The 143,633-nt window shown below is 47.0% G+C and overlaps 1 protein-coding gene and 2 long non-coding RNA genes across 26 annotated transcripts; 2 read left to right on the plus strand and 1 right to left on the minus strand.

The window, feature by feature from the left end:
• Window positions 1-525: 525 nt before the first annotated feature.
• On the minus strand, window positions 526-8,373 carry LOC135965676 (uncharacterized). Of its 2 annotated transcripts, none has more exons than XR_010578746.2 (3): window positions 8,191-8,373; window positions 6,293-6,406; window positions 526-1,492 (listed from the first exon to the last, which is right to left on the minus strand). It is a non-coding gene; the product is annotated as an uncharacterized lncRNA (long non-coding RNA). The 2 variants fall into 2 exon arrangements; XR_012419581.1 differs by having other exon boundaries at window positions 1,290-1,492; window positions 8,271-8,373.
• Window positions 526-63,517, plus strand: LOC102141409 (aminopeptidase like 1). Of its 23 annotated transcripts, XM_015429999.3 has the most exons (21): window positions 526-1,412; window positions 8,950-8,961; window positions 16,943-17,050; window positions 17,444-17,584; window positions 18,763-18,925; window positions 19,986-20,077; window positions 20,632-20,775; window positions 22,676-22,756; window positions 39,406-39,578; window positions 40,085-40,154; window positions 42,104-42,289; window positions 43,028-43,198; window positions 48,095-48,184; window positions 48,600-48,681; window positions 50,433-50,575; window positions 57,107-57,184; window positions 60,180-60,280; window positions 61,100-61,223; window positions 61,590-61,766; window positions 62,234-62,344; window positions 62,842-63,517. In XM_015429999.3, the coding sequence occupies exons 1-21, from the start codon at window positions 1,281-1,283 to the stop codon at window positions 62,998-63,000; spliced, it is 2,538 nt and encodes an 845-aa protein (XP_015285485.2). In that variant the 5' UTR covers window positions 526-1,280; the 3' UTR covers window positions 63,001-63,517. The 23 variants fall into 23 exon arrangements, with proteins under 23 accessions (XP_015285485.2, XP_045219127.1, XP_045219129.1 ...); XM_045363192.3 differs by having other exon boundaries at window positions 62,234-63,517; XM_045363194.3 differs by having other exon boundaries at window positions 526-1,361; window positions 62,234-63,517.
• A 56,247-nt stretch (window positions 63,518-119,764) lies between these two features.
• On the plus strand, window positions 119,765-121,151 carry LOC123567304 (uncharacterized). Its single transcript, XR_006690225.2, has 2 exons — window positions 119,765-119,863; window positions 120,707-121,151. It is a non-coding gene; the product is annotated as an uncharacterized lncRNA (long non-coding RNA).
• Window positions 121,152-143,633: the final 22,482 nt, after the last annotated feature.

Genomic DNA, 143,633 nt, shown 5'->3' on the forward strand with positions numbered 1-143,633 from the left:
TTTTTTTTTTTTTTTTCCTTTTTTTTCCTCCTGGTTGTTTGTCGGGTACATCTTTTTTCAGAGTGGAAAAAAAAAAAAAAAAAAAAAAAAAAGCGAGCACCAGCGCCTGCAGTAGAGCGTGCTCGGCCTGCAGAGGCAGTCGTCTCCAACTTTTCCTCTCCCGCTCCAACTCCCCGCGCCCAAAACTTCGGCTCTCGGGGAGCCCAAATTTGCCTGCCGCGCAACTTCCACTCTAATGCAGGGACCAAGGGCCCTGGCAGCGGTTTGCAGCCTGGGGGTCACGCTCCCCAGGCTTGGGCCTGCTCGCTGGCCTGCTCCTAGTGCCTAGACCCAGTTGGGGAAGGCGAAACGGGGCGCCCCAGGAGCACCCCGGGAGAGGGCGGAGCACTCTCGTGCCCCGGGGCAGGAGTGCAGGGAGCTCCCGCGCCCGGAACGTTGCAAGCAAGGCTTGCGAGAGTCGCAGGGGGGCACTCGCGAGGGACGGACAGGAAGAGGGCCAGGGGGGACGCCAGAACCCGGGACCACAGCACGGAAACGGCCCGGGGCTGAGCTGCAGTCAGATCCGGGGATGGAGGGAGCCGGAGAAGAGGAGTGAGAAGGCCGGGGAGGCAGGCCCTGCTGTCCTCCTGCAGGCCAGCAGCCTGCTGGCAGTGGAGGACCAGGCCACCCAGGAAAGGAAGGGGTCAGGAGGTCGGGCAGGGCCTCAGCAGGCTCAGACAAGGCCCCAGAAGGGAGCTGCAGGCGCCCTGGAGTCCAGGCCTCAGGCCTGGCTCCGGTTGTCCAAAGAGGGCCTAGGCCAGGCCTCTGGTGGGGAAACTGAGTCACAGCCAGACCTCAGGGCACGGCCTAGACGCTTACGAGCCAAGTTAGGGGTAGAGAGCAAAGACCTTTGGGGGTCTCAGGGAGTAGGGGGCTTCAGGGCCTCCCAGTCCAGAGCTGGATTGGCGAGTTAGACGCTTGTAGATCCAAGGTTGGATTGGGGTGGGGTCTCTGGAACGTTGGATCGCTACGCAAGGATTGGGGGGATTCAAGTGCTTAGAGATCGAAGTCGGTCCTGGGTAGGGGGAGTCAGACAATTGGAAAGCCTAGGTAGTTATTTGGGGAGGGGTCTCTACGCTTTGGCGAAGGGCACAGCTGCGTCTTTTTGGCTTGAGGCCTGAGGCCTTGTCGAGAAGCTTCTGTGAAAGGGTGGGCCGGCCGGGTCAAGAGAAAGAAAGTGAATAAACCAGGAATATAAGTGGGCGGGGGGCCCCTGAGAGGGGGTTCACAAAGGGTGAGACATGGCCACCAGGCGTTTAACCGACGCTTTCTTGTTGTTGCGGAATAATTCCATCCAAAACCGGCAGCTGTTAGCCGAGCAAGTGAGTAGTCACACCACCTCCAGCCCTCTGCATTCACGTAGCATTGCTGCGGTGAGTCTCCCGGCGGCCTCTCCGACACACGGACCGTGTGCACTGCGGCTCTGCCTGTTTGTCTGTCTCTGTCTGTCTCTCTGTTTAATAAAAGAAGATAAGAATAATAAGACTAAGGATAATAAGATCTCTTGGCTAGAATCAGGGGGCATCTGTAACCCTGGATGGGGAAAAAGCGGTGCTGTGAGGCTGCAGCTCCACCTCTGCCTTGTCTTCTCCTCACTTCCGCAGCACCCCCCCCGCGCATCCCCCGCCTTGGCGTCACTGCGCTACAGGCCGCCTGTAATTTACATATGTTTTAACGCTAACATTGGGAAGCATTGGGCCTTTCTGAAGCCTTTTTGTTTCGTTTTGTTTGAAGCTCCCCTCCCCCCAATAGTGAGTCTCAGTTCGGTCCTAATGGCTGGGTCGCGGGACCATGGACCCAAATCCTTGCAAATGAACGACTCCCTCTCCTAAAGAGGAAGCAGTTGTGTTGTTGTTTTGTTTTGTTTTGTTTTTCTGCCCGTTTTAACGGTCCCGCAGCCTTTGTGTGGCCTTGTTCCCTATGAATAATTGTTTCACTGTTCTTCCTGGGGGCTTGGGTTTCTAAGACTCGAGGTGCTAGCCTCTTCACTTTCCATTTCCCAGACGGGAAATTACGCTTTCCTCTCCATTCGAACTTTTTAAAAAAGCCTGAGGAGGTATATGTGAAAATTAACCCTCTAAAATAGCATTTTTTTTTTTTTTTAATTAGCCAGAACCTTTAGTTAGCCTAGCAGTAGTGTTTTTTAAGGGTGGTCCTGGAAAAATTACTGTTTCTGGTTTGTTTTTAATGGGGGCTACTTTTCCCTTTCTGAGCCTCAGTTTACTGCTCTGTTAAATAAGGGGCGAGTCTAGATGATCTATACCAGACAGTGATCGTTAGCTCGGTAATGTCTTCAATTGAAAAGTGAAGTTATGAAATTGGCTGTAGTTCAGGCTACCTGCTGTAGGGAGGCTAGGTTGGAATAGAAGCAGCGTTGGAACAGGCGGGGAATAGACATCCCAGGACCACATTCTTGGGGATTATACTTGATAGGCAATTTTGGAAACCCCGCATTTATTTCACCTCCTAGGGACTGTATTGCCAGTTCATTTTTTTCTTTGTGACTTTATCTAAATGTTTCAGAAAAATTTTGCCATATGTCATGATTATCATGTCTACAAAGACAGTTTCTCCTTTTTGTAAGTCACAAGTGGAGAATGTCTTTGGCCATATAACTGATAGAAAAGTGATTTTAAGCCATATGAGCGGTTTCAGGAATAAAAGCATGTAAACTCAGGTCAAAAAGCCTAGAAACAGGGACAGAGTGTGTGTGAGATTTCAGTTAAGAAGTTGAAGGGTTTTACATTTATAAACTGAAAGGAATGACATTATATTGAAATAAATGTAAAGATGTCTGGTAGCATAGAAACGGGCTAATTCTAGCGCTAATTTTGAAGAAAAAAATAAGCCAAGAAATTGAGTAGCAATTGGATGAATACAATTCCTTAATGGTACTTCAGTAATGTTAAATAAGAACTACATGTTCCTTAAATGACTTGATTTTTGTGCTGCCTCAAAAACAACTGAAACTGATATTAAGATTTCTAAGGTATCAGTTTTAATTGATTGAAAAACATATTGTTTATTTTTCAATTTTTAATCATTAAGGTTCAAAATACCCTGAACCTTTGGGTAACATGAGGGTTTTGTTTTTTTGTTTTTTTTTTCCCCCCATTTAGTCAGACGGTTTAAAAACTTAGTATCTGAGACAGGAAGCTTTTTAAAAGTCCTTCTCTGAATCAAACCACTTTAGAAAATTATTTTCTAAGTTAGGCAATTTAAAAAAAATATTTAAGCTAAGCAAAAGAACTAAAAATGGATAGCTAAAGTATACAGTTTGGAAAAATAGATACGTCAGGATATATACAGATATATTTACCTAACTCACAGTTTTTTGAAAATGATTTCTAAACCCAACTAAAAATATATTTCTAAGTCAGAACATTAAAAAATGTTTTCTAAATGTCATGCCATTGAAAATGTTAATATTTGTATTAGTCTGACCATTTAAAATCTTTCTCAGATCATTGAAAGCAGCCATATCATTTAAAATATCCTTATAGTCAATTCATACTGTTTAAAAAATAGGTTTTGCATTCTAACAAACATAGTTTTCCTGAATTAAAATTTTAAAAGAAAACACAGATTTATATATTTTAGTTGTGTTTCAAAAAATGGCATGTCATAAATTTCTGAAGTATTTAGGGTTGAAGTGTTACGTCTTCACTTTGCTTACAGGTGATCTTACAAAATCTATTTCTGCACACAATACGGCGAAATGCTAACAAGACCACATAGAGGTTATGATGTTTTTCAACTTATCTGGAAGTTGGAAAAGCTTTATAAACGTTTTGAAGCAAAAGCCACGTCTAACACAATTTGTAAAAACTGTATTGAGTAACTCTTAGCAATGCTTTTCACTGCATATCTAGCTCATAAAAAATTTAAAGCCTTGTTTCTGATTTGTAAATTTCAAAGCCATGTAGCAAACCAAACAATACCATATCTGTCAAATTTTGAATATGGACTAGGTATTAGGTGACATTAAAGAATTAATTAAATTAATTATAATACACTACATTTGCTAATTTTACTAGAGATGCCTACTAAAATGTTTAGTGGTGAAATGTCAAGGTGTCTTACCTAAATCCTTAAACCCCTCCAAAAACAGAGGAAGCAAATAAGGCAAATTGTTACTCATTGTTGAGTCTAGTGATGAGTATGTGGGGGACATTTTATGTAATTTTGTAGGCTTTTCTACATGTTTGAAAATTTTTAAATAGAAACTTAAAATAAGTATATTCGTTATAGTAAAGTAGAACAGTTAAAAAGAGACAATTTGTAAATATATATCTAACACTCAGGCAATTTGAAAGGAAGAAACTAAACCTGAGTTTAACTTAATTTAAAAAATAATAACCTGGAATTTTTTAAGTTTCTAATTAGAAGAAAAAGCTGTAGACTTTGATCTTGATGCATTTGATACCAACTAAAAATACACCTAAAATAACAGACTTAAAAAAAAAATTATAACCCTGAATTTTGACATCTTTATTTCAGGAAAAAGCTGCAGAAATTAATTGCAGAGTAGTATATCTCTTACACCTCAAAGCAAAGCACACCTTTAGCCATGTCATGGCTTTAGCCATGTCATTCAAAAGATTTAAACATGCATTTTTTGCATCCTAGTTTGAGGGGAAAAACTAGAATTTGGTTGTTGTAGTGGGGTTATTGTGTGTACCTGTGCGTGCATACAGGGTTTTGCAGCATTCAGGCAAATACGTCAAATAAACAGGAATTTAAGGAGGATAGGCAGTGACCAGATAAACACAAAGCCTTAAGGGCCAGAAGGGACCTAAAGGTCATTTGGCCTAGTGTACCCGTTTGTGATAACCCCTTATGCCTGTCTTGTTTGGCCATGTTCTGTGACTATGATGGAAAATGCCAGCAGCTCCACGATTTTTACCACTAAAAAGTCTTTGCCTGTTAATCCCAACTGTTTGTGTCCTGGGGTCCTGCTTTTAGTTCTGTTCCTTCGGGTCTTCCTTCTGTCTGGTAACCCTGCAGCCTTGTTACCCAGAGTTCTTTCCAGGTTTAGCAGTCCCGGCTTAGAGTGGTTACGTTTCTTTCCTATAAGTGATGTTTAGTTTTTCTGTATCCTTTTTAAAGTTCAGCGCCCAGAACTGAACAAAATTCTACTTTTTTTGTGTAATTAATTGTATTAATGTTAGTAAAACTGATTGTTAAAAACAGACGGGTTTGACTTTATACACTCCTAACAAAATGCAGTTGTATTTCCCATGCATTTTGCTCTGGCCTCAGTTTTGAGTGCCCCATCACGTTCATGCCTCAGGGCAGCATGAAATAAAGGAAAGAGCACTGAGAATTGAATCTGAGAATTGAGGCCTAAATCCTGTTCTGCTGCAGGCTCAGAGTGTGTCCTTAGGCAAGCTTTTAATCTTTTTGGATATCTTTTGCCTCATTTGTAAACTGAGGGGTTTGAGTTAGGTGATTTCCAGCCCTATGGATTCAACAGTATTTTCTCAAGTTCTGTTTTAATACATTGTTTCTCCTGACTTTAGCTTTAATTTGAAAAGGAGGAATTCATAGTCAACAGGTTTGTGGCTGTCAGTCCAAGGTTACTGACAGAAATCCTTAGAAGTAGCCTACCAGTACCGTGCAAAAGTAACTTTCACATTATTATGCCAGCCAAGTGCAGGTTTTAAGGTAGCAACTCATTCAAGCAGCTTGGCCTTAGGAAATTGAAATGGATTTATGAAGCTAAACAATCATTCAAAAAAAATTGTAAAGTCATAAAGAAACGAATGAAAGGTAGATATTGAGATGCTCTTCTGATCTGATGAAATTCTGTATGGATTTGTGTGGTTTCCTTCGATCCCTGGGAATGGATCTAATATAGGGGTTGGAGCTACTTTCTTAGTGTTTACTGCCTAATCTATACTCTGCTTTAAAATAATGCATAATCTATAATGGGAAGCTAGAGTTAATTGGTCTTACATTAGTTTGAAACTTAAGCACATTATTTTTAATAAAATGTGTGCTTTAGGAAAAAAAAGAAATTAAGGATTAACTATGGTTATAAGAAACCTAAGGTTCTTATTCAGGCTTGACTACAATATTAGCTAAGATTTATGGAGAGTTTACTTTGTGCCTGACTCTGGGCTAAGCCCTTTCCATGTGTAAGCTTGGCTGTCTTCACAGTGCTCTATCAAATAAGTACTATTGTTTTTCTCAGATACAGATAAGGAAACAGATTTTAGAGGAGGTAGGAAACTGGCCCAGCATCACCCACCTGATGGTTTGGGGGCTGTGACTGGAACTCTGGCAAACCTGGCTTGAGAGCCCCGTGCTCACCTCCTGGGCCACTCTGGTGTTGACTGCATTTTCAGAACTTGTGTTGCAGATCCTGGAAAATGGAAGGACCTATTGTTTAAAAACAATTTTTTTTTTCTTGCAAGAGGCTAGCATCTTTCTTTATCTCACTTTTACAAACCTTACACAGTCAATTTTAACTTGCAGATTGAAGGTTCTAAGTTTTAGTACAAGCTGAGTCTGTTGGAAAATTAGTTCTCTGTCTTTAGGATCCAAGTATGAAATCATTATATATTTCTCTTTAGATCTACTTGCTTTTCTGCTTTTAAAGATTCCATGGGAGCAGTGAGGCTTACTTTGAGAATAAGGGTACTTTGTTGGATAAAAGTGAAGCAAACTTTTATTTTGGCAGTAACGGAAATAAAGTAAATATCACTATAGTATAGACCTGTGTTTCCAACTCATTTTGCTCAACTTTTCCAGACTTCCTGAGTAAACACAGATGGGTTTCCACTGATTTTTCAGTTTTATGTAGAAAGTTCTTTAGACTATAAATTCCACATGCTACTTGGAGTTTTCAGTATTTGCTTGATTGCATGCCATTGGCAGGTCAAAAACCTAGATTTAGACATAAAGATTTAGAAGGTGATGATGTGTAGTAATGTGTTTTCATTTGGCTTTATTTTGGTCTTTCCTGATGGTAATTCTAAATGTTTTAATTCAGGTCTTGACTAAATTTCCTGGTAATTTGGTGGCAAGCAGAGCTTCGAAAGCCTTCTATTTTTAAGTAGCAGAATGGTGGGGAGGGTCTTTGAAAAGGTGACCTTAATTTAATATTCCTGATGTGGTGGTAGCTGCCTTTACAAGTAATTTCCTGAATTGTTAATAAAATTAGAGAGGCTGGAGGGTGGGGTGGAAAGAGACCTGAACACCTGGGTCTGTCCCCGGTCTGACCATTAACAAGGTCTGTGGCTTCGAGCAATGCATTTATACATTTTGAAGCTTAGTTTTCTTATTTGTAAGAAAAGAGTTATTTCTAGCCCTAGAATCCCATGATTCAGATTTCACCTCTTATCAATTAATAATTGTAGCAATCAGAAGATCAGGGTGTGTGTGCTCGGTTAATAATCCAAGAGCATAGGCACATGTGCAGCCGAGATTTTAACCGAGGTTTGCAGTAGTACATCGTTCACAGATTAAATGCCAGGGAGCCGCTGCAGAATAGGAAGAAGACTGAGATACTCAAGTTAGGGGTTTTGTCTTGCATCATGTTTTATTAATAAAAGATTTTAATGTTCTCTTAATGTTAAGCTTTTAAAAAATAAAAACATTTTTTCTTTGTGAAGTAAAAGGTAATTAAATCAGATTTCCATTTGATACTATCTTTATTAATATCGTCTAGTACTACTATTATGGCAGGGTGTGTATAGAGTTCTCTTTTGCTCTCATAGAAAATTGTAGAAGGAATGAAGAGGATTTGCAGCTTTCCATAATGTCATCTAATTGAATTTTTACATGGAGTAAAGTTTGATTACATTTTTATTGCTATCATTGTTTAATAATATTTTGGCCCTGATACAGCAGCTTCATTTGCACTATTTTTAAATAAGAAAGTTGTTTTTTTATTTTCTAAATTTACTGCTAAACATAAAAAAACACAATTGATTATTGAATTTCACCACAAATTATTTCAGTGATCAATACTGTACAAAAAAAAGAGCTAGTTGTTTAGATTATCTGTCATTAGTAAATGTCTGTCCAGAAGATAGAGTTCCATGTTGATCTAAAAAAGAACCGTTAGTTTTCAATCGAAACTTAACCCTCTGGTGTCATGCTTCTCCCTTCCCACTCCCCTTAAAAGAAAAAATGTATTCTTACCTTTTGTTTTGTCTCGTTTGCTTGCTTTTATAAGAGCTTTATGAATAACTGTACGCTTTCTAGCTAATAATAATACATACCAAGAGATGGTAAGAGTTTTTCTTTTATTTTGCCACCTGTGTCTCTCTCCGGGAAAGAGTGGTTTCTCAGCTCTCTTACTACCAGGGATGAAGCCGTGTCTGCGGGATGTAATTTGCAGAGACCTTGCATGTGTGGTCACTCACATGTTATCTGAATACGGCTACAGACAGTTTCTGTGGGTCGTTCATTTTTTAATTTTGTTGCATTTGCATGTCTGATTTACATGTTAAAATATATACATTTATTTAACATGATAAAATTACATTTTAGCTCTGCTCTCATTTTATTTTCCTAAGGGAAATTAGAATGTGGTATTGTATGTGATATTTGGTGTTTATGAAACAGATTAACAGCATATTTTAGTGAAACCAAAGCAAGTGTGTTTTATCTGTTTCCAGTGTATTTTAATATTTACAATCATGTTTTGCTTGTTTCCTAGCTCATTTTCAAAACAACCGCAGTAAATAAAAATAAAAGCATATATTAATGTAGCTTATTTTAAAAAAAGAAGAATCAAAAGGAGATTTTAAAATACCTTGCTTAGTGGATCTTTATATTTAGTTAGCTTAAAATCTCAGTGTTTTCTCAACTGACCATGCCTTGTCTGTCTGTCCCATGCTGCTTTCTTTTTGCTTTCCCTAACTGGATGGGACTGATGGGAACAACATGTCTCTTCAGGAGCTGGACGAGGTATCGTGTTTTGAATATTTTTATATGTTGGGTAATTTGAGATTATAAAATACCTGCTTTTCCTGAAGTCTTTGCTCATATATAAAATGCTAACAGCTTATAAATATTTAGCATTTGTTTTGATTATTTTCTAATTTTTTTTAACAGTTTAATATGTAGAATTTAATATATTTTCACACCATGTGAACTGATGATTTGAAAAAGGCTTTGGGAAGATTGTTTACTACTCTTGGGAAAGTGTCTCAACTTAGGAAGCAGTAAAAAGGTTGAACACTTTCTTCAAGGAAGCCAGAATGTTTCGGGAATTAATGTCTGTAGCTTCCTGATTTCTGAGAGGTGAGTGGTGCACTTGCTCAGGTAGACAGTATAGAAGACCAGCGTGTCTGTGAAGGCCCTAAGAGAGAGGGACTGTAGCCATGGCAACTGTGGGAGGGTCTTCCTTGTCACTCCTGTCTGGAATGACTTGACACCCAGTGGATGCACCTGAAGCTGTTGTCACCTGGGCCCAGTTCTGCATCTCCTAGCTGGGGGTGCCTTTGGCCTTTTTATTAGCTAGTAGCATCTTGCCCAGAAGGTGGAGAGAGTATATATTCAAAGCACTTTATTTTAGTAGCCCTAGTAAAAGGGTTGAGAAAAAATAAGATGAAAACTGTTGTTAATGTTTGTGTCTATTGTCTGTTTCAGCATTGAAGGGGTAAGAATATTTTTCCTGAGTATAGAGTGATGGAGAAGTGAGGGTTGTTCTTGTTTGTTTTCATTTAGAAGTATGAACAGTAAAGTAGGATTAGGATCACTGTCCTTAAAACCAGTAGGGTCCTAACTATTAGATTCAGATCTACCTATATATTCTAAAAACCTTAACTAGTTGATAATGACAACAGACTGAGCACAGCCTAAATAGCTGTCGTTGGGAGCTGGTTAAATCCATCGTGTAGCATCTCTGACCCTCTGTACCAGGCAAATAGTGAGGCCCATCCATGAGAGCTGCAGTGGAATGAGCCCCAGACACATGGCACAGTGGAAAGACCCAGATGCAGAGTAGCGTGGATAATGTGATTCCTGCTCCTTTTTGTTTTGTTTTGTTTTGTTTTTTCAGGAAAAAATAACTCATATTTATGCTTGTGTGTGCTTAAAAAATTCCTGAAAAGATATACAAGAAACTGTTAACAGTGGATACACCCCAAGAAACATCTGAGATAGAAGAAAAACTTCCTTTCTATTACAAACTCTTTTCTTAGGGTGCATATATATTTTTAAACCATGTGCATGTATACTTTGCCACTAAAAACAATTAGTTAAAAAAAAAACCAACCCACTTTACTGGTAGCTGACTGAGCCAGGTGTCATGGTCATGGCTGCGTGGGGGTTTCCTTTCCCATTCAGGAACCTCACCGCCAGCTCCCCGCTTGGGCACTGGGCACTGGGCACTGGAGAGGGCCCAGCTCACACACATGAAGGTAGGGATCTCTGGAGCACAGTGGACGTGGGTGGCTTTGCTGATCAATCTTTAAAAATGTTAAGGCTTGGGGGCTTGGAGAGCAGGCATTCTGAGTTAAAATAGGTGTTGCTATTGGCTGAACAGTTTGAAGCTATGGAGCTTCTGACCTCAAAAGGAAGTGTATAGGGTGTGGGGGAGGGTAACAAATTATAGAACCACTTAGGTTGAAGAACCATTTGAATAATGTTCCAAGGAGGGGCACATAAATGGTCATAATTACTTCGGGGTCTGCTGTCTGAACCGATTTCCAGTCTTTCCTACTTCCTTTTTCAGGCAGCAAGTTCCAGAAACTGGCTACTCACTGCATGAACTTGGCAGGCCCTTTTGCTTTTCTTATGCTTCACCTCTAAGGGCTTAAAAGGGAGTCTTCATGCTCTGTGATCAGAGGCCCTGCGTAGAGAGCACTATCTCCTCCATGCGCACCCCAGTGCTATTAGAAATGCAGGTTGCTGCCTCATCGTGGGTGCCCACAGCCACCTCATTTCCTTGTGCGTTTCACTTGCCCCTTTTGCTCTTTTGTCCAGCACCATTATCTTTTTCATGAAGTGTGGCTTCCACAATTGTCTGTGACGTACATTTTATTTACCTCGTTCATTTATTCCACTCGTTTCTTGTCGGCTCACTCAGCTGGCTGTGATTGTGCGTTCAGGACTCTGAAGTGCCAGGTACTGGCCTAGGAGCTGGGGGTGTGGTTGGGGACAGTGTCCAGAGGCTTCTTTGAAGCTGAAGCAAGGCCTCACATTGGCGTCTCTGGAAATAGTAAACGCCCAGCTCCGGAGTGGATTAGATAGTAGCCACCCCTTTATAGGTGAGGCCTGAACAAATGTCCCTGAGTGCATATCACCCGCATCTCCCAGGGTGAAGGCATCGACGGCCCCACTTCAGGGGCTTCCTGCGGTCTCTCCATGTTTGATTGTCATTCTCCTCCTCTAGCCTGAGTCCCCTGGAGATGTCACTTTTCCTTCTCAGAAAACACTAAGTAAGGTGTTCCTGAGGAGGAAGCCGAGCCCACCATTGGTTCTCTTACCCAGGGAAGTGTCTGGCCCTCTCCTTTGTTCTCTATCTTTAATCTACTTCCCGTCTTATGACAAAGAAATCTCCCAAGTTTGGGAGTTTTTAAATTCAAGGTAAGAATTATTTTAAAAGTCACAAGATACAAATATCGAGCCCCCAAACCACACTGCCTGGAGGATGGGTGATTGGTGCACATCTGAGAGTGCCTGGGCCGGGCCCCAGTGTCCATGTTGGTGAAATAGGGAGTGGCGCCCCTCTGAAGGATTGCTGTTGGGACTGGCGTGGGCCAGGTCAGTAGCAGTGCTCAGTACAGTGCTCACAGAAGGCAGAGAGGAACGGATTGCTCCCTTCCTCGTTCTCCCCCTCAGAGTATGTATGTTAGTTGAGAAAAAAGGAAAATCAGTGCAACTGACAACAGTATCAGGATGATGTGATTCTCAAGTGTTTTTATCTCTATATTTTTTGTATCATTTTGTTTATTTTTGTTTATTTTTTTGAGACAGAGTCTCACTCTGTCACCCAGGCTAGAGTGCAGTGGCGCAATCTCGGCTCACTGCAACCTCTGCCTCCCCGTTTCAAGCAATTCTCCTGCCTGAGCCTCCTGAGTAGCTGGGACTACAGGTGCGTGCCACCATGCCTGGCTATTTTCGGTTTTTTTGGGGTTTTTTTTTTTGTATTTTTTAGTAGAGACGGAGTTTTGCCATGTTGCCCAGGCTGGTCTCGAACTCCTGAGCTCAAGTCATCCACCCGCCTTCGCCTCCCAAGTGCTAGGATTACAGGTGTGAGCCACTGCACCATCCTATACCATTTTAAAAGTGTTTATTTTGACCGTTTGTTAATTTCATAATCAGAAAAGGTAAGCATTATTTTAAAATTATCACAGGTTTAGAAAAATGTAGTGCTGACATCACTTTTTTCTTTTATCTACATGCTTATTCCCTTCTCCAACAACTCAGATTTCTTAAGCCTAATTGTCTATTAGCAAAGTGGTCTGACTTCATCATACAGGCTCCCAGAGTTTCATGTGGAAGCATGAGTTGCCAGTCTGTTGATTTTCAGTGTCCCTTCTGGACTTGTTAAGTGTTCATTGCCATAGACAGTCCAGAATTATCAGTATTGTTCTCATTACCAATGCGTTATGGCTAAGCTTAGTTGATTTTTTTAGATGGGGAAGAGGTGTATCTGACTTTTCCAGTCTCCGCAGAGGCTTTGCTATTTCTGTAATCTTAGGCTACACTAAATGAGCCTTCAGGGAAAGGCGGGGTTTTAAGAGTAGGAGGGCTGTAGATCTGAAACAGCAAGATTTATAAGAGAGAGTGTGTATGTTCCTTCCATAGGTGGACAACTTGTCCATACTGGCTGGTACTCTTTAAAGGGACAAATGTCAACATCTAAAGTGGATCAAAGGCAAAAGATACCTTTGGTGAGACTAGCAGGAAAGCCATTGGGTGTGCTGTTTTGAACATCTGTTGGATTTTTTCTGCATTTCTCTCAGGAAGGATGGCTCTAGGTTAGGGTAGCAGACCCCAGTAGTTCTTGGAGAGAGGAACTACATATCAAAGAGACAAGAGTTCTTAATTCTCTTAAGTACAATTTTTATTTAAAAAATATGGAAAGATTTTTTTACTTCAGAAGCACAAATTAATTAATTAATTTTTTGAGATGGAGTCTCTGTTACCCAGGCTGGAGTGCACTGCCGCGCTCTCAGCTCACTGCAACCTCTGCCTTCCGGGTTCAAGTGATTCTCCTGCCTCAGCTTCCTGAGTAGCTGGGATTACAGGTGCATGCCACCACGCCTGGCTAATTTTTGCATTTTCGATAGAGACGGGGTTTCACCATGCTGGCCAGGCTGGTCTCAAACTCCCGACCTCAGGTGATCTGCCTGCCTCTGCCTCCCAAAGTGCTGGGATTACCGGCGTGAGCCACCACGCCTGGCCACACACATTTATTTTTAAAAAAGCTTTAGTAACCAACATCATATATTTAGAGGGGCCACCATGTTGAAATTCAGCAGGGGTAAGTGAAGAGAATTAGAAATCTGGCCATTTTTTAAGATCTGTATGAAATAGGATGACAACTTGAAAATTGATATATGTGCTAGATCTTCAACAAATAAGAAGACATGTTTTTAAATGGGAAGTGAGGTTTCTGAAATTAAAAGGGTGTTTATTTTGCACATAAAAATTTTTTATGTCCATATTTGTTCCCATTTCAAATAGTTGATGTTTATCTTCAACAATTGTTTTCCCTTCCCAAAACATACTGTCTTGTTTTTTAATAGTACATACTGTGATACACATTACAAATCCATACTGATAAAAGAAATGACACACTTCTTCTCAGTAGGGCGGTGTTTCTTTATCATAATGAACTATAGCTATAGACTGTGTCATAAAAGAGACAAATTATTCGCTATTTAAAGTTTTCACTCCCTAAGAATCAGTTGTTCTATCTTACTGGCAAAACCCTGATAGAGTGTATGGGAAAGCTATACCAGCTGAGCGGGCTGGCATCCGTGCTCTTCGTGTAGGGATCTCTTAATTAGCAAGCTTCCTTAGGACCCTTAACAAAGATTGTGTTCTCTCCACTTTTGATTTACATCTAATTTGGGGGGAACACATGCATAAAATCAAGTACTACTTCAAAGAGTTGTATTCACTTCAACTGACTTTTCATAATGTGGTTTATAATTTGTTGTTTTGGATAAAATGATGCTAATCCCAATGCAGGTAAATTTAGATAGATACCATCTCTCTGTCTTCTTTAGTGTAATACGTATTTGTAAACAGTAAAAACAGTACAAAGTAAGATCATGAGTTTAAAAATTATAAAATCCCTGTAAATAATTACTGTATTGAAATGTGTAATAATAAAATATAGTAGATTCGATAATAAACTGGTGTGGTAGAAATTCTAGGACTCATGAAGAGGTACTTTAGCAATTTTAGATTTTACTTTGTATAAACAGCTGGAGTTCAAGTTCTGTTCCAGTCCAGCAGTACCTATAGACAGCACCTGATGTATGGCTGGCAGGTGCTGGGAGCTGGGCCTGTGGTTTGTCCCCCTGCTTTTTAGTCAGTGTGTCTCCCACAGAGTTGTGTACCTCTTGGTGACTTTGGAGCAGGAGTTGTTGAGGAATAAACAAGTCTTCCTCTGATTGCTTGACACTGGCCTCCTCTGTGCCTGCGCTGTAGAGGGTGAGGTCTGCATCTCTCTGTCCACGGATGGTCAGGAAGAGAGGGTGATCTTTACTGACACTTAACGTCACTCACTGGGGGCCTATCCTATAGTCCCTGGTGTAGTAGGTGGGAAATGAATCAAACTACTATATTTTCTTGTTTTAATCTGATGGCTTGTCTTGATTCATTTTCTTAGCAAATTGCAGTTATAGTTCATGGGCCTGTGGAGTGATTGGCACCTTTGAGGGTGGAAGGGGTTTTTGGAGTCAGCCGACCCAGGTTTCAGTCTGTCACATAATAGCCCTGTGACCTTGGGCAAGCGACTTTTCTGAGTTTCAATTTCCATATTTATAGGTTAGAATAATAGTTTGTAGCTCACCTAGTTTTTGTGAGGATTAAAATAATGTCAAGAATGTAAAATTCCTATTGGTGAACGCTTAAAACCAAACAGAACGTGGTGGTGGTAGAGAATTACCACTTCACGGCCTGGGAGCCCGAAACAGTGCGGGTTTGGATGACACACCATTTGTTTAAGAAATGACACTGGCCCTGCAGCATCCCTGCTGTGCTGGAGCACCGGTGGGCTTAATCACGGCTCCTGGATGCACTGGGATTAGTGAATGGGGCCTGGTCCATCCAGCATGGTCATTGCCCAAGATGCGCTCCCTGAGTGGACACATGCCCCAGAGCACACAGAAAGCCTGAAGCAGATGCTGGCAGAACCACCCCGGGGTGTGCAGGGAGGTTGATGGTGAAGATACCAATTTGCTTTTAAGAATTTTACTGTGAACTCTTTAGGATTTAGGGCCTATTACTTGAAGTGTTCTTTTAATCTTAAGTTTTTCTTTATATGACATTTTTTCCCCTTCATCTGTGGATTTTAAAATTTTGTCTTGTTCCTTTATTATTAGAAAAGGAAATAAGTATTTAATGAATGAAAAAATAAATTTAGATAAATGCAAGGAAGAGGGAAGAAAAGCAGTATGAATTTTTCACCCAACTCTACAGTGTGATTTAGAAAATTTCCAAAGTATTATCTATAAAGGACTTTTATAGATTATTTTCCATTATACTTTGATCATCATTTGGATCTTTTGAAATTGGCATTTAAAAATTCTGAGCTCTGGAGGGCACCTCAAGAGCTTTTCAACCGATTCACTGCCTGCAGGCAAGAAAACAGCTTAACCATGCCAAACCCATGATTTCCCTCCCCGTTTTTTTTTTTTGTTTTGTTTTGTTTTTAAAGACAGTTTTGCTCTTGTTGCCCAGGCTGGAGTGCGATGGTACAATGGTACAATCATGGCTCACTGCAACCTTCCCCTCCTGGGTTCAAGTGATTCTCCTGCTCGGCCTCCCGAGTAGCTGGGATTACAGGTGTAAGCCACTATGCCTAGTTAATTTTTGTATTTTTAGTAGAGAATGGTTTTCACCATTTTGGCCAGGCTACTCTTAAACTGCTGACCTCAGGTGATCGCCTTGGCCTCCCAAAGTGCTGGGATTACAGGCGTGAGCCACCACACCCACCTGATTTCCCTCCCATTCTTAAAAGCTTTCTACAGCAGTGTCTTATATAGTTAAAATAAACAAGAACCATCGATATCGTTTCAAAATAAGGGGAAATGTTGCCTGTGGACATTTAACTGAAGAAAAGAAATGACAGTGTAAGATTGCATTGAGATCTTAAGGACTGCTTTTGCCAAATGGTAGATAATTTGCTAGCAGTTTTAGGCAGTTGTTTCACACATCTTAACACGTGGTTAATGACTGTGTGACTGAGATAACTGGATCAGCCCTCTTTCCAAAATAAGCTAAGCGTATTTAAGTAAACCTTGCTACTATTGAGCATTTTGTAGTTGTTTCATTTACCACCTAGTTTTTTTTTTTTTTCCACTTGTAACTGATCACACGAATCATTGCGGTTCTTGCGGTTCTATCACAGTACTAGTACTAAGAGGTATTTATTTTAAGGATCTATTGTTGACTTTTTCATTACATTTCTATAGCCAGATCAAGTCAAATTCACGTTCTCAAGTATATCCAAGGAAATTAAGAGCTGGTGCATGAAAAGATAGGAGAACAATCCAAATCCTAGCAGTTATCAAAAGCAAGTTTATAATACAGGCAAGTGCATTCACTCCTTTCTATATATTTTCAAGGAGCGACATTTAAGAGAGAGTAAACATTCACTCCTTTCTGTATCTTTTCAGGGAGCAACATTTAAGAGAGTAAGAGTATTTGTATCTAAATTAGATTGGAATAATTTTTTTCCTGTCCCTTTACTTTCCTGTAGCTTGCTGATGACCGTATGGCACTTGTGTCAGGCATCAGCTTAGATCCAGAAGCAGCAATTGGTGTGACAAAACGGTCACCTCCTAAATGGGTGGATGGAGTGGATGAAGTAAGTTGCATGTTAGTTTCATACCATCTTGTTTTTTTAAGTAATTATGACAATGTATTTTAAGATATCTGTCATATAAACGAATTTGGCCGCACTTGAATGTATATTTCTAGAAATACTTCAGGTTAAGTTGTCTTTGTGTGTGTTAATGATTTTAGCTTTAGTTTTAACACTGGTAGTAACTACCTGAATTATAGGAATAAATTGAAAACCATGCAACAAGGAAGAATGCTATGTGATTTTCTGGTAATTTGAATTAAAGCTGCTCACACATGAGCAAGCCAACAAGTTTGCTGAAGACCACATTCTGTATGCTGAGTGTAGCTGATTGTCTCGGAGGCAGACCAATAGCTTGCCTGGCATCAGTGGAGTTCTGTGACTTCATTTGCTTAGATTCAGTATGATGTTGGCCGGATTAAGCAGAAGATGAAAGAATTGGCCAGCCTTCATGACAAGCATTTAAACAGACCCACCCTGGATGACAGCAGTGAAGAGGAACATGCCATTGAGATAACTACCCAAGAGATCACTCAGGTGAGGAGTGCAAGTGAGTCCTGGGGAAACCAGTGAGCCTTCTCATGGCAATCTCAGAAACTAGAGTGTTACTCAGAGTCAGTCTCCTGGAGTTCATTTCCCAACCCGAAGTTCTCAAAGGGACCTCAGTAGGCCCAGAAGTCCTCCAACTGTCAGCGTAGGTACCTGTGAGGCCTTGGAGGTGTGGGGACTGTTTTTCAATTGTTGGCAGATACTACTGTGGACTGATAAAGTAATAAAGTAAATATGAAATTTCAAACATTATCGAGTTCAATCTTTTGATTTTAAAATGTATAACTAATATCATATACTAGTGGTAAGAAATTTTAATGCTAAAATATAGTCCTCATAATTGAAAAAACAACTTAGTATCCTAGAAAAAATTTTTATAAAATACTAAATTTGATTAATTTTAAAATAATAGGACTAGTGTTTAAACTTCATTGTTTACATTTTTTACTTAAGTCTCCTGGGTGCTAATTATCAGAGGAATATGGTGCTTTGAGAAAAGCCCTGGGGTTTTGGAATGTTTGAAACCTGACTCTTATCAGTTTAACAGTTACATGATTCTCATTTAATCCCTCTGACTCTAGTGTTCTCATCTGTAAAATGGGACTAATAATAATAGTATCATCCTCATAGGATGCTTGTTAGGGATTAAATGAGAGGAATGCAATAATAATATGATATATGATAATACAAGTTGAACATTCCTAATCTGAAAATCTGAAATCCAAAATGCTCCAAAATTTGAAACTTTTTTTTGAGTGCCAATATGACACTCAAAGGAAATGTTCATTGGAGCATTTTGGATTTCGAATTTTCAGATTGGGGTATTCAACTAGTAGGTATTCTGCAAATATTCCAAAATCTCCCAAAATTTGAAATCCTAAACATTGTCGATCCCAAGCATTTCGGATGAGGGATACTCAGCCTGTCTAACGTGATACGTGAGCAGCTGGGCACACAGCAGGCCTTACACGGCAGGAGCTGAAATCTAGTGAAATCTTTCTGTGTGTATAAATTAAGCCACAGATTCCTTTTATCTGTTCACCTTTCTCTAAACCAGCCTGAGTGAACAGAGCTTCTCACTTCTCTCTCTGGCTTGTGATGATGGCAGTGTTAGCAGAGGGGCTTCTCTCCCAGGCTTGCCCTGAGCCTCGGGCTTGTTCTCTTAGCTCTTCCACAGGTGCCAGCGTGCCGTGCAGGCCCTGCCGAGCCGGGCCCGGGCCTGCTCCGAGCAGGAGGGGCGGCTGCTTGGGAACGTGGTGGCCTCGCTGGCGCAGGCCCTGCAGGAACTCTCCACCAGCTTCCGGCACGCACAGTCAGGCTACCTCAAACGTGAGTGCTGCCCGGGCCTAGTGAAGGGATTTTGAGTAAGAAAAGCACTTTATGTTTTCTTTTTTGCGACTAATTTTTCATTTAGTCCAATACCTTTCATTGTTACCTTTTGAACACGTTCACACCTTATGCGATAAAGGGAAGCCTCCTCCTCATGTGAAACCCTGGCTTGGAATGAAGGCACAGCGTGGGGTACCAACCAAGGCTGGGGGAGGGCACCAAGATAGTTCAGCATCTCAGCAAACAAAATTTGTTTTGTGTCAAGCTGCAAGAATTTGAAAATCAAGCACATTTTAAAAACCTGTTGTTTTCTAGATGTTGGGGTTTGGGAGAGCTGCTCTTCAATAGGTAAAAAGCAGTTGTTATTACTGAAAGCCACGTATTTGCATAACAACCAAAGTGTTGGAGAGCGCCTGAGAAACCCTCCCCAGGGTTCTTGAAACACTTCCTCTGCTGGCACCATGGGTTTCACCCAACAGACCTTTCCTTCCCAAATAGTGCAAAGCCAGATTTCAGCTCTCTTCTTATTCTCATCACCCTGTAAACTGGGTTTTTAAAAAATTGCCATTGTAATCAATAAAGTCCCCACATACTCCAAAAAAAACTTCAGTTCACCCTCCCTCTGACAACTGGCACATTTGTATTTTAATTTTATTACTTCCAAAATTTGATTAGGGCCATATGGAATTCTTATTAGAGATGCTTCTAGAGAGAAATACTGATTTTTTTTTTTAATGTTTTGTAACAGCAGTTAGATTAAATATTTCTGTTTCACTTAGAAATTCTCAGATGGTTGTGTCATTTTTGTCTTGGCATCAAGTGAATTGTGCACATTTACACTGTGACTTTGTCTTGAATAATCCCAAATGCCTGCATATTGTTGTATGTTTGTAATTCTTTACTCTCCCTCCACCCCCATTGGAGTTAGGCTTCTTTAAAGCGGCTAAGAATATCTCAATTTTGACTGTCGGAGTTTACTCTAGAATTCCCCCTTTTAATGGTAGAACAATACCCAGGATGGTCTACATATTCAAGTAAGGTGAATTCCTATCTGTGATAGGCATGAAGAATCGAGAGGAAAGATCCCAGCATTTTTTCGACACATCAGTACCACTAGTGGATGATGGAGACGATCATACTCTTTACCATCGGGTATGTGAGTGGCTGCAAAGCTGATTACTGTGTCTGTGCACCCCATTCTGCTGCTCTCTCCTCCTTGACCTCGAACTTCTGCACAGTGTCAATGGATTGGTACAGTTGACTTGTATATTCATCAAGTTGTTTTTGTAGCAGGTGGAAGAACAGCCATACTGTTTCTTCCTTTCCAAAGGCCACAGAGAGACCTTGTAATCTGCTTTCCAGAGCCTTTGGGAAAGTGGTCAACACCCTGCCTTCTTAGGAAGGGCCCAGAGAAGTAGAGGGCTATCCCAGGGGTTTTGTTTATCTGCCCTTGCAGAGTTGCAGACGTGGGCTTCTGTCTTCCCTGCTATGGCCTCAGAGCTTTAGATCCTGCTGGCTTAGGGAGTTTGAATCTTTCCTGTTAGGGAAAAATAAGTGCTTGCTTATTATTTATGTGCTTTGTAGAAATATTTTCAGAATTCATTTTCTTTAAATTATTGTCTTTAAATTATATCTAAACAAGTACACCATAGCTTTCCTGAGAGGGGAAAACAATCTATCCAACAAATTGTGCACTATTTTGCTAGGGTTTTACAGATGACCAGTTAGTTCTGGTGGAGCAGAACACACTGATGGTGGAAGAGCGGGAACGAGAGATTCGCCAGATTGTACAATCCATTTCTGACCTGAATGAAATATTCAGGGACTTAGGAGCGATGATTGTAGAACAGGTATGTGAGCTGGCCTTCCTCGTGAATAGGTTTTCCTGCCATACTATCTGTTCCTTCTTTTTCCTGTACTCCTTTCAGGGAAAAAAATTGGAGCCAATTCCCCCAACATGTGTGTGTGCACCTGTCATTTTATATGTGTGTGTGTGTGTACACACACACATACATATGTTTATGAATATATACATAGCATCCCTAATCAGAAAATATGAAGTTCAGAATGCTCCAGAATTTGAAACTTTTTGAGTGTTGATATGATGCCACAAGTGGAAAATTCCTACACAAGACCTCATGTGACAGGTTGCAGTCAAAACTTTGTTTTATGCACAAAACTAGTAAAAATATTGTAGCCGAGTGCGGTGGCTCACGCCTGTAATCCCAGCACTTTGGGAGGCTGGGGCAGGTGGATCACCTGAGGTCAGCAGTTCGAGACCAGCCCGGTCAGCATGGTGAAACCCTGTCTCTGCTAAAAATACAAAAAAATTAGCTGGGCATGGTGGCAGGTGCCTGTAATCCCAGCTACTCAGGAGGCTGAGGCAGGACAATTGCTTGAACCTGGGAGGTGGAGGTTGCAGTGAGCCGAGATTGCACCATTGCACTCCAGCCTGGGCAATAAGAGTGAAACTGTCTCAAAAAATATATATATATAGTATAAAATTACTTTCAAGCCATGTATATAAGGCATATGAAATATTAATGAATTTTGTGTTTAGACTTGGGTCCCATCCAGAATATCTCATTATGTGATGCAAATATTCCAAAATCTAAAAAAAATCCCCAATCCAAAATACTTCTGGTCTCAAGCGTTTCAGATAAGGGACACTCAGCCTGAAGATGTGTGTATTTACAAAATTATATACATAGGCTACTGTCATTCCCTATAAGAATATTAATAAATCTTTTTTTGATAAAAAATAAATAGAAGTTCTAATATTCTCTTCCCATGCCTCGAGGGTACTCATGTGAGCACCCTACTGTAGAGACCGTGTTGACTCTGACCAAGCTCAGCAATGATTGTGATAATATAGAAGATTTCCCTTCTAATTTTGGCAGGTTATTGTGTAATGGCGATTGGAACCACTAGCTTTCAAGTAGAATTAAATTGTTGTTCACTGTTAAAATCTGATTAGGGCATTTTATTATCTTGCCAGCAGGGATTTGGGTCCTGATCCCCCTGAAACCAACTGCAGAATGGAGTGTTCAGGCTCTGGAAGATCCAGTTACATTAATTACTCCAGCGGTTCCCAGTGAACTGCTCTCTCTTCTTATCCAACATGTTTCCAATAAAAGCTCTGTTCTTCCTCATAGCCCAGTGTCTACTTCTTCCAATTTGTATTAAGAGATTAAACAATTAAACATCTTCCCCTTGAGTCCGAATTTTTAATTTTAGGTGGTAGACTGGAGTTTACCATTTTCTGCTCTGACCCATAGAGATGTGTATCCACGTTTACAGACATGATAGTCAATTTGCAGGTCTACTCATAACAGGGTCGAGCTTACCTGGTGGTCTCTGCTTACTTGAATCCAAGTATGTAGACAGCAAAGGGGCACAGAGCTTCTGTGCTGGTCAGAGCCTCTGTCCACTGAACCATATATTGTTTAAGGCCCCAGTAAGTCTGAATATGGCATATTCTACGGTAACTGAAACTAATAAGGAAACCTCAATCTGTCAGTACTTCTTTCTCGTGAGCTAGACGTGATGGCAGTAACCAGCAGTCTGCCATCAGGCTCCTGACACCGCTTGCGGGTGAACTCCAGAGCCCTCCGTGTGTACGTGCAGCATACAGGGAAAGAAAATATCATCTTATGGATGCTGATGTCTGTAATTTGCATATCTCATTTTTGATGTTCAATTTTCACAGTTGCCATTGTTGATTGTCTGTAACTGTTATTTATTACCTAGGGTACGGTCCTTGATAGAATTGACTATAACGTTGAACAGTCCTGTATCAAAACCGAAGATGGCTTGAAACAGCTTCACAAGGTAATAACATGTCTTTCAAAAGTTGGGAATTTTAGGAACTATTTTCAAATAATCAAGAATTGGTAAGAAGGTTCTCTTCCACCATAACGATCTTCAGCGTTCTTGTCTGTGTTGTCCACTCTCAATACAGTAGTGTAAAAAGGGATTCGTCATTTCATTTAAAGCCAGTTGTGGGGTCTGTTGCCGTTTTATTGTAGTTAATGATTCCAGGTGTATCTCACACTTAAATCAAAAATTGCCAAGAACCCCTTTTTGTGACAGTAAATTCTAAAGGAATTGGAGTTCTTCCTTTTAGAAAATATTTCATTCTTTTTTGATGCTTCTCGTTTTAGGAAATCAGTTGGGCATTTGCTAAAATATGTGTTGAAAATCTGTGTGCTTGTTGCCACTGACTTGGGCCTCTCTTGTTGTGACACATTTCTGATGAATTGCTCGTGGAGAATCATTCTGGAGAAGATAAAAATCTAATTTTCTCTTTAATTATCACAGCATATCTGTATATTACCTTGAGAAAAGAGAAGTTTGTTGAAGTGAGAGTAGAGTAGTAATCTTTTATTCTGTGCTAATAAGGCAGCTGTTCCAGGGATGTTTTTGTGTTTTTTTTTTTTTTTTTTTTTTTTTTGAGAAGGAGTCTCGCTCTGTCGCCCAGGCTGGAGTGCAGTGGTGCGATCTTGGCTCACTGCAAGCTCCGCCTCCCGGGTTCACGCCATTCTCCTGCCTCAGCCTCCTGAGTAGCTGGGACTACAGGCGCCTGCCACCACGCCCGGCTAGTTTTTTGTATTTTTAGTAGAGATGGGGTTTCACCATGTTAGCCAAGATGGTCTCGATCTCCTGACCTTATGATCCGCCCACCTCAGCCTCCCAAAGTGCTGGGATTACTGGCATGAGCCACCGCGCCTGGCCTCAGGGATGTTTTTTATGATATTCTTTCTTTTAAAAAAATAGATGGAAAGCATCTTAGGAATTTTATCAGTTATGAGAAACATGCATAAACTGCTGGAGACTCCCATATATAATTGGTTACATATTTTCTTTAAAAGGAATATAACAATACTTCACAAATTAAGTCATATCCATTTCCTTGTGTCTTTGGGACTCAGTGGAGTTTCTAGCCATATAATGAGTGTTTTGCCATTTCACTACTGGACTACGCTACCATTTTTCTAAAATCAGTCGCTTCCTATACCAGAGATCACAGAGATCACCCCATCTAACAGCAGTATTGGGTTTACAAAAAGTCAGCCCTTGCACCAGTCTAACCAGAAGCCCTGAGCTGTCTTATCAGGGGGCTTGTTGCCACGTGTGGGTGGATATGAGACTTCAGCCTATGGTGGGGAAGAGAATTCTGACCTCGTCTATGCAGGGGTTTTTTAAGCATTTAGATTAATTTGGTTGCCAAGCCCTGTCTATTAAAAGTGAAAACTAACTTTAGTTTCTCACTCTGTAATACCCAGGTTCTGATGTGCTGCTGAATTATGCATTGGTTTTGAAGTTTCTTAAATAAAAACTAGTGAAATATGTTTTGTAATATAACACAGATAAAAGGAAAAGCTTTCTCTGCGGGAGTGAGCAAATCTAGTGGGAACTAAAAATTTTGTTTTAGATTCTACTTTATAAATCATTTTGAGAGGTTTTACAGTATATTATTTAGTACTGGCTTCCCTGGTGTTCTGGGTTACTTATTAGAAAAGTCAGCGTGCTCCATCTTCCCTCCAGCCACAAGGCTGTAGGCAGCACGCGCGACTGGCCGCGTGCTCGGCAGTCGGCTAGTCTAAGGGTGATTGAGCGTCGGGAGCTGCTCCCCATGACCGGACTCTCCGGTGCTCTTCCCTGCCTGATGTTTCCTCCTGGTGAATGAGGGGCTCCTCCAGGTGGGCGGGCAGGCTCAGGGAACAAGCCCACCGTAGGGGTTGGAGCAGGAGAGATTGCCATTCTCGCCAGGGCTGCCTTCCCACTGTCTTCTCCTCCCTTCTGTGCCATAGCAAGGTCTGGAAGAGGCAGCGCATGCTCTCTCTGGACGTGCGTCCCGGCGCCCTCTGAACTCTGCTGTCCTCTGGCTCTCCTTTCTCAGTGCTGTGTGTCTTTCGCCAGCCAGGCAGGGCCCTTTGGCATTTCTCCACCGGGCATGGTGGAGTTCCTGCGCTCCTGCCGAGCTTCCAGGATGCGGTGTTCGGGTGAAGAGATGTGCAGGGTGAGGCCTGGTGCCCAGATGGAGCTTGGAGAGCTCCTTTGCTGGATTGTTAGCAGCACAGGGAGGATGCGCCTCAGAGGGATCTTTATGCGTATGACATCCATGGGGCACACGTGTGTTTTTATTTCAAACGATGAGTTCTTGTTTCCAAATTTAGGGGAGGTTGAAATGGGGCCTCTTTGGGCATCTGTTGCCTACCTACCAGGTACGGTCCTCCAGCCCGTTGTTTCCTTCCGCGGTGAAGGAGCTGTGCCTTCGCTTCAAGAACACGGAGCAGGAACAGGCGGCCCTTGCTGCAGGGGCGCTTGCCACGGCCTGTAGGAGGAGAAGCAGGGAGAAGCACGCCCAGCTGTACACGGAAGCATGAGCTTTCACTTCCCTGTCAGCCTTTGTCTTAGTAGTAGGTTTCCGACAAGTCCATTTCCACGTCCAGGGTAAATAAGCAGCTCCGGGATCATGGGGCTCTTCCACTCCTGGTGATTGAATTCCCTGGGATTGATGGAGGGATTACAATCATGTAGCCTGTAGCAGAGACCTCAGTCACTGTGCAGAGAGATCTGGAAGCCTCATTCTGGAAACAAGTGGGACCTGATCTGGGATTTTGGGGAAAATGACGGCCTTTTTTCCCTCCTCTTTTTGTAGGCAGAACAGTATCAAAAGAAGAATCGGAAGATGCTTGTGATTTTAATATTATTTGTCATCATCATTGTGCTCATTGTTGTCCTCGTTGGCGTGAAGTCTCGATAAGTGGCATTGGGTTTTCGTGTGTGCCGCACGTGTGGATCTCCCGGGTGTGAGGGGCTTGGCCTGCGCCCCGCCAGCTGCCCACAGAGGTGCAGCCTCGAGGAATCCGAGGGCGTCCGGGCAGCGAACCTTACCATCCACGGACTCCTCCTCCCCTAGTCCTGCTCAAGCGGTCCGGGGAATGGGTTTTTGTTTTTCCTTCATTGTTGAGAATTGAAGAACCTTTGGTACTGCTGCACAATAGAGATTGAGTTCTGTGATCAGTTATAATATATATATTTTTTTTAGAAAGAAAATGAGCTGAGAGTTTACAGGCACTGCAGAAGCTGTTCAGTGTTATATGTGTATATGCTATTTTTTTAGCAGCCATGTCTGAGCAGAATGTTAAAATAATTTTTGGAAAAATTTTCTTTAAACCATCTGGTTTTTAAGAAATTTGTTACCAAAAATTGATGAGTAGAGGCAAAGATGCCTCTTCATCTTTCTCTATATATTTTCCAGTTGAAAACAAACTAAGAAGTCCTTTAAGAATTTATAATCCGTTCCCCATTAACTTAATTTAGCTTTTCCATCACTGTTAATGATCAGAGTAACAAAGTGTGAAAAATAAGAAACCATCATTGATGTTAATTAACACATTTAGATAGGCCAGTTGAAACAGCTTCATAAGTTTAAATTAATTGTAAATGGAATATTCCTCATTTAAAATGTTTGCACTGCATTTTCTACTGTAAACCAAAAGAGGTTACTAAGCAAAACCGCCTACATTTAAGTTAGTGATTTAAATGAATCTCACATTAAAAGAAAGCTTGACAGTGTTATGAAAGCCACCAGACTCAGCCAGTGTGTCCCCGTGGGTATCCCCAGCCATCCTTGCTCAATCCATGAGTTATATACTAACTACATAATGCCCTGTGCAAACCAGACTCTGTTTAATGAACTGTGAATTTACACAGAGGCCATTTTAAATGGGTCACCCCATTTAGGATTAGTGGATCTCAGATTATTAACCAAACATCACTCCATTTCAAAGTAAAATATTCCACCAGCGATTTGATTTATTGGCTGTTCCATTGCCTGCCGCTGAGCAATGCCCAGGAAGCAGGCACATTGCCAAGGACTGGGCGCATCTTGACTAGGAAGCTCCTCGTTTGTGTGAGCGTGGGTTAGATCGCCAAAGTAGGACTTTGTCATTTACCTACCTATTATCAATATGGTGCTTGAATATATTCGTATAACTGTAGAACAGTGTGGATAGTGATGGTAACTTTGAAGTTGTTCATGTTTTATTGGCCTTGTTTTAATTGACACCAGTAGAGTCTTAATGGTCTTTGTGTAAATTTTAATGGCTTTTCCATTGTTTTTGCTTCTTTAAAAAGTTTAGGAAGAATATGACCTCATTAAATGTGTTTTATTTGGACCAGTCACATAAAATATCTCTCTAGAATTGACTTTGAAGTTGTTTACAGAAATTTAAACTCAATTCCAGAGACTGAAGTTGTCCAAACAGCTCATGGGCTTAACGTCCAAACCCCTGCCCAGCCCTCCCTTTCCAAGTTGGTGCCACTTCCAGGTAGCCACTGGTTTTCTTATTACTGATGTGGCTGTGGAATGATAAGGACCTAGAGGGACCCTGGCATTTCAGGAAGCAGACCTGGTATTCCATGACAAGCATTGTTTAGGAAGGAGGGCTGGAGAATAAGAAGCCAGCACCTCATCAGGGGTTGAGAGTCACTGCAGGTGTCCTTTCATCCCGGCTGATTTTAACCCATGGTTGAGACGTTCCAAATTAGATCTGCTGCTCTTAGGAGTGGGGCTGTCCAAATTAGGGAACCTGCCTCAAAAACAGTCCACAGTGGCAATACCGGATTCCTGTTCAAGCTTTTTAAAGTGCTGAGTCTTATAAACCCCTGAAGGAAAATGACCCTTTAAGAGAGGATCATCATTTATTTATATTTATTTTCACCAAATAGGGTGATGAGGGTTGGTTTTTGTCCCCTCAACCCATTTGGGTAAAATAATGGATCTGATTAGAAATTGTTTTAAGGAGGGGCTGGGCGCGGTGGCTCACGCCTGTAATCCCAGCCTTTGGGAGGCCAAGGCAGGCGGATCATGAGGTCAAGAGTTCAAGACCAGCCTAGCCAACATGGTGAAACCCCATCTCTACTAAAAATACAAAAATTAGCTGGGCGTGGTGGGACACGCCTGTAATCCCAGCTACTCGGGAGGCTGAGGCAGGAGAATCGCTTGAACCCGGGAGGCAGAGGTTGTAGTGAGCCGAGATCACACCACTGCACTCCAGCCTAGGTGACAGAGTGAGACTCCGTCTCAAAAAAAAAAAAAAAACAAAAATAGTTTTAAAGATCCCGTCTGGGTGGGAGAGCTGTCCCTTTCCACCTGAAGCCAGGGCACTGGTGCTATAACTGGTTTCCCAAGGTGGGAGAGAGACAGACCCAGCCTGGAGCTGGCCCCAGGCCTGTGTGCTGACTTCTTGGAGTCCTCAAACCACTGTATTTTTCTGTTGAGCCTGTACTTGGGGAGAGATCAGTAGCATTGGAGGAAAAGAGTCATGGTACCTCAGGGTTTCTTTCCCTTTACTCGCTGACAGCCATGGTCTGTGGGCACCTCATGCTTTTCCACACTCTGTTGGGCCATGGAGGTAATGATCACCCAGGCCAGTCTCCTCTGCCTGGGATGCACCCTCTGAGAGGAGGCCTAGCAGGGCAGGCTCCCTCTGGGCATCCCTGGACGCATCTTCTGGACACATGCCTCCTTTAAAGTGTCCAGGGGTAGCTCAGGTTGAGTGGAGGTAGAAGGAGAAACAGACATGTTTACCATCCATTTTCCAAAGCTCCTGATCTTTCCCAAGATTGTAACTGAAAACTGCTGTCTCTTGTTTCGTTCGTTTTGGGGGTGGTGGTGCTGGCTGAGCCATGCTTGTGAAGTGGTGTGTGTCTCTGATTTAACAGATTCACTGCTTTCTCTGCTAATTGAGAGAGCGTTATTTACATTATTTATTTGTTTTGACACAAGTACTTTCAGTGTTTTATCCTAGCTAATAGCTTCTTAAAGGTAATAAAACCCTTCCAACCTAATTGGTCAGATAAGACTTTTTTTCTTGTATGCTTAAATAAAGCAATTAGTGAAGCGCTTCTATCCAAAATGACTTTTTTGTCCTTTTTTAAAACCAATTTACTGTTACTGGAAACTTTTTGTACAATAAAGCAATCATGCAGATTAAAGAACATCCTGTAATCCTAGTATTAATTTAACAATGGGTTCATGGTTTCTTCCAATGCATTTGTGTTAGGAGAGGGCCTGGCCAGTTTTGTGATCCTTTGGGCCCCTGACTGTTTTGTGCCTGAGGCCTTTGCCTCAGTGTCTGCAAGTTGATCTATCATTATGGATGCTTTCAAAGGGACAATCTATTTGCTATCCAATATACAAAAAGAACAACTGCCGAAAAGGCAGATAATTATTTTTCTTATGAAAATATGTGCTTTATATACATACCAAGAAACATTTGGAAATCTTCAAATAAAACTGTGATGTGCCTTGTTGAGAAGCAGTTCTTACACACAGGCTCTAGGAGACTTAACTTTCTAAATGACATTTTTTCCTACTTTGTTACACCAAAAACTTCAGAGACAGTGTCTGCCAGTTGAACTCAAAGCCAAGACTATGTTTCCCCTTGATTGTGCCCGTCCTGGGGTCCTCCAAGGAGGACCTTTGTCCTGAAACTTGACTTTGATGCATATGTTTTGCTGGTGGGAGATGTGGACCTGAGTGATGGTAGGGGTATGTGGTTTCGTCACCAGAACTTATGCATACAAAAAATAGCAGCTGTCATGCCAGGTCTCCTTGGCGCACTTGGTGTTTGGTTTTGAGGTGCTGCGGTGACTCAACAGCAGTTCCTTTCAGAGCCTGTTGACAAACTACACAAAAGAAACGACCTCCTCTTGCGCTCTCACCTTGTTTTTTGTTTAGAAATTACATTTCCCCAACTCACATGTTGGCCACTGGCTCTGTCCAAGAATCAAATCCACTCTGAAAGGAGAGACATTTGCCATAGGGTTCAAGAATATTCTGACCGGCAATGATACTTAATAACATTAAAGAAATCTTCCATCCCGAAGAGGACCACATAAAGGTACAACACCCATGTAACTGGTGACCTCTTGGGTTACGTTCTCAGCTAAGTCTTTGGTGGCCCAGTCTTGAACCAGTGCTACAAGAGTATGCAGACACAATCCGAAGAAGCATTGCTGTCAGTGGAGAGCTGCAAGATGCCACCAATGACTTGGAGGCATGACTTGCCAGGAGGCCTGGAAGTGGGAGACCATTGGGGTGTCCCTTTGAATGCTCACTTTGACAGCAGGTAAACAGGCTGGATATAGATTTCCTCTGGAAATTTAGCGACCATCCTATAAGAAGTCTGATCTTGATCCAACGTTTGAGCAATCTAGAATCCTTCCCGGTCTGTCTGCCATAGTTCTGTAGCCACAACAAAATTTACCTAGCCTATTTTCCTAGCACCATTTCTATCTAAATCTAATAGGAGAGCATGTCATTCTACATGTGGCCTTAATTTTGATCATCGGCATCCCTTACCCTAGTTAAGCCATGTGGGACCATGTGGAGAGAGCTTTTCACAGAAGGGATATCCCTAGTTGGGTGTAGGGAAGACAACTCATCACAAAGACTTCCTGCTTCTCTGTGGTTCTGATTCATCAATTAGTTATGGTAAGTTTCCATTCTAAGATTTAGGTAGGCAGACCTGGTTCATCCAGCATGAGCTACATTTCAGAACTTAGCACTGTGCATGCACATGAATGCATGCCTAGAATTGTATATCTTGGTGTGTATTGGCTCTTAAAAACTAATTTTCTTGGCCGGGCGCAGAGGCTCACACCTATAATCCCAGCACTTTGGGAGGCCAAGACAGGTGGATCGCTTGAGGTCAGGAGCTCAAGACCAGCCTGGCCAACATAGTGAAATCCTGTCTCTACTAAAATACAAAAGTAAGCTGGGTGTGGTGGCACGTGCCTGTAAACCTAGGTACCAGGGAGGCTGAGGCAGGAGAATTGCTTGAACCCAGAAGGCAGAGGTTGCGGAGAGCCGAGATTGTGCCACTGCACTCCAGCCTGGGCAACAGAGCGAGACTCCATCTTTAAAAAAAAAAAAAGAAAAAAGCAGGGCACGGGGGCTCATGCTTGTAATCCCAGCACTTTGGGAGGCTGAGGCGGGTGGATTATGATGTCAGGAGATTGAGACCATCCTGGCTAACACAGTGAAACCCCATCTCTACTAAAAATACAAAAAATTAGCTGGGCATGGTGGTGGGCACCTGTAGTCCCAGTTACTTGGCAGGCTGAGGCAGGAGAATGGGGTGAACCCGGGAGGCGGAGCTTGCAGTCAGCCGAGATCTCACCACTGCACTCCAGCCTGGGCGACAGAGTGAGACTCTGTCTCAAAAACAGAAAGCAAACAAAAAACTTAATTTTCTTGGCCACCCAGACTCCACTTCTAACCTTGTTGCCTGATGGTTTTGTTTAATTCTGTTTTGAAAACAACCTCCTCCCAAGTGATGGGTATTAGAAGGAACTAATGAGAGCTCTAGGTGCAAGCAGAGACTTTCAGCACGTGTGAAAGTGCTTCTGATTTAGGACTCAGAGTTAGATGGTGGGTGTCAGCTGTGTGTCTTGTCCCCAGCTCCATGCCACCCTCGGACAGACGTCATGGTACCAGTCTATGACCAGGCTTTCTTACTACACAAAGGGACATTCTATGGAGTCAAATGGCAGAGACTTGTGTACAATTATCTGGTCAATTGAGGCAAAAGAAAATAATCATTTGTCCAATTGGCCAAATTAGCTCTCTGGACTGTCCTGAATGCTCAGGGTAACTGTGTGGTTCTCCACTTCAGTTCCGTAATCTGGCTAAGATGGACCATTTAAATGAGGCTCCATTCAACACAATGCACATTTAAATGAGGCTCAGTTACAAGAGACCACTGGGCTTAGCATTTTCTGTTTGTCAACTACAATTCTATAATTGCTTTTAGCTAATCATCCAAATGATTACATGTTGTGGAGGCAGAAGACCCTCGTTATGCATCATTTGGTCTCTTTTTCTCAGAGGAAGTGCTGAGGGATTAAATGTGTGTGTGTGTGTGTGTGTGTGTGTGTGTGTGTGTGTGTGTGTGTGTGTTTAACTTGTTGTTCTGACTCAGGACACCATAATAGACCTCCATTTTCATCAACTGTGGGGGAATGAGAACAACTCCCCCCATCCCAACATCCCCTTTTCCAGAGGGGGAAACTGAGACCCAAGATTCCCTCTTGCCAAAGCCACAGAACTAGAACTAGAATCATCAGCTTTCTGATTTCCAGATCAGGACTATTTCTGCTTATGCCATTTTAATTTTTCATTTCTTTCCATAAAATTAAATGACCTTCCTCAAGAAAGATTTAATGGTCAAGATGCGATTTGGTAAAAAGCTTCCTCAAGGATTTTTTTCTTATTACAAAGATGAGACTGGCTGAGGCTGAGAGAGATTTGCAAACAGTGGTATGTCATTATCCCCAGCTCAGTTTTTTGTGTAATTGGTGTGAAGAGATTGCTGCTGATGAATCAGCCTGCTGCTCAACGGAAAATGATGATTCTTTTGTGACGTGACTTGGTGTACGTACGTGTATGTTTGTGGTTGTTTATGAAAGGTATGTGTGTACATAAAATGCTTATCAAGATGGATAATGTCATGTTAAAGTTGTAAATAATAAAAAATAGTCCTGAGCAAAACTGATTTTACAATTGCCTGAGAATGCAGCACTTCATTTCAACACTATGCGATGGCTAGAAATTGATTTTTTTTTTAAATCCAATTAAGCCTCAAGGTTGGTTATCCATTTAAAAGGTCGGATGAGTTAAACAATGACAGTACCTTCAGTTCGTGCTAATAAATTTGCACAGAACTTCGGCACTTACATCGTGTGCCTCACGGAGGCATACATTTTGTATCTGCGCAACACTGAGCTACCAAAGTCCCAGCAGTGGTACAGATACACCAGCAGGCCCTGGACCCCAACAGGGGCAGTCCCTGAGCTGACCACCGGCCCTATCACCTCTTCCACTTAGATCCCCGAAGCACCCCCTACCCAAGAGTGCTGAGTCCTTCCATCTACCTGGTCCCCTTTTCTGTGGTCCCAAGAGCACTGGGAGACGAAAAGTTGCCTCTCATTTAAAAGGGGGGAGAAAGATGTATTCACTACTTGGTTTCGTGTGCTGCCGAGTTTATAATGTAACAAATAAATCCTGTTTTAAAAACAGTACTTTATAGTGTGTATTTACTGTGTATTCCTAGTGCTTAACATTAAGAAAAAGACTTCGCGTGGTGGCTCACGCCTGCAATCCCAGCACTTTGGGAGGCCGAGACGGGCAGATCACCTGAGGTGAGGAGTTCGAGACCAGCCTGCCCAACATGATGAAACCCCATCTCTACTAAAAATACACGTTTGGCTGATTTTTGTATTTTCAGTAGAGATGGGGTTTCACCCTGTTGGTCAGGCTGATTTCGAACTCCTGACCTCAGGTAACCTGCCTGCCTCGGCCTCCCAAAGTGCTGGGATTACAGGCATGAGCCACCACGTCCAGTCAATTCTTTTTGCTTTTTAAAAGATCTATATTCAGATACTGCAGATAGATGTATAATAAACACAAGGGTGTTTCTGGAAAAAAAGGTGACTCAGGTTTTTGAAGATTGAATCATTTTCAATGCTCTAGAGAAACATACTATCTAAAAGGATCCTATAAGTGAAAGTTTCCCTAAAGAAAAGATTCCATCAAAAAAAACATTTAGCCCCTAATTTTGCTTTTCTATAAGTCTCCATTTTCTTATATTGAGTTTGCTTAAAGGAATGTGGAACCACATTTGGTCTGTTAATTATTTCTCTTTTTCTTCTCACAGCCTCCCTGTCCAAAGGCTCCAGGTCTTCAACATGCCCTTGAAAACTTTTGCAACTACAAACATAATTTTGCTGGTGTTCAGAAGTAAATAGAGTTTAGTTCCTGAGACATGAAGGTTATTGCTGTCTTACATTGTGTCCTTCCTGGGAGGATAATTTAGGCTGCTAGATTGTCAAGGGACCTCAGAGAGCAACTAGTTCAGCCCACTTGTTTTGTTTTGTTTTGTTTTTTGAAATGGAGTCTTGCTGTGTCGCCTAGGCTGGAGTGAAATGGTGTGATCTCAGCTCACTGCAACCTCCGTCCCCCAGGTTCAAGCGATTCTCTTGCCTCAACCTCTGGAGTACCTGGGACGACAGGCATGTGCCACCATGCCTGGCTTTTTGTATTTGTAGTAGAGACAGGGTTTCTCCGTGTTGGTCAGGCTGGTTTTGAACTCCTGACCTCAGGTGATCTGCCCACCTCAGCCTCCCAAAGTGCTGGGATTACAGGCATGAGCCACTGTGCCTGGCCCCAGCCCCCCTCATTTTATCGAGAGGTCCTAAAAACTGATGCTAGAAGAGATGTTTTTTGTTGTTAATAAATGATTCTGCTGGCACATTTTTATTAACACATTTTCTCATCCCACTGATACCAGAAAGTACAGACACAGTACATGCAGATGAGGCTACCAAATGTGCTTTTCAAGCAAAGTGCAAAAGATGGCATGTAGTATGCTACCTTTCAAGATCCATGAATAATCTTGTTTTTTGTTCAGATAGAATCAGGAAAGAGAAAAGCTAATAAAAACGGTTACGTGTGGGGGTGAAAAAGGTTACCTGTGGGGGTAAAAATACTACCTATGAAGGATGACTGAGAAAAGGGGGGAAGGGCAGGGATGGGGAGACTCCTTTGAACATTTCCTTTTTACAGGTGTGATTTGAATGATACAAAATGTTATATGTAGTCAAAAAGAAAATGTAGAAAAAAGGAAAATGGTGAACCCTTCTGTGAAGTACAAATTTATGAAACTAAATGTACATCAAATCAGTAAGCTGCACAAAAATCAAGTAAATGTGGAATATATCGCTGGGATATACTCTTAGGAACAAAAAGTTAAAACATCTTGAACTCTGTGTTGTGGGTTTGTTGTCGGGAGCAGAGGCTATTGGTGAGTGTGGGAAACAGAGAGTGAGAAATCCCAGGAGGGACTGGGAACCAGGGTTCTCACTGTGGCAGAGGGAGATGCAATGATGGAAGACGGGCAGGTGAGGAAAAGCCCTGTCATGTGGATTTGAATGGGAGGAATCAGTACCAACTCATGATGTTAAAGAAAACCTGACCCTTCCACATCCAAGAGGGCCAGGAGCAATGATGCCCAAGTGGCAGGAAGCATGCCCAGCACAAGAGCCTGGTCTCTAACTCTGAAGCTCTTGGCTCTAACCAACCTTTCCCCTCACTGAATGGAGCCAGGTTTCTTGAAGAAATGACTGACTCTGGATTTAGGTCAAGGAAAGAACAAAGTGAGCCTGTGATCATCTTACTTCTTTTTTTTTTTTGAGACGGAGTCTCACTGGTCGCCCAGGCTGGAGTGCAGTGGCGCAATCTTGGCTCACTGCAAGCTCCGCCTTCCAGGTTCACGCCATTCTCTTGCCTCAGCCTCAGGAGTAGCTGGGACGACAGGCGCCCGCCACCGCGCCTAGCTAATTTTGTGTATTTTTAGTAGAGACGGGGTTTCATTAGCCAGGATGGTCTCGATCTCCTGACCTTGTGATCCACCCGCCTCGGCCTCCCAAAGTGCTGGGATCACAGGCGTGAGCCACCGCGCCCGGCCTGTGAGCATCTTACTGTTCCAGAAAGGACAAAGCCCTTGAAAACGGATAAGAACACATCAAAAAGGAGCCTGCCTGATGCAGCTCTCATTGGCCTAAGTGGGTCCCCACTTGGGAGCAGTGACATTTGATGAGATGCACACACGTATGGGCTGTGGCAGGGCTGGCTTCATGGGTGTGCAGCCACCATGGCCACATGGGCCCTGTGCCTGGTTTAGTGCTCAGCTGTTGCCATCTTGAAATTGTTTTTTGAAAGAGAGGCTCTGCATTTTCGTTTTGCACTGGACTCCACACATCACGCTGCCAGCCCTGGGGAGAGGGGGAAGGTCTTTGCTGAAGAACACCAGGTAATAAGTGTAGAAGGGAGGATAGAGCTGGAAAGTCACTCAACCAATACCTGATTCAGGCAGAAATCATCACTGGATACTGAAGACATTCAGGAAAAGGTGGTTGGGACCCAGAAGGTTCTTAGTCTCAAAGTGTCACTCCATGGATTATAAAGAGGAAATTATTTTAATTCAATTAATTATAAAAGGGGGAAATACACTTTTACCATGAAGAGATCTGGCAGACCCCACTTGCCCAATGATGGGGGACACTTAGATTATGTGCCTCCTGATGAGGTTCGATGGGAACCATAATCTGTATTTTTGCTAAAAAAGTTCAACCCAAATCTAACGAAACAGACGAACCCAGATGGTGAGAGCTTCTGTAGGACATACCAGTGCGTGAAAGAACGGTAAGGACTGTTCTGGATTAAAGGAGGCCAGAGAGTCTTCACAACCAAACGCAATGCCTTATTTGGATTCTGGATTTAAAAAGAAAAAGCCATGAAGGACAAGGGGACAATTGAAGTTTCATTGCAAACTGTATACTGGATAATAGTATTGTTTCAATGTTAAATTTCATGGGTATGATCAGCACATGATCATGATTATGTGGGCTCGTGTCCTTGTTCTTTTTTTTTTTTTTCTGAGATAGAGTCTTGCTCTTGTTGCCCAGACTGGATTGCAATGGCGCAATCTCGGCTCACTGCAAACTGCACCTCCCAGGTTCAAGCGATTCTCTTGTCTCAGCCTCCCGAGTAGCTGGGATTACAGGTGCGTGCCACCACGCCTGGCTGATTTTTGTATTTTTAGCAGAGACGGGTTTTCACCATGTTGGCTGGGCTGGTCTTGAACTCCTGACCTCAGGAGATCTGCCTGTCTCGGCCTCCCAAAGTGCTGGGATTACAGGCATGAGCCACCGCACCCAGCTGGTGTCCTTGTTCTTAAGACATACGCAGTGAGGTAGGGGTGTATACAACTTACTTTAAATGGTACAGGGAAAAATATGTGCACATACATACATATACACATATACATACATACATATACACATATACATACACACATATACATATACATAAACACACATACACATATATGCATGTTTGTATATATACAGGCATACCTCACTTTATTGTGGTGGTCCGGAACTGAACCCAGAATATCTCCAAGGTGTGCCTGTATGTATATGTGTGTGTGCGTGTGGGTGTGTGTGTATGTGTATGTTTGTGTGGGTGTATGTATATATATATCTGTGTATATATATATATGAATCTAGGTGAAGGGTATACAAGTGTTCATTATACTCGTTTTTCATCTTTTCCAAAAGTTAATCAACTTTTCAAAAAAGTTTCTAGAGAAATGTGTTTTCATGGCAACAAGTTCTTTTTCCTCCCTTCAGGGAACATTTAGTGCAAATCTAGGTGGCGTGTCTGGTGCCAGTTGCAAAAGGGAACGGAGGCCCTGCCTGCTGTGCAGGCACTCAGGTTGTGGCAAGGGACAGCACAAACATCCACAACGCGGGGCAGCATTTGAGGCAGTCGTGTGGCTGTCACAGTTTTCACTGGTTGTGGGCTCACTTCTCAGCCAGCTGCTCCAGCTCCATGTGGTGGAGGGAGGTCCTTGGAGCTGAGTCTGCTTCTGCTTCCTCTGGGCTCATGAGCAGGTCATTCTGAAGCAGGAAGGAGCCCTTCCTTGATTTCACTTTAGGACTGCCTGAGGCACTTCCACTGGTTTCCAGTTACTTGCAAGGTCAAGTACAACCTGCAAGGTCAGTGTATATTTTATGCACACTTTATGTCTGGCTACACGAGCTTTTCCTTTTTTTTTTTTTCTTTCTTATTTTTTTTTGAGACAGAGCGTCTGTAGTGCAGATTGGAGTGTGGTGGCGCGATCTCAGCTAACTGCAACCTCCGCTTCCCAGGTTCAAGTGATTCTCGTGCCTCAGCCTCCCGAGTAGCTGGGATTACAGGCAGGCACCACCATGTCCAGCTAATTTTTGTATTTTTAGTAGAGATGGGGTTTCACCATGTTGGCCAGGCTGGTCTCAAACTCCTGGCCTCAAGTGATCCACCCTCCTCAGCCTCCCAAAATGTTGGGATTACAGGCCTGAGTCACGGGGCCTGGTTCCACATGAGCTTTTGACAGTGCCAGAATGAACAATGTCCTTTACTACTTCAGGCCTTTGCATGAACAATTTTTTGGTCGGGGATCAGACTGCCTGACAGACTTTAACCCATCCCTCAAGACCCAACTCAAAAGTCTCATCGTAGTCCAAGGGGCCTTCCCTAACTCAGTCTTCTCCCAGTAACTGGATCTCTGGATTTTACTGTTCTATTTGCTCCCCCTTCCTCTTTCTGGCCACACACACATATGCATGCACGCACACACACACACACACACACACACACACACACACACATACATACATGCTATTGCATCCCCAAAGCCTGACGGGTCCTGGAGCTTTTCAGAACTGATGTTCAACAAATGTACATCAAACGAATGAATGAATGAAAACACCAGAAAACATGAAGCAGATGCACCACGGAAATGAGTGTTTCTTTGAAGTATCGGATATAATGGAATCTGAGAGCCTCGTGGCGATCAGCTGAGTCTAAGCAGGCATTAGGTTTTATACGGGTGAAGCCTGACATGAAGTTAACATATAAATGCACATTTCAAACACATAGAGCCATCTTACATGATAGGATTTCAGAAATGTGTCCTAGGATGTGAACTGTATCAAAAAACATCCTAATAAGTTCTAGTAACTTTATTCTGATTTGTTCCAGAAGTTTTTAATCTTTTCTTCAACTTTTGAGCAAAGTCTGAACATCCAATTGGATGTGGAATAGGTTTCAAGTCATCAAAAACATAAATTGATTTTTGGGTTGCATTAAAGATCTGGTAATTTGTTTTAAACTTTCATATTTTAAGGAAAATTAAATAGAGGTGAATTTTTCATTGATAGTGAAATATATACTAAGCCATGGATTAATACCTTCATCAAAATTTATCTAAACAAAGTGCTGCCTGTCTTATTTATGTTAAAGTCTGTAAAGTCAGCAGTGAAAAGGGGAAAGTACTTTCCTGGAATGTATTTGTATCTGTCACAAGCTGCATCTTGAGGAAATTGGCAGGCATTTGAAGTGGAATAATTCCTTAGCGTTCTGTTTAGTTTGGATTTCTTCAATTCAGGCGTGGCTTAAAACCAGAATCACCAATATTTGCTTTTAACAAGCATCTAATGTTTTCTCTTGCTTTGTGTACAAAATGTTGGTTGAACTGAATCATTTTGTTCATCCTTTCTGGGGGCTGTCAGGGTTATTCAGTCTATTCTTAAATATGAAAGAATTCTAAAAGAAAAACATCTCCAAAATGACCTCTCCACCAACAGTTTATCTCATTTCCAACTCCTGGTACACAAACCTGCTGGATCTGGCTTTCTGAAATGCTTCTTGGATCCCTCTTCAGTTTGTAAAATTCTATAGAGTGAACCAGGCTCCCCAGTCGATCTCCTCACCCACTCTTCTATTTTCCAGGAACCTTCTGTTCTAACCACACAGGTTTCAGAGCCTGCTGGACATATTCTGCGTCTGTGTTTCCTCCCAGGACTTCTCCCACGTGGAATGCCTTCTTTCTCAACCTCTTCGCCTGTGGAAGTCCTATTACATCTGTCAGGGCATGGCCTTAAGTCTCTCACCCTCTAGGAAGATCCTCCAGCTGTCTCAGTCCTCTGGAGTGCTGTGTGCCTGTCTGCAACATATTTGCAAACAGAAAAAAGAGTGAGAGATCTTTATACACGCTCTTAGTACCCTTTACCAATGTGTGAAAACATTCAGCTGCTGTAAAATCTTTTGAAGAAAATAAGATCCAATTAGCGTTGACTTTTATGTCAGGAAAGCTGAGGGTTTCAAAGGAATTCCTTTCAGTCATTCAACAGCTTTTTTTTTTTTTTTTTTTTTTTTTTTGAGTGCCTGCTCTGTGCCAGGCACTGGAGGAAAAAAACAAAAAAACAGAAAACAGGCAAAAAGACCTGCCTTCAGGATGCTGATGCTCTAGTCTATGTGGTGTTTCCGAGGGCCTGCCCTGGGGCCAGGGACCACGGTTCAGAGCTGAGCAGGGAGACCTGGAGTCCACAGACAGGGAAGATGAAAGCATGGCTTGTGGCTGGGGTATAAGTTAGGGAGCTAGGGGGCCAGCTGGGAGGTCAGTGGTGGAAAACCTCCCACACCACGCCAGGGAGTTGACACTGCTTTTTTTTTTTTTTTTTCTTTTTTTCCATTTTTAGGCTGGTAATGAAGAAGAAACTCAAAATAAGAGGAGTAGCTTATGGAACTACATGGAGGAAACAGAGAAAGGTACCAACCAAAGGCCCTTGAGCAATCAGGATGTTGGGTAACAGATTTTTGCTTTTAAATGACTCCTGCGTGGAGCTTCCCCAATGCATCATCATTTCCTGACCCTTGCATCTGACCCTGTGGGTGGGACCCTCCACCTCCACCATCCACTCACCACTCACCCCTGGCTCCTCCACCACCCGGCTCCGGCCCCGCACCCTCTGATGGCCTTTCCTCCCCTGCAAGGCGACTGAGGTGACTCAGGTCACCCTGCTCCTTCCTCGTCTCATCTCCTCCCTTCTTTCCTGCTTAGACTGTGCCAGATAACCCTTCTTGCAAAGGGGTGGGTGGGAAGGTCCCCCACGCAGCCAGGCAGTGCCTGGATTTGTAACTGGCCATCCCAGCAGCAGTGCCCTGGATGGAAAGCCACGTCCCTGGCACACTCTCACATCCAGGGCAGTGCCTGGCAGAGTGGGGTCTGATAAACGCCAGGGAACCTCCGATTAAGTGAGGAGGAAGTGAGGGTCCACGCTGTGCCCACCATGCCAGGCAGTGGGACAAAAGGACCTGACTCAAGTCCAAGAGTCACTGGGCCCCTCCGGCCTGATGGGTGGCCAGGGTGCGGGGTCCCCGGGGATCAAAAGCGGCTGCTCTGGGACCCCGGGGGACCTGTTTGGGGCCGGCCTGAGGCCTGATCGGGCCGGAACTGCGTAGGGTGGGCTTGGGCCTACGTCGGCCCAGGCCCCACTGGAGGACGGGCCTGTCCGGGAGGCGCTGCCTGGCGGGCCACGTCGCCCCGCGTGTTGGGCAGGGCTGCCCGGGCCGCTGGGCCGAGGGGCGGTGCCGCTGGAGGCCGGGCGCGAGCGCCCTGCTCGGCTGGGCCTGCTCGGGGCCGACTTTGGGCCTGCCCGCCCGGGCCTGCCCGCACCCTCCCGCCCGGCCTGGCCGGCGCCCCCTCGCGCCCCGGGCGGGCCCTGCACGTCTCGCGAGCAGCCCGGAGCGGCGGGGGAGGCGGGGCCCGCGGGCTGCCGGGCAGGGCCGGGGCGGCGCCGAGCCCGGGCCGGAGCGGGGCGAACGGGGCCGAGCGGCGGGCCGGGCCGGGCCGGGCCGGGCAGGGCCGGGGCGTGGGTCGGCGGGAAGATGGCGAACGTGGGGCTGCAGTTCCAGGCGAGCGCGGGGGACTCGGACCCGCAGAGCCGGCCCCTACTGCTGCTCGGGCAGCTGCACCACCTGCACCGCGTGCCCTGGAGCCACGTCCGCGGGAAGCTGCAGCCCCGGGTCACCGAGGAGGTGAGCGGGCCGCCGGCCGCCATGCGCCCCGCGCGGCGGAAGCCCAGGCCCGGGCGGCCCGCGGAGGCCCCGCCTCGCTCGCCGCACCCCCGCCGCCGCCGGGCCGGGCCCAACGAGGCTGGGCCGCCTCCCTGACGGGCTCAGCCGCCAGGCCAGTCTTCGCCCGCGGAGGCCCAGCCCTAGGCCCCGTCGCCGGTGCGGCGCGGTGGTCCTCCTGTCAGCCCAGCCCTGCGCCCCCCGAGGCCGCAACACCTGCGGACTGGGCGGGGAGACGCGGCCGCTTCCAGGGCCTCGCGTCGGCCCTGCCTGACGACAGGCCCTGGCTTCCAGAAGTTCCCATGGCAGTGTCCCCAGCTGCCTTTACTTGGGGACACCTGGCCCCTGCCCCCTCTCTGGTGGAAGCCGCCTAAGCCCTATCCGAGTGTTGGAAGCAAAGCAGCCCCCAGCCTCTCCCTTCCAGTCTTGGTGGCTTCATCCCACCAGGGGGATGCGAGCCAGCCTAGAGACAGTTAGCTCTGCAGAGAGGCGACACATCTCCCTAAGGATGGGACAACGGTGGCGGGGAGCTGCGCAGTGCCCCTTCCAGGACTGCAGGCGTGGTCGTGGCCGCAGGGCAGGGCCTCCTGGCACGTGGGCCGCTGTTTGAAACCTCTGTGTCTTGTCTCTCCCTTCTGATCTAGCTCTGGCAGGCTGCCCTGAGCACGCTCAACCCCAACCCCACGGACAGCTGTCCCCTCTACCTGAACTACGCCACCGTGGCTGCCCTGCCCTGCAGGGTGAGCCGGCACAACAGCCCCTCAGCCGCCCACTTTATCACGCGGCTGGTGCGGACCTGCCTGCCGCCCGGAGCACATCGCTGCATTGTGGTGAGTGCTTCGAGAGGAGGCAGCCGCGGTGCTCCTAGTCGGGCGGCGGTGAACTCGGGCCTGGGGAGCTCACAGCCCTGCACAGACTGCAGCGCACGCCGCCGGAGGGCTGTGGACGTTATAATCCCTGCCCTGTAGACGGGGAAACAGGTCCAGAGAGACGCGGGGATTTGCCCCAGATTAATTTTGGTGGCAAATCAGAGACTCAACCCTAGATTTCCTGAGGCCCACCTAGTGTCTGTCCCTCTGTTCGTCATTTTCCTGGCTGGTCAGGCTGTTGACATCTGGTGGCCAATGTGTTATTTCTCTTGGAGCATGACCAATGGTGCTTCCACGGTTCCTGGGGTGACCTGAGGGATGGGGTGGCGGCTGCTGTGGGACATCTCTGTCTAGATGTCATCTGCAAGGGAACCGATGTTCTGGAGGCGTTCAGAGAGCAGCTCCCTGCACTTCCTGGTGGCGGCCCTTGCACCCTTATCCCATCTCCCCCTGTATCCCATCTCCCCCTGTATCCCATCTCCCCCTGTATCCCATCTCCCCCTGTATCCCATCTCCCCCTGTATCCCATCTCCCCCTGTATCCCATCTCCCCCTGTATCCCATCTCCCCCTGTATCCCATCTCCCCCTGTATTCCATCTCCCCCTGTATCCCATCTCCCCCTGTATTCCATCTCCCCCTGTATCCCATCTCCCCCTGTATCCCATCTCCCCCTGTATCCCATCTCCCCCTGTGCCACAGATGGTCTGCGAGCAGCCGGAGGTGTTTGCTTCCGCCTGTGCCCTGGCCCGGGCCTTCCCGCTGTTCACCCACCGCTCAGGTGCTTCTCGGCGCTTGGAGAAGAAGACGGTCACCGTGGAGTTTTTCCTGGTAGGACAAGACAACGGGCCGGTGGAGGTGTCCACATTGCAGGTGGGTGTCTGGAAGGGCAGACCCGGCCCCTGGGCCGTGGCAAGATCGGGGAGGTGGGAGGGAGGTCGAGAGAGGGAAAAGCTTGTTGCGGGGGCAGGAGCGGGGCTGGCTGCTTTGGTTCCTGGGAAGCTGCAGAGGCTTCTCCAAACCCAGGCCTCCTCCCTCTGCCTCAGCGTGGCCTGTGACTTCAGGATTCTGTTGTATACAGGCAGTGTTTGTTGAGCACGTAGTCAGTGCCAGGAACGTCCATGCTGTTTTCCAAATAACGCTGCCCGCTTATGTGAGCTGTGTGTGTATGTGTGATGTATGCAGGTGTGTGTTGCTGTGCATGTATGTGTGTGCATGTGTTATATGTGTGGGGTGTGTGTGCATGTGTTGTATGTGTGGGGTGTGTGGGGTGTGTGTGCATGTGTGGTGTGTGTTGCTGTTTGTGTTTGAGTGCTGGTGTGTGCATGAGTGGTGTGTGTGTGGTGTGTGTTGCTGTGAGTGCTGGTGTGTGCATGAGTGGTGTGTGTGTGGTGTGTGTTGCTGTTTGTGTTTGAGTGCTGGTGTGTGCATGAGTGGTGCATGTGTGGTGTGTGTTGCTGTTTGTGTTTGAGTGCTGGTGTGTGCATGAGTGGTGTGTGTGTGGTGTGTGTTGCTGTGTGTGAGTGCTGGTGTGTGCATGAGTGGCATGGGTGGTGTGTGTTGCTGTTTGTGTTTGAGTGCTGGTGTGTGCATGAGTGGTGTGTGTGGTGTGTGTATATGTGGTGTGTGTTGCTGTGTGGGTATGAGTGCTGTTGTGTGCATGAGTGGCATGTGTGGTGTGTGTTGCTGTGTGTCTTTGAGTACTTGTGTTTGCATTAGTGGTGTGTGTGGTGTGTGTTGCTGTGTGTATATATGAGTGCTGGTGTGTGCATGAGTGGTGTGTGTGTGGTGTGTATGTTGCTATGTTTGAGTACTGGTGTGTGCATGAGTGGCGTGTGTTGCTGTGTATGTGTGCTGGTGTGTGCATGAGTGGTGTGTGTGTGGTGTGTGTGTGGCATGTGTTGCTGTGTGTGTGTGAGTAGTGTGCGTATGAGTGGTGTGTGTTGCTGTGTATGAGTGCTGGTGTGTATGTGGCGTGTGTTGCTGTGTGTGTATGAATGCTGGTGTGTGCATGAGTGGTGTGTGTGTGGTGTGTGTGGTGTGTATGTTGCTATGTTTGAGTACTGGTGTGTGCATGTGTGGCGTGTGTTGCTGTGTGTGTGAGTGCTGGTGTGTGCATGAGTAGTGTGTGTATGGTGTGTCTATGGTATGTGTTACTGTGTGTGTGTGTGTGAGTGCTGATGTGTGCATGAGTGGTGTGTGTGGTGTGTGTGTGGCATGTGTTGCTGTGTGTTGCTGTGTGTGTGCTGGTGTGTGCATGAGTGGTGTGTGTGTGGTGTGTGTGTGGCATGTGTTGCTGTGTGTGTGTGAGTAGTGGTGTGTGTATGAGTGGCGTGTGTTGCTGTGTATGAGTGCTGGTGTGTATGTGGCGTGTGTTGCTGTGTGTGTGAGTGCTGGTGTGTGCATGAGTGGTGTGTGTGTGTGGTATGTGCATGTGTGTTGCTGCACCCTTTACAGGGAGCACTTCTACATGTGTTATTTCACTCAATGCTGAGAAGGATCCTTTCGAGGCTGCAAGGCCGGAAGTGATTTCCCGGCTCCAGATCCTTGGATGGGCCTGACGTCAGGCTCCCTTCCTCACGGCAGCGGTCCCAGCCTCTGCGCCTGCTGCCTCCAGTCCCCGAGCCCACAGCGCCACCCAGGTTGTCTTTTCTCGTGTCCGAGCTCATTCTTCACTTCTGGCTCTGGAAGGCTGTCACCTTCACCCCGGACAGCAAGCTCTCCCACACCGGCGCTTGGGCCGCACCTCATTTCCTTCACTGTGTCCTCTCTGAGGCCTGCAACCACTGACCCTCAACCCGAATTTTTCCATCTTCACCAGCATGAGATAGCTCCCCTTTTTTTCCTTCGTCTCCAAATTTTTAAAAAAGTCTAACTGGTTTGCCTTTCTTAATCCTCTTTTCCCTCTTAACCCATGGAAACATAGTTTTTGCCCCCATCCTGACATGGTTTTCTAAGGACTGCTGGATGGGGCATTGCCATCCCTCCTTGAAATGCATCTGCCCCATCCAGAGGTCTCCCTCCCTCCTGCTGCTCCCCAGACTGTCGCCACCTCTCGGCATCCTTTTCATGGCCTCTCCAGTGTTCCGACCTGCTCAGTCTTCTCAGGGTCAGACACCAGCATCAGCTTCTTCTGTCTTTAGCAGTTTCCTTCTGAGTTCCAGGCCTGCTATCCAGGTGGGCAGGGGTGCCCGCAGAGCCCACTTGGGGGCTCGAGCATCACCCTTATTTCCAAGGATAGCAGGGCACCCTGACCTCTGTTGCCCTCGGTCCCTTCCCCTCCTGTGGACTTCCTGCTGTCCCTTAGACTGGCCACACCCACTCCTGCTCATGCTCCTGCGCCAGGATCCTTCCCTGTCCAGCCCAGCATGGTCTCCCTCTGGCCTCTGCCCACATTCCCTCCCCAGGGAGGCCTGGCCCTCTTGGCTAACACAACCCTCCCATTTGTCAGCTAAACCATTACTATAAGACGTGTCACATCTTTGTTGATCTCCTGTGCTCCCCACTGGGTTGGGAGTCCCCAGAGGGCAGGGACCTGGTCTTGTGCACAATGATCCCAGCACCCAACCCCACACATGAGAAAGGCCCAATAAACATCTGGTGATGGAAGCAGTGGGGCAGTGAGTCCCCGTGGCCCCCAACCCCATTGGTCCCAACTAGCCAGTGTGTCCTGTTTCCTGTCTGCTCTGCCCAGTGCCATGCCTTAAGGTGCTCTTCTGGGCTATGGCAGCAGTCTCCTGGTCACCCTGCCACAGATGGCCTCCTTCCAGCTCCTGCTTCGCTCACCTTCCAAAGGTGCATCTGTGTGCAAGGTGGCGTCTTCTGAGTGCTGTCAGCTGTCACGTCCTACACTCAAGGCAGGATTGTGCACACAGCACGTGCTGGTACACTCTACAGTCCTGTGAGATACGTCCTGTTGTCCCCAGGTTAGGGCTGAGCAAACTGCTTGCTGACATTGAGTGACTCACCGGGACCACGCCAGCAAAGGGCAGAGCCAGGTGTTAAGCTACAGCCACCACTCAGCCCTCTTGGGTCCTGAGCACACCAGTATCTGACACCCATGTGGCCTGTACTCAGCTTCTCCCTTTCTTCTCTGCGGGAACCTTCCAGTCCCCACCCAGGACCCTGTCCCTTCTGCATCCTGTGGCCTCATCCTCTCTGTAGCAGAGACTGGGACTGTGCATTGTGAGCCTCTGCTGAGCTTGACTCCCTTGACGTCTCTGAATTATCCGAGTCTTGCATGGTGCCTGGCACGTGTGGACAGAATGAGTGGCCCTCCCCTCATGGTAAGAGACACCCCTCCCCAGTGCAGCATGGCTGTGTGTTGGTGGAGGGCACCCACAGCCCTGCCCTGCCTCCCGCAGAAGCGCTCTTGCGTCAGAGCCCTGAGCTTGCCGTGGTTTGGGGTCTTCCAGGTGACACTTGGCCTCCTTGGAGGCAAGTTACACAGCACTGACGCACTTCTCAGACAGTCCTTGTCTGGTCCCCACATGCCCTCACAGACAAAACCTGCTGACAGGCGGCAGGGACGGCACAGGCACATTCATATCGGAGCTGTCAAGTTCCAGGTCTCTACCTTTGAGGCTTTGGGGTTTAATTACCTCTGCAGGGCGGAGGAGGTGGCTGGGCTGCGGTATCGACCCGGCGCTTGCTGCCCTGACATTATGAGACTAGAGGCAGGGATGATAAACTCGATGCTGTCCTGCACCCCCGCAAAACGGCGCTGCTTTTCTCTTAATATTGTCTTTCTGGTGAGCGAGGGAGGCCGCGCAAGCAGCCAGCTGTCTGAAGCTTCTGCGCCTGGGGGTGCACGGTAGGGGACAGGGTGGGGCAGGGATGCCCGCAGATTCAGCTGAGAGACACTGAGGGTCCCAGGGCAGACGTGAGACACACATGAGAAGGCAAAGAATGGCCCAAGCCAGGGCTGAAGGACACATTTCTGGGACCCACGTGACGTGTGCTTTGGTGCACATGCCCCTCTCTGCCCTGCCTTCGAGTGTGGGCTCTGAAGCCCTGCCAGGCAAGCAGGGCCCATGTTTTCAGCTCCTGGGTGGACACGTCAGTTCCATGAGGCGAGACCTCTCTCTGTCCCTCCCCTTCGTGCCCAGAACCGTGCTGTGTCAAGTGACAGCACTAGGGCAGCCAGACCCCCATCTGTCTTGCAGGGTTCATGAGGGACTTGCGTGGGACTCCTGAGGAAAGCAGTGGCCCAGAGGGAGGGCGTCCGGGAGGGCCAGCGGGTTCAAGCGCCCAGGATGTAGAATGCTTCTGCTTGATGGGGAGGATCTGGAAAAGCTACTGGTGGAGATGGCCTATGAGAAGTGCCTCGAAGGATGACTGGGATCTTGGTGGGAGGGAAAGGGCTGTGGGATCTGCAGAGGTGAGGGGTGGGAAGCTCAGGGCGTACTCAGGGGCCACCTGCCTTCAGCTGTAGCTAGGATGAAGGGAGAAACAGGACACAGGGCTTGGAAAGGATCCAGATACGGAAGGGCAGGACCCCAGGCTGGGGACTTCTGTATACTTGTGGAGGCACAGGGTGGTGGCTGTGCTGAAGGTTCTTTCTACAGGTGGCTGGTGGCCCTGGGTTGCTGGGGGTGGGGCAGGCAGCGAGAGCCATGCTCTCTCTCTCCTCTCCCCTTGCTGCCCTGTCAATAGCCTTGTGGGTGGCATTTGCCTCTGATGCCTTTGTGTTCCTGGGGGATGGACAAGTGGAGAACATCTGCCTCCCACCTGGTCCCAGGACCCCAGTGATGGCCTTTTTTTCCCTAGTGCTTAGCAAATGCCACAGACGGCGTGCGGCTAGCAGCCCGCATTGTGGACACACCCTGCAATGAGATGAACACCGACACCTTCCTCGAGGTTTGTGGGTCATCATGCCGGGGGCGGGACCAGGCTGGGGTGGGTGTCATTGACCCCCCAGGAGAGCCAGAGGAAACCAGGGGCTGTCCACACCCTGATGTGGCCGCAGGGCTGCCCTCGATGGAGTGCTGCTGTCCGCCCAGCTCTAGGAAGCCTCAGGAAAGGGTGTGTGGGGAGGACAGAGCCTCCTCTTCAAGGCCCCTTGGCAGGACTGTAGCCAGAGCTGCAGGAGATGAGAGAGTGTGGAGGGTGAGCCCCCTCTCCTGGGTTTCATCACACGCGAAGCTGGCTCCCAAGCCTGGCTCCCCCACTCCACACAGGCAGCAGTTCATCCCTGGCCCCAGCCTCGGCCTCTCCTGTTTCCAGCCATCTTCATGTGTCGTTGTGTTGCTGTTTTTTCCATGAACATGTCCAGGAGATTAACAAAGTTGGAAAGGAGCTGGGGATCATCCCAACCATCATCCGGGATGAGGAACTGAAGACGAGAGGATTTGGAGGTGGGTGGGGGCTGCATCCCTGCAGGTCTTGGCCTCAGGCAGTGACCAGGAGCACTTGGGTGACAGGGGGGTCGGCGGGCCATATGGCACATTGTCCCAAACTTCATCCTGCTTGTGACCTGAAAGGAATCAGCCTGTGTCCAAGCCCAGTGCCAGACCCTGGGAAGCAGCCATCCCTGGGGGAGAAGGGGGAGCAATCCAGATTCTGATTTGGATTCTGGAAGCTGCTAGATCCAAGTCCTTCCCTGCCTGCAGCCTCTCCAGTGTCCTCGCGTGCTGCACACCCTTACTCGTGGGACTGGCTCAGCAGGGCCTTTCTGTTCCTTGAATGCACAAGTTCACATCGTGGCAGGCAGGGCCTGTGTGCAGATGGCTCTCCCTATCTGGAATGCTTTCCCCCAAGATATATTTTTGGTGGAGGTCATCTCAACCAGTGCATCTCAGCTCAGATGCCCCCTCCTCAGAGAGGCCTTCCACAAGTCCCCAGACCCACCTTTCCCCACTGCCCAGGAGCCAGAGGGGCAGATAAGTATGACTCAGCTGCCCCGTGGTGCTTGTAGACTGGCGAGGGGAAGGTGGCTCTCTCTGTTACGTAGGCTACAAAACAAATTACTCAGAAGACAGCAGCTGAAAGCAACAACACTTAGCCTCACCATGCTGTGGGCTGGGGATCCTCGCCTGGTGCAGGGCCTCTGCCTGCTGTTGTCAGGTTGTTGGCTGGGGCTGCAGTCATCTGAAGGCTTGCCTGGGGCCTGCGATGTGCTTCCAGGCAGGCTCACAACAGGCTACTGGCAGGTCTTAGGGCCTCACAGGCCATTAGCTGGAGACAGCAGTTCCTTGCAGTATAAGCCGCCCTCCGAACGAGGTCTCTGAGCGAGAGAGAGGGATGAAAAGTGAGCAAACAAGATGGAAACTCCCATCTTTTTCTGTAACCTAATCCCAGGAGTGGTATCTCATCTCTTCTACCTTTTTTTTTTTGGTTGGAGGTGGGACATTAGGACCTGCCCACATGATGGGGAAGGACTACACAAGGACATGAATACCCAGACATGGGGGTCACAGGGGCCATCCTGGTGGTGTCTACCTAGACAGAAGCCATTTACAAGTGGAGGGAGAGGACACTTGTGTCAGGAAAAGCTCCACAGAGGAGGTGGCGTTTGCTGTGGATCTAACAGGATGAGTTGGAGTTTGTCAGGTGGCCATGATTAGCCCTCACCATTGTTGCTATGATTATTTGACTCAATTATTGCAGGACTTTGAGCCATAGACTGCACACACACGGGCCACAGCTTCCTTGATTAAGATGTGTCATGTAAACCAAAGAGGCAGTGGTGTAGAGACCGTGGGAGCGAGTGTGAAAGGGCGGTGCAGTTCCTGAGTGCTCAAAGGATTCAGGAAGTGGGGACGAGCATGGGCTGGGGCAGCCTTGAGGCATTATCCAAAAATAATTTCATTCTGCAATCCTGTTCTGTTCTTTCTGGAAAGGATACAATATTTTTTCCCTCAGTGGGTTTTCTGGCCTAACAATACATTGCATAGAATTTGTTTGCAGTCTCAGGCATTGGCGGTAATTTGCATTCCCCAATCCCACACTGGCCAAGGGCAGGAGAAGGGGCCGGGAGCCCCAGGCTTAGGCAGGCGCCTTTCCAGGAGAAACACCAGCGGCCAGAGTGGGGGTTTCCAGGGACCTCTGGGAGTTCCCCACTCAGCTCAGCCCGAGCCTAACCCACTTCTCCCCACGCTTTCCATAGGAATCTATGGGGTCGGCAAAGCCGCCCTGCATCCCCCAGCCCTGGCTGTCCTCAGCCACACCCCAGACGGAGCCACGCAGACCATCGCCTGGGTGGGCAAAGGCATCGTCTATGACACTGGGGGCCTCAGCATCAAAGGGAAGGTGAGGTGCAGGGCCAGCTCTCCAGAGGGCTCTGGGGGTGGGGAGGGGCCCAGTTTGGGTCCAGCCAGCCCTCTCAGAGGTGTCATGGGGTGGGGGACAGCAAGGTTTCTGGGGGTTCTGGGTTGGGGTGGGTTCAGGGAGAGTCTACAGGGCCAGTTCCCATGCTGAGGCGACAACTTCACGTGGCCCCCTGGGTTCCATGCCCACCCTTCAAAAGGGTCTGGAAACAAAAGCCTGGCCAGGGCCCAAGAGCAGCCCCGGAAATGACCGAAGGAATGGCAAGCAGGGCCAGGGAGGCAGGGCTTGCAGCTGCGGGGCTTTGTCCGAGGAAGGGAAGGGCGAGGGGACGCCTGTGTCTCTGAGTCTGCCATGGTCCCCACCGAGAAAACGCTCAGGGTGGCCACACAAGACCCTCCAAAGGCACGTAACCCCCAAGAGTGAGGGGAATCTGGACGCAGCACAGAAGCGAGTCACCCGGGAACATCCCTGTGAGGTGGCCCTACACGCCCGTCCCGTGGTGTGGCTTTCTGTCCTGCCATCCCAGGAGGACAGGTGCTTGTGGAGCCCCGGTCGTGGCCTAGTCGGCCTGCCAGCAGCAAGCCCTTCCCTCCTCCGCACTATCTCCATCCATTCATCCCACACCGTGTGAACTTCCCTCCTCCGCACTATCTCCATCCATTCATCCCACACCGTGTGAACTTCCCTCCTCCGCACTATCTCCATCCATTCATCCCACACACCGTGTGAACTTCCCTCCTCCGCACCGTCTCCATCCATTCATCCCACACACCGTGTGAACTTCCCTCCTCCGCACCGTCTCCATCCATTCATCCCACACACCGTGTGAACTTCCCTCCTCCGCACAGTCTCCATCCATTCATCCCACACACCGTGTGAACTTCCCTCCTCCGCACCGTCTCCATCCATTCATCCCACACACCGTGTGAACTTCCCTCCTCCGCACCGTCTCCATCCATTCATCCCACACCGTGTGAACTTCCCTCCTCCGCACCATCTCCATCCATTCATCCCACACACCGTGTGAACTTCCCTCCTCCGCACCGTCTCCATCCATTCATCCCACACACCGTGTGAACTTCCCTCCTCCACACCGTCTCCATCCATTCATCCCACACCGTGTGAACTTCCCTCCTCCGCACCGTCTCCATCCATTCATCCCACACCGTGTGAACTTCCCTCCTCCGCACCATCTCCATCCATTCATCCCACACACCGTGTGAACTTCCCTCCTCCGCACCGTCTCCATCCATTCATCCCACACACCGTGCGAACTTCCCTCCTCCGCACCGTCTCCATCCATTCATCCCACACACCGTGCGAACTTCCCTCCTCCGCACCATCTCCATCCATTCATCCCACACCGTGCGAACTTCCCTCCTCCGCACCGTCTCCATCCATTCATCCCACACCGTGTGAACTTCCCTCCTCCACACCATCTCCATCCATTCATCCCACACACCGTGTGAACTTCCCTCCTCCGCACCGTCTCCATCCATTCATCCCACACACCGTGCGAACTTCCCTCCTCCGCACCATCTCCATCCATTCATCCCACACCGTGCGAACACACCGTGTGAGCAGCTGTGCTCGGTCTTGGGCTGGGAAGGACAGGGAGGCAGCAGACTGGGAAGTGTGTGCCTCAGGAGGTCTGGAAGGAGCAGGGAGTGCATCTGGAACAGACACTGCAAACTAGTAGCCCGCAAGGCTCACAGAGGCCTGGCGTTTTTAAAATTTGAATTAGCTACCCATATTTGAAACCAGGAAGGATTCTCATCAAAGCCTGGATTTCCGGCCTTTTGTGAACTCAGGTCTGCCAGTGCTGGCATTCTGGTCCCACCTGGCAGCATTCCCCTGCAGCTAGCGGGCCTGCCCCTGGTGTTGCCCATTCTCCAGTTTGGTTCGTGGCGGGCCCCACCACTTGCTGCTGCCTTCCTGACACTGAGCCCTGGTGTCAGCTGTTGTTCAGGGTGGCGCTGGTGCAGCTTGCTGTGCTCTGCTTTCCAGCACGCCTAGTTTATTTCATACCTGGAATGGATGAGTAGTTCCCATCCCTCCTCGAAACCACAAAACTGTTTAGAACAAGGCAGGAAATTAAACTAATCATAAAAAGATTTAAAAAAAAAAAAACATTTTCTATTATTAAGTTCCATACCTATTGTCATGCCAGTAAAAAAAAATTAAAAAGAAAATAAATATTGTACTACAAAGAAAACAAAAATGGATTAACACTCAACTAGCATTCATGTATTTTTTTTTAATAGAAAAAAACATGCCTCCCTATGGGTCTCTTGGAGTGATAGATGGTGGAATGAATGTTTCTGGCTTTGGGTCTTAGCATCTACACATTTGACAATGATTTCGTTTAAATTGATCTTCTTTACTAATGTATGTTCAGTAGGCAGAGGAATCAGCTTTGTCAGCTATCTTCATTCACAGTTGGTCCAAGAATACTCTGTTAATTTTGATTTTGAAGAGCTCCAATCACGTGAGGCAGCTGATACACAGATACTTAGGAAAAGTCTTTAATACGGTATCATTTGGCAGAGATTCCCAAAAATCCCATTTCACAGTCAATTCCAGCAATCACAACACCCACCATGTGTTCAGTTCTTCAGGGTGGATTCTTGTGGCTTTCAGATGTCCGTGGAACAAAAACATTTTGGACACAGTAACTCCAAGTGTTCACATGCAATGAGGGAACTGAAGGAACTCAGGTTCCGCGTCTTCGTTTTGACCATCCCGTGCTCTTGTGTTTTATTTTGGGTCCTCTGTTTCGACACCAGGAGGTAGGAAATCATGGGCCCTGGAGGCCCCGACTGTGCCCAGAGCCAGGCCACAGGATCTGACTGTCAGAGCGATTCTCAGAAGGAATGTGGGTAGTAGATTCCGCGAGTGTCAGGGCCAGTTGTGTGTCGGGTCACTGTTAACATCCATGTAATGTTACTTTCAGGATAAGTAACAAAGATAGGGGAATTTGAAGCTTTTATTTGTAAGATTAAAACGCAACTGTAGCCACAGCAAATTTTTAAACTTCAACCAACAACAGATTTTTGGAGGAGGAATATGTTATCGCTGACATTGTTCAGAGATACTAGCACATGGTGGTAATAAGCAAACTGACTTTTAGTTGGTTTATTATGATTCCTAAATTCGCCACAGATAGTGCACCCCTTACTGCCTGCACCTGGTACTGGCTGCCCCCACCCTCGCACCCTCAATACCTGCGGTCAGTCGCCCTGGAAGCTGCTACATTCTGGCTGGTAGAGTTGTGGACCCTCTTCTCTGCAGATCAGATGCTTGTTTTTGATGTCGGTTTGTTGTGGACCAGTGTGAGAAGATGAGCTTCCTGGGAATTCATTTGTTTGCTTGTGGCACTAACTCTAGTCACTTAGGGAAAATATTGCACCTGACTTCATCGCATGAGGCTGTGGCTGCACCTGTGCAGTAAGTCAGCTCCTGGCCTCAAAATGAACACAAAGGAAAAACCTGACCACATAGGCCTTTCCTAGAGGCCACAGCCGCACAGCCTCCGGGGAAGCTGTGGTCTGAGGGTAGCTGGTAGAACTGCCAGAGAGTAGGGCATTTTCCATGGCTCCAGATCTCCTTCTGAAAATGAGACTATAGCCCCTGCCTATTCCCAAGGTCCAACTGGTCTGCAGACACCATAATACAAGGAAGAGCTGGGTGTTTTGGCACCAGTGAAACAATACCTGGTTTTTTATTTTAAACCAGCCCATCTTCGCCACTGCATTTGGAACTGTTCTACGTGGATTTGGGATCAACCAGCAGGCCTTTCCTGAGCTGTTACTATGTGGAGTGGGCACTGAGGCTCCAGCCATTGAAGGAGAGACCCCAATCCTGACCTGAAGGCACTCACAGTCTCATCCCAAGGGCCTGGTGTGAAACGTGAACGCAGCAGGCATTCTCCCCAGTGGCTGCGTCTAGAGCAAATGGTGCAGAAATGGTCACTCCTCAAAAAGCAAGCTGAGTGGAGCCAGCCCAGCTCCCAGTTTTGCAAGAAAAATCACAGCTCCCTTTTCAAAGATTTCAAGGGCAGATCAAGATCAGCCTGGACTAGCAGGCCTCAAATGCATTACTGGAGACCCCTTTACCCTCTTAACAAGTACCAACCCCAAAGAGGCTTTATGTATAAGAATGTTGTCTATTGATATTTACTCTACTGGAAATTAGAAGGGAGAAATTTATAACATGTATAATTCATTAAAAATAGCATATAAATCCATTGCATGTTATCATAAATGATATAATTTTATGAAGATAAGCATTTTCCAAAATGAAAAAACAATTTACTGAGAGAGTAGCATTGTTGTACATTTTCACAAATCCAGTCAGTGACTTAATAGAAGACAGCTAGGGACCTGGCATCTGCTTCCGATTTAGTCTGTGGAAACGTGTTGTTTCAGTTCAACTTTATCAAGAAAATCTGGCCTCTCACATTCTATAGTTGAAACAGGGAAAAGGATTTTAGTACCTTTTTCAGCTAACTATGAAATTCTTTGCTATTACACCAAAACTCAACAAGTGGTAGCTTCTTAAAGGCTGGTTATAACATGGAATTTGAAGCCTCACGAGTAGACTTTGGTGCTCCGTGGCAGTTAAATCCACTGTTCTGTCTCACTTTGGTTTTTGTAATATGCATGTTCACTTGAAAAATATTGGTTCAAGAGTTCTACAGAAATTCAAATTTTTGACACATTATGTTATATAGTATCGAAAAATCACTTAATATCACCATCCATCTCATCAGAAAAGTCATTGAGTATGAGGAAGTTGTCACGGTGACAGGAGAAAGTTTTTCAAAATTCTGATTTTTGCTTAAAAGCTCAAATGTATACCATTGGCAATAAATAATGTCAGCTGTTTCTGGAAGTAAGAGGCTGAGTTTGTTCCTTTTCTGGGAAATATCTGCCAGATACCTAAATCCAATTAAGTGCCATTTGTCTGTCAGTTTTTCTTTCAAGTAAAAATGGTGTCGTGGCCAAAGTGGCTCATGGAGCTCAGAACTGCCCCAGCAATCACAGCTGAGCTTCTGCTCTGAGCGACCACTGCCTGTCAGCAAGAGCAGGAGTGCATTATGAGTCACACAGAATATGGAAAATGTATTGTACCCAAGGGTTGAGAGTTTTAAAAATTAATTTTACTGCTTCAGCAAGGAAATTCTAACATGCAATTGGCATTGGTTCATTTTCCCAGAGGGCATGGAAACGAATCCAGGGGCTCCCCAACCTCTTTGGGACTGTGGCTAATACTCCAGCACAGGGGGTGTAAGTGTCAGCCCGGTGAAAAAGGCAGAGACCATCTTAAATCACTGCGAACATGGTTTCTTCTATAAAAACAGAAACAATGCATGGGGGCTGGTGGAACTTTGCACAATTAATGGAGCTGTATTTGCAAGCCCAGTCCTGGCTCTGCCTGCAATTGGGAAGGAGCTGGCAGCTGTGACGGGGGAGACATGGTGTACAGTGAGCAGCCGTTTCCAGGCATTTCTGTGTGACCCATTTTGCACATGGTTTGATTCCAGATCGGAGGCCCTGTTTTTCCATTTAAACAACCCTGTGCTTTCTCGCAGATTAGCTAGGAAGAGATGACTTGTTTTCAGTAGAAAGGTGGTCCCTTCTTCTGGTGGTAGACCTGGCAGTGACATGAGGGAGCGACAGGTGTCCTTGCTGCTGGTGGTGTCGGTGGGGGTGGATGGGTGTCACTGGGGGTGGATGTGACTGATTTTGGCTAACATCAGCCCTCACCATCGTTCAAAGTTGTGATGAAGGGCAGAGAATGCTGAGCCTAAGTCTCGTTAGGTGGTAAAGGCCTCTAAATGCCAGGGAGAGGAAGCTAGGCCCTGTTCTGGGGGGTGACAGGTGGCCAGGGCAGGTTTGCATTGCGGCAGCAGCCCCTCAGGCTTCCTCCCCACCATAAGCACAGAAGGAAGCTACAATGAGTGCAGGAAGCAAGCAAGCCCACCCAGGTCCCCGAGGTGCTGGCCAGGGACCTCCAGCAAGCCCCAGAGGCTCCCTGGACCTCAGCTTCCTTCTCACACTGTGCGGAGGAGTGGAGAGAGAGGGTCCCTGCAGACAGACCCCCAGGCGGTGTGGCAGCCCAGGACTGAGGTCAGGGTGCCCGGCCTTAAAGCACGGGGTCTCTGTGGCTATGTCAGAGCCCGGCCACGGTGAATTCTGCAGCTCCAGGCATCTCCTCGGGTTCCCCCTCCATGCAGTTACTGTTTGATGGCCCCAAAGTTCTGTCAAAACAAAAGGGAGCCCCACCATCTATAGCAAAGACTCCCTGTTGCTTCCGGAGAACACCCCGCTTGGCCAATAGGAGGTTCATGAGTTCTGTGGATGCCCAGGAGGCCTGGTGTGGGGGCTGCCCAGGCCTGGGAGCCAGGGAAGGGGGGGGCTAGCGTGGGGCTGGGTGGGGGTGGAGGGCTGCTGCTGCCAGGCCTGGACCTCACGGCTCACCTTTGTCCGGTTCTCTTTGTACCACCTGCAGACTACCATGCCAGGGATGAAGCGAGACTGCGGGGGTGCCGCGGCCGTCCTGGGGGCCTTCAGAGCTGCAATCAAGCAGGTGAGTGGGGCCCTGCCCACCCTCGGCCGGGGTATCCTGGGTGTGCCCCATGGGTGCTCCCCTCTCCCTTGTCTGTCCCGCCATAGGCACCACCATGTTCCTACCTGAGTCTCCCCAGCGGGAGCCTGTCCCCACTCTGCCCTCAGGCTGTTCTTGGGCCCCCAGAGCTTCCTGCCTTCATCAGGGCTGCTCTGGGAGGCCCCGAGGACAAGGTCCAGCCATGTTCTCCGCTCAGGGCCTGCCTTGGCTCCAGAGCCCCATGAGCGGTTGGCTCAGTGAGGAATCCTGGCCTAGACCCGCGTGGCATGTGGCAGGCAGAAGCTCAAGGCAGGGGCATGCATTGTTCTGTGTACCCCTCCCACAACCCTTCTTTGCAGCAGAGCTGCCTCTGGCGACTGGTCTTGCCAAGTCACCACCCCCGACCCCCAGGCCTGGCTGGGCCCCCTTCCTCTCTTGCCTGGGCAGGCGCCCCAAAGCTCAGCCCTTGCTCGGTGGCAGTAATCACTCGGGGAGAGTGTGGGCATGGGGGTTACCTGAGTGACCTTCCCATGGAGCCCAGATGTCCCTGGGGCCATGAAAAGTGCTTATTAAACAAATGAAGCGGCCAACTCTTGCTTGTAATCCCAGTACTTTGGGAGGCGGAGGCAGGAGGATGACTAGAAGGCCAGAAATTCAAGACTACCCATAGCAACCTTGCGAGACCCCATTTCTACAAAAAAAAAAAAAATTTAAAAACTAGCCAGGTGTGGTGGCGCACACCTGTAGTCTCAGCTACTTGGGAGGCTGAGGTGGGGGAGGATTGATTGAGCCTGGGAGGTTGAGGCAGCAGTAAGCTAAGATCCCACTGCTGCCCTGCAGCCTGGGAGACAGAGCGAGACCCTGTCTAAAGAAACAGGCCAATGAAGAGTGTGCACGGACTCATCAGCCAAGGTTTTACCTCCCTAGCCTAGCGTTCAAAGATGGAAAGGTACGCCTGGAGTGCGGTGGCCCTGGGCTCTGGGGGTGTTAGCGACCCTCCAACCCTGGTACCAAAAAAAGCAAGCCCCTGCCCCACTTACCTACCCCAAACCCTTGGCTGCCCTGGGGGACCAGGCCCAAGCCCCAGCGTGGCACTGGAGAGCCTTCCCACGCTGTCCCTGAAGCATTCACTGTGCAGCCCCATCTTTGGCCACCCTCTTCTGTTAGACCAGCAGTCCTGACTGTGCCAGGGAACACCCAGGGAGTGTGCGAACATCGACAGCTCCAGGGCTCACCTCCAGCTCTGCTGAGTTCTGGATTTTTTCAGTCGCCCCTGGTGATTGGAGACCCCCCAAGACTGGCCATGAGGGCCGTGAGGGCAGGGCCGTGCCTGCGCTGTCTCTGTGTCACATCATCTAGCCATGGAGACCTCAGCACTGTTTACGCTGGGGCTGCAGCTCGCTCGTCCTCTAAGCCAGCACTTCTCCAGTGGGATCTCCATGTTGTTAGTAATGTGGGTTCTCAGCTCTGCCCCAGATCAGAAATTAGGGGCAGGGCCCAGCCTTCATTGGGTAGCAGCCCTCCCTGGGAGGCTGAAAGCATCCATTTGAGAATCCCTCCTCCTTCTCCTCGTGTCCCACGTGCCTGCCCAGGAGGTGCTGCCTCTACTTGCTCTGGGAAACCTGTCTTCCCTGGCAGGCCACAGATCCAGAACCCTGCTTTCTGGGAGGACTTCAGGGCTCCCGTCCTTTGTTGGTGGAGCTCATCTCTGCGGTGTCTGTGGCTTGGAGCCCCATGGCCTCATCCTGTGACCTCAGGGTCATGCTGTCATTTATTCATTTGTTCCCAAACACCCACTGCCCCCTGGAATGACTACAGGAGGTCTCAGCACAGGGACAAGCTGTGGTCACTGTTCACACAGATGGAATGTCAGTGCTGGGGTATCTGGGGAGGAGCTCTGACAGGAGGAGGCTGAGGGTCCTGAAGCCCCTGCCCCATGTCCCTGACAGAGGCTGGGCTTCGAGAGTGGGAGCGGGGGACTCAGGGCCCTTGTGGAGCTGACAGGTGGCCCCTAGATCATCACCCTGAGGCTGGTGGAGTTCTTTCCCCTGTGCTGCGTGGGCGTGCGGGGCCATCTGTGAGGCTCAAGGACTGAGCAGGGGCCCAGGGAGGCCTCAGGGACTCACAGCTGCCGCCTGCCCAGCACCACTGCTGCAGCATCTGCCACTGGCCACTCCTTGCACTGCTGGCTGCCCCTGCCCACCGTCCCAAGCGTTTGCCTTTGGTGAGGGCTCTGCGCCCGTGGTGGAAGAGTCGGCTGTTCCAGGAGATGGATCCTATAGAACTGTGCGTCAGCACCCTCGAGGCATGCTCCGTGCTAGGAGGATGTATCCTGGTTAAAGATTCGGCTCCGGGAACAGAGGAAGGGCAGGGACAGGGGTCTGAGAGCGCCACTCCATTGACATTGCCACCCAGGCATGGGTCGCTTGGGGTCAGGAGGCACCCTTAGAGCCTGTGCAGGGCAGGAACCGCTACCACCTATTGGCCATACGTTTCTCAGCGAACAAATGACTTCATTTTGGCATCAGAAAACTATAACGTCACACCTAAACTTCCACGAGGCTGAGCTCTTCCTGCCCCTCTGTGTGTGTGTGTGTGTGTGTGTGTGTGTGTGTGTGTGTGTATTGAGGGGACGCAGCCGCTGGCCACCTTCCATTGGCACAGGTTGGCGAGGCTTCATGACTGCCCAGCCCATGCAGCCCAAGAGTCCCACAGCCCAGCCCGTGCCCAGGCTCATCCACTGTGGTGGGTGGGCTCTGCCAGGGGAGGCTAGGAGACCCCAGCGGTGACCCTTGGCCTTGGGATCTGCCAGGACTGTGCCCAGGATGGCAGGGAGGGCGAGCTCTGGTGCCTGCAACTTGGAGCCATCTGTCAGTCTCTCTTCTGCTGTCTGTGGGTCTGAGAACCCCCAACTCGTCCTCCCTCCTCCCCACACCTATGACCTACAACTGGAGCCTCTGCCCACTTCTCCCCCCAGGGCTTCAAAGACAACCTTCACGCTGTGCTCTGCTTGGCTGAGAACTCGGTGGGACCCAACGCGACAAGGCCAGATGACATCCACCTGTTGTACTCAGGGAAGTACGTCTGACCCTCCGGCTCCTTCCTGCCCACTGTTGGAACTCATGACCCCTCCCCGGCCTGCAGTGCCACTTCACTCCAGGCACACTGGGAGGGCGCCCAGCAGCAGGCTCCTTGCTTCCCAGAGTGCCGGGGAGCTTTGGGGGCACCTCATATTGAGGGGCCTGTGACGCCTGGATGAGGTGCTAGGCTCCCTTGCAGTGCCTGGCCCAGGAGCTCATGGTCTACCCTGCATTACCAGGACAGGCCTTTCCAAAATGTAGGCCTGAATTATTTGGGTGTGTGAAGCTCTGACCCCCAGATTTCCTGCTCGGGGGTACCCCCTGGGTTTCCCCCTTGAGATTGACTCTGGAAAGTCAAAGCTGAGCTGGCTGCTGAGGAGCAGGTGGCTCCAGAATGCAGAAGAGAAGAGCTGTCCCCAACCCCAGGCGCTGGTGCCTGAGCGGGCGCCTCCCCGCATCTCCTGCTCTTCCTCCTCATCTGCCGGGTGCCAGGCACAGTGTGCTGAAGGCCAGCCCAGCTGGTTCATGCCACCCACTTTACAGATGAAGAAACTGAGGCATGGGGGAGCCAAATGGCTGGTCCCTGGCTCTCGACTCAAGAGCAGCAGGGCAGGGATGTCATGGAAGCCCTTTGCTCCAGGCACTGCATTGCTGTAGGGACTGGGGCCATCCCAGCCTCCCCAGTGGGGGAATGTGTCGGGGTTCGGGGAGCCACAGGGATGGGCAGCTCCAAATGGGGTCTTCCCAGTTCCAAAGGGGCTCACGCCAATGTCCCAGGGAATGCCGTCCCTGAGCGGGGATCTCTGCCATGCCCCAGGACGGTGGAAATCAACAACACGGACGCCGAGGGCAGGCTGGTGCTGGCAGATGGCGTGTCCTATGCTTGCAAGGACCTGGGGGCTGACATCATCCTGGACATGGCCACCCTGACCGGGGCTCAGGTGAGTGCTGCCTGGGTCCACCCCTCAGCTGCGGCACCGGGGAACCCCACCCCCCCTGGACCTTGAGGTGGGGAAGGCAGCGGGTGGGGGCTGCCGTCAGGAGGTTTCCATAACTGGGCACGAGGAGGGAGGAGGAGCTGCCCATTGAGCTTGGTGTGGGCAGCGCCGAGACCCAGGCTGGACGCAGAGCCGGGAACCACCTTCTCTGTGCTTCATGGCCACAGTCCTTTCTGCCTGTGTTTTTCTTTTCTTCTCAACCATCTCTCTTCTGGCTCCCTTATTTCTCTGTCTGCCTCTCAATCCCTCTTTTGGGTGTTTCTCTCCTGCCGTCCCGTCCACATGCTTCCCGGGTTCCTGCCCACCCAGGGCATTGCCACAGGGAAGTACCACGCCGCGGTGCTCACCAACAGCGCTGAGTGGGAGGCTGCCTGCGTGAAGGCGGGCAGGAAGTGTGGGGACCTGGTGCACCCGTTGGTCTACTGCCCCGAACTGCACTTCAGCGAGTTCACCTCAGCCGTGGCTGACATGAAGAACTCGGTGGCGGTAGGTTTGGAGCCTGGAGCCTGGAGCCTGCCACTTGGGTGGAGCCGGGCAGGCAGAGCCCTGCCTTCAGGGTGCTGGTGCACCCAGGGAGCTAGGGTCCCCCAGAAGCAGCCACAGTGCAGATGAGGGCCTGAGAGGCAGGTGTCGGGGCACAGGAGCCATCCCAGATGGCATGGGCCACTCACTGGCTTCCCTGCCACACAGCCAGGGGTTTCTCCCCCAGTCTTGGATCTGACTCAGCTGCCCCGTCAGGCCCTTTGCTGGCTTCCCCGTTGGCCTATGGTGGGGCAGACTCCTTGGCTCATGGTCAAGGCCCTCCCAGCCCAGCTTCAGCTGCCTCCCCACACTGACTCCCTCCCAGCCACCCCGGGCTCCTTGCAGACGGCAACAGTGAGAGACGATGGGGGAGGGTGGAGAGGGCCCGGCCGGAGCAACCCACAGGCACTGTGTCCTCCTGGCCTCCCTAGGACCGAGACAACAGCCCCAGCTCCTGTGCTGGCCTCTTCATTGCCTCACACATTGGCTTTGACTGGCCCGGAGTCTGGGTCCACCTGGACATTGCTGCACCGGTGCATGCCGTGAGTGTCCCCACTCTCCACCAGCCCAGGCTGCTCCTGCCCTCTTGTCCAAACAGAGTGCCCCCCTGGCTCTGGAGCTGCTGGCCGAGCTCATCAGAAACTTCTGTGTCCGTGACCCAGCTTCCAGTCCGCTGTCCTGCCCAGGTCTCATCCTCCCTGGGAACAGAGTGGCTGCTGTGTGTGACCCTTCCCCAGCCAGCCTGTCCTCCACAGGGGGCCCTGGGCCCTCTGTCTCACCCATCCCCACCCTGAGGAGCTCCTGGGGTTGAGGCAGAGCATACAGGGCCTTGCCCACCACCTGTGTCTGGCCTGCTGGCCCTGAGTGTGTCCAGCCAGCAGCATGGAAGGCCCTGGGCTCCAGCTGGTGCTCAGGATCTCCTTCCTGAGAAGGGGACTGTGGGGCACGTGGAGGGGACTCAGGAGGTGAGGGGTCCCCAGGAGCCCCTCCCGTGCTGCAGCCCCACGCCCAGAGTCTCTGTCCTGCCCTTTGCTTGCAGGGTGAGCGAGCCACGGGCTTCGGTGTGGCCCTCCTGCTGGCGCTCTTCGGCCGTGCCTCTGAGGACCCTCTGCTGAACCTGGTGTCCCCGCTGGGCTGCGAGGTGGATGTCGAGGAGGGGGACGTGGAGAGGGACTCCAAGAGACGCAGGCTTGTGTGAGCCTCCTGCTTCAGCCCTGACAAACGGGGATCTTTTACCTCACTTTGCACTGATTAATTTTAAGCAATTGAAAGATTACCCTTCAGATGGGTTTTGGTTTTTCTTTGTGGTCGTCACCATGGTGGTGGAAACAGCTGAAGTTTTAGGAGACAGTTTACAGTTTGGTGCAGGCCACGGTGAGGGGACCGGCAAGCGCTGGGGCTTGTTTCTGTTAGTTACTTATAGGACTGAGACAGCTTCTGTAAATTGCTACCCTTGGGGCCTTCTGCACCCCGGGGTGAGGCCTCCTGCCTGCCTGGTGCCCTGTCCCAGCCCCAGGTCCTGTGCAGGGCACGCGTGTGGCTGACAGCCAGGCTCTTACTCCAGCCGGGGCTGCCAGGGCATCCAGCCAGCCCAGCCCTGTGAAAGATGGAACTGACTTGCTGCAGGGGACCCGATTTTATAGGGCAAGAGAAGTCACTCTGGCCTCTTAGAATTCACTTGAGGTTCAATTAAATATGGTCACACCACCCCCTCACCTGGCCTCCTTCTTCTTCCCTCCACCCTTCATTTTCAAAACGGGTCCTGGAGCACATCTGGGGACTGAAGTTCAGGGCTGCCTCCTGCTTCTCCCAGACCAGCTCTGGCTTTGAGCCCCAGCTGGTCAACCCAGTGTTGATGACAGGAGCCCGGGGAGGAGGACAGTGAGCCACTGGGCCTAGGCCTGGCCCTCCTGATCATTTTGATTTTCTGGGTGCGCACAGCACAGACTCCAGGCGAAAGCGCTGTGGGCTCTCGAAGTCTCCACAGCCCGGCAGCCTGCACGGAGGCTGTTCTGTCTCTCGAGGGTCCTGGAGCCTGTCCTGTGCAAGGCTGACTGTGCTTCCGCGCCCCTGGCCACACTGTCCCGGTGATAAAGGGCAGGGCCCCGAAGCCAATTCAGATTTCCCGGGAGCCCGCCAGGATTCAGGGAACCCCTGAACCTGGGCTCCAGGAAAAGCAGGTGAAGTGGGTCCATGGCACCCAGGAGCCCGCCTTCCACTGGCTTGGGTGACAGTGCAGGCCAGGACCTCGTCCCTGCCATGCATCCCCTTTGCCTTCAGTCGCAGCAGGGCTGCCTGGGGCCCCCCAGGAAGGGATTGGGTCTGAGGCCCCACAGGGAGGGGGACAGTGCTCCTCTCTCTCCAGCTGGGGCCGAGGGTGAGGACCTGGCTGCAGCTCTGCGGGACACGTGGCCCCAGGCTGCGTCCTGAGTCCCTGGCCACTTCACCCCAAGGGTCCCCAGGCTCCAAGTGCCCCCACAGCCCTGAAAATCAAGGTGACTCTTTCTGGGCCTGATCCCAAGCAAATATTTATTAACTGCCTGCTGTGTACACAGCCCTGGCTGGGCCTGAAACAGCAAGAACTGGCTCCAAGGTCCTGGCCCTGTCTGAGGAAACTGCCACCCAACACAATGCCAGCCATTGTGGGCAGCAGCCGGGCAGACGGAGCCGGAGCTTCCAAGCAGGGGCGGCTGCAGCCGGGCTGGGAGCCTTCACGGGTCATTAGCTTGCTTAATGGCGCTGCAGTAGGCCCCGCTCGCCGGCCTCCCCTGAGACACCCAGAGGAGGCAGAGGTCACGAGGTGGTCTGGCTCCTTCTCCAGGGCGGCTGGCACCGTCTGCTCCCCCTACCAGGGGTGCACCCGTGTGGACACAGGATGCAGGGTCAGGGAGCAGGGGAGGAACTGAGTCTCCCTTGTGCAGGCACAAAGGCGGCCTCAGGACCAGGGACCCAGCTGGGCACCAGCTGCTGGCTGGCCTGGCCTGCCTGCCAGCGTCAGGGGGCCCATGGGGGTGAGCCAGAGGCCTGGCTTTCCCCGGGGCCAAAGGGCTCTAGGAGGCAACGGCTGCTTCCCCAGGGCCCGCCAGAGCCCTGGCAACAGGGTCATGGGGCGGCCAGCAGTGCTGGGGGGCAGGTGGGTGCTCTGGGTCCACTTGATCATGGTTTCCGGGGAGCAGTGCAGGAAGATGAACTTGGTGCAGAGCCCCCACAGGCAGGCTAGCGCAAAGCTCCGAGCAAGTGCTCCCAGATGAACTTGGCCGAGAGCATCACCAGGGCCACGAGGAGCCCAGTGATGCTGGGGAAAGCAGGTGGGGCTAGGACCCCACCCACACCCGCTCCCTGGAATCCCCCGGCCCACCTGGGTGATGTTATCCCAAAGACAGGGACAGGAGATGAGAGGATGGAAATGTCTCTTTGGGAGAAAGGCTGCAGGAGCTGGAGGTGATGAACAGAGCAGGCGAGAGGAAAGGGAGGCCCCCTCCTCCCGCCATGTTAGAGAAGGGAGCCCTGGATCTGGCTGCCACCAGTGGCTTGTGCACACCTGGGGCTGAGGGCACACAGGGCTGCACATACACATTCAAGGCCACTGTGAGAACAGGTGAGCAGGGCCAGAGGGCTGTGGAAAGCCCAGCTGAAGGCTGCACTTCCAAGCTGAAGAGCGTGTTACCGGCATCTGCCAGGAAGCCTGGGCTCTGGGGGCTGTGTCATTGTAGATGACCACTTCCAGGTCGTGGCCACAGCCCCGGTTCTGGTCACAGCCAGGCCACCAATCCTCCTGCGCCACCCACCCTTATCCACCAGGCTGACTTCAGGGCATGGGCTGGCCTCAGTTGTGGCAGCCAGACCCTGATGTTGCACAAGAAGGCCGGCCAGTCCATATCCTGCAGCCTGCGAGGGTGCACTGGGTGAGAGGGGTACAGTCCCCAACCTGGGAGGGGACCCTGATGCAGGTCCCCAGAACTGAGGGAAAAGTCTCTCCCCAGAGGTCAGGTCTTTGTCAGCAAAGGTGGGAAACCAGGGGAGTGGCGGCCCCAGGCCCCAGAGACATTTGAAATGACCTCAGAAGACCCAGGGCCACTCAGGGCGACCACATCGGGGAGCTGCCTCTGACAGGCTGTGACGGATGTTTAAGGAAGGGATCGATGGTCACCTGACTCTCAGGAGTGCAGGAGAGGCCGCTGAGGCCCGTTCAGAAGGGACTGGGTGTTGGTCCCTGTGGACTCGGCCTCTGGCTGGTGGTGAGGAAGAGGATTTCTCACCACCCATCCTCTGGCCCCTGATGCCTGAGGGAGCAGACTCCTGTGAGGTGGTTTCCGGGAAGTTCGTCTCCAGCAGGAACTCCAGGCCAAGTGCACGTCTCTGATCACGTGTCACCGTGGCGGTGTGTGCGTGCATGCGTGTGCACTGGTCTGTGGCCTGTGGTGTGTGAGTCCCACTAGGACCCATGTGAGGTAAAGGGTCTTCCACCTCGCCTCTCATTCAGGCCCTCCCTGTACCACACAGACACCCATCTGTGCCCTCCCCTTCTGTGCCAGCAAACATGGAAGAGAGAGACACTTAAAAGAGGCAACTTGCATGGAATGAAGCTGTTTCTGTTGGGGAATGCTTGGATGTTCAATCATCTGAGAAAATCCTACGCCACCTCCCGATGCAGATTAATTACTCTAAGTGCAACTCCGATTGGCCTGGTGACCCCCCAGGAAACCTCTGAAGCTGTCCCAGGCTGTTCCCAACATAGGGCCTCCACTCTGGCACACCAGGACCCGAGGCCCGCGACAGGCTCCTCATTCCTGCCTCGCTCAAGGCTCAGGTCCCCCACCTGAAATACCCCCTCCCACCAGCATCTCCTGCCTCAGTCCTGCTGCCAGGTCCCCAGAAGCTCTTGTTCATGAGCTTGCCTGCCATCCACAGCCCCCACCACAACCCAAGTGGCTGTTGAATTCGCTGCCCTGATTCTCTGCCCAGAGCCTCGGTTCAGACTGTGTTCCCTGGCGAATTAGTGTTCAGCATTTTTGTTTATTTGTTTGTTCTTTAACAAAAGGTTGTTTTGGTTTGAGATTCAGCAAAAACACACACTGCATTCAGCTTCCTCTCCATTCAGGATTCAGTAAATTGGTTGTTTTCCCGTCTGCTTCAAGTCCTTGCCTCAAATGAGCCTTCAACAAGATAATGCATTTAAAAGCCCTTGGAAAAGTACCAGGCCCTGCACACATGTACAGCCCAGGCCCCGCGCACATGTACAGCCCAGGCCCCGCGCACATGGACGGCATTGTCATCGTGCAACTCTCAGAGGCAAACCCGGCAGTGCACAAAGTTCCCACCCCACCCACACGAGGCTCAGCTCCTGGGGAACATGGCCTCAGCGGGGGTCCTTCCCCACGGCCTCACAGATAGGGCTCAGGAGGGAAGGGGCTGCCATCGTGCAACCCTGCTGCTAGGCTGGTCCCCAAAGCCCAGACCTGTGCCCCTCCCCATGGCCCGGGCTTGCTTTCTTCCCTTGCACAGGGCTGAGGGGACAGGGATGCAGCAGATGAGATGCTAACACACCCTCAGGGAGGTGACAGTCCTTCCTGACATCCAGCCAATAGGCCATTTTTGCTTTCAGTGCCCGCTGGAATCCTGAGGGCTTTGGGGATCAGTCCAGGGAGCATTCTGCAGTCAGGAAAACAACATTGAAAACCAAAACCCACAATTAAAAAGCGTAGAAGCCTGGTTTACACCCACTGATAGCGCAGTTAGAACCCACAGCAGCCTCCATCTGAATGATCCGTTCCCATTGGCTGCGTAAGAAACTCAGTGATGTCATGTACCCCTTCACCTCCCCTAAATAAATTTAGCAGTAATGAGGGCAGTTACCCCAACTTCACAACCATGAGTACTTTTGAGCCTGAGACCCCCTTTCTCCTAACGAGTTGGATAATTTTCTGTGGCGTCCATGACCCAGCTTGTTCCAGTGCGTGAAAGCCCAGAGCCAACTTCCTTGTCCAATAATATTTGTTAAGCACTACTGGCATGCGATCCCAGAAAAATGAATCCCTCTTGCAGGTGTGTCTTCCCAGCCTGCAAGTGGAACGGCTTCCGGAAGAAGGAGCCGGCATGGTCCTGCAGGAGGCTGGAGGAGGGCTGTGCCCCTGGTACCCACAGGGGCAGGGGTGACTGAGTGACTGAGGACTACCCCCTATCGGGATGTTATTAGCCATTACCGGAAGAGCTAATGCATCATAAGCAATTTGCCACCTGCAAGGCAGCCCCTGGGAGGTGCTGTTATCTTCTCCCCCATTCCAGCAGGTGCAGAAGCCCCAGGTTGCACAGGTCGTTTGTGAAAGAGAAGGGGGCATCCAAATCCAGACGGCCCAGCAGATTCGCGTGTGCTGGCTGATGAAGGTGGGAGGGAGGGAGGGAGGGAAGTGAATAAATAGATGGCCGGACAGAGACATACAGCCAGGCCAAGAGGACTTGTTACTGTTGAATACCACAGACTCTGGGCCTCGGTTTCCTCATCTGTAAAATGGATGGGCCTTGCAAAACAAACATCTTCATGACTTTGGATTTGTCAGTGATTTCTTGGCTATGACACCAAAGGCACAGGCAACAAAAGAAAAAATAGACAAACTGGACTTCATGCAAAGTAAGAAATTTTTCACATCAAAAGACAGTATTCATAGAGTAAAAAGGCAACCCACACAATGGGAAAAAATTTGCAAATCATATACCTGATAAGAAATTGATATTCAGAATATATAAACTCCAGAAGTGCAACAACAACAATAAAAGAATCTGATCCAAAAACACTCAAAGGACTTCAATAGATAAGAAAGTACACAAATGGCAGATAAGCACACGAAAAGATGCTCAGCATGACCGTCATTCGAAAAATCGAAATTAAAACCCCAGTGAGAAACCACCTTGCATTCATTAGGAGGGCCACTATCACAAAAACAAAATAACAGGTGTTGATAAAAATGTAAGGGAATCACAATCCTGGCGCATGGTCAGTGGGAATGGAAAATGGGGCAGGTGCTGTGAAAAACAGTATGGCGGTTCCTCAAAAGATTACAAATAGAATGACCACATGATGCAGCAACTCCATTTCGGGGTATACACCCCAAAGAATTGAAAGCAAGGCCTCAAAGAGATATTTGCACACTCAGGTTCACAGCAGCATTATTCACAATCATTCAAATGTAGATGCAACCCAAATATCCATCAGTGGATGAACGAGTAATAATCAAATGTCACAAATACAAGGTGTGGATGTTCAGCCTTAAAAAGGAAGTTTTCGACACAGGCTACACCATGGATGAACCTTGAGGAATTATGTTAAGTCAAATAAGCCAGTCACAAAAAGACAAATACTGGAGGATTCCACTTTTACGAGGTAAGTTAGAGCAGTCAAAATCATAGAGACAGAAAGTAGGAGGGTGGTTGCCAGGAGGTGAAGGGAGGAGAGAATGAGGAGTTAGTGTTGAACGGGCACAGAGTTTCCATTTTATGAGATGAAAGGGGTTGTGGAGATGATGGTGGTGAGCGTTGTACATTATGAATGCACTTAATGCCACTCGACTGTACGTTCAAAAATGGGCAAGACGGCAGATTTTATGGTATGTGTATTTTACCACAATAAAAAGATAATACATTTAAAACATATAGATGGGCCCTGGACTCCTCTGGCCACCTGTGCCCCGCGAGGCAGGATGGCTCCATGTGCCGTGCCCAGGTCAGCGGAACTGGGCTCAAATCCCGACTCTGCCACTTTTGTAGCTTTGAGACCTGGCGTCTGTCAGCCAGATTCTTTACCTATGCAAAGGGGACATAGGTCCATGAAAGTGCCATGTAAATGGGCAAAAGACGACTCCTTTGGTCACGTCCTAAACCGCACCCTGCAACAGTTGTGCTCAGCAGAAAACCCTCTGTGCCAGGGCACTGCTGGAGCAAGGAGGGGCTCCTACAGGCTCTCTCGGGCACGCAGGAGCGTGCCAGCCAGTGGGTCTCGAGTTTCCTTATCCGTGTAGCACACCACGTGCTTGCCGGCCGCTTCCACATTCATGGCCAGACTAATTCCTGAACTGGGGAAGGAAAAACCAAGTGTAGATCTGGAGAAACAAAGGTAGCCCCAGATGCTCGGGCCTGGCTTCCTTCCCCGTCCAGTCTGCGCCCCGCACCCTCTGCCCTCTCAGCTCTGCTTCCTCCATCCAATCCTCACTTGGCCCTGAAAATTCCAAACCGTGGCACACGTGGCTCCTGCCCACTCCTGTGCAAACTCGTGGGTCCCCGAAGGAAGACATGGTATCTTCCTATGGCTGGAAGATGGCGCAGTCCTATTTCCTCCCCATGCTATAAATAAACGACTCACAGACAGCAGTTCTAGGCAGAGGGGATGGTGTCAGGGAACACTGCAGGCCCCCACCTCCCCTCTGCATGTAGTTTTGCATCCACTCATTCATTCAATCAACATTCATTGTGCTCCTGCTGTGTGTCAGGTACTGACAGACGAAGTTGAGGAGAGATGGCCCCTGCCCTCCCAGGGTTCACAGCCGCCAGGGAGACAGGTGCTCATCACATTATCGCCCAAAGAAATACACCACAAACTGGGATGACTGCTGTGAAGTATAGGCAGGTGGCATGATGACATTTTAAAGGGAGGCCTGTCATTGCTTGGGGAGGGGACCAGGTAGGGAACGCCTCCCCGGACGTATAGATATCTGAACTGAGAGCGCAAGGACGTGAGTACTCAAGGGTGCAGAAGATGGGGTAAATCAGTTCCAGCACAGGATGCAGCATGTGCAAAGGCCCAGGGCTGGAGTGGGCCATGACAAGTTACAGAAACGCAAAGGAGGCCACTGCTCCTGAAAAGGAGAGGGGGACACGGGGATGGGGGAGTGAGATGGGGTGGGAGAGGTGGACACAGGCCTTGCAGGTCATGAGGGAGTGCCATGTGAATATGACCATTTCCCTGAGGATACCCCAGTCCTCAGCACGGGGTGGCTGGAATTCACACAGAGAGCCACAGTCTTACTGACTTCAGAGGGAGGGAGTGGAATTTGGGCTGTCAGAGCCCAGGAAAGTCCCAGGGATGGGGGGAAGTGAGGACGTCCTGCAAGGCAAGAGGCAGAGCCCCTTGAAACTTGGTCTGACTCCTGTTTCTGGCCATGGTAGAGCTGCAGGGGCTACATTTACCTACTGCTTTAGATGAGTTAGAAAGCCAGACAAATATATAGAAAGCAGTGTTTCAGACACAAGAAACATGCAGCACCAGAATGATGCCTGCGAGAAATGGAACAAATGACATGAGCCTCCAACCAGCCCAGCTCCCTGCCTGGAGAGAGCTTCCAGGTGTGGCCCAGGGAGGAGAAACCAAGCCAAGCCCAGGCAGGGGGGCTCCATGAGCTCAAGCGACAGAGTTGAACATCCAGGATGGCCAAGGCAGCTGGAGTTTGCTGGACAGAGAACTGGGAAGAAGAGAGTGGCACGGAGAGAAAGACAATATCAAAACATCTAATACTCTTAATTGAAATCCCTAAGAGAAGAAAGATTTGTGCAGATAAATATTTTTTGAAAGAATGATAGCAGAACCTTTCCAAATATGGGAAAAGCCATAAATTTACAGGTTCAAGAAGTTTAGAGGACTCCAAACAGGATAAATTCAAAAAAAGGCACACCCGAACACATCATAATCAGATTACTGAAAACCAAAGATAAATATCTAAAAAGCAGCCAGAGAAAAAGCACACCTACCATAGTGATAAATAATGACTGAAGATTAACCAGAAAAAGTGGTTGTCAGAAGACACAGAAACACATCTTTAAAAGCATGAAACCAAAGAACTGTCAACTCAGAATTCTACATAGAGCAAAAATTGTCAAGAATGAAAGAAAAAAAAAAAAGACACACTCTGAGGAAGAAGAAGAAAAGAATTAAAGAATCCAACACCAGTAGACCGACTCTGAAAGAAAGGGCGTTCTTCAGACAAAGGACTTACACCAGTATAAGACTTGGAACTTCAGGAATGAAGGAAGAACAACAGAAAAGGTAAATATAATGGGCTACTTTTCTTCTCCAAAGTACCTAAAATGTATATAAGCTATCAAAAGCAAATATTATAACATTATCAAGGGGATTCAATGTATGTAGATTTAATACATATGACAATTATAACAGAGAAGTTAAAAGTATAACATAAAGAGGGTAAAATATGACACAGAGAAGGTAAAGATAACCACGTGGTTATAAGCCTTCTATATTTTACATGTTATGATAAAATACTAACTCTAAATAGATTATGAAAGGTTAGGTATGTATATAATCCCTAAAGCAGCAACTAAAAAATAACACAAAGAGATATAACAACAAAAGCCAATAAATAAAATAAATAGAATGCTAAAAATATTCACATCATTCAAAAAAAGACAGAGAAAGGAACATAGAAAAAAATGAGAAAATAGAAAAATAATAAAATGGTAGACCTAAATCTGACTATATCAATAATGACATTAAATTGAAACAGTTTAAATATAGCAGTGAAACAAAATTGTCACATTGGATTGAAAAAAAAAAAAAAAAACAGAATCCAATCATATGTTAAATGATACGGTTTGGCTGTGTCCCCACCAAAATCTCATCTTGAATTCCCACATGTTATGGGAGGGACCGAGTAGGATGTAATTGAATCATGGGGGAAGGCCTTTCCTGTGCTATTCTCATGATAATGAATTAGTCTCATGAGATCTGATGGTTTTGAAAAACAGGAGTCTCCCTACACAAGCCCTCTCTTTGCCTGCTGCCATCCATGTAATACATGATTTGCTCCTCTTTGCCTTGCGCTATGACTATGAGGCTTTCCCAGCCACATGGAACTGTAAGTCCAATTAAACTTCTTTCTTTTGTAAATTGCCCAGTCTCGGATATGTCTTTATCAGCCGCATGAAAACAGACTAATATACTATATATAAGAAATACACTTTAAATACAATTGTATAGACTGGAAATTAGTGAACTATGGCTCAGAGGCCAAATACAGCCCATGGCCTGTTTTTAAGAATGGTTTTTACATTTCTTAAGGGTCGTGAAGAAGAAAAGGAGGGGAAGAAAGAGGCAACAGAAAACATATGTAGCCACAAAACCTACAGTATAAATAAATATATATATATATATGTATATACACACACATATATACAATTTTTTTTTTTTTTTTTTTTTTTTTTTTTTTTTGAGACAGAGTTTCGCTCTGACACCCAGGCTGCAGTGCAGTGGCGCGATCTTGGCTCACTGCAAGCTCCGCCTCCTGGGTTCATGCCATTCTCCTGCCTCATCCTCCTGAGTAGCTGGGACTACAGGCGCCCACCACTGCACCTGGCTAATTTTTTTGTATGCTTAGTAGAGACAGGGTTTCACCGTGGTCTCAATCTCTTGACCTCATGATCAGCCTGCCTCAGCCTCCCAAAGTGCTGGGATTACAGGCGTGAGCCACCGCGCCTTGCCACCTAAAATATTTACTATTAATAACTGGCCCTTTGCAGAAAAAAGTTTGCTGGCCCCTCAATTGACAGATTAAAAGTAAAAGGATAAAAATGATATACCAAGCAAATACTCATCAAAACAAAGTAGAAATGGCTATATTACTATCAGATAAATAAGACTTCAGAACAACAAAAAATTACCAGGTACAAATAGGGGTGTTACATAATAATAAAATAACCAATTCACCAAGAAGACATAACGGTCCTAAACAGTAGATTCCCCAATGACAGAGCTTCAAACTACATAAGACAAAAACTGATAGAACTAAAAGAAGAAATCCACAGTTATGTTTGGAGACTTCATCACTTCTTTCTCAGTATAGAATACATAGATGGAAATTCAACACATGTATAGAAGACCTGAATAACAGTACCAACTTGACCTAATTGATGTTTATCAGTCACTGCAGCCAACAGTAATGAAACATGTATTCTTTTCAAGTACAAATGGAACATTCACCAAAATAGATCATATCCTGGGTCCTTAAAAGCTTAACCTTAAAAGAATTAAAAATTATATGATGTATAGTCTCGGACCATCAGGGACTTAAACTAGAAATTGACAACAGAAGGATATCTAGAAAATTCACAAACATTTGGAAATTACACAACATACCTCTAAATAATCTGTATGTCAAAGAGAAAGTGCCAAATGATCTAAGATTATACTTTAAGAAACTAGAAAAAGAACAAATTAAACCCAAAGAAAATAGAATAAAAGAAATAAGGGCAGAAATTAGTATAACTGAAAACAGAAAAATAGAAAAAGAAAAATAAATTAAACCCAATGTTAGGTTTTTGAAAATATTTAATACACTTGATAACTCTCTAGGGAGACTAACTGCAATAAAAAGAGAGAAAACACAAATTATAAATATCAGAAATAAAAAAGGAGATACCACTAGACACTACAGATATTAAAAGAATAACAAGGTGATACTATGAAGAACTCTACCCATAAATTAACAATCTATATAAAATGATGGATTCATTGAAAGACACAAAGCACCAAAATTCGCCCAAGGAGAAAGTGATAACCTGATATGCCTTTCTACTAAAGAAACTGCATTCTTATTTTAAGACCTTCCAATACACAAAACTCCAGACCAAGATGATTTCATAGGCAAATCCTACTAAATATTTAATGATGCAATAATGCCAATTATATCCAAGCTCTTTCAGAAAATAAGAGAGCACTTTCTAACTTATTTAATGAGGCCAACATTATCCTGATATCAAAAACAAAGACATTAGAAGAAAACTAAAGATTGACAACTCATTCATATCTGTACAAAAATCCTCAACAAAGTAGTAGTAAGTTAAACCCAGCAATATACAAAAAGACAATGTATTATGACCAAATGAGGTTTATCCTGGGAAAGAAAAGCTGGTTCAGCATTAGAAAATAAATTAATGTAATTCATCATGTTAGCATGCTAAAGAAGGAAAATCATGTGATCATTTCAATAAATGAGGGAACAGTACTTGAGAAAATTCAACATCCATTTATGATTTTAAAAACCTCTCAGCAAACTGGGTGCAGCAGCTCACACCTGTAATCCCAGCACTTTGGGAGGCTGAACCAGGCAGATCACTTGAGCCCTGGAGTTCAAGACTAGCTTGGCCAATATGGTGAAACCCCATCTCTACCAAAAATATAAAAAATTAGCTGGGCATGGTGGGAGGCACCTGTAATCCCAGCTACTTGGGAGGCTGAGGTAGGATAATTGCTTGAACCTGGGAGGCAGAGGTTGCAGTGAGTCAAGATCATGCCACTGTGCTCCAGCCTGAGCAACAGAGCATGACTCTGTCTCAAAAAAAAAAAAAAACAAAAAAAAAAACCTCTCAGCAAACTATGAACACAAAGGTGTTCAACCTAGTAAAGGGTATCTACAAAAGAACTATGCCTAACATTACACTTAATGGCAAAAGACTCAAAGTTCTCCCAAGGCAAGGATATCTATTCACCACCATACTGAAAGCCCTAGAATGTGCAATAATGCATGAAAAAGTAAAAAAAAAAAAAAAAAAAAAAAGAACTGACAAGGAGGAAATAAAGACAGATAACATGACTATCTGTGTAGAAAATGCTATAATCTACTGGATTCTACTGAAAAGTCTCTAGAATACTAAGTGACTTTAGTAAGGCTAGAGGATACAAGGCCAATATCAATAATCAGTTGTATTTCTATATATTAACAATTAATATTTCAAATATGAATTTTAAAAATCAGCATCATACCCATGTTCATAGCAGCATTATTTTCAATAGCGAAAAGGTAGAAGCAACCCGTCTCCATCAACGGATGAATGGATAAATAAAATGTGATACATGCATACAATGTATGTATATTCAGCATGAAAGAGGAAGGAAATTCTAACTCATGGTTCAACTTGGATGAACCTTGAAGACATTATGCTTAAGTAAAATAAGATGGTCACGAAAGGACAAATACAATTATTATTCCACGTATATGAGTTCCCTAGTCAGATTCATAGAGACGGAAAGCAGAATGGGATTTCCAAGGGTTAGGGGAAGGGACACTAAAGAGTTCATGTTTAACAGGGACAGTTTTAGTTTTACATCATAGAAAAGAGTTCTGTGGTTGGATGGTGGTGATGGCAGCACACCATATGAATGTACTTACTACCACTGAACTGTACAGTTAAAAATGATTAAGATACATTTTAGATGTTCATTGTACCAACATTTTGAAAAATTTTAAAAGTCAGGTTTAAATGGGAACTCTAGAGCTAAAAAATTGCAATATCTCACATGAAAGATTCACTAAATGTACTTAACAACATAGCAGAGACAGCAAAAGAGAGGGTCACTAGACTTAAAGACAGGTAAATAGCATAACGCAGAAAAGAAAGATGAAGGAGAATGAATCAAGTTCCAGTGACCTTTCAGACAATATCAATCAGCTATTTATTTATTTATTTATTTATTTTAGGGGGAGAGGATGGAACTGAAAGAATATTTGAAGAAAAACAGTCAAAAATTCCCCAAATTTGGTAGGAAAAAAATCAACTAAGATCCAGAATGACCAGCAAAAACACAAGCAAGATAAATGTAAAGAAAACCATGACAAGAAGGTCATAATCATGTTGTTGAAAACCCAAGATAAAAAAGAATTTCAAAAGCAGTCAGAGATAAAAGACGTTACAATCAAGGTTGGCAGTACAGTTGACACTGACTTTTCTCAGGAATAATGAAGATTAGGAGATAAGAGAACAACATCTTCAAATGTCTGCATTAGGAAAAAAATTTCCAAACCTCTCAACTCAGAATTCCATAGACAGCAAAAATATCCTGGCTGGGCACAGTGGCTCACGCCCATAATCCCAGCACTTTGGGAGGTCGAGGCGGGTGGATCACCTGAGGTCAGGAGTTCAAGACCAGTCTGGCCAACATGGTGAAACCCCATCTCTACTAAAAATACAAAATTAGCTGGGCATGGTGGTGGCCACCTGTAATCCCATCTACTCAGGAGGCTGAGGCAGGAGAATCACTTGAACCCAGGAGGCAGAGGTTGCTTTGAGTCAAGATCATACCATTGCACTCCAGCCTGGACAACAAGAATGAAACTCTGTCTCAAAGAAACAAACAAACAAAAAATACATCTTTAAAAATGAGGATGAAATAGTGACATTTGCTTTTATTTTTTTCTTTTCTTTTTTTTGAGATGGAGTCTTGCTCTGTCACCCAGGCTGGTGTGCAGTGGCGTAATCTTGGCTCACTGCAACTTCTGCCTCCCAGGTTCGAGCAATTCTCCTGCCTCGGCTTCCCGAGTAGCTGGGATCACAGGCACACATCACATTTTCTTTTTTTCTTTTTTTGAGTCGGAGTCTCACTCTGTCACCTAGGCTAGAGTGCAGTGGCATGACCTCAGCTCACTGCAACCTCTGCCTCCCGAGTTTAAGCAATTCTCCTGCCTCAGCCTCCCAAGTAGCTGGGACTATAGGCGTGTGCCACCACACCCAGCTAATTTTTGTATTTTTTTGGTAGAGACGGGTTTTCACCATGTTGGCCATGATGGTCTCGATCTCCTGACCTCGTGATCTGCCTGCCTTGGCCTCCCAAAGTGCTGGGATTACAGGCATAAGCCACCACGCCCAGCCAATAGTGACATTTTCAAATGTTGAAAACAGTAACAATAGGAACAACAAAAAACAGAGAATTTATAACTAGTAGACTTGCCCCACAAGATCTTCTAAAGCAGACTGTCCAACCTTTTGGCTTCCCTGGGCCACAGTGGAAGAATTGTCTTGGGCCACGAATCAAATATACTCACACTAATGATAGCTGATGAGCTAAAAAAAAAAAAAAAAAAAATCACAAAAAAACTCATAATGTTTTAAGAAAGTTTATGAATTTGTGTTGAGCCTCACTCTAAGCCGTCCTGGGCTGCATGGTCTGTGGGCCATGGGTTGGACAAGCTCATTCTAAAGGATGTTCTGACTGAAGGTAAATGACAGCAGATAGAATTCAGATCTAAAGGAAGAAATAAAAAGCAACTAAAATGGTAAAAACATGGATTATTTAAAATAATTTTTTCTTTTTTGAATTTTCTTAGAAGACAACTGACTGCTTAACCAAAAATTATAGCATCATATGGCAAGGTGTATGACATGTGTATATGTAAAGCATATAGCAACAAAGAACAAAGGATCATGTCAGAGTGGATAAGTGGATCTATATTGTTGTAATGTTCATATATATTAGATGAAGTACAGTATCAAATACTCTTATTCACAAATTATCACTACCCTGGCTTCTCTAAACTCTAGATTCTTGTTCAACTCATAGATTTCACTGAATTTTGCATACCCACTCCCTGTGCTGTGGCCTAGAAAATCTTTTCAGGCACAAAAAGAGGAAAAAGGAAATGAGAAACAAATGAAACATATAAAAACATATAACAAGATAATGAATTTAAATTTAACCATATTACAATAAATGTAAATAGTCTAAACACACCTGTTAAAAATAAGAGACAATAAGCTTGGATATAAAAACAATACCCAACTCTAAGCTGTTTACTAGAAATCCACTTCAAAAGCTGAAAGTAAGGAATAGTAAAAGGATGGAAAAAGGTATATACTAACACTTATCAAAAGAAATCTGGAGTTGCTGTGATAGTATAAAGATAATGTGGATTTAAGGGCAGGAAATATTACAAGGAAAAGGAGGATCATTTAGAATCATAAAAAGGACAATTCCTGAAGAAGAACCAAATCATCGTAAATATTTATACACCAAATAATAGAGCTTCAAAATACATGAAGCAAAAACTGGCAGATTTCAAAAGAGAAATAGACAAATTCATAGTTAGTTGGAGTTCTCAAAACCTTTCAATAAAACAGGTAGAAAGTAAATATATGGAAGACCTGAACAATGCCATCAACAATGACAGCAGAATACACATTATTTTCAAGGGCACATAAAACATTCATTAAGATAGACCATATTCAGAACCATAAAGCAACTCTCAATAAATTTATTTATTTGTTTGTTTGCTTTTATTTGTAGAGATGTGTTGCTATGTGGCTCAGGCTTGTCTGAAACTCCTGGCCTTAATTGATCCTCCCACCTCAGCCTCCCCAAGTGCTGGGATTACAGGTGTGAGCCACCATGTCCAGCCTCTCAATAAATTTAAAAGAACTGAAATTGTGCAAATAATATCTCTGACCATAATGAAATGAAATTAAAAATTAATAGCAACAATATCTGGAAACTTCCTAAATGTGTAGAAACGAAAGAGCATTCTTAAAAAAAAAAAAATCCCATGGGTTAAGGAAGAAATTACAAGAATAAGTATAAAATATTTGTACGAAATGAAAATTAAAGCAGGACTTAAATTAGTGGGATGCAGCTAAAGCTTAGAAGAAAATGTCAAACATTAGATACTTACATTAGAAAAGTAGCAAGAACCCAAATCAATGATCTAAATTTCTACCTTAATAAACTAGAAAAAAAGGATAAATTAAACCCAAAGTACAAGAGAAAACAGAGAAATTATACAGAGAAATCAACCAAAACAAAACTTATTTTATTTTTTAAGACAGAGTCTCACTGTATTGCCCAGGCTAGAGTGCAGTGGCATGATCTCAGCTCACTACAAACCCTGCCCCCTGGATTCAAGTGATTCTCATGTCTCAGCCTCCTAAGTAGCTGGGATTACAGGCACCTGCCACCACACCTGGCTAGTTTTTGTATTTTTAGTAGAGATGGGGTTTCACCATGTTGGCCAGACTGGTTTTGAACTCCTGACCTCGAAGTGATCTGCCCGCCTCGGCCTCCCAAACTGCTGGGATTACAGGCATGGGCCACCTGTAACAAGGTGGAAACAAGAGGAAACAAGAAAGATATAAATTAGCAATAATAGAATTAAAGAGAGATGATTACTACAGATCATATAGGAATGAAAAGGATAATAAGTGAATATTATGAACAATTTTTGTCAATAAATTTAGCAACAGGTCAGATGAACAAATATCTTAAAAGACACAAAGAATAAAAACTCACTCAGGACGAAATACGTAACCTGAATAACAATATAACTACTAAATAAATTGAATTTAAATTTGAATTTGAAGGAATTGAAGCTGATTTTGTACTTTAAAACCTTCTCACAGAGACAACCCCAGGCCCAGATAACTTTGCTAGTGAATTCTACCAAATATTTAAGAGATAGTATCAATTCCATGCTAATTCTTCCAGAAAACAGAAGAGGAAGTTCCACTTTCAAACTCCTTTTATGAGGCTAGCATTGCTCTGAGACATACATATCACAAGAATAGAAAACTACAGAACAATATCCCTCATAAACATAGGTGCAAGAATTATCAACACACTTACAAATTGTAAAAACAAAAATAATACATATTTATAAATATATATGTATATATACATTAAAAATATTTGTGTATTGAAATATGTATGTGTAATGTGTGTGTATATATATAAAAGACATATGTACATGAGATACCTCATGACCAAGTGAAGCTTATCCTGGGAATTCAAAAGGGCTAGTTTAATGTTGGAAAATCAGTGAAATGCGTATATCAATGACACACAATCACATCAACATGTGTGAAAAAGTCCTTGGACAAAATTTAACATTCATTCACAATTTTTTAAATTCTTGGCAAACTAGGAATAGAAGGAAACTTCCTTAACCCAATAATGAGCAACTACAAAAATCTTCAGCTAATATTATAGTTTATGGTAAATTATGGAATGCTTTCTTAAGATTAAGAGCAAGGCAAGGATGTACACTCTCACCATCTTATTCAACAGAGTCCAAGAAGTCCCAGCTACTGTAATAAAGCAAAAAAACAAAACAAAAAAAACAACAGAAAACCAACAAAAAACAGGCCTATGCTATAATTATCAGCTTAACAAAATATGTGCATGATCTCTATGCTGAAAATTATAAAATGCTGAGGAAATAAAAGACCTAACTAAATGGAGAGACATGCCATATTCATGGATTGGAAAATTCAATATAATAAAGATGCAAATTCACCTCAAATAGGTATTTAGGTTTAATATAATTTCTATCAAAATTCCAAGTTTTAAAATACACATAGACAAGCTTATTCTAAAATTTATATGGCACTTTGGGAGACTGAGGCGGGTGGATCACTGGAGGTGAGGAGTTCAAAACCAGCCTGGCCAACATGGGGAAACCCCATATCTGCTAAAATACAAAATAATTAGCCAGGCATGGTAGTGGGCACCTATAATCCCAGCTACTCAGGAGGCTGAGGCAGAAGAATCACTTGAACCCGGGAGGCAGAGGTTGCAGTGAGTTAAGATCATGCCAGTGCACTGGCAACAGAGGAAGACTCCATCTCAAAATAAATAAATAAATAAAATAAAATATATACGGAAAGACACCACCCTAGGATAGCTAAAACAACAAAGAAGAATAAAATGAGAGGACACACTCTGATATTTAAGGTTTACACTTTAGCTACAGTAATCAAGACAGTATGGTACTGGTGGAGGGGAACCACATCAATGAATGGAATAGAATAGAGAACCCAGAAAGAGACCCACACAAATATGCTCCAAACTGATATTTAACAAAGGCACAAAGGCTATTCAACAGAGGAAGGATAATCTTTTCAACAAATGGTATTGGAGTAATTGGATATCCATAAGCAAGAAAATGAACATCTACCTAAATCCCACACTTTATGCAAAATTAACTCAAATTGATTATGGAGTTACTATGGAACTATAAACTTTTAGAAAAAGACATGGAGAGAATCTTCAGGATTTAGGGCTAGACAAAGAATTCTTAGACTTAATACCAAAAGCGTGATCCATAAAAAGAAAAACGGATAAATTGAACCTCATCAAAATTTAAAATATTTGTTTTACCAAAGACGATGCTAAGAGAATGAAAAGATAAGCTATGGATTGTAAGAAAATATTTGCAAGCCATATGTTCAACAAAAAATAAACTAGTATCTGGAATACATAAAGAATTCTCAAAACTAAACAGTAAAAAGCAAACAACCCAATTAGAAATATGGGCCAAAGACAGGAATAGAGGTTTCACTGAAGAGGATATACAGAAAACAAATAAACACATGGAAAGTTGTATAACATCATTAACCATTAAGGAAATGCGAATTAAACCCACAATGGGATATCACTAACACACCTAGCAGAATGACTAAAATAAAAAATAACAATAACACTGTTATCACTATCTACAGAGAAAATAGATCACTCTGTATTGATAGTGGAACTATAAAACGGCACAGCCAATCTGGAAAACAGTTTGGTGGTTTCCTGTGAGATTAAACACGCAACATGACCCAGCAGCTGAACACAAATGGAAGCGTATGTTCATGGAAAAACCTGTACACAAATGTTCATAGCAGCTTTATTTGTAACAACCAAAAAAGAAACAACCCAGATGAACTTCAGTGGGTAAATGGTTGGACAAACTGTGGTGCATCCATAACATGGAATACTTCTCAACAATGAAAAGGAATGAAGCCCTGATTTATGCAACAACTCGGATGGATCACAAGATAATTATGCTGAGTGGATTTCATCAAAATTAAAGAGTTTTGTTCTTCAAAAGAAACTGTCAAGAGAAAGACAAATATCACGTGGACTTACTTTTATGTGGAATCAAAACAAGTTGAACTCATAGGAGTAGAGAGTAGAATGGTGGATACAAGAGTGCAGAGCGGAGGACGTCACTGGGGAAGGGAGAGATGTTAGTTAAAGGGTACAAAGTTTCATTTGGGAGGAATAAGTTCTAGTGATCTATTGCATAGCACAGTGACTCTAGTTAATAATTTATGATATATTTCAAAATTACTAAAAGAGTAAATTTTAAATGTTCTCACCACAAAGTAATAGGTATGGGAATTGTTGGATATGTTAATCAGTCTGATTTTAATCATTCCACAATGTATAGATGTATCAAAACATCACATTTTACCCCATAAATATATACAATTATTATTTGTCAATTAAAAATAAAATTAAATTCTTTTAAAAAGACCAAAGGCTGGGCATGGTGGCTCACACCTGTAATCCCAGCACCTTGGGTGACTAGGAGGTCAAGGCTGAAGTGGGCCATGATTGTGCCACTGCACTGCAGCCTGGGCAACAGAACAAGACCCTGTCTCAAAAAAAAAAAAAAGAAAGAGAGAGAGAAGAGAAAAAATAGCACCCTGTTCCCCCGCAAAAAGCACTGTTAAGAAGAGGCAAAGGCAGTCCACAATTTGGGAGAAAATATTTGTAAAACATAATTGACAAACACTTTTATTCACAATAAAGACCTCTTACAATTCATTAATAAGAAAACAGACAACCAACTTTAAAATGTCCTAAAGATTTTAGAAGACATTTCACTAAAAACATATGTAGATGGCAAAATGAGCACATAAAAAGATGCTCAGCATCATTTGTCAGTAGGTAATTGCAAATTAAAACTATAACTTAATACTATTACACACCCATTAGAATAGCTACAAATTTTTAAACTGGCCGTTAAATACTGGAGAAGATGTAGAGCAATCGGGACTCTTCTACACTGTTGTAAGAATATAAAATTATACAACTGCTTTGGAAAACAGTTGAATTTTTTTTTTTTTTAAGTTAACCAAGACCTATCATAAAATCCAGTCATTCTACTTCTAGGTATTTATGCAAGAGAAATGAAAGCCTTATCCATATAAAGGCTTACACCTGAACGTTTACATCAGTTTTAATTTTCATGGACAAAAACTGGAAATGCCAATGTCCATCACCATGTGATAAAAAAAACACATTTTGATATATTTTTTTCATGAAGCAATATGACCTAAAATTTTGGTACTTCTTAAGAAGCCAGATTAAATAATATAGCACAGACTATGTAAATTTGTCTATATAAATTTCTAGAAAATGCAAATGAATCTATAGTTACAGAGAGAAAATGGCTGCATGGGGACGGGGGTGGAGAGAGAAAGGAATTACAGTAAGACATGAATCAACTTTTATGTGTGATGAAAATATTCATTATCTTGATTATGGTGATGGTTCCACAGATATCAGCATTCACAGTATGTCAGCATTTATCAAATTATATACTTTACACATGTGCAGTTTATTGTATGCCAAGTATATCTTGATAAATCTCTTTTAAAATTCCTAGAAGGATTGATCAGGAAAAAAGGGGAAAACCCACAAATCGCCTGTATCAGAAATAAAGGAGGGGTACCCTTATAGATCCTATAGACATCAAAGGCATCATAAGAAAATATTATGAGAGATTCTATGCCAATAAATTCAACTACTTACATGAAGTGGGGAAATTCCTAGAAAATACAATTTACCCACACTGGCACAACTTGAAAAAGATACTCAGATTGTTCTAATATCTATCAAAGTTGAATTTGTTTTTAAATCCTTTCCACAGGGAAATTTCAGCCCAGAGTATTTACTGGTAAATACTATTAAACACTCAAAGAAAAAATAATACAACTCTTACATAAACTCTTTCAGGAAATGGAGAAGAAAATAGTTATCAAATCATCTTAGAAAGTTAGTATAATCTAGATACCAAAATCTGAAAAAGACATTATAAGAAAATTATAGACCAATGTGCCTCATGAAGCAGACAGAAAAAAATCCCTAAGATAACATTAGGAAATTTAATTCAGTGATATACAAAATAATAATACATCATTATTAAGTGTTTTTTTCCAAGGAACATTTAAAAATCAACCAATGTAACTCACCATATTAACAAAATAAGCTGGCAAAACAAATGTCCATTTCAAAAAATACAGAAAAAGTGACAAAATTCAGTGCCCACTTATGACACAAATTCTCAGCGAACTTGGACAAGAAGATAACTTTTGCAAAATGATAAGGGACATCTACGAAAATTCTAGTAAACATCACATTTATTGCTGAAACATTAAAGGCTTTTCTTCTAAGATTGGGAACACAGTAAGGATGCCTGAACTCACCATTTCTCTTCACCAATGCACTGAAAGTCTAGCTAGTGCAATAAGGCAACAAAAATAGAAAGCATATAGACTGGGATAAAAGAATAATCCTCCCTATACTTAAAAATGCCATGACTGTCTACATGAAAAAAAAATTTAAAGAATGTACCACAATAACCATTAGAACTAATAAGCACATTAGGCAAGGTAACAGAATACAAACCACATATATAAAATTAATTACATTTTTAATTTTAGCAGCAAGCAATTAGAAATGAAATTTTAAAACAATTCCACTTATAGTAGCATCAAGGCCCATACAATAACTTTATTTTTCTAGGAATAACTTTAAATATGTACAAGCCTTACATGTAGAAAAGTAGAACACATTTCTCAGAGAAATTAAAAATCTAAATAAATGGATAAAAACCACATGTGTACCTTACAGACTCTGTATTGTTTAGATGCAAATTCTTCCCAGACTGAACAGATTTTTCTAGCTTCAACACAATTCGAATCCAAATATGAATAGAATTTTTAAATAACATTGACAAATTGTTTCTAAGATTTAAATGGAAATGCAAAAGGCTTAGAACAGTTAAAAAGAAAAAAATCTGATCTTTAAAATAAACAACCAAGTTGGAGAACTTGAACTTACTGGTTTCAAAATATATCAGAAGCTACAGTAATCAAGATGGCGTGGTACTGTTGGAATCATAGACAGATCAATGGATCATAATAGAAAATAGACATCAACTTAGACATACTCAGTTAATTGATTTTTTAAAAAGGTATCATGCCAAGTGAGGAAAAAAAGCATCTTTTCAGCAAATGGGCTAGAAAAACTAGGAATATATATAGAGGAGAAAGAGTCTTGACTCCTACTTCACATGACAAATAAAAATTAATTTGAGATGGATGGATCATAGACCTAACATAAGAGCTAGAACTATAAAACTCCTTGCAGAATACATGAGAAAATATCTTCATGGACGTGAGGTAGGCAAAGATTTCCTAGAGAGGACCCCAAAATTACTGATCACAAAAAGAAATACTAACAAATTGGCCTCATCAAAATAAAAAACTTCTGCTTATCAAAAGTCAACATTAAGAATATGAAAAGGCAAGCCACAGTTTGGGAGAAAATATTTGCAATATGTATGTCTGACAAAGAACTTATATCCAGACTATTTAAAGAGCACCTACAGTTCAATAATAAAACAGCATAACAACAACAACAAACAGAAAAAGACTTGGATGGATATTTCACAAAAGAAGATACACAAATGGATAATAACATGTAAAGTTACTCGATATCATTAGTCATCAGGGAAATGTAAATTAAAAGCACAATGAGATACCAAGTCATACCTATCAGAAAGGCTGAAATTCAAAAGACTGATGATACCTGCTGTTGGTGAAAACCTGGAGCAACCGGAACTCTCAGACATTGCTGGTGAGAGTGCAAAATGGTGCAGCCACTTCGGAAACTTTCTAGATTTCTTTAAAAGTTAAACATACAACTACTCCATCACAAAACAATTCCATTCTTACATGTTCACTTAAAAGAAAAGACAATGTATGTCCACAAAAGCAGGCACAACCCAAATATCTATTTATAGAAGAATGAAAAATTGTTGTATATCTTTATATGATGATATATTACTCAGCATTAAAACACACACATGCAAGAATGCAGATGAATCTGAAAACTGTCATATTCTATAAATGAGTACATATTCTATGATGACATGTATAGGAAGTTCAGATCAGAGAAGAATGATCTATGATTATGGAAACTACACCAGTCCAGTCTAGTGAGTGTGGACTGGAAGAGTCATGAGGGAACTTTTCGGAGAAACAGCAATGATATCTGTCTTGATTGGGGTGGTGATTACATGGTTATTTGTATCACTCACAACTCATCAAATTGTACACTTATCTGTGAATTGACTGTATGTAAATTTCATCTCAATAAAAAGTTATGACATATTGTTATCATACTGTTGAAAACATATTGTTCAACCTTCAATTAATGTCATCACATCCTCGTATGCCCCATTTAATGTTCTGAATTTGCTCCTCAAAAAAATCCATGACAAAACAGAAAATGATAATAAGGCAAAAAAGCTCAGAGGCTGGTCTGAGCTTTGAGTCTTCCTCTAGGACCGTAGCTGGAGGAGCAAAGGTTTCAGGCTGGGGAGCAGGCACTGGCATCTCCACCCCACTGAGTACAGCACCAGGGACAGGCACCTCCCTTCCTCCACTGTCGCAACCTTGTAGCTATAAATGGCAATCTTGACAGGCATGTTCAGGGGCTGGTTGATCTTGTCACCCACCGTCTTCAACAGGGACATAAAAACCAGGAGGAACCACATGAAAATCAAAGCAAATGTGATAACAACCCCAACTCCATATTTCCCAGCCTCCTCTTGTGCCCAGGAGACTGGGATGTTTCTGCTGAAGAGGACAGGCAGGTCAGGGCCATGCCTTGGATCAGACAGACATGGACTCAAGGGAGGGCAGGTTGGCAAATCACTCTTAAAAGTTAGAGGAGGGTGGGTGATTCAGAGAATGTCACACTGGGGTCAGGGGGAGCTGGAGTCATGTCCCAATGCCACTGCTAACCAGCTATGTGACCTTGGATGCACAGCCACTCTGAGCTTCTGTCTCCTCCTCCGTAAAATGGGAATGAAAGGATGTCTGCTTTGCCAGGTGGTTTTGAGCACTCCCAAGTGATGGTGGGAGAATTCAGCATGGGCTCTGCCATTTTGCTGAGGAACTCACTACAAACTCCATGAGCCCTGGGAGCCAGGGCCAAGCTGCCAGGTAAGCATCTGGTACACTGGGCAAGACATGAGTCTCACTGCTGTAAGGACAGGACTGAGGCAAGGAAAATTGCCACCTCCACGCCTCCCACCCACACCCACCTTCTCAGACTCCCACCAGTGCTTCATGATGAAGACCTTTGCACACAGGTGCCCTAGATGGATCCAGTTAGAGAGACTGAGGGCAGTGTCTATCCATACCCAGTCTATAACAGCTCTCAGCTCCAAGAGGAAAGGCACGAGGCAGAACCTGGAGCACAGAGGACCACCAGGAGGTCACCAGGGGGCACTGGTCCATCCAACCTGTGCATGCCATGTCATCTCTCCCCAACCTGTCACCCAACCTATCCATCACCTCATCTGTCCCATCATGTCCCACTCCACCCCAACGCCTTCAAAACCTGATATACTCTATTTATCCCATCCCCATCCACGTCAGGCCCCAGCCACCACAGTGATCCCATCTGTTCACCACCCTTTCCACAAATAATCACATTCTCCAGCAGGCCATGTGCTAAGTATTCAGGATATGTGGGTGAAGAAGGGAGATAGAACTTGCAGTAGGACGACACTGATGACCCCCAGGGAGCCAGGGATACCACCCATCATTGTGGTAAGTGTTGCAAAGGAAGTCACCAAGCAGTGGCCAGGTACGTCAGCTTGGGGGTTTGGGGATAGCCTTTATGCCAAGACCTGAGGATGGGACAGAGGATGAGAGAGAGCCAGCTCTGCAGAAGGGTAGAAGGAGCTACTCTCAGGAGTGCAGGCCCAGGCACAGAAAGAGCAGGACACCGGCCAGGAATGGAGGGCCCCTCTTTTCCCTCCCTCTGTTTCTATCTCTTTCTGTCTCTATCTCTCTCTCTCTCTCTGACTCTGTCTCTCTCTCTATATGTGTGTGTGTCTATATATATATATACACACACACACATATATATACACACACATATATATGTATATATACATACGTATATACATATACATATATATGTGTATATATCTTTTTTCTCCATATATATATATCTGTATCTGTTTCTTTCTCTCTCTGTCTCTCTCTCTCTCTGTCTCTCTTCCTGTCCTTTGACTTGGTCTTCAAGGACCGTTCCAATGTCTGCCAGCTCCAGAAAACCCTCCAGATATTCCTTCCCATCCCCAAGGGTCACCCATGTGGCATCCAAGGACCCTGACAGGCCTCAGGACCCAAGGACCTTGATGGACTCTGGCTTGGACTGTGGTTTGCTGTTAATACATGTATGTCCCTGTCTCTTCAGTGGAATTCTCAGTCTGTTGTTGGGGGATCTGCTGCCTTTGACACTTCTGTGAGCTCTGAGACACAGAATAAGACATGCTCCTTGAAATCCACAGCTGGAGGGAACCCTGGCCATCCCCACTGTCACTGCATCCCACCTCCAGCCACTGAGCACAGACTAGAGCTGAAGGCATTGTGCGGCAGTCTGGTCTCTCTTTCCAGCCCCACTCTGACTGGCAAATATCTCAGGTTCTCAGAGTCTTTAATGACTTATCAAAGGATGCCAAGAGCCCTGGACAGGGAGGAGGCAGCAGCTGCAGGGCCCCTGAGAAGCCCCTGTAGCCAGTTTAGCACAGGGCCTGTCCTTTGCACCGCAGCCCCAGCCCGATTTGTATCCAGCTTTCCCCTTAATTAGTAGGAGCTTTTCAGAGAAGCAATAAAACAACAAAATAGCAACTTGGACGGGGCGCGGAAGGCAAGAGCCATTTCGGTAATGGAGTCAGTGGAATTGCTATTCTAAAGAGAGAGGGTGACCACTCTGCTTTTAAGAAAGCTGAGGGCAATGCTATCTTGTCATCTGCCTGGTTATTAAGGATAACTAATGGCTGCCCCAGCCCCTAACAACAGAAGGAAATTGCAGAAGGAAATTCCATGAATCCAGAGTCCTGGGCAGTGATTCCCAGGAAACCAAAGTGCTGAGCTCGGCAGTCTGGGGGGAGCTGCATGGGACTGGGGCTCGTTTGCTTACCCTGAAGGCCTAGTCAGTACCCAAAGAGGATGAGGGCAAAGTTGAGCACGTCCACCAGGAACGTGAGGACTCAACCTCCGGCTGGCCTGCAGGTGGGTGAGGTTGTGGAAGAGTGGGCAGATGGGGTGGTAGACCTGGAAGGTCCTGAAGGCAGAGGAGGATGCTGCAGGCCACCCCAATTTGGACAATTCCTCACAACCAGCTGGAAGTTTCTAGGAGGATGCCATAGAGGACTCTGGTTTGACAGATGGGGAAGCTGAGGACAGCACAGCTCATATTTGCAAAGAGCACTGAAGGCAAGTACTCTGGTGTTCAGGGACCAATCTACAGGGGAATGCCAGGCTTCTTTTTCACAACACCTGAATTCCTCCTACCATGAGTGCTGGTGCACAGCACTAACCCAAACACAATTGCTGAAGGGTTAGTCCGGTGCAGCTGGAGAAGAGCTTGGTGGAGTAGAACAGGTACCAGGTTTACATCTCCATTGTGTGACACTAAGCAAGTTGCTCTGTTTCTAGGCCTCAGGTTTCTCACCCACTGAATGGCAGTGGTGAGCCCTAGCCTGACTATGTCATGGGGCGGCATTGAGGGGAAATGTTGGAGTAGATGTGAAGCAGCACTGGGAATAAGAAAGTACAATGGGCATGTGTGATTATCTCCACAGTTGGGCAAGGAGGATGGGCAGGTAGGGAGGTAGGTAGATTGGATGAATAGGGGGTGGATGGGTGGGTGGATAGATGGAGGAGGGTGGAAGGATGGGTGGGTGAATGGATGAGTGGATGGGTGAGTAAATGAATGGGTAGGTGGTTTGATGGGTGAATAGGTAGGTAGATGGATAGATGGGTGGATATATGGATAGGTCAATGGATGGGTGTGTGGGTGGATGGATGGGTGTAAGGATGGGTAGGTGGGTGGGTGAGTGAGTGGATGGATGGGTAGGTGGTTTGATGGGCGGATAGGTAGGTAGATGGATGGATGGGTGGGTAAATAGAAGGGTAGGTGGGTGAATGGATGTGGGTGAATGGATGGGCAAGTGGATGAATGGATGCATAGGTAGATGGATGGAAAGATAGGTGGTAAATGGATGGGTAGATGGATGGGTGGGTTGATGCATGGATGGGTGGATGGATGAGTTGGTGGATGGGTGGGTGGATGGATGGGTGGGTAGGTAGATGTGTAGGTAGATGGGTAGGTAGGTGGATGGATGAGTAGTTGGTTTGATGGGTGGGTAGGTAGGTGGTGAATGGATAAATGGGTGGGTAAATAGGTGGGTAGATGTGTGAATGGATGAGTGGGTAGGTGGGTGAATGGATGGGTGAGTGGATGGATGGGTGGATAGGTAGGTGGATGGAAGGATGGGGTAGTGAATGGATGGGTATATATGGATGGATGGGTAGATAGATGGGTGGGTTGAAGGATGGGTGGGGGATGGATGAACACACGGGTGAATGGGTAGATAAAGGGATGGCTGGAAATAAGGAAGGAAGCATAGTTAGATCAAGAGATGATGAATGGACACAAGGAAAAAAGGAAAGATAAAAAACGGAAAGAGGGTTGGTTGGGTAGGTGCAAAGATAGTTAGGTGGATGAATGATTGGACTGGCAGATAAGAGGAAAGACCAAAGTATGAATTGACAAATGCTTGGGCAAAAGCATGGGTGAATAAATAATCTCCTGCAGTTCTACAGACAGACTAGAGAGAGGGCGAGGATGGGTGCTCTTGGAAGTGGCAGACCTAAATCTAGGATCTGACTCCTGCTTGAGTGTTCCTCCCAAGGCCCAGTTCTAGCCTCCACCATGTATGGATTCAGGGGCACATAATTCCACAGTAACCACGCGGCCCTCCTTAGCCATGCCAGCTCTACCTGCAGCTGAGAGTTGGTCTGTGAGGAAGGGGGAAAGGCACCTACCTCACGGCCTTCCTCTCCCATTCCTTCTGAATGAAGTCTCTTAATTACCTTTTAATGATCTGCTTCCTGGCTTTCTTCGGCTGTTTCTTTAGCATCCCTTGGCTGGGTTGCTTTTGACTGAATGGGAATTTCCTGAGTAGGCTCCATCTCTTCCTGGATTCTGGGTCTTGGGGACCCCCTGGCAAGACACAATAATACAGGCCTTCTCCTTGACCTTTTCTTCCAGAAGCTATTTTAATTGGGAGCACCCTGCCCGTCTCCTCCACTGATTCCCACCCCCATGACCAGCCCCACGTGGTTTCCACCAGGGTCCGAGCTCAGGCTGGGGGTTTGCTGTGTCGTGTCCCCTGATCCCAAGGGACCAGGTCTGGAGTCCCAGGCCAGACAGGAGAGAGCCTGGTGGGGTGGGGGTGGAGCAGCAGGGAGGTCTGGGCCCTGGGTGAGGAGGAAGTGTGTGGTGGGCCTGGGAACAATGACCAGCAGACCCTCTCCCAGGCCCATCACTTGGGAACCCCAATGGCCCACACTTTGCCAGACTGCAGCTGGTTTGAGACTATGGGGGGCTCCTCCTCGGCAGCCTGGGGTCCAGACCGAGTGGGGTATAGCCTACTCTGCAACACTCTTCAGCACGCCCAGCGCTGGGCTGGCAGTTGCAAAGGCAGCTCCTAGGAGTAGGGGTTCTGCTCAACCTGTCTCATGAGGTGGCCACTGCCTGGAGCTCCTTGGCTGCTTTTTCTTGCTTTCTGCCCTTTTTCTTCCCCTTGCAATGAACCAGGTCCCAAGCCCCGGAGAGGCAGGACAGGCAGGGAGGAGGGGGCTGAGGAGTCTCCACCCACCACCATGGCCACACAGCCTCCCCAAACTCACACTCGGCCCACAAACCAGCTGGAGGATATGAGGACTGGAGAAGGTGCTGGAGTGTCCGCAGAGGGCAGGAGGGGAAGCACAGGAGAGAGAGTGGGTGTGGCTCCCTGGGGGCAGGGAGAAAGCAGGAGAGAGGCAAAGGAGTGTAAAATAAATCCCTGGCAGGAAGATGAAAAAGAAAGGTTTCTAGGGAAGGAGAGGCACGGTGACAGGGACAGGTTTCTACAGAGTGGGACAAGAGGAGGAGCATGAGAACACAACTTGGGGGCTCCCCGAGGTTGTGGGGAGAGAGCAAGGGAGTCGGCACACAGTGGGGCTCACTGCTGAGGAAGGACTGCAGCCATGGCTCAGAACTCCAGGGAAGTTAGCCAGGGAACAAGAAAGTCCGAAACCAAATGATTTAAACTTCACTGAAAAGAAAGCACGCTCAAACAGAAGGCAGGGCAACGACCACTGGAGGCTGAACCAGGAAGTCAAAATTCCATGGTCAGTCTCTGCTATTGTGATGTCCCTGGCCAAGGAAGATGTTCTAGCAGCCACAGGAAGTCTCAGTTTCCACATCTGGAAAATGGAGGCAGTTACTACGGCCTTGGCCAATCCCCTCTTACTTTAATTAGAAATAAGAAATGAGCAAAGAACTTCTTGTAGGAAATGGAACGAGCTTTCATAACCCCCCTGCTTTGGGGCTGATGTCCCTTCGTGGTAGAGCGGTGGGTGAACAGCACAAGTAACTGCAGGAGATCACAGAGGACACAGCTGTCCTTCTTCTCCATTCCAATTATATTTGGCAGAGAAAGTGGCTTTTCCCACTGATGCCAGTGTATCACTTTGTGGTCCAGGGAAAGAATCCAAACTGCAAAATTATTTGACCACGACAGTGGCCTCCAGAAAGGAAGGAGAAACAGACAGGGAAAGTCGTTGCAAACAGTCTGATGAACACGCACGCACACACGCGCACACACCCATAAAGCAAGTGAATGCCTAGGAAAGCGCTCAGTGTATGCTAATGTGCGTCACAAATGTAAGAGACTGTTCTGGTCATCATCAGTGGCTAGAGATTAAAAGGAAATAAAACACCAGAAACCACCGTGAATACATAAGCTGGCCCCATGTGACACTGCTGAAGGCTGGCCAGCCTTTTTAATTTCTTTGAGCTATTACTCCCTTTTTAATTTCTCCTGACATTTGTTGCCTGCTAAATCAATTTGATGCATGGCAGGTAGGTGAAGACGGCTCTGCCAGCCTGCCCCTTTTCATCGGCGAGTCGTGGAATAGTGGTTTTAAGAGATTGTCTTTTTATGCTGAAAATGCTCAAAAATGGCTTTGTTTCCTTTGGCAAGAGGAAAAGGTCACCCAAAGTCCCCATCCTTTTAATGCTGATAGATTATCAGACATCAGGGAGAGCAGTTTTCTAAGCCAAGAAAGTGAATGGCCGGATGCGTCATGTTAGACTGAATTTCTTTAATGCTATTTTCGGGCACCACCCCGGGAGACAGAACTGCTTCTATCTCACCAGCTCTTATAGTACAAGTTCTTCTGTCACATAAATAGCCTCGTGCCTCATGGGGACCCCCTTGGGGGCCGGCTGTTGATGCTCCTGTGTGGAAGCTGGTTCACACAGAGATAACAGAGGAGTGGGCGCGGAAAGATGCCTCCGGTCCTGGGGAGTGGGCAGTACCCCCTACATCTGTCATCAGTAATCCTGGCAGCTAGGATGGAACTGACTGATGGGGAATCTCCCTGTGTGATGCAGAAGAGGGTTCAGGAGTGGGCTCACACCTGCAATTCTGCCTTGGACCAATGCCCTTTTAGTTTCCTAGTCTGTAAAATGTAGGGGGTTAGTCTAGATGATCTTTAAGGCACTCTCCAATTTGACCTTCTCTAATTCTCTTTAAAAACCTATTTTTACTAGTCAGCTGGAACTGAGGAGAGCCAGCCCTCTAAGTACGAGTGCTACTCATGGAGAAGCCACAAGGTCTCTACCTTTGGAATCCCAGCATGACTTCATGACTCCAAATAATTCAATTGGTAGGGACAAGTTCAGACACTGGCGTGTGTGGTTTTCTCTCTCTAAAGCACCCCAAATGTGGCACGTCACGGAAAACCGTGCTCTGCAGATGAAAGCTGGAGCTTCAAAGGCTTGAGGCAAGAACAGGCGAGTCTCACCCTGAGAAATAACTCGGACTCTGTAGGAGTTGGGAATGACCCTGAGGATGTCACCAGGCCTGGGTAGATTAGGGATGTCTGCCATGAGCACCTGATGGAAGAAGCCACGTGCAGACCAAAGAGTGTTTTCTGTTCCTGGTAGAGGAAATGTCAATGAACATGGAGACAGAAGATGCGGGCCCTTGTCAATGACTCAGGCATGTCATTCCCAGCCCATGTTCCCTCCCTTTGCAGGGCCTGGCCTCTCTGAAGGCCCCTAGGGATTGAAGGATATGAAGAGAGAGGGAAAGTTGTATAGACCCTCCCAGATCAAGCCATCCAAATGTGAGATGGTATTAACTGAAGGTCCAATTAGAGGAATAGTTTAAGGGGCATCAAATTTTATTGGACTCAGCTATAAGCAGTCAATCAAAACCAATCTGTTTCATTTATAATTGGGAGGATCTACTTGTACACACAAAAAAGTAACAAGGACTTTTAAAAGTGCATTATTTTAGTGGATTAAAATTTCCTTTAGAATGATGTTTACTGTTTTTTTTTTTTTTAAACAAAACAAAACAAACAAACCAAAAAAACCCACAAATATTTCTTTCTAGCTCGTACAATCCTGGGATATCAGAGCCTAAAAAGAGCCAGAATGGACTCTGGCCAGCTGCCTCTCCCCCCAGGAGTCTTCAGTGATTCTGAAGGAGGGGACACAGACCTGGGAGGCTTCCCTCCCTCCCCAACCAGAGCTCTTGGGAGCACGGGAGGGGCAGTGACAGGAGAGGAACCATAAAAATGATGTGGTGGGAGAAAGAACCCAATGACTGGTGCTTAATTTTTGCTCTAATTAATTTCATAGACAGGCTGTCTTCAAGTTTGCAAATGTGGCACTGGAGTCAGAAAGAGCACCAGAGCTAGTAGTAAATTATGTCTAAGATGCAAAAAGAAGAAAAGATAAAAAACAGAAGCATGCATTCCCGAAGTCCACTGTGTAAGTATTTACTACATGTGAGGCAGGTAGAAGTACCTGTTATCACTTCACCTGACTTGTGAAAGCTGACACACTCTTGGGAGACAATGAGAACAGTAGGGGTTGCATTCTCTGGTTCCACCAGGTCAGGTGATTTGATTCTAGCACCTGACATGTGGCACTGTTGTTGTAAAGTCACCTCAAAGGGTGTGGGTGGCTGGGATGGTGGTGGGCGGAGTATCTCATCTGCTGCCATAATCCACTGGCAGCAGATGGGTCTTGGAGGGGTCTCCCCTTGGTACCTACCTCCATGTAATAGATTGCTGCCATCCAAAATTGTTTTAAGAGCCTTGGGACTGAAAGCATGGCCCATAGGAAAGACAAGATGGGGAGAACATCAAGAGGATGGAAGCCAAGAGCGCGTGATTCAGAATGATCACCAAATAGCAGAGCATCTCAGACCTGGACATGACCATCTGGAGTAAGGCGAAGGCTGGCTTCACCAGGCATGGCAGGCTCCTGTGAACGCTGTCTGGCTGCTCAGCTCCCATCCTGGGACATGCTAGGGAAGGAAGTGACCCTGCCGTGAGTCCCAGAAAGACAGCACTACAGCCCCAGACAAGAAATACCAATAGGTAAAAATAATCCTTGATTTTTTTCAAACTCTACACAGGGAGCAATTTTTTACTTTCCTGGAACACTCAGCCACAAGGTTTTCCATTTAACAGGCACTCCCTAGATGCATTTTAAAAAATGTATGCGATTTGAAAAAAAAAAAAAAAAAAAAGAGCTCAATTGCTCACAATTTCTCTATTGACTAAAGTATTTTCAAACAAGAAATCAAATTCAAAGAACCATTTGCTTTGCACTGGAGAGTATCTAGCATAACACCATTTAGCTTAACTTGCTAATCCAAGTACAACCATTTGGGCGGCTGGATTGAACAAGAAAAATATGCTGGTGCCTAACCTGGGTGACAGATACTCCTTGCCTTTTAAAGCACAGATCACTAGCTGGCAACATCTTGAAGGGAGCTTTTCTGCTGCAGTTGCTGGTCTTTTTGACTCTCTGAATAGGTGAGGTATAACAGGTGGGATGTAATGGCTGTCAAGGTACCGCTTGGACTTACCAGCCCATTGTCTGCAAGGGAAGCTACCCATCCAGGCATCCTTCCTGGGGTGGGGTCCTTCTCCTCTCCCTGCTTACGCCTTTGCCCCTCCTAGCTGGCCCACACCAACTGTGCATTACCATCTCTGTGACCTCCCTAGACCCTGAAGACATTATTTTTTAAAACCTTCAATGACCAACTGATTACATTTGCATCAAAGGGCATTCTACATGTTTTTAAAAAGGCCTCATGAATTTTGATTCCAGACTCTTCCCATGTGGAATTCACAATCACTTGGGATGGTGTGAGATTTATTCTTGCGTGATCAATGAAGACTGCATTGATTTGTTTAACAAGTCTACCAGCAAACACCGAAAACCTGCTGCGTTCTAGACCTTGAACTAGACTGCAGAGACACAAAGAGGGATCCCACCCCCTCTGTCCTCACAGGGCTCACAGGTCAGAGAAGGCAGAGAAGCCCCAGTGAAAGGCAGGACCCAGGGCACAGTAGGTGGGGCAGAGTCACGTCTAAGGTGGCATGGAAGTTGAGAGATGAGGCTGCGTTAGGTCTTGGAGGATGAGGGGAAACCATTCTGATATGGTTTGGCTGTGTGGCCACCCAAATCTCATCTAGAATTGTAACTCCCACAATTCCCACATGTCATGGGAGGGACCCAGTGTGAGGCAATTGAATCGTGGGGGCCAGTCTTTCTTGTGCTGTGCTCATGATAGTGAATAAGTCTCATGAGACCTGATGGTTTTATAAAGAGGAGTTCCCTTACACAACCTCACTCTCTTTGCCTGCTGCCATCCATGTAAGATGGGACTTGCTCCTCCTTGCTTTCCACCATGATTGTGAGGCTTCCCCTGCCATGTGGAACTGTAAGTCCATTAAAACTCTTTCTTTTGTAAATTGCCCAGTCTCGAGTATGTTTTTATCAGCAGCATGAAAACGGACTAATACACCCTCCCACCAGAGAAGCCTGGTGAATGGACATTCTCGGCACATTTTGTATCTTGTGCAATTCAAAGAATGTGGGGCTTGGGGAATGGAAAGCCCATCAGATCACAAAGGGCCTCATTGGCTGGGCTGAGGTGTTCTCATCCTTGGTGATCTGATTTCATTCTTCCAGAGGTAGGACAACCATAGAAGAGTTAAGGGCAGGTATGAGAAGAATCCGGGTCAATTTAAAGAGCGAATTGGGTTTGGGAGGGGCTGGAACCAGTGGAGAGTCACTGAGAGATCAGAGAAGAGACAACAATGCTCTGAGTCAGGGCCACAGTGGGTACAGTCCTGAAACCCAGAGACTTTCCCAAAATAGTCCCCGCGTGCAGCATCCCCTGGACATGGTGGGTAAGGAAAAAAAAAAAAGGTAACGACACCACCTGGGATTCCACACCAGGAACCAGATGGCTGGTGAAGACTTTCTATGAGATTTGGAATAAGGCTGTTGATGGGCAAAGACCACAGAGCACAGAGGGAGCTGGTTCCAGCGGCGGGGGGAAGTCATGCGCCTGGATCTTGCAGGGTGAGAGAGAGCTCCTGAGCAGGTGGAAATGCTGGCCTCATGCTTAGGACACACGCAGAGGAAGAACCAAGAGAAAGTGGTGTCCAAAATCTAGGCCACCGAGATCCAGGAAGGTGGTGGGAGCCTCGCCAAAGAAGTCAAATAGAAGGAATTTGCAAGGAGATGGGTGTGGGTTCACCCTTGTTAGGCAGAGTGGTCTCATTATCAGTCTGTGCTAGACCAAATAGGGAATGGCTGGTGTGGAAATTAAGCACAAGGCTTAAGCTGCCCTTTGACGCTTTGAAGAAGTTTGGTGGTGAGGCATGGGGTAAGGGTGTGACTCGCTGAGGCCTCTGAAGACCCTAACCTGCTGGGTCACAGGAAGGAATGGAAGGGCAGGGCTAGAAAATAGAATCAACACAGCCACGGCACTCAGGGGAGCAGAGCAGGAATGAGGGAGGCCCCGGACCAGGGGAGGGGAACCCAGCCTCGAGGTGAGAATCCACTGCTCATGGGAGACGGGGGAAAGGGTCAAGATGGCAGGTCTGGGGAAGAGGATTCGGGAACGTTCATGTTCCTCTTTGGCTTCTCTTCCTGCTGGGATGGAAGAGCTGGTGGGGTCGAGGGGAGTGGAGAGGGGCTCAGGTTTGGATTGACAGCCACGGGAACAGCTGAGGTGACACCCAGGTCCCAGCAAAAGCGTTTCTGAGCGGCACTGAGACTCCCCAGTCTACAGGGGTGCCGGTGGACAGGCAGAGGTGACCGCCGTGGCTACTCAGACTGTGTCCACAGCAAGCGGACATCCACACCCACGGAGGTACCCATTCTGGGAACATGGCAGCAGGGTGATCTCGGCCCTCCGGTTCCTCTTGTGTCCAATGGGGATAATCTTACTACCTTCCTCACAGGGTTACTGAGGTGGTTAAGGAAGTTTATGTTCACAAAGCCACTCAGGACCATGGCTGGCAGATGGAAAATGCTGGAAACAAGCCCTTGTTACCACTCTGATGGGAACAGCCCCTCCTGCATCTGTCTCCTCAGCACACCATGGGCCCGGGCTGTCATCCCAAGGGGCCTGTCATCCTGGTTCCAGCGACAAGGACAGGGCCCGCCCATGCTCAAGAATGCAGCCACATTTGAATTTATGGATGGACCCAGGACGAGGCCTCTTAGAATTTCTCGCCAGGTCTCCCTCCTGCTCTGGCACTCCTATTACGTGTCTTCGTAAGGCCTGCATCATTTACCCCTCCCAGGGGACTTTGTTAGAGGCACGCATTTACAAAGTCACAGCTCCCATTTGGTCACTTAAATTGCACAGAAAAAGGGGCCCTGTCAACTTCAACCGGGGCCGCCTTGACTTCTCTAAAAGCCAGGTTTCGCACAAGAGGAAATTACTTCTCTACCTGCCGTGGGCCGCTGTTATTCACCTCGGAGTATAATTTCATAGCATTAGCAAAAATGATTCCTTTTACAGCTCTATAAATGTCCTTGGCCCACAAAACGCAGTCTTGACCTTCAGAGAGATTGAGTTTTCAGGAGGTGCCCTTTTCACGTGGGGTCCTTCCAGGGCAGGGAACCTCTTTGGAGCTGAGAACAGTGCGCTATCACCATTGAGGAGGGCAACTTGTCGTCCACCTCCTTCTTGGAGGGGATCCAGGCTGAAGCTGTGCGTGTTTCTCTGTGGATCTTTATAGCCATGGCTTCGCCTCTTTCCTCAGCCAGTTGGGTGTCTTCTGGCCACTGCTGTCAGGACTTGGGTAACCCTCTGCCGCCCGGCTGCGGCTTCTATCCCTTTTCCCTGTTGACTGTGGCGGCTCGTGCAGTCTCTTGCAGTGGGGCATGGCGGTATCTCAGAATGCTCTCTCTGGTGGCCTTCATTCCCTGGAGATAAATGTCCGATCTTTATTTTAGTAAGAAAAAGAAAAAGGAGGGAAGCAAAGGAGGGCAACAGAGAAGGAAGTGAAAAATCAGCAGGTTCTGCTTCCATTACAGGGAACTGACCACACGCAATTCTTCGCAATTTGCATCTCAAGTGGCCACCTAGGATCACCAAGGGGACCTCCTGCTGTCAGCCCAAAGACCTCCCCGGGAACCCTGGACACAGGTGGCTGAGCACAGCGGCTCCCTGCGGGCTTCACTGGGATCATGCTGGGTGTGTGGCCAGGAGGGAGGGTGGGAGTAAGTCCAGGCCTTCAAGCAGCCATTGCCAGGAGCTAATGCAAGACATAAATCATCTGTCAGCTTACAAAGTGACTTTCAAAGTTGTCGGAATGGGATAATTAAAAGAAATTGATATCGTAAGAGAAAGCCGTCTCTGCCGCGGCCAAGCTTGCCTTACCGACAGCTCACCGCCACACACGTTGCTCCACCCTCCGGGCCACCAAACTGCCGCTGTCTCTGCTTGGTGCACCCCAGGCCTTGGTGACCTTCCTGAACACCCAGGAGAACCGGGCCATGGTAAGGAGCCTCCAGGCTGTGCTTTCTGTGAGGAAAGAGCAGGAACCCTCTGAGGAGGTGACTTGCTGGCTCATCAGCTTTCCATCATTGGCGACAGAAAGCTGGCCCCAGTGATCTGAGAGAGACAGCTGATGAAATGCCACCAACACCATCGCTGTTTCTTTCTGTTAACTTGCCACACAGAGCCAAAATCAACAAAAATCCATCCAGCACACCAAATAAGTATTGAGGCGCTGCTGTGGGGGCCCTGCTAGGAGGATTTCCCTGGACTCTATAGGTTCCTGTCCAAGGTGGGAACTGTGGATGAAGAAGATAGGTTCCAGGGGTGGAGTGGGGAGAAGAGACCTTTTGTCTCTAAGCACCCTACCCAGCTTCCACCTCTCCTTCTGCAGGGGGACAGGGTGGTGAGTAAGGTTTGCATTATAAATAGCTGATGTTTATTAAGTGCTTATTATACACATGCTCCAGTGTGGTTTTATCTTAGAGCAATCCTCTCCCTTAGATCCTTTCGTTATCCTTCGTCGCAGATGGAGAACTGAGATCCAGAGAGTTTAACTAACTCACCGAAGATCACATCAGCTAGTGGGGTGGAGGTCGGAGCTGATCCCAGACCAACTTGCCCAGGAAGAAAGGTCATTTGAAATCGTGGACGGGGGAATCCTGGACGAACTCCCCAGCAAACGGGGAGGAGAGAGCTGGGGGTGGACAGGTCAGAGGGGCTGTCACAGGGCACATCCTGGCTCCAGCACTTTCCTGCTGAGGGCCCTTGTGCAAGTTGTGTGACCTCCTGATCACTATCTTTAACTGAGAATCTGTGTTAAGGGGGGTCAGATTTGTGCCTGGCTTACCCGGTAAGCCCTGATGAACACTGGCCATGGGCTGCTTCCTACAACTGGGTGTGAATACGCACCTCTCAACCCCAGGGAGACAGCCCAGTCAGTGTTCTCTCTCATGAGCTTCCAAGCGTAGAAAGCATTTGCAAGCCAGGGGCCACTCTAGCCCCTAAACTCTACCTTTCCCCAGAAACGAAGATTCCATGTCACATCAAAAAGGGCTGAAGCCACAGGTTCCCAAAGAGAGCCGTGTTTCTCCTGCTTCACCTCGGAAACATGGTAGAAAGGGTAGCTAAACGCCACTGGAAAGTCTGGCAGTGTCTTATTTAGAGCTTGGTTTTATTTTGTGTTTACCTCTCTGAGCTGCCTCTACGCATTTTCATCCCCGACCAAGCTTGCCGGAGTATGTGCACTGACCCGGTCCCATTTGTTTTCCCTGGTAGGTTTTTCTCCTGTGTTGGATATGGTAGAGCCTCCGTACGTACCAGATTCATCTGAATTCTTGGCCTCAGCTGCAGCCATGTGCATCACCAGCCTCTCACCTCCCAAATCACACCAAAGAAAAATAAAATAGGCATTCATCAGAAATTCCCATCTGCTTTCGACGTACATTTTTGTAAATGCTTGTTACATCCTAGTAGGGGTGCGTGTGTGTCTAAGGCAGGCATGTTGATGGGGTTGGGGAAGTTATGGCCCACCTTAAACGTAATAAATAACCTTGCGCACTTCTTTGGAGGCTGCGAGTACCCTACAGGCACGAATGTTCAGTCACCTGATCTTCATTCCAGACACTAGGAAAAGCAGGCCGGTGTAAGGAAAAAAGCCTTTCGAATTTGTGTTGGCTCCTATTTACTATTTGTCAGGGTCCAGGGCTTCACTCCAGTGAATGCCTCACTTAGGAAAGATTGGACACTCGACAGACCACATATTTATCTCGCTCTGGGTCGGTCAGTGCATTCCAAAGCCCAAGCCATTATGGAAAACAGGCTTGGAAAAATGCATGTTCCCCCCAACATCTCAGACTAACAAGTTGCCCCTTCAGCAAATATTCCATTGCCCCAGCCATGGGGATCACCTTCTTGATACCCGCTCCCCATCAGAGCATACAAAAGAGCCCCTATGCTTCCCATAGGCCTCATGACCTCATCTCTCCTACATAGTCCACTTGTTGCTAATGGACCCAGTCAAAAGGCAGAACTGTTGGATGCCAGTGTTCCTTATTTGGCCATCTGTTGATCAAAGTGACCACACAAACCCCGCTTTGCTGTCGCAGTACCTCCACAGCAACGCCATGGTTCCCCCTCTTCCTCTCACACGCTTCTCCCCATCCCACCTGGGTCCTGCCTCCTCCTCCTGAGAGCAAACGCAGAGCTATTTGTCCAAGCGTCACATGTGAGCTGCAGGGAGACACTCATAAATCCCTGCCCTGTTCTCTGGCAGTTTCAGACGTTGTCGGGCCCAGACCCTCCTTTTCTTTCTTAAAGGTCACAAAATCTAATTAGAACCATTGCTAACTGTATATTCTCGTTGTCGGTAAGCCTTAAATAATAAAAATCAGACCAAATGAGACTAAGCAAGGGAGATGGAAAATCGATGTCATATTTGTTCCAAGTAATTTCCTTTCAGAAGAGAAAAGGCTCTTAGGAGTGGTTTGTGAATTTAAAAGATGTTTAAAGTTGCATCTAGACATCGGAACATCAAAGTCAACCCCAAACAGAATTTCGCTGGATGATCTCTCTCCTTATTCCCGGAAAAGTCAGTGCTGTTTGGTAGAAGGGCCTAAGACGGGGCAACAGCCTTCCTCCTCCTCTCTAAGTAGCTGTGGCTTTGCCAAAAAAAAACAAAATTTTTTGAAAAACGGAACCCTAAAGGAGCAAAGAGTAATAACATATGAGGTTCTTTTCCCTCACTTCAGTATTTTTCTGCATACTTTCAACTACAATGCACACTTAAGAAAACAACCTAAATAATAAGAATGCAACCTGCACACACTCACACATGCATAGTGAGGACGAGGACTGAACCGCCCCTGGAAATGCTTATCCTTTTGCCCGAAATACTGCAAAGAGGTTGATTAACATCTCCAGATGAGCACTTCTGTTTCCACGCCTTTGGGTTTTGCACCTGTCCATGACAATGGGAGTGATTTATGCCAAGAAAACTGGTTGACCTGTGTTATGGATTGGATTAATTGATTGGATTAAAGGATACAAAGTATTGTTCCTGGGTATGTCTGTGAGGGTGTTGCCAAAGGAGATTAACATTTGAGTCAGTGGGCTAGGAAAGGCAGATCTACTCTTAATTGGGTGGGCACCATCTAATCAGCTGCCACCGAATATAAAGCAGACAGAAAATGTGAAAAGGAGAGACTGGCCTAGCCTCCCAGTCTACATCTTTCTCCTGTGCTGGACGCTACCTGCCCTCAAACATCAGACTCCAAGTTCTTCAGTTTTGAGACTCGGACTGGCTTTCCTTGCTCCTCAAGCTTGCAGACAGCCTACTGTGGGACCTTGTGATCATGTAAATTAATATTTAATAAACTCCCCTATATAGATATATAATATATAATATATATTATATAATAGTTATATATTATATTATATATTACTTATTTTTATATATTTATATTATACATATTTTATATATTTATATTTATTTATATATCATACTTATATATTATACATATATGTGTGTGTGTGTGTGTATATATATGTATCTCCTATTAGTTCTGTCCCTCTATAGGATCCTGACTAATAAAGATTTTGGTACTGGGAGTGGGGAAGCTGTTCCTTCTGGCAAAAAAGGTTCATCAGAGTTTACAAACTCAGTGTCACCAGCTTCATCAGGGTCCTCCCACATGTCCCCATTCCAAGTTGCAGGGTCCTATTCTTTTCCAGTCAATGCCCTCCCTTTAACAGTAGACACCTGGTGAGGCTGTGCATGCACTTTTCTTTGCAGGTCAGCCACTCAACATAATAAGAGCTTGTGTCTGTTTTTCCACCATTTCAGCTCTTTCTCTACAGGAAGTAAGACTCTCACTCAGGAGTAGCAGATTCAAGGCCCCGGATCTGCTTCTGAAGCTGGGAGACAGAATCCCTGAGTTCATCATTTTCTTTCATCACTTTGTCCACTGGACTTAGGAGCAACCAACCAGCTTGGTTCTCCACATATGGTCAAAGGCATTATGTATAGAGTCACTAAACTCCTTGACAATTAGGATCAATCAATCAGGAGTGTTAGATGCATTTGTTTTGCATGATTCTCTAAACAGTTCATGCCAAGGACTATCAGTGTTCTCCATATTAGAAGTAGAGTCCTTAGCATTTTTGGGTCTAATCATATTAAGCAGCCAACTCCAGAAACCTCAAAACCAATGAAATAGTTCTATCCTTAATACTCTGTTCCTCTATAACCACTCCCAGTACCAAAATCTGTATTAGTCGGGGTTCTCTAGAGGGACAGAACTAATAGGATACCTATATAAAAGGGGAGAAGCTTTTGCTTCTAAAGGTCTTTGTGGACTTGCATGCCGAGCATGAGCCACTGCTTGCTTCCTTGCTACAGTCCCCATTGTGTAAGATGGCGGACATTTTCTGAAGAATGGGCTGATCTTCGGGAACTGAGAAGAGCCAGTGGGCCCAACTGGCTCCCATACTTGGACTTCTGAAGGGCTGTGCTCCTGGCAGCTGAGTAGCTGAGTAGAGGCCCCCTTCATGGCCCACTTACCGGAAGGATATGTCACCCAAGGCTGCCACCATTTTGTCTCATCTTCATTTCCTGTCATGGGAAGATCATCTAGTCAGAGACAAAACCTGAAGTCTATCAGCCATCATCACCCTGGACCAGGTTGGGGTCATTCAAAACAGAGGCTGGGCTAAAATTTACTCAGCTTCTGAAGAAACCAGAACCAACTCCTGGAGTGTTTATGAACTCCCCCTGCCCTCATCCAATCTTACAAAATGGTTTGTTTGGGCAAATTAATTAGTGCAAATAAAATTTGAAAAGGAAATGCATAAACAACCTAAAATAATATGCTGATTTTGAGAGTGTTCAGGCTAATAAGCCCTTTTTCTTTTCTGTTTTGAGAAGATTCCCCACAGAGGCACCACTGAGCGTTGCTTTGGGAGACCAGTTCTAATGGTTTTGTGAACTTGATAGTACTAAAGTGGAATATCTTTTCTTAAAAGCACCATAATTCAGTCTTGTCACTAAATCAGACAGTGTGTCCCCCAATTAGGAAGGTTAAACTGTATATCACACCCCTCATACAAATTGCCAGATAAAACAGAACCATCAGAGTGGTCGAGAGCCAAGTGATGACACGATTTTCTTCAACTTGTTCAACTAGGAAAGAAAAAACCTAGTCCACTTTAAAAGGGACAACTTTAGAAAGATATTTATTTCGTGACCAACAAAAACTGAAACGTCTTTCTTCTTGAGCCTACTGGCCCTTTGGGGGGTCATGTTTTCTGAAAATCTCAAAACAAAAGGGCAGAAATGTCATTTAAATAACCTAACCATTTCCCCAAAACCAGGGTCCAGTCGAAAAGAACACTTCTTGACCAGGGGGGTTTTTATTTTGCTACTGGGGGAAGGTCCTTCCTGCAACTTCGGTTTGAATTCAGAATTTCAACTCAAAGCACGATTCCAAACCTAAGCTCTTTACATGCACCAGACAAAAAGGCACTTCCATTATACCACAGTTCAGAGGGGAGAAATTCATTTTCTTGTTGGCTCCCAGGGTGGCAGAGGGATCAGTTTAGTGTCCCTGTTTCAAGACCACTGGGAGCAGGTCACCTCCATGATCCCATGGTAACAGCATCTCACCTTTTATGAAGGCCCTTCTGGCAGCTTCCTTTCTGGGCAGGCAACTCCTGTTAATGGCCAAATCGTCAGAACTCCTGCAGGCTCTCTGCAAAGCAGCAATTTTCTTTTGCTTTGATTTTCTACATCGTGGCAATTGAAGACAAACAGAGAAAGCCATTTTCTTCTCTACCAATCAAAACGCCTTTGCCATTTTGTTGGTTTCAGTGCTTGCCTTTTCCCCTAAAACTGAGGCTGAGGAAGAGATGCCCAAAGTTATGCTCCCAAGTTTCCCTTAGTTCAGAGGGGCCTCATCAACACTCAGTCTCCAACAGCTAACAGCTCATGTAGCAACATGGACAGGATTCTGCTCTAGGTACTGCAAAGGAGTCAATGGTGAGAGCCATGGGGGACAGCTGACCCCTGTCTGGTTGAGAAGATGGGACACGAGTTACAGGTGGAGTTTGCCAACGTCAGGTGACCACAGTGCAGATGAGGGTCTGGGGTTGGGGAGGTCTTGGCAGGCTCAGACACTTTGGAATTCAGACTTCAGCAGGCAACCAAATAGCACTTCATCAATTTCAGTCATTATGCATGCCATAATTTCTCCAATATTATTTGATTTCCATAGTTGACTTTCAGTCCATTCAATTTTAAACTTTGTTTCATTCCAAGCTATAATATCCTTGAAATCACCTACTGGACAGTCTAGATACTTCCAGCTAAATTGTGCTTTTTTTTTTATTATTATTTTTTTTGGGTGGGGGACAGAGTCTCGCTCTGTCACCCAGGCTGGAGTGCAGTGGCGCGATCTCAGCTCACTGCAACCTCCACCTCCCGAGTTCAAGCGATTCTCCTTCCTCAGCCTCCTGAATAGCTAGAATTGCAGGTACGTGCCACCACGCCCGGCTAATTTTTGTATTTTTAGTAGAGATGGGGTTTCACCATGTTGGTTGGTCAGGCTGGTCTCGAACTCCTGACTTTGTGATCCACCCGCCTCGGCCTCCCAAAGTGCTGGGATTACAGGGGTGAGCCACCATGCCAGGCCTGAATTGCATTTTTTAGTGTAACCATTAAGCAAAAACTACGTTTATCTGTGTACCCCCTAAAGCCTTCCTGGGAAGCATCTGGGATGTGTGCCTTATAGCACATTGAGAGAGAGAGCATGGTCTTGACTAAACAAGGTTTTGGGTAACCCCTTTTAGCAAGGGACAGACTCATACCCAGGAAGGCATGTGGCCTGCTCGGGGGGACAGTGGGTTTAGCCAAAGCAGAGCGTCTGAGCTGTCAAGAGCTTAAGCATCACTTCATTTAAGAATTACATCAGGAGATGGTTCCTCCCAGGAGAAGCGCATGTTCTCATCACACTCAAGAGCTCTGCCTTTGTTCTCCGAGTTAGAAGAATCAGCCCACAATTTATCCACCTCCATCCGCTGATTGACCCACATTTAGAGCTCATTAGTGCTCCACACTCCTAACCCTGGAACATCCTCAGTCTTATTGCCCTCTTCCTCTTGGTGAAACTCAAAAATAAGAGAAAGAAAAAGGGGAAACCCTATATCGAAGAAAGAAACAGGCAAGAAGAAGGTGGCAGATCCTTTGGAAGGGATATGCTTCCAGGATAAAAACAAAGAAAAGCCAACTTGACTGTTTCATGGCAATCAGTGGGGATTTCTCTTATCTTCACTGCTCCAACGCCTGACTTAGGGTCTGCTCCAATAGCTTAGCACTCCTGTTTGTACAATAAAATGCATTTTAAAAAGTCATCTTAGCCTGGGTAACATTTTTGTGTGAATTCTGCTAGTAAAAAGTCACTACCAATTTTTGCACTAAGATGAATTGTATCAATCATTTCACATAACAAGACAGGTCTAGCTGGCTACTCACAGATATCCATCCTTTTCTTCTTTTCTCCCCAAAGAGCATGAACCTCCAGAGCATAATGACCAGGTTTTGCTCAAGAGATGGAGGACAGAACACTCAACAAACTCCACAAACTTTACACCCAGCCTGAAAACTGACAGGCAAGATCTTAGGGTAAGAAGCTGTTGAGTTTCAGGGCAAACAATTTGATCAGTGGCATATCTGAATTCAGGAATATGGTCTGAATTGCTAAAATGGATGGCATAATTCCCTTGAAATTGAATCTGTCCCTTCCCTTTGGGGCAGGGTTAAAATGTAGCGTGAGGTCCAACTCTAGGGAGTTGCTCCCATCAATTAAAGAGAACAGCCCAGGGCTGTTGGATGATCAGTTTAGTATCAGATGAGGAATTTGTCACCAGAAAGGGCTGTCAGGCAAGCCGGTCTTGCAGACATTCAAATGAGGAGAAAAGCCTGAGCTGGGATGGGGCTGGAGACTGCATAGAGAGGTAATCTCTTGGAGGTTGGACAGGGTTGGTTGACCCGCAGATTCTGAGGAATTTGGCCAGATTCACCCTTGACTCTGAGCTGCCCTTGGTTCCTCAGTGCCGTTGGGTCAATGCCACTTCCCCACAGGTCTTTTTCCTGCACCCTTCCACTGTGTTTACAAGTCCATATGGCCCCAGGTCTCATGGCCCTACACAATTAGAGGCCCACAAGGGGACAACAAGAACTGAGTCCCAAACTCACAACAAAGCTGTGTGTGGTGGAAGGGCTCTGTGAGGAGGGATGGCAGTCAGCCCTCTTCTTCGCCGAGTCAGCAGAGCAGCCCCAGGTGGGTGACTCCCTTTGAGCCTCAGCTCTTCCTGTGTCCAAAGGAGGGATGGGATCAGGAGGTCTGAGGTTTCTGTGATTTCTAAGTTGTCATGCAGTCCAGCACAATTCCCTTGAGATCAAAACTGTCCCTTCTCTTTGGTGCAGGGTTAAAATGCAGCGTGAGGTCCAACTCTAGGGAGTTGTTCCCATCAGTTAAAACCAGTTGTGCAGACATTCAAATGAGGACAGAAGCCTGTCTCAGCCCGTCAATCAGCCGCCTGTTTACGCCTGTTCCCTTTGGGACAGGACACTCTTGGAGCCCCTGAAGTCTGATGTGTTTGTGCCTAGGTCTCCTGGTGCCTGTACGCTGAGGCTTTGGTGGCCTCCGAATTGGCGACCACATCCAGGAGGGAATAACTCAGGAAGCTCTGTCGCTGGACTTGCAGAAAGGTGAAACGCACAGCCTCCCAAAGGACTCCCTCTTCCTTCTCTTGGGGTTCATGGGGTTTGTCCTCAGCGATAGCTACATGGAAGACGGGAGAAGCCAGGAACCCAGGCCAGAGCCTGGCATGGGTCATGCCTCTGGATGGAAGGGGTCAGTTCCAATTTGGACAGACCCTGCTTCACTTCCTTTTGGACTGTTCTGTCCTTTGCTCATCTCCCCTCTCCCCTTTTCACTCAAATGGCTGATTTTCTAGGGAAACAAGGAGATGAGGTCAGAGCTGGGGAAATGTACCCAGTTCTCTCTGCTCCCCCATCAGCACCGGCCCCTCCCTGGAGGCTGAGCCCATCCCCGTACCAGGTTCCCTGAGGTGACTCCTGCTGAAAGCCACTGCGTGGCCTTCCCTTTGGGGTAAACAGGCAGCTGATTGACAGGGTGGGACAGGTAACTTGTGGCACCGTAGATTCTTCCATTTCAACAACTCACTGTGGTGCACGGAAACCTACTCCCCGTGGCCCGGCACTAAGCCCTGGACTTGTCTGTGAAAGATGAGAGCTGTGTCTTCACGTATTTTCTTGACAAACTAAAAGAAAGAGAATGAGAGCCTAACCCAAGATGTCACTCAGAGACAACAGTGAAAATAAATACATTTTCCCTTTTCCTTCATTCATAAAAGGAAGCCAGTTACAGCTCCAGTCGGGCAGAACTCAGGGCTCCTCCCTCTCTAAACAGGCCAGAATCCTGGTCATTAGTGGCGGGGCTGAAGTTTGGCAAACTCCACAGAAGCACCCGTGGCACAGAGTGGGATTATCCCCAAAGCCGAGGAGCCACTGACCGCAGGGGCCACTGCCCTTGACTTGACATTTGGTGTTGAGGCAGAGCCTTGGATGTTCTATCCCCTCTTTTTCCTCTCGGTTTGGTCCCTGAGTTTTCCCTGGAGGGAATGGACGTCCTCCAGGTCCCACCAGGGCTTTTCTCAATGGCCCTTCAGAGGACAGTCTGGCAAAACAGTCAAATGCAGCATGTGAGCTTTGATTGGACTCTGATTCTAAAAATAATAAGAGCTGCAATCAACCAGTTGGAGCAACTGGAGGCACTGGAATGCAGACCAGGTATTAGAAGATACTAGGGAATTAGAGTCATCTTCTTAGGGTGGACTGATAATGTGGTGGGTATAAAGGAGAATGGCTTGATGTCTGCATCTTTGTTTTCAGAGATGTCTCAAAAGTACTCATGCACACAGACACACGTGCACACACACAAATATAGATAAAGCAAAGGTGGCTAAACAGCTCTTAATCTAGGGGTGGGTATGCAGGTGATCACTGTACTATGCTTTCAACTTTGCTCTATGCCAACTGTCCCTGGGGTTGTGCCTGCACCATGCTGGCGAACAAACTGGGTGCTTACCTAACTGATCCCCTTCACTGTGCAGTTCAAGTCCAAACTGTAGACAAGCCAGCAGTGGGAGACAAGTAAAACCTCTAGGTACTCACACATAGCGACTGGCCACAGAGGAGAAATATGGGGAGGACTCACCCTTGCCTTCATCTGCAGTGCCCCCCACCAGTTTGCCCTCCACAACTGGTATCATCTCTTTTTTTGAGACGGAGTCTTGCTCTTATCTCCCAGGCTGGAGTGCAATGGCGTGATCTTGGCTCACTGCAACCTCTGCCTCCCGGGTTCAAGGGCACCTCCTGCCTCAGCCTCCCAAGTAGGTGGTATTACAGGTGCACACCACCATGCCCAGCTAATTTTTGTATTTTTAGTAGAGACGGGGTTTCACCATGTTGATCAGGCTGGTCTTGAACTCCTGACCTCAGGTGATCCGCCTGCCTCTGCCTCCCAAAGTGCTGGGATTACAGGTGTGAGCCAGCGCCCCGCCAGTGTCATCTTTCATTTGTCTCTTTAGTTGTCTCCTCAAGGGTACTAGTCACTCAGGAGACTACCATTTGGCTGGGCAGCGAAAGAGATCCAATTATACTCTTCCCCAGAAACCTAAAGTGGATTTAACCAGGAAGCTGTGGAAGAATCTTCTATGTTGCTAAGGACTGAGCAAAGGAAATTGAGCAGCCAGACACAACTGTGAGGCTAAGACCGAACCCTTGCCTTTCTCTCATCCTCCATGCTGTCATCTGCAAAGTCACATCATCTCTAAAGCCTTCTTCCCTCTCACGATTTGTGTTTTTCATCAAGGAAGACTTACTGGCCATTAGGAGGATGAAGTCCTAAGATGTATTACACTGGAGGACACTGTGGTAGTTCCACCCAGGAAGATGAGATATGATGAATTGGTAACACGAATGTCACCATTACAGTAAAAGCTAGTTTATCCGACAGGCAATCACTTGGAGGCCAACGAGGACCAAGATTCTGAATAATGATCTGTGGCTTTGGGTTGTCCAAAAAATGACTCCATTATGCTGAGTGGAGTTTAATGTACAGCCGAGTTGGAAGTTCATGCATGGGGCACAGCAGATTTAACAGAAAAAATAAGCACTGGGGGTCTGGAGATGGGTCAGTGGCTTGCAGGCCAGCTGACAGTACTGGGCTGGTCTCTTAATTTCTCTGTCTTCATCTATCGTGTGGAATTTTGAGTTTTACCAACCCAAGATGGCAGTAGGGAGTTGGGGAGAAGGAAGAACCAAATAATCTCTTGAGGCCCCTTCCAGGTTTCAGACTCATGAGTTCTCCATTCTTCAAACTGTTAATGAACTTTTCCCTGCATTATTTTAATGTGACTGCTCTTTGAAATATATAGTACCTTCTGTTACCATGAATGAACACCAGATTCATCAGGGGATCGTCTCTAGGTTACTAGTGAGTTTATAAAACATTCTTTCTATTGGGCTTCCTCTTTTTTTGCCTCTTGATTTCCTTTAAACGTAGAGCTCTTCAACATCAAAAGCTGCTCCAGAAAGCCCAGGCTGCATCATGCATGACATATGGGGAATCATTTTACATTTTCCACCTTTGGTAAACATGACTTTGAAAAAGGCCTTTTAAGACGACTGTTGGTTTTGGCAGTGCCTTTTCTTGGGGTATTAAGACAGTCAGGCTAGGAAAACAAAGAGCAGTCTTGAAAGAAAGCCTCCCATACCGAAAGGAGAGTCTTCACAGCAACCACCAGCACCGAGCAGGCAGGCAGTCAGTCCAGTGGCCGGAGCATGAACTTCAAGGGCTTCAAGAGGAGGTGGCCTCCATGCAGCATGAAGTATCCAAAGGCCACCAGGTACCCAGCCCCTGAGTTGTTGATCCACGCCATTCCCACAAGAAAAAACAGCCAGAGCACACATCCAAAATGATACCAAAAAACAGCAACTTTCACCATGTCCAAGTAGGATCTGGAAGGTTGAAGAGCGAGTAAAAAGCAAAGATGCTGTCATTTGACAGAGGGACAAAAGCATATCTTCTGCAGGGCACCTTAAAATATTTTCAAGAAACGTGTAAAACCGAGGCAGTGGGAGAAATGCAGCGAGCAGGAGACCCTCAGAGGCTCTTAGCAAAGCCGGTGCTGCCCATGAGGGCAGGGTATTGTGTAAAATCAGGCTCCTCGAGGTAAAACTTGCATATAGTAAAAATCTCCCTTATTAGGTGTGTAGTTCTTTGAATTTTGACAAATGCATACAGTCCTGTAACCACAACTACAATTGAGATCCTGAATATTTCCATTATTTTCAAAATTTCCTGGGCTCCTTTGCAGTCCCCATCCCTCCAGGCAACCACTGATCCCTTTTCTGTCCGTACAGTTTTGCCTTTTTCAAAATATCTTGGAAATGGCATGATACAGTATGTCACCTTTGCTGTCTGGCATAACGCTTTTCAGAGTCGTCCACGTTATCTACGTAGTGCCAATAGTTCCTTGCTTTTTCTTGCTCAGTCATATCCCTTGCACGGATGTACCACAATTTATCCATCTGCCATGTAATGAACAAGTGAGTTGTCTCCAGTTTTTGGTGATTGTGAGTAATGCTACCGTGAACATTCATGTCCAGGTTTTTGCATGGAACTAAGTTTCCACTTCATTTGGGTAAATATATAGGAGGGGAATGGCTGTGTCATATGGTAAGTATACATTCAACTTTATAAGAAACCTCCACTGTTTTCCAAAGTGACTGTGCCACTTTGCATTCCTACAAGCAATGAGTGAGAATTCCTGTTGCTCTGCATTTTCCCAGCACTTGGTATTACCAGGGGGTTTTGGTTTGTTGTTTTAATCTTAACCATTCTGATAAGTGTGTAGTGGTATTTCATCTTAATTTTTAATTTCCATTTCCCTGATAACTAATGCTGTTAAGTATCTTTTCAAAATATGCTTAATATCTTATCTTTTTTGATTATTTAAATCTTTTGCCTATTTTAAAAAATGAGTTTTCTTTCATTGAGCTGTAAAAGTTTGCATGTATTCTGGATACAAGTACTGTATCAGACACCGGTTTTGCAAATATTTTCTCTCAGTCTGTGATTCATCCTTTCATGATCATGATAGTGTCTTTTGAAAAACATGTTTTGTGTTTTTTGGATGAATACTGATAATCAACTTTTTCCTGTTATAGCATGATTTTTTTGTGTCATATTAAAGAAATATTTTCTCAATCCAAGGTCATGAAAAGCTTTTCCTATTTTTGTAGAAGTTTTATAGTTCTGGGTTTTACATTTAGGTCTACAATCCATTTCAAGATGATCTTTGTATATGATGTGAGATCTGGATTAAGGCATTTTGTGTTTTAAGTTTTTTGGTTGGGGGGCTGGGTTATGGGCATACAATTGTTCCAGCAGCATCAGTTGAAAAGACTATTTTTTCTGAACTCTCTGCACCACTGATCTTGAACACTGCTCAGTACATAACAGATGCTCAGTAAAATTGCTGACTGCGTGAATGAGTGGTGAGCCCATGCCAGGACCCAGTCAACACATACATGTGACTTGGGGAGACATTCAGAAAGTTGTTGACGCGGTGACTCATGCCTGTAATCCCAGCACTTTGGGAGGCTGAGGCAGACAGATCACCTGAGGTCAGAAGTTCAAGACCATCCTGACCAACATTTAGTCTCTACTAAAAATACAAAAAATTAGCCTGGCATGGTGGTGCATGCCTGTAATCCCAGCTACTCAGGAGACTGAGGCGGGAGAATTGCTTGAAGCCGGGAGGCAGAGGTTGCGGTGTGCCGAGATCAGGCCATTGCACTCCAGCCTGGGCAACAAAAGCAAAACTCTGTCTCAAAAAAAAAAAAAAAAAAAAAAAAAAGATGGTACAGCTTCTTCGAAAAACAATTTGGCAGCTTCTTAAAACACTAAAGGTGCATTCACCCCATTACCCAGTGATTACATGCCTAGGTTTTTATCCAGAGGAACAACTATATTTCCACAAAAACTCTATGCAAAAATGTTTGTGAAAGGTTTATGCATATTAGCTCAAAACTGGAAACAGAATCGATGTTTATCAACTCATGAGTGGATCATCAAAATGTGGTATAATCCCTGGGAGAATAATTAACTAGGAAGAGGAGACAGGAAAATGTCCGGGATGATGGAAATCGTCTGTGCCTTGATGTGTCTCCATCAAGGTTGACTATCATACTTAAGATCTGAATGTTTCACTGTATATAAACTATACCTCAATTTTATATTTTTAAAATTAAAAAAGAAAATTATCGTGATTTCTTCTCCAAAAGCAACAATTCTTGGGCTCACCATGCTGAAAGGGAGCAAAGACTGCCCACCCACAGAGGGCCTGGGACCAGGACCTCAGCTCTTACCAGCAGAAAATAAAGTTGAGAATAGGGCTGAGCTGGGTGAGGTCTTCCGGCCTCAGCTCTCTGTTCCTCTCCTTGAGGTACCTGCCTGCATCCTCACAACACTCTGTTCCCATCTACAAACACCTGCCACTGCAGGGAGGCTACCAGGAGAAGCAGAAAGTCAACTGTAAAGATTCAAAGAGGGCTCATGGTCCCTGGCCATGGCTGCCCTGCCCCATGGTTTTGGGCACCCAAATGAGGACCTCACCCAGCGGCCATACCATAAGGGGACACAATGCAGGGAAAGCCCCCGGGACTACCAAGGTCATATGCTCAGGGGCCAAGTTCATCCTCTCAGATCACTTGGGTGCCTCCCTTGTCACCATCTCCTTGGTAAAGGAGGCAGCACAAGGATGCCGTGTGAGTTTCCAGAAGGCACCTCCTGAAGCCTCCTTGCCCAGCTCAGAGTGTGACCCAGAGCTGCAGGCAGAGAACTCGTTCTTCCATGTGGAACCTCAGTGGAGTTCTGGGTTCCCCGGCAGCTGCTCTCTTCACCCTTCCAAACCCTTGAAGACCCGGGTTGGGTGAAATGCAAACTCTACCAAGCAGAGACTTTGCCATCTTCTCTCTGCCAAGTCTCCATGCTCAGTGCTCGGGCACCTAGTTTGGATCTATCAGCATTTGATAAATGAGTGAATGAATAAATAGTGGATTTTGCATGTGACAGAATTCAAGGAAAAGGCAAGAAGTGGGAGAAGGAAATGAAACCTTTTGACTATTTCTACCATTCATAGTTACATTTTCCCCTATAGAACCCCATTTGCTTTCAAGAAGATGGATATGTTCTAGGCTGAGAAGGGCAAACCCTAAAAGCAGACAAAGCCTGCTTACCTTTGGATGGGGAACACTATCTCCCCCCCAATCCATATTTTTGAAAGTCTTTATTTGAGATGCCATTTGGAAATCTTATTTGCAAATCATCTACTTTTTATTTAGTATCTTACTAAATATCTGGATTTTAAATCATCTGTTGAAAGTACCCCCCCCCACCCACTTCACCCCTTCAGAATAATGCTTATGAATTAAAATTCTCTCCGACACAAGCATTTTTTAATTAGATGGAGACCTTGGAACCTGGTAACTATATTTCTTCCCTGAGTACTGTCTGGGTGATTACAAGAAGATGAAATGGAGAAATATTGGAAAGAAGATTGGCAAAGAAGAGAGGCTGAGATGGCACTTGGCATGTCCTAAGTTCTCAATTGCCTGCCCAATCTGAAGTTCCCAACGTGAAGAGGCACTCAGACACCCTTGGTACTCAGGGAGTAACAAATTGGCATCCGGCTTCCTGGCAAAAATCTGGGAGATACAATCACTTACTGAGATTTGAGGGTATTTCTGTACTAGTGGTTCTCCACGGGTAATCTGTAAAGGAAGGAGCCATTTTCTTTTTGTTTTATTATCATTTTTATTAAGAATGGAATCTCACTCTGTCACCCAGGTTGGAGTGCAGTGGCACGATCTCGGCTCACTGCAAGCTCTGCCTCCTGGGTTCACACCATTCTCCTGCCTCAGCCTTCTGAGTAGCTAGGACTATAGGCGCCGCCACCACGCCCGGCTAATTTTTTGTAATTTTTAGTAGAGACGGTGTTTCACCATGTTAGCCAAGAGTCTTGATCTCCTGACCTCATGATCCGCCCACCTTGGCCTCCCAAAGTGCTGGGATTATAGGCATGAGCCACCGCGCCTAGCCTTGTCTTCATTATTTTTCTAAAGACCATTGAGTCTATGTTCTGTTAATGCTTCTTTCAAATTATATGGAATGATGAGGATGTTGGAGATGATAATTTCAGAGTCAAGGGATGAACTCTCTTTTACAAAGTTGAAAGGATGCTGGAAACTGCTTCAGAAAGCCTGATAGCTGGTCCGTCTGGGGAACCATGATCCTGCCCACCCCACGGTATGTGGGATATTTCACGGAGACACCTGCCCAGCCTGCACGTGGTACTGGGGATCAGTTGCACACCTGGGATGCAGCCCATGCTCCTTTCCTTGTCAGCCTCAGCTTCCCCATTTGTACAATGGGAGTGTTGGTGTCTGATTAACTGAACAGGGTTGCTATAGGGTGATCTGCAGGTGGTAAACCCAGGTGACATCTCCACGTTGGGAACTGGGAGGCGGGGGCTGAGCAAGGCTGTAAGGGATGAGAGAAACCACGTGAAGGGAGTGCTAAAGATTTCAGCACCAAGCTGGGAGAAAAAGAGGGTGAGAGGAGAGAAGGTTGAAAGTAGGAGAGTGTGACTGTCCACAAAGAGAAGGCAAAATAGGAGAAGAGGAGAGAACAAGAGAAAGAAAATGAGAAGGGAGAGCTGGTAACAGAAAGAGCCAGAAACAAGAAAGAGAGAATCACAGAGAGAGAGGGAAGGAAGAAAAAAGAAGAGGCTTGGAAAGAATAGAAGAGGGGAATAGAGGGCAGAGTGGAAGGAAGAAAGAGAGAGAAGAGGAGGCAGGAAAAGGAGGAGGAAGAGGAAGAAAGGAGAGAAATGGAAAGCCAAAGAAATTCAGTGAGAAAGCCTAATGCAGACAGTAGAAATGTTCTTAGGAAAACCCCTAAGCAGAAAAGCTGTGTGTGCTGGGAGATAGTACTTAAGATTAAAATTGAGGTTGTTAATTTGACTCAGGATAAATTTTTGAATCTTTACTGTGTTGAGATAAGACCATCCCAGGAAAAGATGACCCCGGTAGTCTGCGGACCCAGGCCTTCTTTGGCTTCTGCCACCAAGAGCTCTGTAACCCTAGTTACAACGGAGCAAAACCCCCAGCACAGCCCCTGGTGTGCAGCGTGTGCTCCTTTCCTTGGCAGCCTCAGCTTCCCCATCTGTACAACGGGAGTGCTGGTGTCTGGTTTAACCTAATAGGACTGCTATAAGGAAAAAGTGTGAAATGCTAGGAAAGCTAAGAGTGTACACAAGTGGAAGGGGGCATTACTCTTCCTATTTCCTGCTCTTTCCATTTTTATTTGCATTTTAGGGCAGAGGTGAGCCAACTCTTCCTCTCAAGGCAAGCCTGGGTTGGCTTGGTGGGTTTGGCTCTATTCCTGAACTGTGCCCATAGCAGTCAATCATTCTCCAGGACAAGGTGACCCAGGTGTCAGGCCCAATTATTTCTGAGGTCCTATTCCTCAATGCAACCATTCTCCTTTAAAAAGAAACTGAGGCACAGGAACCCTAGGTCCCCTGCCCAAAGACACCCAGCATGTCTAGGGCAAAGTATTTGCCAAAACTTAGCATTTCCCCGGAAGAGTCAGGTAGACATGTAGATTGCTGGGCTTACCTTTGCAGAAAGCAGGAGGCAGCCCCAGGAATAGAAAATGCTAAAAGATCCCAAGACTGACAAGAAAACCACAGTATCTAGCCAGACCTCAGCAACTGCTTTTCTCCACTGAAGATTCAGCAAGTAAATCAACCAGATGACATGGATAAGGAAGTAGAAATCCATGTGCTGCCCTGTGGCATTGAGGGCGGCCACGAGGCACAGCTGAAATGCAGGCTGAAAGATGCAAGACAGGCTGGGCGCAGTGGCTCACACCTGTAATCCCAGCACTTTGGGAAGCCAAGGCAGGTGGATCACAAGGTCAGGAGTTCAAGACCAGCCTGGCCAAGATGGTGAAACCATCTTACATTTTTGTAAAAATACAAAAAAATTAGTCAGGTGTGGTGGTGGGCACCTGTAATCCCAGTTACTCAGGAGGCTGAGGCAGAAGAATCGCTTGAACCCGGGAGGCAGAGGTTGCAGTGAGCCAAGATCACACCACTGCACTCCAGCCTCGGCGACAGAGTGAGGCTCTGTCTCAAAAAAAGAAAAAGATGCCGAACAACATCCTTGAACATCAGCGAGTAAACGCCACAGGACAGAACGGCAATCTCAGGCCCTGGGGCGGGAAGACTGTTGGGATTTGGGGAGGGTGGGGAGTTCGGTTTGTTAATTTGTGCGTTTTTTGTTTTTTTTTTTTTTTTTTTTTTTGCTTTTATAATGCACCCCCACTGCCAGAAATTCATTACAACCCTTTGGGGTATTAGGAAATTGGATAAATAACAAGACTAATTTGTTAAGGTCTGTCGAGAGAGAAAAGCAAGCAGAATCTGTCAACTGCACAGTGACAAGGAGACAGGGTCACGCTCTGTGGTGGATCCTGGCCAGAGGGGCTCTCAGTGGGTCTGAGATTTAAATAGAAGAAAAAGTCAAGGGCAGAGCCTGTTAAAGAGATCCCGGGCAGTGATGGCAAGGCACTCCCACTGGTCAAAGACGGGGCCTTTCGGGCATCAGTAGGATGACTGCTAGGAATGGAAACATTGAAAGCTCACTGGGCATCTTGGGAGGATGCTAGGGAACTCACTCACTATTCCGAAAACTGGTAAATAAAGGGGAAAATCAAGCATTTATCTTGCTTTAAAAAAAAAAAAAAAGAAAAACATAAGAACTGTATATCAGGGAAATTGGATAGTTAATGAGGGGCAGTTTCTCTTTATAGAAGTCTTTCAGGCAATAAAGAAGACACACTAGAACTCGAATATTACCATTTTAAGTGAAACCATGGGGATGCAATCAGCAGAATGTAGACTATGAAAAATTCTACAGCATCTGATCAGATTCCTTCAACCGGTAAATTGCAGGGATAGAGGGAGTATCTGTAGATTAAGACTTAGAAGATATATCAACCAAGTAACCACTTACAAAACATAGACTGGATTTGGATCCTGAATTGAACACATTTTCTTTTAAAGGTATTAGCCAATCAAGAAAACCTGGACACAGATTCGATATTTGATACGGAGGAATTGATAATCCATTGTGATAATGGTATTGTTTATGTCTTTTGAAGAGCCCACATCTTTTAGAGATACACACAGAAATATTTGTGGTGTTTGGCATTTTCTCCAAAATAACTCATGGTCAGGGGAGACAGAGGGGGTCAACTATTGAGGATGGTGAGGGATACATGGGGGTTTATGGTACTATTCTCTCTACTGTACATATGTTTGATATTTTCCATATATATATATTCAAGATGGAGTCTCGCTCTATAACCCAGGCTGGAGTGCAATGGCGCTCTCTCAGCTCACAGCAACCTCTGCTTCCCAGGTTCAAGCAATTCTCCTGCCTCAGCCTCCCAAGTAGCTGGGATTGTAGGCGCATACTGCCATGCCCGGCTATGTTTTTGTTGTTGTTGTTGTTGTTTCCTATTTTCAGTAGATACGGGGTTTCAGCATGTTGGTCAGGCTGGTCTTGAACTCCTGACTTGGTGATCTACCCACCTCGGTCTCCCAGAGTACTGGGATTACAGGCATAAGCCACTGCGCCAGGCCTATTTTCCATGTTTTTTTTTTGTTTTTTTGTTTTTTTTTTAACAAAAGCAATCAACAATCCAGGAAGTAGGGCCTATGCAGGAACATCACCTCAAGGCCAAGCTTGTAAAATCTATAGTTGATGAAATACTGCAAAGTGTTCATCAGCCCATCATCAAGAAGTGCTGGAGTGATGATGTCAATGATCATGTCAGTGAGGGGCTCTGGCAGCTGATTCCAAAAGCAGTGTAATCTCTGATGCCTACTCACCATCACCCCCAGAGTCCTGAGGGCCAAGATGGCAAACTGGTTCTGCCAAACCAAGCAAGCCCGAACCATCGCTACCCAGGATGGAAGCCTCATATCGCCAGGGCCACCCATGAGGCAAGCAAATGAAATATTTACCTGGACTCACCATCATCAATGCTTCAAGAAAACTGTGATTTGGATGATCAAAACCGTTTACCATCCCAGCCAGCCTGCCCCCTTCCAAAAGAAAGAGCATGTTTCAGCACCAACTCCTGCAAAGGAGAATGACTGCTTTAAAACAGGGAGTGTCAGATGGGCTAATTTCCTGAATGTTTCCCAAACATTTCTTTTCATTTCTTCCTATAAGAGATGCTTTCCACAAATACCAAGGTATTGATTTTCCAATTGATCGAGGTAGAGAATGTTTCATACAGTTATGACTCCTGACAAGTGGGGAATAAAAAACCAGTCATAATGAGTTCATTTACTTGGCTTGATTGTATTACTTGATAACACGATGCACACCCAACACACCCTCTCAAGGACATCGCCCCTCTAGGCTGCCAGCTCTTCGTGATGAGGCCGCTTAATGCTGAAATCCATCTTACTGCATGATGTGTGGATTTTAAAATCATCCTTAGTGGGCTTAAAAAAAAAAAAAAGCCATAGCCATGCTATGGACTCTTCTCCTACACCCATGAAGACTTGACTGATAGAGTGAGAATGACTCAGATTTGGGGATGGGGGTTATAGAGGGTGTTTGTTGATGAACGAAGTGGGGGGAATGCAGTGAAAGGCTAATTGTCAGTTATAAATATGCTGTATTTTCCCTATTGATTATATGACATTGAAATGAAAAGGATTACCTTATTAGATCATATTTAGGCATAAGTATGCCCTTCTTGCTTGACTCAGGGCACTTGCAAGAGACTAATTATTTGAGATGAAGAGCACAGTCTGTTCAGCGCCCCAGACGGTCCAAGCGCCGCCCCTATTCCTATGCAGATGCTGCTGGATTCTTCACTCTCTTTCATGAAGTTCATAGAGATTCTCTGTTCTGACCAGCCTCCTGTGGCTGTACAGAGCCCTCCTATGCATCTTCTCAGCAAATTAGGAGATGGGGCCTAAATAGGACTTCTGTTTGAGGATTTGGATGGCTGGTGCATCGCTTTCCATAAGCTTTTTGGGGCAAGGTCTGGAGTTGAGTGGTCACCAACAGAGCCTGGCACTTCTTTAAATAAAATGTCTTACAACAAAACCCCAGCGCTCCAGCACTCCCAGGAAATGAATCATGGAGGTCTGCCCGAGGTGACTCCATGGAGAGGAGAGCATTTGTCCCTGTGGCTACCACAAAGCCTTCTTGTTCATCTTCTTGGGTGACTTGTTTAAAAAAAAAATAGATTCCTGCTCTTCCCTGCCTTCTCAACAGTGTGTATTGAGCACGATTTAGTTCTTCCTTGATGAGTGAGCTCAGCCCAACTAGGCTGCAGGGTAGATGGTCCTGTGGTCTGCACGTTTCTCATGAGAATGAGCTATAAGCGGCAAAGCCTCAGCCTGCCTCTCTCCATATGACTGTGGCTGAGCGGCATGAGCCTTCTGGACCTTAGGGTCCTCGTCTGAGAAGGGCGCTTCTTAGTGGGGCCAGAGCAGGAATTCAGTGAACAAGTAAAGTGATCACAATGCTGAAAATGCATGGGTCATTGTGGGGGGATGCTAGGGCTCCGGAAACACCAATCTTAGCCACTCTTGACTATCATAATGCCAATTTCTTGCATCAGAGATTCTTGGCCAGCCACATTTGCTCCCCACATGCTTAGACTGGTTACTAGGGACTCCTCCCATTTGCTCTTGAATTCCTCTTTGTTCTAAACCTGAGGCCTGGGACCACCCACCCAAATGGAGTGAAGGTGGTGTCTGTCCCCACTCTCTCCACTGTACCTGCTGTCACCACCTTCTGTCTGCCTGCTTGGGGTGAGTAGGGCCCTCTTCACATGCCTCCTTTTCCTCAAGGGTGATCTGGTGAGATGAGATGTTCCAACAGCCCAGTGTTGACTCCAAGATGGGGTCCCATTCCAGCCCCATCATTCCTTCTCTGTGTGGCCTTGGACAGGTCATCGCACCTCTCTGGGCCTCAATATTCTCCTCCAGAAAATGGAGCTACAACCCTTTAGCTTCAGGGTTGTATCTAAAGAGGATCAAAATAGATAAACTCTTGCAAATTCCCAGCACTTGGCAGGGGCTCCGGAGGGGGGCAATTAATCTCCCCATTCGTCTAGGCGAGGTGCAACTAGGCTTTGATTTTGGCTGAGTTGTTTAATTTTCACTTCTGCTAACAGCCCTCCTTTAATATCACCTCTTTCCTCATTCATTTCTGGCTTTCTGAGCTGCCACAGAAACCACTGTAGGCAAAACAGTAAAAGTGAATGATAAGTCGGAGCCAGGTTCATTCTCGGTAATATAGAACCTGGCCACCAAAGCAATTACTTAATGTAATGTTCCCCAGGGAAGGGAAGGGGATGCTGAGCTTATCGAGTGGGTGCCTACTATGTGCCAGGCCCTGAGCCAGCCACTTCATCTCCTCCAAGCCTCCCTGGCACACAGATCCCGGAGGTTTGCACTTCTCTGACATCCCCATTTGTCTGCACCCACTAATCATGGGCCATTATTCCATCCCTACCTTCAGACAAGGCAACTCTTGGCCATCACATTTCCTTAACACTCCAAGCCACTGTGCCAGGTCCACAGGCTGCAGATAGATAGAAAATCCATTTTCTGGCAAGCTTGGCCAGTGGGCATGTTCTGTTCCCTTGCCACACCTTGGGAGAGGTAGGAATGACCACCACGGGTGCTTGGTGAGGAGTCTGCCCCAGCTATGGGCTGCAGAAGGAACTCAGGCTGCAGGGCTGTCTAGGAAGGACCTCAGGCTGAAAGCAAGTAGGCTGGAACTCTAGACCCCAAGCAGGCCCCTGAACCTTGCTGAGCCTCAGTTTCCCCCTCTATAAAAGATCAGGATGGAGCAGGGCCATCTTTTCAACTCCCTTGTAGTCCGTCCCCACCATGAGCCTCACCAGCCCTCAGATTAGCGTGGGACAGGCTGGAGCCGCAGAGGAGCAGTGGGTGCCTTCGCTTCTGGGCCTACAGGCCTGAGCTCTGTTCCCAGAGTCCTGCCCTTTCATAGTTTTGAGCCCTAAGAAACTGTGCTTCTCACAAGTTCCCCTCCTGCTCCATTTCTATGCCTGCCCCTAGCAGAGTTCCTTCTAGAGCTCCCTACAACATGAGCCAACAGCTGTCTGCTTCTCCACCTGCCCCAAGAGGGTGGAGGCTCTGTGCCATCATGTTCTCTTGCATGCACCATGAACAGGCCAAGAGGCCGAAGGAAGGCCAGCCTGGGGGTCAGGGGACCTGGACTCTGCTGCCTGCCCTGCCCTGGGCTCCCTCCCACCTCGTGGCCTCTGGTTTGCTGTGCCCTCTTCCTGGGGTTCTTCCCTTGATACCTTCACAGTTCCGGCCCTCATTCTCTCATGGTCTCCCCTGACCTCCTAGTGCTTAACCCCACTCAACCCTCTTGGTCCCCTCACTAGCTTCCACCCTTCCCCACAGCTCTTGCCACCACTTCCCATTACAAGTGTCTCTGCTTGCTTGCATATATCCATCTGCTCCTTTGGAATCTCATCTGTGGGGTCTCACTGCCTGCCCAGCTCCCAGCACAATGCCTGACACAGAATAGCCATCCATCAGTGTTTGTTGAATGAATGAATGAGTGAATGAAGGAAATGTAGAATCTTAGATGAGTCTTTTGTGTCCCTTCCACCCAGGGCCTCTTTAAAATAGCAAGAGTTGCACTAGACGGCATTTTTCCAATCACTGCGTCTGAATGGTTCACCCGACAACTCTTCTTAGAGTTGGTTCTTTTTAGAGAAGGTTCTATGAAGGCAGGCTCTGGAGAAATCCAGACTCAGCCCCTGTCTTCCACCAAGGAGCTCCCACTGGGGTATGGAGAGGCTCTGGTCTGGAATGAAGCACTCCTCTGAGCAGTTTGAGGAGTAGGCAGACGGCATGACACATGACAGTAGGTACAGCATCTTGCAGGTCCCCGGCACACATTCCCAAATAGCAGAAACACAGGAGGCACCAGGTCAGAATCTCGCGCAGGGCAGGGACACCACCCAGAGGATGAGACACAGGGAGCGCATGGGGGAAACCTTTCAGGGAAGCGTGGCGTCTGCGGGTCGCCTTAACTTGGTCTTCATTCCCTGGCTGAGATAGGAGCATTTCAAATTAGGGTAAAAAGGGAGTTTGAAAAAACACTCATGGGACCTTAAATTATAGGTCTAAACTCTGCAACAGAGAGGGAAAAAGGTCTCAAAATCAGCCCCTGAGTCTCCAAACCCCGACAGCACACATTTTCTGTGAAAGTCATTGACCGCCTACAGTCTGAGCCTGACGATCACAGAGGCCACGAGCTTCGGGATTTGTATTTTCAGAATGCACCCAGAAACATTTGAGTCCCATTAACCACTTCTAGAAGCTTCAGCAAACCTGCGGTCGGCGTGTTCATTGCCGAGTCTCCATCACTTGCTTCCTCCCCTGAGGGGAAGAGCAAACCTTTGACAGGCTGCCCAAACACCCAGTGATGGTGTGGGGTCCAGTTTCTTGTTTAAAATAATATGCAGACCTCTGCATTAAAGAGGAAGCCAGAACAAAGCAGAGAAAAACTAGGAAGTGGTAGATTTTTTTTAATGTCATTTTTTGATAATACTAAATACCTATAGCAAGGCCCCTCTGCTTCCAGACCAGGCTTCCTCTTCTCTGCTTCCAAAGTTTTCTGTATCACCTTCTGCCATAACATCACTCTCCCCATACTCCAGGTATCTGTTAATATTCCTGTGTCCCCCTCTGGACCAGGGGTTGGAAAACTGCTTCTGTAAAAGGGGAATATAGTAAATATTTTAGACTGTGTGGGTCATATGGCTGCTGTCACACTACTCAGCTTGCATGGTGGCATGAAGGCAGTCATGGACAATACATAGATGCTTTATCCACAAAAACAAGAGTGTTGGACTTGGCCCAAGGGCCATGGTTGGTTGACTCCTTCCTGTCTGGGATTGGGTCCCTTGAGGGGAGAAAGACCAATTATTTCCTTTTATCACTTCCATGCTTATCCCAGGTGCTTGGCACGTAAAAGGCACTCACTAAATGCTCACTGATTGATGCACAAATGAATAAAGAACAAAACTATATGCCCAAGAAGAGTTGAAGTTCAACCAATAGAAGCTGTCCTACATTTGTTGTTCTTTAACAGTTTAGAAAGATTCTAATTTGGAAAAATGAAAGCAACTAGCATGTATTAAGTATTCAGAATGTGTCAGGTACTGTGCTAAGCGCCCACATTTCTTATTTTGATCTCAACCATAAGCTGAATGAAGCACACGCATGTTCCTGAAATCACTTGTAAGCAGCTCGTTCCCTAAGTAAGCAAACACAGAAATCTCTGTCACTCTTCGTTTGCAAACAATTCCTTCACTGAAAGTGCAATGGCAACCACCAACCCAGCCAGTATCAGAATCATCGTGGAATTCTGAATTTGAAGGTCCAACTAACGTAAATGGCTCCTCATGGCATCAGAGTAAAACGCCTAGCTGCTTCACAGGAGCAAGCAGCGAGAGGGTGGGAAATCAGCAGCGAGTCCACCCACCTCTGGGACAGTCAGCTGCCCCTTTTCTGCCTGCCCCCAACATAAAATATCAGGGAGGCATTTGTTGAATCAGGTCAACAGTATCAATTAGTTTTTGTTGTTGTTGTTTTTGGTATGTTTTTATAAAGACAGGATTTCACTATGTTGCTCAGGTTAGTCTCAAACTCTTGGTCTCAAACAATCCTCCTGCTTCAGCCTCTCAAAGTGCTGGGATTACAGGTGTGAGCCACTGTGCCTGGCCTCAATTAATTTTTTTTTTAAAATGAATCAACTGTTGGCCTGAAAGCCCAGGATTCTTAGTAACACTCAGAGCAACCCAAGATGCATCATGCAGGACTTCGGGGGGAAGTGACATCTTCGACTTTCTGGCACCTTCCCCCAGGATGTCCATATTTTGTCTCCACAGCTCACCCAGCACAATGCTGCTTGCTTTGTCTGCTAAGTTCTGAGTTGCACCCTTTTCCCTTGTCAGGCCCTAGGCTAAAAACCAAAGACAGAGGATGCTTAGGCATCTAAGCATGGAGTGTCACCTGGCCACCTGGTTTTATCAAATGGAGTGTCACCTGGCCACCTGGTTTTATCAAAGCCTGTAAGTAAAATGGGTTCAAGCCACTAGGAAATATTGGCTAGGAGGCATGGTCATTGACTTGGTCACTTAAAAAAATCCAGCTAGACTTGGTTTGTTCTACACTGTTGGGAATCATGTCTATGCTTCTCTCATATTCTCAGGCACAAATGACTCCAGAAATCCAACTAGAATGCCTTTCCCTTCATGATTTAGCTCTTACCTCTTTTGATGTTTCCAAATTGTAAACTTAAGTCTGTGAGGGGGCGGGGTGGAGGGGAGAGGAGAGAGAGGGAGACTCCTCTGTCTACAAAAGCATTCATTTCCATTGGATTTATTTGACCAGCAAACTCCCTAATCGATTTTTAATATTGTGCTCATTTATTATATTAACAAAACAATGCATGCACATACTTGAAAAATATTTCGAAAGGCACAAAAGCGTAAATAGTGAAAAGCAACTCCCCTTCCCACTTTTGTCTCCCTCTCCCCCTGAGGCAAGCACCACTGCAGGTTTCTTCTCTGCTCTTCCAAAGATATGCTTTGCATGTAAAAGCATGTGCATATTTAGCTTTTTCTTAAACAAATGGTAGCACATTCTATACACAGTGTTCTGCGCTTTGCTTTCTTCACTTGGCAATAGATCTTGAAGCTCATTCCGTATCAGTATATATAGAGCTGCCTCATTCTTTTTAACGGCTGCATAGCATTATGCTGCTGAGACAGACCATTATTTGTTTAACCAGTCCCGTAGTGATGGGCATTCATTCCCTGCTGGAGTTTTTTAGAGAATGAGATTAACACTGGATGAGCAGGAACACAGCACCTGAACAAGGTGAGGCATCACTAGCACAGGCAAGCAGAGGAGAAAACTCCGTGCAGAAGGAATCTTAAAGAAAAGAACATCCAACAGGAGCTGCACATCAGTTTCCTCCTTGGAGTTGCTGGGGGATACAGACCACAAAGCCTTTCTAATGTTGGAAATGAATGGGGGCTGGTGCTTCTGGGACGTAACAACGGCAATCTGGTCCCACATATTGTCAGTGTCCTCCATATAGTGAAAACAACAGGCCCACCACTGAAAACCTTCACCCCTTCACCCATTCAGTGAGTTGATCTAATGGGGCCAAGGTGGACTTAAAAGAGAACGTTTCTCCCCAAGTTTTCTCCTCATCCTACAGCAGGGCTCCATTTCATTCCACATTTCTGAGCCCATTATTTCAGGGATTAGAGAGTGGGAGAAAGAGCACATTGCTCATCTGCGTAGCTTGCAGCTCCCAAGAGACCCAAAGATCTCACCAGCACCATTTCCATTTTCTTTACGGCTTCCAACTCCTACCTCAGGTATGAACAAAGCAGGGTAAAAACCAAACAAACATCACAATGTTGACCGGAAAAAAACAAAACGAAACAAAACTTTACAATCCCTGGGGAAAAAAGGAATCAAACTATGGTATTTTGTGTACTTGTTTTGCTAGGTGGTAGGATTGTTGCACAGTTTGATCGGGAAAACAGATGCAGGCACTAAGAAGACCACAGACTCCTGCTCAATTTTTCTTAGTGAGAAAATGAATTGCTTTGGCAATATACCACCTTTTAAAATAAGGATTCTGCGAAATACCCTAACATATTAGTGACTCAGTGTAAAAATTAAAACATGTTTAAAAGGCAAGTTTCACAGCCAGCATGTTAATTTAGTTAAAGTGCAAAATGGTAAAAATGAATACAAATCCCTAGGCATCTAGAATATCCACGAAGCAGAGGCTCTGCCCCTGAGAGGCTCTTGGAGATGCTCAGTAAAGGAATCCCAGCAAAAGCAAAGTGACAACTCAACAGAGGGCAACCACAGACACCTACAGGGGAACCAAAGGCCCCTGTCCTGTCCGCTAATCCTGCGAAGACACACTAGGCTCTATCTTCTCCCAGCAGCTTCCAAAGAACACCCACAAATGGATGACTCAGCAAATGGAAAGTAAATCTAATTCCTGTCTCCTGAGCTGAGCCCATTCTCTGAGTCTATTAGCAGAATCTCCAAATGCTACCCCAGGGACAGCAGTACCTGTCAGGTGTGCCTTTCTGTTGAACAGGAATATTTATGCAGGCTGGTGGTCTTCAGAAACTCTTCATTAAAGTAATGAAGTTGAAGGATGTGTGCTAGCAGAAAAACAGCAGGCGACAGAATCTTAGCGAACAGTGACACCACGTCAAACTGCTCCAGGCCTGCATCACGGAATGTGGAATGGACTACAGGGGAGAGAGCCATGGCTGAGAACCAGGTCTCTGCTGGGTCCTACCAACAAAGATGCCTGCCTTGACGGGCCCCACAGCCCTTTCTTTTGATATCTCAATGGCATTTGGTTGTGAGCGGCTGAGGTGGGGCCCGCCCATGGTCCTTTAAGTTCATGTGACCTGAGAAAGTGCGGCATTCTCAGAGAACCATCTAGGACACGTGCTTTTGGTGTAAACTTGGACTCAGCAGCCAAAGTTGGGGGGTGCAAGCTGAGGATGGGCTTTGGTGAGAGTCTGATGAAGCCCCTAGGAGGGAGTTAGAGCACTGTGGGGCTTCAGTCTGTGGGATCCAGGCCCATATCACAACAGAGCAACACAGCAGACCCCAGCAGAGCAGGAGTACCAGGCAGCAAGATGCTGATGGGTTCTCACCATGTCCTCCCTACCCTTGACGTTAGAGCTCCAACCTTGAAGCCTTGGAGCTGGAAAATGGAAAATGCACTTTGAAGACCTTGAGCAGCTGGGAGCTTTGCAGAGGCATCCCACATGGACAGAACTAACTAGAAGAGTCCCTCTCTATCACATTCTGTGCTTATGATGGCCCCATGGGGAACCTGTGAAGGCCACGGGGCTGCCATAAGCAGCTCGTTTGGCAGATGCAGGTTCTAGTAAATAACTGCTCTATTTCCTCTACAAGTTTCCACACAGGAAGCTGGGGGGCTGGCTTCAGTCTGCTACTACATCTGCTTCTGATCCCAGAAGCCCATGAATTCTGGCAGAACTAAGGGTCTTTTAGCAAATTGAACTGCAGGAGCTATGACCCATGAGTCTGAGAAGCCAAATTCTTATCCCTTTTCAGATAGCCTCAGAGTTTGGTTGAAAAATCCACCAAGGCTTTGAAACTGCAAAGTGTAGACAGCCCTAAAGGCCACCATTGAACGAGACACCATGACTATCCAAAAGCACTTCAGGACGCTCCTCCAAGAATTGTTGTGTGTCTGCAATTCAGGCAGAGCCCCTGATAAAACGCACTGCGGATTATTAGAGAAATGAAAAGAGCTGGAGCCAGCAGGGCGGGAGCGGCTGCAACCTGGAAGGGCCAAGCATGAGTCTGAAAGTACAAACACCCCCGTGCAGAATCATATTTTCCATCGGAAATCTTTGCTGGAGAGAGCCCAAGCTCATTCTCATAGGAGGGTCTGCGCCAGTTTTTATGAGACTCCAAAATGAAGTTGGAGTTTGGGCCTTTAGCTAAGTTGCCTGCAGAAAAAGCAAGCTCAGAGCTGGAGGAAGTGAACCACCTGGGAAGCCAGGAAGCCCTGGGGCTGGGAACTTTGTCTGTTTATTGAGCGATTTGGGTGGTATTGGAAATCAATCTCTGCCTCTCTCTGGGCCTCTGGCGCACACACACCCACTCTCTCTACCTGCGTGTGGGAACTGCAGGGTTATCCGGAGGGAAGGGTTGGAGTGTGTGGTATAGATGAGGCCGTGTGACCTTATTGATAAATGCACGTGGTCTCCCAGTGGTTTCTCTTGGGGCCTCTACCATGGTCCTGTGATGCTGGGAGCTGCCCACCCTGTGTGAGAGCAGGAACCAGAAGGCAGACGGGACAGAGAAGGGCTGGGGCCAGCCCTGCAAGTCCAGTTACCCAGCCAGCGCGGGGCTGTTTCCTAAGCCCTGTCCGCTGAGAATGCTGGAATGCCAACATGGAGGTGTTCAGGAAGGACCTGAAGTCACTGGGCTTTGGCCTGGATCTCACCTTCTGTCTGGTCCCCAGGGTCACCCAGATGTGCAGCCTCTGGACGTGGCTCACCTCTTCCCTTTTACAGAGCTGACCCCCACTTCTGCTCCTCTGTGGCTGCAGCCATCAGGAAATGTCAGTCAACCATGCCTAATGGGGGTCCTGTGACTTTTGCTTGAGCTGGGGTCAGATACTTAGCTGAGTGACTGCATGCAGGAGCCATGGGAGCAGCATGGCCTCCCCCCACCCATGGAGACAGCACCAGGCACACTGCAGGCACCAAGACTTCCCCACAGTGTTTGTCCCATAGGCACTGAGCAGAGCCAGAGTTGGGAGTGCAGGAGGCGGGGGCTCCAGGCTCAGCAGAGCAGCACAGCGGGAGCTCAGAGCTGTATGTTCACCTGTACAAGGTCACTTAGGGTAGGAACAGAAAGAGGTGTATGATCCTGTAGAGCCCACCCGGCCACTGGAGCTGTCGACCAAAGCAGGGCTCCGTGGCTGTGGATCCAGGAGAACCTGGAGGAAGGAGCCCAGAGCAGGACGCTGGTGGGCCTCGCCCGGGTGATGGGGGAGGAAGGCGGAGAGGAGGCCGTCGGGGTCGGCTCTGTTTGGCTGGGCCCCCAGTGTGAAGAGAGCACGCTTTCTCCCACCATCTTCACCCTCTCCCTAACTCCTCTCAGTTGGGTGGTGCGCCCAGGGGTACATTCTTAAAACCCCAGGAGGAAAAGATAAGAACAGACAAGAGAGTCAAAGCTAAGGGGACAGACAGGCCTCTGCCAAAGCGCTCTCATGGTCCCCACCACCCTGAGCAAGGGCTGTCTTCACAATAGGAGACGTGGCTCACATCCATCTATGACCAGACAATTCCAGACCCAAAGAACAAAGGCCAGCACAGAAGAGCTCTGCCCCTGATGTGGGCATTTCCCTGGACCATGGTGGGCCCTGCCCTGAGCTTCTAGTTGTGTCCTGGGCCACCTAGGACCAACAGCTGTGTATCCCCTGAAAGCCACCTGAAGAAAGACAGCAAGAGAGAGAGACAAAGACGGAAAGAAAGAGAGAGAGGAGGGAAGGGGAGGGGAGGGGGGAGAGAGAGGAGGGAAGCGGGGGAGAGAAAGAGAGAAGGAAAGAGAGGAGGGAAGGGGGGAAGGGAAGGGAAAGAGAAAGGAGGGAAGGGAAAGGAGAGAGAGAGAGAGAGAGAGAGAGAGGAAGGAAAATAAATTCTAAGTACTCCATGGCATTTGGTCTTTCAGGAAGTCATTATCAGGTGCCACCTGTATGCCCAGCTCATGCTAGGCATTGCAGAGGCCACTAAAGAGCTGGAGGCATGAGCTCTGTCCTCCAAGGAGTCAAAATGTAGTTGGACATAAATGATCCGAAGAAATTGCTGGAACCCAAAGAAGAGGGCATGTGATGTTGGATGTGTCTCCTGTCTCGTCCCCAGCAGGGATAAGGATGGGGAGATGGGAACGTGGACAACCCTCACTTCCTTGGGCCGCCGCATGAAAAAGTCTAGCACAGTGACTCTCAGCCACGGGCAATTTTGCCCCCCCGCCCCTCTGGGGACATTTGGCAAGCCTGGAAATATTTCTTTTGGATTGTTGATTACTAGGCATGTGGGGGATGCTACTGGCATCTAATGAGTAGAGAGTCCAGAGATGCTGATAAACATTCAACAATGTACAGGACAGGTCCACAACGCAGAATTATCCAGTCCCAAATGCCGGTGGTGCTGAGATTGGGAAAACCAGCTCTGGCACCGCAGCTGAGAGCACGGGTTTGGCCGGGCATGGTGGCTCATGCCTGTAATCCCAGCACTTTGGGAGGCCGAGGCAGGTGGATTACCTGAGGTCAGGACTTCGAGACCAGCCTGGAGCCTGGCCAACATGGTGAAACCCTGTCTCTACTAAAAAATACAAAAAATTAGCCGGGTGTGGTGGCAGGCACCTGTAATCCCAGCTACTCGGGAGGCTGAGGTAGTAGAATTGCTTGAACCTGGGAGGTTGAGGTTGCAGTGAGCCGAGATTGTGCCACTGCACTCCAGCCTGGGCAACAAGAGACTCAGTCTCAAAAAAAAAAAACAAAAAACAAAAAACAAAGCACGGGTTTAAAGTCAGCCAGACATGATTGCATGTGGGCCCGGTACTTCACTGCTGGGATCTTCTGTCTCCTCATCAGTGAATTGAGGATGATGATAGCACCCGTGTATGAGGCTCATTTCATCTTGTAGGAACGGAATGAGATGGTTCACAGGGAAGGCTTGAGGGCAGCGCCTGGCTCATGCATTTAAAGTGTTTGTTCTCACCGTTATTAAAAACCTGAAAACTGCCAAACTAGGACAGAAACTCGTGAGCTTTTTGCTCCTCAACCCAGATTTTTCTTGCCCATGGAACACTCCCCAAGCAAGTGCAAGGCGTAGCTTGGCCTATCTTGGGATCTGCCTTGGTGCTGCTCCCAAACGTATGCAACCAGCTCTCGAGATCCCTATGACATGGCCAGCCAGCCCCACCTTTGGAGGGTGAGATGTGTGGACAGGGCTCCAAGCTGACTCATCCCCTCTAGAAGACAAGTGTCCATTCCCTCTCACTCCTATTGTTGCCTTAGGGATGAAGAGTTTTCATGTACAAGCCTAGGGTTTGGGACAGTGTGGGGTTTGGAGGCCTTCCTGGGGGTGCCAAGGGGCTCAAACCAGAGACAGTCTTTCTCTGTTCCAGCAGGAAAAAAGCTGATGAGTCCAGCTCCAAGCTCTGCCCCTGCGGCTCCTTGCAGTGCAGAAGGGGCAGGTCCCACCAACTCCCATTAGGGGACAGCGTCACCTGGCAGGGGAGGAGGGCTGCTCAGGGCTGGCCTGGCCAATGCTCTCTGAAGTGTGTTCCTTGTGGCATGACCAGGACACTGAGCTGGGACTCGGGGACTTGGGCCTGCCAGCTGGAAGCCAGCAGGGAGGGTTGTTGTTGGTTAACTCTCTGGTAACAATTTGTACAAATGCCACGAGGCCAGTGGGAGCCTTGCTCTTGTCAGCTGTGGTTCCCTAACAGCCTCTTGCAGATCCAGAGTCCTTTGCACTTCTTTTCCTTTCCTTCCTTCCAGGAGCCTGGACTTGACCTCAGCCGCAGTGCTGTGGCGACCTTGGCTGCCCCTGTTGCCTCTTACCTGGCCTTCTGTCTGGCCCTCTCTTTGTTTAGCTTTTTGGAGAATCATCCGGGGGCGTTTGCATTCTACTTCCCTTCTCCAACCCCAGCAGCCCCCACCTGCAGCAACAGCAGCCTCCACACATCAGCGGCACTCGGCAGCCTCTGTGGTCCAGACCGCGGTGTTTAAACACCCCAGCCGTTTCAAGGTCTCCCACGTCCATCCGCTCAGTAACACGTGATGTATTGTGCATACAACTATGAACAAAACCAACCCCTGTGTGTGCATCCATGCTGCGTGCAGCCTGGTAGCTGTATAATACCAGCTATAATAGAGACATTTGAGAATTGTGCACACAAACAAATATAAAATTACAGCTGTGATCAGAACCGTGACAAGAGGTACACAGTGGTGACAGAGCCTGAAATTGGGGGACTAGTCAGAGAGGCCAGGGGAGGCTTCCTGGAGAAGGTGAGGACTGGGCCTTGGGAAGGAATAATGAGGGCCACCTGAGTCAAGAAGGGAGAAAAATGAGCCTGACATGAGCTTGACTCCCAGAGACAGGGATTGAGGAGGAAGCCAGGGAAGCTGGAGCCCAGAAAGCAAAGATTGTGATATGATTGAAGACAGGAGGAGGCCATAGGGAGCGCTGAATGCCATGCTGAGCATATTGGTCTTTATTCTAAGGGCAATAGTGAGCCATTGAAGGTTTTAGGCAGAGGAGGGACAAGGTTAGGTTGACTGGAAAGGATGTTTCTAGCTGCAATGTAGAGAATAGACTACAGGGGACAAGCATATTTGGACAGATCAGTTGGGTGGCATTGCAGAGGTCCAGGGAAGATTGGGGATTCATGTACTGGGAGGGTGAGGTGGAGTAGAGAGGAAAATGGGTGATTCCAGAGAAATTTAGGACAATCAAAAGCACCCTTATTATTGATTAGATAAGACTTGAGGGTGAGGAAGGAAACTTGCTTGCAGATTTCCGATGGACGAGACACCATTCGCCAAGGCAGGAAACTGGGAGACCGGACTTGGAGGGAGAAGTCCTGGGCCTGGTTTGGAGCAGGTGAGGTCTGAGGACCTCTAGGCCCTCCAGGGCCATTCTCCATGTGAACCCATGCACCTTTCCAACCGAGAGCTGCTCACTCCACACTACAATGCAGGGGCTTCACCAGGGATAGTTCTCCAGCCAGGTGTGAACTTCCTGCCCCCTCTCCCTAGACCCAACCCTTCATTCAAGGCAAGCGGTTCCTCCAGGAAGTCCTACCGGATAAACCAGCTTTGGTCCAGCACCCCTCACTGAAGCAGTGATGAGAGACCCAGGTACCCAGTTACCATCTTGCAAGACCACAGCCTGCAAGAAGCACTTCCCCACACAAAAAGAGGTTCCAACTCTGCTTCCCTTTGCCTTTTACCCTAGTTATTCACATGCCCATCCTGGTGCCCTGCCCGGAGGACAGCAACCCTGCCTTGTAGACTTCGTAGCCTCCAAAACCCCATGCCCAGGGTCCTGCACTGAACCATCACCCAGCACCAGCATTGAACCACAGCCTCCCCTCCAAGCCCTAGTGCTGCACAGCCACATTTACATCCCAGTATATGCATTCCAAATAGGCTGCAGGAGGTGCTTGCTAAAACACCATTCCATCTTGTGCTCGGAGCCGAGGTCGAGCAAATGGATCTGTGCAGAAAACGCTCTTTAAAATGCATTATGCACATGAGTTTAAAGAGACGCCTGCTGCTCAGTGAATTTAAAAAAGGAGCAAGCCGGTGATGAACGACCTCAGGTTGTTACCAGGCTAAGAAACAAGGAGCTCTGTCTGTCTGCCTGTAAATAAAGTATGGACATATATTACGTACAGGGCTTTGCCGGAAGGAGACTCTTAAACCTGTTGGACGGGAAAACACAGTTCCCAACTCATCAGAATATCATACAATAAGGTTCTTATCTGGATAAAATATGAAAACAGTCACAGCTGTGGGGAGGAGGGCCCCCATACCCGTTATGGAGGACAGGGTCTCAGGGATGGCATGGTTCAGGGTCATTGTGCTACTTGGACTTGCTTGGGTGTGAAGATGGCTCGTATGTCGAGAGCAAACACCTGGGAAGTGATCTCAAGGCAGGAACAAACAGGTGTGCTTGTTGTTGCGTTTAAAAAAAAAAAAAACTGATCTAGCAGATTTTATTTTTTAATTTTTCTATGCTGGGTGACACTACTAAGACAGGTCATAGCCTGGCTTAATGGGGGAGGAAATTAGTTGAGGTCATCTAATTACATCCTTCTGTGCCCACTCCTCCTAGAGCTGGCTGTGAAATTAACAGTGGAACAAGCTGTTAGCAAGCCATGATTAAATATGCCCCATGTCCAGTGCACTGTGGTGGGCACTGGCGGGGGCGGGGAGGGGGGATTAAAGGCCTGTAGAAGCCCTTCTGCTGCTCCAGGGCCATGCATACAGATGCAAGGCAGCTCTGAGCAATTCTGGAGCTAAGTGCAAAGCAATGACTCCACTCTGAGCGGTTGAACTGGGAAGGTGAAGGCACCCCTCTGTGATGGGCTAGAGACTAGAGGTTTCACAGGTGAGCCATGTTTTCAGTTTACGCTCACTTTGGGGGGCAGAGTCGGCTGTCTGCCGCCTTCCTTTCTCTGTATTACAAATCATCCCAGGGTCCCTCTGGGCCTGGGTGTTGGTGTTGTCATGGGGCTGTGCACAGAAACAGATACAAGATGAAGAATGGGCTCCACCCCACCAAGGTAAGCAGGTGTATAATCACTCTGGCGTGAGTGGTTTGGGCAATTATTCATACAGACTGTTTTTTCCAAGATGGACGGCTTCCCCTCAAGGCTCAGGGAAGCTGGGTTTGTGACCTTAGGCAAGTTATTTGCTTCTGGAAACCCCAGTCCCCCTATCTGCAGATGAGTAGTGCCTGCCAACCAGTCCCCAGGGTGCATTTGTGAGCCCAAGCCACCTCCACCACTTCCGCATGATGTTTATTGGGCAAAGCAATGAATGATGCATGGGTGCCAGACGCCCTGCGCTGGGAGGCAGGCTTCTTGCTCAGCTCCTCAGAACAAGCCTCATTCATTGAGCAAGCATTTACTGAGCACTTGCTGAGAACTAGGAGTGTGCTGGCCACGGCGCAGAACTGCAGGTACGCTGCTGGCTGGCACCACCTTGGCTCGCTGAGCTTGGAATTTCCATGGTGGCTTAACTCAACCTGCACACATTTCATAGCAGGCTCCCCACCCTCCACTTGCTAAGGAGACAATGGAGTAAGTGGTGAAGGCAGAAACTCTGGTGTCGCACTGCCCGAGTTCAAATCCCAGTTTGCCACTGAATGCTGCAATGTGAGCAGGCGACGCTCCCTCGATGGAATGAAGGGCATGATCATGTCAAGCACTGATGCGGAGGACACTCTCAATAAACTGACCTCCTGTTGCTGTTACTATTATTTTGCTATTTTTAAAAGTGTGAAACTATTTTTAAAAGAAAGAAACTATTATTATGCTATTTTTAAAAGAAAGGCTGGGCACGGTGGCTCACACCTGTAATCCCAGCACTTTGGGAGGCCGAGGCCGGCAGATCACGAGGTCAGGAGATCGAGACCATCATGGCTAACACGGTGAAACCCTGTCTCTACTAAAAATACAAAAAAATAGAGATTGCGCCACTGCATTCCAGCCTGGGCGAAAGAGAAAGACTCCATCTTAAAAAAAAGAATAAGGTGTGTGCTTGCCGTGGCACGTGGCTGTGTGGAGCAACGTGAAGATGTCTCAGCTGGCCTTCCTCCCTGCCTGAGGCCCACGGCACAGAAGGCAGCTCACGTTCTTCACTTTTGCTTTGTGACTTTAGGAGGTGCACCCCCATCTCGCCCTGTTCCTTGAGGACAACACAGATTTTAAATCTTCCGCCTTCTCTAGAGTCCCCTGTGAGACTGACTGGTGTATAAAAAAGCCCTCCACAGGAAGAAGCAGCCACAGAGTAGAATATTTTCAACTGAGGCTGTTTGCCTTCAGAAGACCCTGCGTCTGGGTCTCTGGGCCACTGAGCAGGAAGCGCTTCTCCAAAATCTCAGCTGTCTTCAGTGATTCCCAGCAGAGCGGCTCACTGCCATAGAGGCGGGATCCTGAGCCACGTGTGGCTTTTTAAAACATCCAAAACATGATTACTTCAACATGGAGACAAGATAAAAAAATACTGCAATATTTATAGTCTTTGTTTTCTATACCATGTTTTCAAAATCTGGTGTGTATTTTGCTCTTACAGGATATCTCAATTCAGACACTGCATTTTCGTCAGAAACACTTGATCCATATTTAGATTTTGTAAATGTAAAGTGGAAGACAGATTCGTACATTCGGGTTGTTCCAAACAAGCATTAAAGTTTTCCAATAATTGAATCAAGTGTTACCGGTTTCTTTTTTTTTTTTTTTCATTTTAATTAAGTGAAAGGACACCTCTGCCCCTCAGTCACGCTGGCTCCCACCACAGCGGTCCACACTCAAGCCCTGCCGTAAGCTGCCACTGTTAAAACCTCCCAGTGGCTCCTGAATTCATCACAGGACAACCTCCCAGAGAGGCCGTCCCAGGCCTTGCAATGGGTCAAACGCCCAGTGACCTATGCCTCTGTCAGTGAGCAGCTGTAATTTGTTTTTGCAATTCTTTCGCTTTTTTTTTTTTTTTTTTTTTTTTTGAGACGGAGTCTCGCTCTGTCGCCCAGGCTGGAGTGCAGTGGCGTGATCTCGGCTCACTGCAAGCTCTGCCATTCTCCCGCCTCAGCCTCCCAAGTAGCTGAGACTATAGGCGTCTGCCACCACGCCCGGCTAGTTTTTTGTATTTTTAGTAGAGACGGGGTTTCACCGTGTTAGCCAGGATAGTCTCGATCTCCTGACCTCGTGATCCACCCGCCTCGGCCTCCCAAAGTGCTGGGATTACAGGCTTGAGCCACCGCGCCCGGCCAATTCTTCCACATATTAAGCCAAAACCTGCCTTTTTGTAACTTACACCCTCCTACCTTCCTTGTGTTCCCCAGAGCCAAGTGAAGGCAAGTTGGCTGCCTCAGCTGTGCAACAGCTCTTCAAAATTCTAAGGCAACTCTCACACCTCCTTAGTCTTCCCCTCTCCCACTCTAAACCATCACACTCAATCTATTTAGTACCACGGGAAGAGAAATCCAGTAAGCAAATATCAGTCCTTCACACTTTAGTAGAAATTGGCCCATCAACTTGCTTTCCTCTGTAGAGGTGGGAAGGTGAACAGATGCTCCCAGCTATCGGGGCCCACTTACTCCAGGTTGTGGGGCCCACAGAGGCAGCAGGAAGACCAGTGTGTAATAGGACAGCAGCAGAATCAAAGGGTTTATCATCTCCGGCCAGCCAGAGCCTGGATGGCAGTGGAGCTTCCAGGAGACTGTGGTTGGTCCTGATGCGTGTGATCATCTCCTGTGTGCAGAAGGCCAACCAGGAAGTCACAGATGCCACCATGAACACCTCAGGTCAGGCACCCATCCTGGTGGCAGCAGCATCACTTGAGCCTTCTGTGCCCTAGCCCACCAGTTGCCTGGGGAGGGGAGATGGCCAGGCACAGGGAAGGGGTATGGAGATGGGGCAAGGGAACACTATGGATCCCCCTGGCTGTCTCAGATCAAAGCCCTCCTTGGATAGCCATTTCCCCCAACACACCTCAGGGCCAGCTTCAGGGGCTGCCCATGTGTGTCTGTGTGGCCTCTGCCCCTTCTCTGCTATGGAACTCATTGTATCATCCAGTTAACTCCTGTCTCCCCATCAGGCTGCAAGCCCCGTCTTCTCTTCTCCCCCATCATCAGGCTGCAAGCCTTGTCTTGTCCTGGTTATTGCTGCATCCTCAGTGCCTGGCACCCAACTGTTAGTTCCCTTTCCGCCTGAAAGGTGTCAGGTGCCAGCCTGGAGGAGAAAAAGTCCAAACCAGGCTGTGTGTTTCCTGTGCATTCTATGTCCCCAGCCACCTGGGCCTGGGCCTTAATGACAGACTGTAGTGAATCGATGAATGAAGACAACAGGTGGCCAAGCATGGAGGTATATGCTGCCTTCTCTCCTTCTGGCAGAATGTGATGATGGGCAGACCTGAGGTTTGTATAGGTTGAATTTTATCCCCAAAGCTAACCCTTCCTGAGCTGTCTACACCTTTGTCCTAGCTTTCGAGACATGGGAAGGGGTATACACCAGTCACCCACACCCATCCACTCAGGCAGTCAAGAACTATCAGGAGATGAGGGCTTGGCCAATCCCTCTGGGGGATATCCAATGCAGCCCTGGCCACCTAGTGAGACGCAGACCACCAGGGGGGCCGAGCCCAGCCCCGTCCATGGCGGTGATGACCAAGGGGACTTTGCAGGGCGTCAATGTCACTGCAAGGCACAAGGTCCGGAAAGAAGGGGAGCTGGTAGGGGAACAAGTGCGTCAGGCAGCCGGTGGTGAAGATGGTTATGAAGACTCAGAGCCTGCCAACAGCCACGGCGCTCAGAGACCAACAGCACGTCCACCAGGAGCCCAGGCTGAGGCCACAGAAGGGGAGACCATCGCTGGGGAGATAGCTCCCACCCATGTGACTGGCAGCCCTGCCCACCCCGCACCCCGACCATGCACCCTGAGACCCAGCCAGGAAAAGCTGGCTCTGAAAACAGCCTGCATAGACTGGTGACCACGGACACACGCCCAAGAGCACTGCAGCCTTGGGACAGGGCTGACCCTGCAGGTCAGCCTGGGCTCCCTTGGGATGGCCTGAGCTGCTTCTAGGAGCTCCTTGTCCCTCCATCTGAAGAGCAACAAGACCTAATGGCAGGTGGCACCCCATCTCGGCGACTCCCCATCTCAGTGGCACCCCATTTCGGCAGCACCCCATCATGGCGGCACCCCGTCTCGGCGCACCCCATCATGGCGGCACCCCGTCTCGGCAGCACCCCGTCATGGCGGCACCCCGTCATGGCGGCACCCCGTCTCGGCGCACCCCATCTCTGCGCCACTGAGCAGAAGTGCGCTCTCCCTCCCCCTCTCCTGTGACTCGGCATCACCGTTGTGCCCGGGGAATGGAGAACTCAGCCTGCGGCCCCTTCCCCTGATGCCTCCCCACAGTGCCCAGGCCTGCTCCAGCCGCTTGGGTGTCCGTCCCTCCCATCATGTAGCCCAACGCTAGCCCCACACAGGAACCTTCTTGGCACCTGCCCAGCCCAGGAGAAGGGTCACCAGGCCCTTCCCCGCAGCGGGAAGAAAGGCTCTACGATGGTTTCCAAGCCCAAAATGAAGGCAGTGACCTTTAGGACAATGTTCTGGCCTCCTAGCCTTCTCCGAGCAAGAGCTGGTGACATCATCCTCAGAGTCACTCTCACCAACCCGGGAAAAGTCAGAAGTGAAAAATAGCCAGAAAGAGTCCCCATGCCTTTCCCCTACCTGAAAAATGGGGGATCCGATCATTTTGGAATCTGGAGATGAACCCCGAAGGATCAACATTTCACTGCTTAATGGGCAGTGAGCGTCTGCCCGGAGCCCGCCCAGCCTCAGCCTTGCAGGGGAGCAGACGGTAGCCCAGAGAGGGGGAACGGCTCGCTGAGGTCACAGAGCACTCTCTCGGCCTCCGTGGTCCTGTGGGCCCAGAGGAGAGTCTATGCTTCCAGGGTGCAAATCTCAGCACTTGACAAATCAAACCAGATTGTCATTGTCCCTCTAACCCCGGCCGGGCCTCTGGACGCCGTAAAGTTACCCAAGGCTATCGCTGGCATCCTGCCCACCCCTCGTGGCTGTCCTGCAGGAGCCTTCTTCCCCAGGGGCCCCTCCTGGGCCCAGGTAGCCGTCAAAGTGTTCGAGCAGAACCGCCCAGGCCGGGCCAGCTGCTGAGGGTTACAAGATTCTAAACTCGGGACAGCAGGTGACTGTGCAGTGAAGCATTAATCTTGCCCAGAGAGAGCTGGCCTCTGCCCTTGGCTCCTGGGAGGTGACCACTAAGCCCTTGGGATGTCCTGCCTGATAAGAGTGTCTTTGTTTAACTGATGTCTTGGGCCATCCCAGATTGCTTATGCTGAAAATATGCTTTATGGCGGGGGCCTTGGGCTCAACTCCCAGAGGGCTGGAGACGGAGGTCAGCCACGTGGGTGGGCAGCCACGTCTATGTGGCAGAGCCCCAGTGGATACTTCCAGTTCTGGCAGCACTTGTGTGCAGTCACACATCATGTGGTAAGTGGTGTCCACGCCACTTCCCTGAGAGAGGAGAGCTGGAACCCACACCTGGAGCCCTCCTGGGCCTTGCCCCACGCGCCCTTCCCCGGGCTGACTTCACTCCGCATCCTTCGCTGGAGGAACTGCAGCTGTGAGCACAGTGGTGCTGCTGAGTTCTGAGAGGACTCCAGCAAAGTGCCGAACCGGAGGGAGGACTTGGGAACTCTGGAAAGATCTATCCTCTAACTGGATCTCTATTTCCATCTCAAACTAAGGAAGACCAACACAAATCTCCCTGGTCTTTTTATGGGTCTCTGCATTTAAATGGCCTATGTGCAGATGCATGTACGTTTCGGCTGAAGGTCTGCATCTCAACATGGAGCCTCAGGCACTGGCGTATGGAGAGTTTTGGGTGCCTCGGCAGCACAGGAACAGTCCCTTCCCTTGACCCTGGCTCTCAGGACTGTCGCCCAGTGCGTGGGCATGGCCAGCTGTGGCAGAGTCCCTGGAGCTCAGTCCTCACCATGTACTGGAGAGCCGTATCCGCACACTGGCCAGGTTTTCTTCCCGTTACACGTATAGAGTAGCTACTACAGGCCTGGCATGGCTCAGGTGCCCAGGACACAAACAGAAATAGACAAAACGACCGCGTGCAGGGCAGCATTCCCCTGCTGGCAGGGGGTGGAGGGAGTCTCCTTGCCCAGCGACCCTGCAAAGGCACTGACAAGGCCTGCAGGAGAACTCTTAACTTTGAAGAACTTGACATTTCTCTCTCTCTCCCTTTTTTTTTTTTTTTTTTCCACCTACAAACACCTCCCAGCACTCCGTGGAGCATGTAGTCCCCACACGCCTCACGAAACAAAGGCGGTCCCGCCACCCCACCTACCTGTGGCATCTCCACCTCTCCATCCACCTCTTGCTCCTCATGGCCCATGATGTTGGAAGAGAAAGACTCTGTGTTCCCAGAAGAACACAGCTTACGGCTCAGCCCGGAGATGATGAGGCCCACAAGAGCCATCCCGGGGTCTGGAGGCCGCAGGTGCACAGCGTTCCCTGCATCCACACGGCTGAGCCTGATGGGACAGAAGCACACACCTGTGGGCTTCCTGGGAGAGGCTGCCTGTCTGTGTGGGGACTATGCAGCCTGGTGCTCTCCCTCCCACAATGGTTTGTTCTCTTTCCTCTTCTCTCCTCTCTCTCTTCCTCTCTCCTTCCCTCCTCTTCCCTCCTGTTCTCTCCTCCTCTCTCCTCTTCTCTCTCTTCCTCTCTCCTCCTCTCTCCCTCCCTCCCTCCTGTGGGTATGGTGAGAATCCTGTAGATAAATTAGCATTATCAACACTATTATTGTCAACATGTGTGTTATTATTTTCTCCTAATGACAGCAGAACCACATGGTGTGCAGTTAGAAGAACAT

Source organism: Macaca fascicularis, chromosome 10 (genome assembly GCF_037993035.2).
Source record: "Macaca fascicularis isolate 582-1 chromosome 10, T2T-MFA8v1.1".
Classification (NCBI taxonomy): Eukaryota; Metazoa; Chordata; class Mammalia; order Primates; family Cercopithecidae; genus Macaca; species Macaca fascicularis.

Coding starts and splice junctions, on each gene's coding strand:
- LOC102141409 (XM_045363192.3), top strand. CDS start 1,281: ATGGCCACCAGGCGTTTAACCGACGCTTTCTTGTTGTTGCGGAATAAT. Junction 43,199..48,094: donor TGGAGGTGTCCACATTGCAG/GTGGGTGTCTGG, acceptor TTTTTTCCCTAG/TGCTTAGCAAATGCCACAGA. Junction 61,767..62,233: donor ACATGAAGAACTCGGTGGCG/GTAGGTTTGGAG, acceptor TGGCCTCCCTAG/GACCGAGACAACAGCCCCAG.